Consider the following 144,179-nt stretch of genomic DNA (forward strand, 5'->3'; position numbering starts at 1 on the left):
TTGTCCAGGCAGGTAAGAAGCCCAATAACCTCCCCCCTACCTGGACCGCGAGTCATTGGCTCGGTTTTCGGGGGCCTTGGCTAGCAGAAGAGGATCCGAACAGGAGCCCTTTACCTTTCGGTCTACGGTCTTCCCATTTATCCTGACCCTTCTGGCGCTTATTACGTAGAAACGTTCTTTTCTGAAAAGGACGTTTGTACGTGGGGGCAGATAGGTTAGGAAAGCCCTTTTTTGTGTCACTTGCTCTATCCAGTAGCTCATCCAGAACCGACCCAAAGAGATGTCCCCCTTCACAAGGGATAGCGCAGAGTCTTGTCCTCGCATGAATGTCCCCCGGCCAACATTTTTGCCACAAAGCTCTCCGGGCCGAGTTAGACATGGCGGCCGACCTTGCTGCTAATCTGACGGAATCTGCTGATGCGTCCGCCAGAAAGGCTGCCGCCCCCTGAAGAAGAGACATGTCCGCCAAGATTTCCTTCCTGGGGTTATTGTTTTTAAGATGGGCTTCCAGCTGGTCCAGCCAGATCATTAGGGACCTGGCGGTACAAGTAGCTGCCACCGCGGGTTTTAGGGCTCCCGCCGAAGTCTCCCAGGTCCCTCTAAGGAAAGAATCAGCCTTTCTATCCAGGGGGTCTTTAAGAGCTCCCATATCATCAAACGGAAGGGAGGAACTCTTAGAGGCTTTGGAAATGGCCACATCAATCTTGGGGGCTTTTTCCCAGGAGGAAGAGGCAGGTTCCTCAAAGGGGTACTTCCTTTTGAAGAATGGAGGTAGAGCGCCCTTCCTTTCCGTTTTTTTCCATTCGCTAAGGATTAAGCCCTGGATTTTTTCGTTCAACGGAAAACTCCTTCTCTTCCTTTGACCCAGCCCCCCGAACATAACGTCCTGAACTGACTTCTCCTGCCTGGCCTCTGTGATGCCCATGGTGGACCGAACCATTTTAATCAATCTGTCCACTTCACCAAGGGGGAAGCAATTTTGTCCCACACCACTATCAGAGGAGGAAGCAGAGGAAAAGTCTGCACTATCTGAATCCGACTCATGGGGAGAGGATAGGGGGTCATCCAAGACTAAGGGGATCTCACAGTCCGAGTTCATTTTCTCTTTAACTCTCTTGGAGAGGACCTTGTGAATCTCTGTTTTAACTAAGGTTTTTAAACCAGAAGCTAGAGCAGGACCCTCTTCTGCCAGTGTCTGGTTTATGCACAACTGACATAATTTTTTAGGATATCCGTCAGGAAGAAGAGACTTGCATAGCGCACACTGTATATGCTTTGCCTTGGCGGTACATTTCTTCCCCTGATAAAATATGGAAGGGGAGAAGGGATACCATATTACTAAGTGAACTTACTCGAAGATCACTTACCCAGGCGACTCAGGAAGAAAAAACAGCTGGTACCGGATTGGAGGAAGGACCCTTCTCAGCTGGGGGACCTTCCCTAGAGGCTGCAGATTCGTCCGTTCTACCAGAGGTATGGTGACCAGACCTAGACCCCGAGCTCCGTTTTCCTGAGGACCGGCTACCAGGACCACGTGCGCGATGCGTTTTTTGGGGCTCCCCAGACAGCTGCTGAGATGGTGAAGATGGTGGCTGCTCAACCTGCTGCTGCTGCAACTGGACACCTTCAGACTCCATAATGAAAGAATGAAGGTTTGGGAAGCACTGAGCCATGTTACCTGATAGGTTAAATAGGTACTGGCTCCTCCCCTCTAGCAGCGCCTCAGCACACTCTATTTTTTATTTTTTTATTTTTTTGAATTTCGGGCTCTTTTGCACATGATCGCCGAGTCGCGGTGACGTCATCGGGCCGCGACTTACCGAAACCCGGAAGTACGCGCCGCACGAGCTTTGCGTGAGGACGCATGCTGTCAGCGCTTCCACAGGTAAGCCGCGCTTTCGCGATGTACCGCGCTGCGTTCACCCAGGCAGGGTGAGGGGACACAATCACCTTGGCCCTCGCCCCCCCCCTCCCCATACTTACGGAGGGTGATGGTGGGCTGTCACCCCCACTTGGAATGCAGACCCCACCGCACTTTTGGGGCTCAGCCAGGGCCTACACTCCCACGGGAGGCGCACCTGGCTGAGGCAGAAAAAGGGGATGCCACCCCAGACAGGGGCGCAGCCCCACTGCAACCCAAAAAAAAAAAAAAAAAAGAGAACCGCCAGTGCCTCAGGATGCTGTGCCTCTCCCATATAGGGGCGCACGAGCATCGGCCAACGCTGGAGCTGCCGTCCCCAGACAGGGGCGCAGAATCACAGCCGTCGCCATCCATGTTTTACGCCTGCGACCGGCTTCCTCCATCAAGGACAGGAAACCAAACTGAGGCGAGAGGGAGGGCCGCCCCCTTTTAAGCCTGTAGGTTTCCTGTCCTTGGTGGGCGGATTCCCTCTCTCGTGGTGCTGTCATGGTCGACCGATAAAAATATATATTTTATGCTCTGCAATGTTCTGTAGATTTTTAAGTTGAAAAGTAATGTTTTCAGTGGCTTGCAGGATGTTCTAGTTATGTCCTTGTTCACATCTGTATTTTTTGCCTTTCATACAGTAAGCTACATCACTTTACCCCAGTGATGTACAGTGGTGGCCAAAAGTATTGGCACCCCTGCAATTCTGTCAGATAATACTCAGTTTCTTCCTGAAAATGATTGCAATCACAAATTCTTTGGTATTATTATCTTCATTTAATTTGTCTTCAATGACAAAACACAAAAAGAATTGTCCTAAAGCCAAATTGGATATAATTCCACACCAAACCTAAAAAAGGGGGTGGACAAAAGTATTGGCACTGTTTGAAAAATCATGTGATGCTTCTCTAATTCGTGTAATTAGCAGCACCTGTAACTTACCTGTGGCACCTAACAGGTGTTGGCAATAACTAAATCACACTTGCAGCCAGTTAACATGGATTAAAGTTGACTCAGCCTCTGTCCTGTGTCCTTGTGTGTACCACATTGAGCATGGAGAAAAGAAAGAAGACCAAAGAACTGTCTGAGGACTTAAGAAACCAAATTGTGAGGAAGCATGAGCAATCTCAAGGCTACAAGTCCATCTCCAAAGACCTGAATGTTCCTGTGTCTTCCGTGTGCAGTGTCATCAAGAAGTTTAAAGCCCATGGCACTGTGGCTAACCTCCCTAGATGTGGACGGAAAAGAAAAATTGACGAGAGATTTCAACGCAAGATTGTGCGGATGGTGGATAAAGAACCTCGACTAACATCCAAACAAGTTCAAGTTGTCCTGCAGTCCGAGGGTACAACAGTGTCAACCCGTACTATCCGTCGGCGTCTGAATGAAAAGGGACTGTATGGTAGGATACCCAGGAAGACCCCACTTCTTACCCCGAGACATAAAATAGCTAGGCTGGAGTTTGCCAAAACTTACCTGAGAAAGCCTAAAACGTTTTGGAAGAATGTTCTCTGGTCAGATGAGACAAAAGTAGAGCTTTTTGGGAAAAAGCATCAACATAGAGTGTACAGGAAAAAAAAAGAGGCATTCAAAGAAAAGAACACGGTCCCTACAGTCAAACATAGCGGAGGTTCCCTGATGTTTTGGGGTTGCTTTGCTGCCTCTGGCACTGGACTGCTTGACCGTGTGCATGGCATTATGAAGTCTGAAGACTACCAACAAATTTTGCAGCATAATGTAGGGCACAGTGTGAGAAAGCTGGGTCTCCCTCAGAGGTCATGGGTCTTCCAGCAGGACAATGCCCAAAACACACTTCCAAAAGCACTATAAAATGGTTTGAGAGAAAGCACTGGAGACTTCTAAGGTGGCCAGCAATGAGTCCAGACCTGAATCCCATAGAACACCTGTGGAGAGATCTCAAAATGGCAGTTTGGAGAAGGCACCCTTCAAATATCAGGGACCTGGAGCAGTTTGCCAAAGAAGAATGGTCTACAATTCCAGCAGAGCATTGTAAGAAACTTATTGATGGTTACCAGAAGCGGTTGTTCACAGTTATTTTGGCTAAAGGTTGTGCAACCAAGTATTAGGCTGAGGGTGCCAATACTTTTGTCTGGCCCATTTTTGGAGTTTTGTGTGAAATGATCAATGATTTGATTTTTGCTTCATTCTCTTTTGTGTTTTTTCATTGAAGACAAATTAAATGAAGATAATAATAAAGAATTTGTGATTGCAATCATTTTCAGGAAGAAACTGAGTATTATCTGACAGAATTGCAGGGGTGCCAATACTTTTGGCCACCACTGTATAATGGGGTCCAGCGGTGCCGGAATCTACAACAAAGCCTTCGACATAAATGTGAATATAACCTTGTACCAGTAGGGTAATTTTTAATTCCAGGCATTGAATGTCTTTTTACTTTGACCCAATATTTTCTTTAAAAATATATATATTTTTAATATTATTCAAGTACATTTCACATCATAATAAATGGCATAGACAAATTGTACATTTTTTGTATAGGTAGATAGATACATAGGATGGATACATGGGCTGTTTAGAAAAACAGGTAGAACCTCAAATTGATTCTGATTAAGGCACAGACCGAGAGGATAAACCCGAAAAATAACTGTGCATTACAAACCAAACCAATTACTCAACAAAATTACATATATTTATGTTTTTCATTTTACATTTTTTTGTCTCGTAAAAGTGCACTTTTTTTTTTGCATTCAGGCATCATGGCATACAAAACAAAGAACCGACACAATCCTTACTGTTCCAAGACAGTTTTGTTCTTTTTGTTTTTTTAGGAAATGTATTTAATGATGGACAAAACAAGATAAAATAAAAAAAAGAATAACATTGTAGCACTAATGAATGTGTGAGGAATGTGGCAAGACGAAGCAAACTAGGCATGGTGTTTATAATTAAATATAGGTATAAGTTATCTCATATAGATATATGGCTTGAAAGTACACGTGAAGCAGTAAATTGTCCATTTTCTGTATTTCCTGAGGTGTAATTAGGAGCAGGAAGTTACTGCTTAGCCGCTGTATTACAAGAAAAAAAAAAAAAAGAGAAAACAAAATAAAAAGTTCACATTCTTAGGTCTGACCCGTGGTGAGTATGAGGTTAAAAGAATAAAATCTACTGACTGGAATTGTATAGATTCAGACCAGCTGAATCCAGAATTATGTGTATAAAAAAAAAAATCCAAAAAGACAAAAAAAAAGTTTAAACGAGCATGTGTCTCTTTCTATGGAGGGCAAGGTGATCGGAACGGGAGAAGCTGCGGTCACAGTCTGGACACTGAAATGGTTTGATTCCAGTGTGTTTACGGAAATGCCGAGTCAGTTCGTCAGAGCGGGCAAACTTCCACGTGCATCCTTCCCATGTACACTGATAAGGTTTTTCCCCTGTGGAAGAGAACAGGAAGATCAGTTAAGTGCACAAAGTAGCAGGTTGAGTACAAGCGATATTAGATTTTGTATTTTTTTGCAATATGAACAATGAAAGAGTGGGGGGGGGGGGGGGGGGGGAAGTAATCACTTTCCAAATCAGCAACCATCCTGAAGAAGAAAACAACAGCTGCAAAGAACTGCTGAGGAGGTCAAAATGTTTAGGAACAGATGCGTAAAAAGTAAAAATATACCATTCCTCTGGGAGCTGCGTGTTAACATACAAGTTTCAAGATGGAAGCTGCCCATCTTATTAGGATTATAGGAAAGAGTATCCTACTTCTTCACTTGAGGCTTGAGGTCCATAATCCAAAAATCAGTTACTGGCCCCCATCACATCCCATGTGTAGTTTATAATATTGGTGTCTTTTTACTTTGTCAAAAGGGCTTTTCAGTTCTCTCTACTCTCAAAAAACTGTACATTCCAAACAAATTACTCAACGAAATTTGATATATTTAGGTTTTTCATATTACATTTTTTTTTGTCTCGTAAAAGTGAACTTTTTTGCATTAAGGCATTGTGGCATACAAAGCAAAGGTGTGACTGATACTTCTTCATGCCCTATAGCCACTTATCTGATCCTGAATGTGGATGCACCTACAAAATACCAGACAGAAGTAGAGTTGGTGCAAATAGATTTGTACGATCTGGTCCATAGGCCATGTCAGTAATCTGTGGCCGCTGGATGGGAGCCCTGAAAACTGATGGCATCCTCAACATGCCAGACCGGCTAAACAAAAGAAAAGCCGCAAATACTGTCAGGTAAGAGACGGCTCTCAGGGCTCCTGTTCAGCGGCCACAGATTAGTGATGTGGCTAATGGACTGGGTACTGCAAATCGAATCTAATCAGAAGGCTAGAAAATAACTTGCCCTCCGTCTTTGAGCGCTCTACCAATGAGAGGGATTACATGATTATTCCTATTAGTTACCCCCAAGTCTCTACAAATAGACAATAGCAATATGCGGATCCATATAGTACAGACCACATTGTGGTTACTGTTGATTTATCTTGGATTGGGATATTACCTTGTATGTTACCTGCTCCCTATCAACTAATCAACCATAATCCTTCATGGATTGATTTTCACTAGCAAAATATTCATAAACTGAGTTATTGTATAATTACTGAATTTTAAACCAGGCAAATATTGAGTGGTGCCAACCTGTATGTGTTCTTCTGTGCGCCTTTAAATGGGAACTTTTGGTGTAAACTTTATTGCAGCCGTCATAGTCGCATCTGTGTATTCTTCGTTTCCTCTGGGTTTCTGGAGATTCCACAGGTAATGGCCTCTTCCCTGGGTGTACTATAACTGATGGGTGATGTCTGCGTAAAAATAAAAGGTATGTAAATATTACAATACACATTAAAAGGGATGACTACCTACAAAACCAAATGCAAATTGGAAGCAAAAAGACCCCTGTAAAATTAGAGTAAACTTCATTAATCTTCAAAATGAGACATACATATTAAAATCAGAAAAAAGGAGAGTGAAGACACAGAACTCCAGGACAATCCAAGGAAGAAGCTACACCCCCAGGAAGAAGCATATGTGAAACGTGCGTCAGGGTTCTATTTCAGGCGCCTCCAAGTTACCTCTCTTTGCACTTGCATGATTTCATATATTTTATTGCATTTTGTCTGACTTAACTTGCTTATTAATATGGCACTACTATGGTATTATTGTTCTGGAGTTCTGTTTCTTCACTCTCCTTTTTTCTGATTTTAATGTGTATGTCTCATTTTGAATATTAATAAAGTTTACTCTAATTTTACGTGGGCCTTTTTGTTTCCAATTCGCAAAAAATTATTTGGATATTTTTAAAACAGGAAATAATTGTACTTGCAAATATATTTAAATTTATAAAATTGGCACCAGTGTCCCGATTTCAGACCCCCTCTTATCAATGGAACAGTTCCACTTCCGAATTTTTTCAACATACTCAGAATGCTTCCATAGGTAGCCCCCATACAGACAGATTGGGGGAGTGGAACTCTTTGAGTGGAAGTGGAGCTGTCAGAACAGCAAACGGAGGTCTAAAATCATAATTAATCATAAATTGAATTAAAAAAAAAAAAAAAACAAAACAAAACCCCCCCAGAAATTGTACTATATAAAGTGTCCCCTTCACTTGTGGCTGGTTTAGAAACTTCATTTTTTTGCAATGATTGCAAAAGTGCTTGCCTGCTTACTCCCCATAGGGAATTGCAAGGACATGATGGAGTCACAGTAATCTTACAGCGCCTCACCAGACACCAAGTGAGTGATAGCCAAACCGAAATAGCAGTGCTGTTATCTTTGGAATTGCTTCCATTTGCAGTTGTATAACAAGGATTAGACATTTAGGAGAATTGAAATCTTGTGTGAATATTATTTTTTTTGCAGCCTTGTATCCAATGGTGTACACAAAACAGAAGAGATTCTGTAGATCAAAGCAGGCCACCCATTAGGGTCCTGGCTTTTGCCACCTATGACAAAACGGCCTTTTGTTTTTAACCCACACCGCATTTCTATGACTCTTGGGCCAATTCTCACCCCATTGTTAATTATTCGCTGACAACCTAGTTTGTTTTTCTGGAGAGGGAGGTTCTCCAAATAGGACTTACACCTTTTATCTAAGGAACCAAAAGTAGATGCATGGCCTTTATGCCTTCGGCTGGAGGTTAGCATCACAATGCTCATCCTGCTAATAGCAGGAATCCCAATGAAAGCACCATATAATCTATTTGTGGGCTCTACAATGTATTAAAGTCATGACAAAAACTAACTTGAATTTTATGATTTTATGCATCAGGTCATAAAATAGTCTGGTCCTTAGGATACAACCTCAAATAAACAATAACTCATGACAGTGTAATCTATCAAAAACTGGAACAAAATGCAGAATCCGTGTTTTTAAAAAATGAAATACTATGAGTATTTAGACATTAAGAGGACAGGTAGCAGCCAGATGCTGCTAATCTAATGCTCATAACTAATTGTTCATTAGCAAGTGTGGCCACCAAAAAAGCAGAAATGTTGGCAGTTTGATGGTCTGGAGCATTCAGGTGTGTGTCAAGGAAGAAAGACATCAGTAATAATCAGTAATGAGAAACAATTGTTGCTGCCCTTCAATCTGCAAAAGGTTATAAGGCCATTTCCAAACAATTTGGAATCAGTTATTCTACAGTGAGAAAGATTATTCACAAAGGCAAAACATTCAACACAGTTGACAATCTTCCTAGGAGTGGAAGATCAGACCATGCAATATTCAGAAAAATTGCCAAAAAACTCAAGAGCTAAAGCTCGGACTCTAAAGGCCTAAGTTGGCATGTTAAATGTTCAAGTTCATGGCTACACAAGAATGGCTTCTTTGGAATGGTTGCCAGGAGAAAGCCTCTTCTTTGTAAAAAGAACATGGCAGCAAAACTAAAGTTTTTCATCTGAACAAACCACAAAACCTGTGGAATAATGTCCTTTGGACAGATGAGACCAAAGTGAAGATTGTATGGTCATAATAACTTGCACGACGTTTGACAAAAATCAGACACAGCATATCATCACAAACACCTCAAATGAATTGTCAAATACTGTGGTGTGATGATCTGGGCTTGTTTTTCAGCAACGGGACCTGGGCACATTGCAGAAATTGAATGGACCATGAATTCCTCTATCAAAAAGTATTCTAGAGTCAAATGTGAGGCTATCCATCCAAAAGCTAAAGCTTGGGCGAAACTGGGATTTTCAATAAGACATTGATCCTAAAGTGTATCAGTAAATTTACATCAGAATGGCTGAAAAGAAAAGAATCAAGGTGTTGCAATGGCTGAGTCACAGTCCACACCTCAACCTAACTGAAATTCTGTGGAGGAACCTTAAGAGTGCTGTGCATAAATGAAAACCCACAAACCTCAATGAACTTGAAGAGCACCTATCACCAGTCCGGGGCTACCCCCTTTTTTAAGGAAAGAGTAGGCAGCCTCAGTCTGCTGAATTGTCTAAACACTTACTAACAAAAAAGGTCCTAAGTATATCTAATGTCACCCTAAGGAACTCAACTTTCTAACAAAAGTCAGTTCCAAACTTTTGGGTTGTGAGATCCCACAATCCTTACTGGCCCTTTTAGCGGTGAAAAAGGGAGGTTTTTCTCTTTGCACTAACCCAGTGCTACCGTGTACTGTAGTGAGCTTTTACCGAATACTAACACAATTAGAGCGGTTAGAGTTCGGGATCAGTACGTGGCAGCGCTGGGTTAGTGCAGAGAGCAAGGTCTCGCTCTTTCACAACAAGAGTGGCTGAGGAGCTTTGTGGGATCCCACAACCGAGAAGTTCGGATTCAACTTTTATGGGGACAATAGGGACTCTTGAGACCTCTTTTGTTAATAATTGTTTTCTACAAAAATAGGCACTCTTCAAGCAACACTGTAAAGAAAAGTGGGCCAAAATTGCTCCAGAACAATGTGAGAGACTGATAGTCATATAGAAAACAAGTATGGTAGCTCACGTTATTTTCGGTAAAGGTAGTTCTACAAGTTATTGATGGGGTGTAATTAATTTTTCACACATTGCTATGGTATTTTGCTATACTTTTTGGTAAATAAACAATGACTCGGTGTATTCTGTCATGTGTTGTTGTTCACCTGAGGACTCAGGGGTTGGACTGGCCCACCAGAGAACTGGAGAATCCTCCCGTGGGTCCTGGCTTCTCCTTCAGGAGAGTTCATAGTGCAAACCTTGCAGCTGCTATGGGGCTCTAGAGTAGGGAAGAAAGGTGGACCCTCAGAATCAAATCCTCTGGTGGGCCCAATGTTCTTCAGTCTGACATTGCCTGAGGTTGTATTTACCTAAATTTTAGGACCTTCTAGGGACCAGATGTTTTCTTCATTATTTCCTGATAAGTAAAACCATAGATATCATAGAGGGTGTACTTAGTTTATTTCATTACTCTATACACTTGATGGTAACGTTATAATATCCTTATATCCTAGCAGAAGTGTTCTCGTTATGAGAGCCCTCTTCTGGGTGCCTCAGAGGGGGAGTTTATTATTTTTAATCATTAACAAGGTCATGCTCCCTTTTCCCACGCAAACATCTTCAGTATTGCAAAACCATGTTACGTTTCAGTTTGCTTTCTCTGCGTTTGTTTACATGATCCATTTCCTCCAGAAATAATTCAAAACAGCTTTTTTTTCCTCCTCCCTCCCTGCACAATAAAAAAAACAACATTTTTTTATATATGCCTATATAGTCCTAGTCATCAGAAGAAACATTTGCCATTGTCTCAGTCACTCCTTTTTAGAGCAATTAAGAATTTCCTGTTGTGGTATGCCAAAAGGAGGGTGCGGTCCCTGACGTCAATTCCAAAAGAGGAGATCGGCCCATGTGCCCCACCCACGGGAACTTTTAAAATTGGCTCCTTACATTCAAAACATATTTCCACACCGCAGGTAGAACAATCCAATGACTACATCTGCATTCTTCTTGCCTTGTTTTTCTCCTTACTAACCCAGATTCTTCTACACACGACAAATGTTTTTAATTTTCACTTTAGGTCATGTAAAATATTATTTGACAATCCTTTCTGTGTGTCAGAGAGAACTTTGTTGATATGAAAAGTACAAGTTACTTATTTGCCTGTTCTCTCCGGTGACAGATCCACATATAGAGGCAAGAGAAATCATTGTGGGCCGTGTACGATGGGGCATCCTGCTCAATTTGCAAAAAAAAACTAAGAACTTGTTAAAATTAGAGTCCAAAAAGTTCCACTAAAAAAAAAAAAAAAAAAAAAAGGAGAGACCCAGGTGCATTAACTAATAATCCAGATATATGCAGGCTTGGACTGGCCCATGGAAGAACAGGAGAATCTCCGGTAGGCCCCCACCCTCTTATATGAGCAGCACTTGGCACTATACACTTGAATCACTATGTATAGACAAAAGTGAGTCCCTGGAGCTGGTTACTGGTGGGCCCTTAGCACCCCAGTCCAACACTGGATATATGTAGCACAAGAATGGTGGTAAATTGTAGTCTTTGGCCTGGGGAAGTTTTATTATATGAACAGGTTTAGGCTATGTTCACAACAGTGTATTTTCGAATGTTGTCCGTGAAAAAGACTGAAAGCATTCAGACCAATGTTATTCAATAGTGCTGTCCAGGTGACTTTTTTTTCACAAGGGCCGAAAGTCCGCATGAAAAAAAAAAAAAAAGTCTCAGCATTTACCATTCTCTTCCATATTTTGGATGAAACTTGCCAATTCAAGTCTATGAGTATGAAAAAATAAAAAAACAGAACCCATAAGGATCAACCATATAGCATCTAATCATTACAGATACCTCACATTTCTTTAACATAGAAAACTGACCTAAAGATGAACAATGGTCTGATTTTCATCCAGAAAAAACAGACAATATTTTTATATGCTTCATTAGCAATAGCAATTTAGCTTCCGAGAACTAAGCAGAGATTACATTGAGCTCAATAATTCCATTAGAGCATTTAAATAAAGCCTACTGTCAGAAGGAGATCACTGACGCGTTTGCAGTTTACTCATTCTGCAGTCTGTAAAGTACTGGGATACACAAAGGCAGTAGAAGCCAAACAGTACAACATTTTTAATGAACACTACTTGCCCCCCCCTACCCTATATATCTTTTAAGTGTCTCCAATATGTGACTTACTCATGGAACATTGACTTTGGAGGTGTACTGATACCAGGTGACATTTGTTCTGGGTAAACTTCAGTCATAGATTGATCTGTCACAGGCTCGACTTTTATGTGTTTTAATAGTGGAGATTTTTCGTAACACTCCGGGACTGTCACAGGTACTGTAACACAACAAAGATAGAAAGTTTATTTATTAATGCACATGAACCATTCATAAGTAGTCAGAGAAAAAGGCCCATAGGAAAAATATCTGGAAATTCTAGTAGAAGATGGGCAGAAAAAGGCACAAATGTAAGAGATATTTTCCCCAGGGCTCTTCTTAGGCTTCTTGACAACATATACAGTAAAATACTTGGCTCTCTCGCACAATGGCAGACCAATGGTTATGAATTAATGCGTAGTCTAGTCTATGAACACAAACATCTTTCAACAAAAAGATTACGATTGCATAAGGTAGTTTAGTAAAGCATCCCAAAAGGTGTAAACCCGGCCACACACATTAGATGGCTCTCGGCTCAATAATGCTTCGGCTGGCAGCCATCTCAGCCAACTCTCCCCATACATAAGAGTGCTTGTTTAGCAGAGGATTATCGCCAGGAGAACAATACAATCAGCAATGCAAAATTGGACACGTGCAATTAACCATCAGTTGGCCTGTACCTCCATACGCATTAAACAATGAGTCAAACTCGTTGATATCATCTATACAGTCTAATGTGTATGGGGGTCTTTAAACTGCAGTGGGTCGCCACACTGAATTTTATTAAAAGCTAAACAGCCCTCAGAAATCAATGAGATTTTGGCCTAGATCATTCTTGGTGCTGCAATAAGTGAATAAGCTTGAACCTTAAGCTAACTTCTTTGGTTTTAGCTTACCTTTCTATGGGGTAGTCGGGAGAGATAGGTGTCAGATGAAAAATCGTTTGGCCCACTATCTAATGTGTTTAGAGGCCTTTACTCCAATTAGTAAATACTGGTCAGACTGGTTAAATCATCAGCATATTTATGACCAACTAGTTTTGTCTCAGAGATATCCACCTTCAGAACTCAACTACTGTGGTGATCAGTGGATTTTTGCAAGTCCCATTCCTGGAACATCTGCCAAACAGTGGATTTTGCCAGGATAAGACTTGGCCAACTAGGCAATAATGTACTCAGTTGAATGGCATCCGTGTGATACACATAAGGCTCTACTATATCAGGATGGGATCAGCTTTAATATAGGATGTCCTCTGTGTTGTCCTCAAATTCCAATAGGGAATATGGACAAGGATTGTCCACACAAGAGTCCTCAAGAGAACTGCCCTAAAATGTAAAACTAAGTAAACAAAGTGATAGAGGCTCTTCAGATGGAGGCACAAAAGCTGATCGTTCTACTGGCCATTTATCCAAACTGACAAATTAAAAATATGGTGAGTTCTTAACATTAAAAGTACTTACTGTGTTTACTACTTTGATTGTCCAGTTCATCAGCTATTACCATGATTGGATGCTGAAGATGAGGTGTGTACATGAAAGGAACCGGCTGTACAACCATTGGCTGCAATAAGGGTAAGAGTCCAGGGTTCCTATACCCATGTCTTGGAAATGCAGACAACAATGGGTTAATGGTTAATGGCATTGGGAATGGTGGCACAGTCGGCGGTGATGGAGTTAACTTTTTCAAAGGTGGACTGGATGAGTGCATATATAAAATTGGAGAACTTCTTCTCTTGGGAGGCGATGGGGATCTTCCTGCGGAGGGAGGCGAATTCCTCTTGTTTGTAGTTAGATCCACCGGCTCCATTTGGAATCCAGACAATGTTTCAATGCTGGGGTAAAGTTTACTGTGCGGCATGTTTGGTGTTGGGTAAATGACACTGTATTTATTTGTCTTTAATGGCTCTATGTAACTTGTTTGATATGGCTACAGATGGAAGACAAAAACAAGAAAAAGACACCTTGAAGTACAAAATTCAAACAACTGAAGATTACACAAACTGTCTGAGATAATTATTTAGATTAGGAAATGCCAGCAGACTGGCCAAGCACACTCAGATTTTCCACACGTATTCTGTATAAGTTATAGAAACCAGTTTAAAATCATTATACAACTGTTGTAATAACCAGTTAAAGGGACACCGGTCATTTGAAGACACAAAAGACAACTATCTTTTAGTGCCATTGTAGAGAAGGAAAAGGAAAAAGATATCCTGGTGCATCCACAAACTAGAAATCTCCATTTTCCTCTTTTGGGACAATTCTTAGAACAGTCAAACTACAGGTTCTTGGCTTAAAAAAAAACCCAAAACTAAGCACTATTATATGGGCATCTTGAGAACAATACCTAATGTGAAATAGTGAAACTTTCTGTAATGCAGATGACTGCTCGCTGGGGGGGTCTTAGCATTGGGATGTTTTCTAAGCAGCTTATTGTCAGGGGACCTTGCCAAAGTTGGCCTTACACATTACATAGCTGTCAAGCTGACATCCATCTCTCTAAACTCCCCTATACACAGAAACACTTGGCTCAATCAATCGTTCCTTTGTTCTCTATGAGAAAGCCACTGACAGCCTCCTTGGGCAGCGTCTTATCTTGGTGCCCAGCAAAAGGAAATTTCAATGGCCAGATTCTTTTCTCCCCCCAACATCATCTGTTGGGGGTGGCCAGTAGGTTCCATACACATTAAATTGTTTACCGATCCCATTGAAATTGGCAGGTTTGGACAACCCTTAGCCTAGTGTGTATGAGGGCCTTAACAAACAAGGGGTTGTCTCAAGTAAACATCTCTGTAAAGGCAATGCTCACCCCTGTGTTGTTAAATGGGTTGTCCACTTCAAGGAAAGTGGGCCTCCAACAATGTAAAATTCCTAAAATAAACTCAGCCAAGTACTCACCCTCCCTGGGTCCAGCGTGGCTCCATTCCTGGTGTTTCGGGTGCAGTAGTGACGTCACATCAACATCATCAGCAGCTGTGCCGAGGTTGACAGCATATGTCTAGAGTGGTGACGTCAATGCTGCAGCTAAAACTCCGACACCGGAGCAGTGGCAGGCAACCGATGCTGGACCCAGGAAGGGCGAGTACCTGGTAAGTTTGTTATTTTAGGAATTCTACACAGTTTGGGTCCCACTTTCCTGAAAGAATATTTAACAAGAATAATGGAAATGGTGTCTCCATCCAATGTACGGTGAACCCCACAGACGCTGTCAGATTTCCATCATGGTGTCCATCAACTTACAGCCTAAAATACTTGGTATGTAATGTTAAAACAACTGACTTCATTTCCTAGTAGCTGAATGTTGATTTTCTTCATTGCCAAATGAAGACTTAAAACATTTCCAACTCGTTTTTGTTTTTTTTCACTGACTAAAAAGGGTGGAGACGAGATCTTTTCCAGTAATCGTTCCATTCAGGACAGTGATTCAGAGTAACCTAATCTTCATCATCATCACAGGCTACTTGTCTTTTGAGGACATATATACAACGCAGTCATAAAACTATGGTATGAGCACCCTGACGTATCCACTTTCCTTCAGTCTGTGCTGTCCTAATCCAAGGCGTTGGGGTGATTGGTGTGGTTTAGTTATACAAAGGTACAGACGTAATGTAGAAGTGATAGCAGAAACAGATGGTAGACAAAGCTACAGTAATGTTCTTTCTTTGGCTGGGCAGAGACAGTCTATTCATAATAAATTGAAACACACACAGAAGAATATGTTCTGTACAGCCAAAAGCCTGCCAAAAGCCATGGTGTGGTTCTTGGCACAAACCTTTATATGACTAGATTTCATCCCGTAATAAAACAATTACTGCTACAAACTAACTGTATTGCCATGGAAATATCCATTAGATTATTAAATGTCTCACCTTACTTGGTAAAATTGTAATATGAAGAAAAAAAAAACACCACCCATTTCTAATTTCTGGAATAAAATTTCCTGTATTTGTGTCTAGCGCATGGCTCACGGCGCCATTTGCACATCTTTTTAAAACTTTGGCAGAAGAGGAAGTTGGTGACTTCATGATTGAAAATTTGCAGAGTTTGCTTAAAAAAAAAAAAAAAGAAAAAAAGAAGGACTATAAAATTGAGCTGATCGAAGGGAATTTTCACTTTCAAGCCAAATAAACTTGGAATGAGTCTGTCAGGAGGTATTGGAACATGTCTTTAAACAACAGTACTGACCCCACACCTCTAGGAGCTTTGGCAATACATTCGCTGTGTACACGTCACCTTACCTTGAACCAGCGTGACATACTGAAACGTGTTGACAAAAGCAAAGTGCATAGGTAAGTGTGTGTGTAGGTTATATACGTTTCCAGAAAGAAAGCATATGGGGAGGTGCTAAGATAAATCCAGACCATATCGTCCTAGGATCACCATATCGTAGCCGAACAGGAGGTGTGTTATGACCTCAATGAACTCCCATGCTGATAGATTCAGATACGATTATTTATGGTTTAGCCTTGTTAATCCCATAGTTATAGTACAGAAAATGAATACTTTATAGGTATATAATATTTTCAGACAGCGGTGGTTAGCACTGCAGCCTTGCAGCACTGGGGTCCTGGGTTCAAATCCCACCAAGGACATCATCTGCAAGGAGTTTGTATGTTGTCCCCGTGTTTGTGTGGGTTTCCTCCGGGTTCTCCGGTTTCCTCCCACACTCCAAAGACATACTGATAGGGAATCTAGATTGTGAGCCCCGATGGGGACAGTGATGATGATGTCTGTAAAGCGCTGTGGAATTAATGGCGCTATATAAGTAAGAATAAGCTGAGGAGTCACAGATAGAGACCACTCACATAAAGGGTATACTCATACTGAGTGTTTGACTTGGATTTCGAAGCCGATCCGCTTCAAGATCCACGATGAAAAATTAATTCTGAACATACCCTAAAGAGTGGTTCCCAATTAAGGTTGTTCTTAAAGAAAATGTGTTATCAAAAAATAACCTATTGTTTTAAATCAGTTTTTTTGTATTTTTAAGGCAATGTTTTCTTTTCCAATATCACAATCTTTATATATAAATAAAAAAAAAATAGAAATCTTGCAATTTTCACTTTGGCTTTTCCTGTTCTTTCAGGAAATTTACATAAACATTAGCAGCAATAGGCTGACTGACTGTTCTGTTTTGAAGCATCTAATGAGCATGTGCAGAGGTCATTGTGATGGGAGGGTTAGCGGGGGAGCTGTGACATCACCTATTGTGATTGGTGGATCCTGTGTCATCAGCTGTGTATGGGGGTGTAACCTATTATTGTAATCCCACCTTTGATAAAGAACCTTGCTGAAAACTCTTATTGTAAGGACACGAATTATTATCTCCAGAAATCCCCAGTGGACAGTGTGAGAATTGCAGGGTTAGGGACTTAGGAATTAATGGATTAAAATATGTGGTAAATTTATGGTCTGTCATTTTTCAGATTTTATTCAGTTTAAATAAATGGATAATCATACAAGCCTGGCTCTTACTACTTGTAAAGAAATGTGTCACAGATAGAATACAGCCCGATCTACAGACACCATGGTTTTCAGCAGGAGGAGCAGGGTTTAGGAGTCCAGTAGGCGGTCCTCCTCAGTGATTGACAGTTATCTCTATAAGCACAACTTTTCCAAGGAAGACTGTCACTCTATTCCAGCTCCTCTTGCTCAATAACATGCCGCTTGCATTTTCAATGTCACGGGTTCCCTTTAAACTAAATTGATTGACCATGCATGGCCATTTCTAGCCTCGGGAATTATTGGGTATTCCAGCATCTGTACCTTCTCACAAATTTAGAAAATAAGTACAAAAAAAATGTATAATAGGAAAGCAAAATAATATTTTTGAGTATTGATATAGATCTTTAATCCAGGTCTAGATTAGCCCTATTTTGTAGCCTTTTAATAAATGTAATCTTATGCATTAAGGCATGCTTATGGCAAAGCTCACTCAGTAAATTCTCTTAAACTAGTATGGCTAGACTAAACCACACACACACATTCCCCCCTCCCCCCCCACTGTGGATACCCCTTCCTGTTATGGGTCAGGGTCTTGGTTTGTGAAGTCATAATACCAGCAGTAGTAAAGTGTGTGTGTTTTCACTGTTCCATTTAAGATGTGTGACCTGGAATTTATAGCCTTACATGTAACGTGCCATATAAAAATCCCAGGCTGTGAATACATGCCTTCAGGCTAGAGGGACTTTTAACTCCTATGAGTCAATAATTGAATAGAGGAAGGACTGGCGAGCAACATATAAATAGTGAAAAACCAAGGCATCTAACGTTTACCTTAAAAAAGGACAAATGTTCAAAACCTATTAATTAAAAACTAATAGGTTTATCATAAATCAAAACACTTCACACATGAATCAAAGACGTGAATCAACAGTTCTGAGAATCCACATTTTGTCTTGGACGCGCTAATTAAATGGTCCTCTGTACTCGGAAATTCCTCTCTTTCTCGGAGTCAGACACAATCCCATTTTGAACTATGATTTCCTTTTCGCAAGAATGTTTACAAAAGCAATAAACAGCGGACAGAAGTTATGAATCTGACAGGCGCAGGAAGCGGAGTTAATACAGTTTCTTCTATAGGTGTCTAACAAAAACTAAAATCTGCTTCATGAATACATTTAAACTAATATATATGGTATATATATGTTTTTTAAATTCTAAAATTTAATGGAACACTCAAGGCAAAACTGATACACTTATGCCGGGTGTAAAAGAATTCCTCGAATTCTCTGCACAACCTCAGGTCGTGTACTAGGCATTACACAGAGTATCACAACATGAGTATGTACAGTACTGTTACTTTAAGATCTCATTCACATGTCAGGTTTTTTTGTGTTCGCGTGCTACCCATGTTTTTTTACGGATAGCACTCATAACTATTAGTGAATGAGGCTGTTCAGATTTCCGGCAATTTCTGTGGACCGAGCAGTCTTCGGAAAATCGCAAAGACATGTTCGATATTGATCTGAGTGTCAGATCAAAATCAACAATGTAAGGCTATGGGTCTGTAAAAAAAAGAAATTGGACAACACTCAAATGCCATAAAAGTGCGGTACGATTTTCACAGAGTGTTAGACAGGAGAGGCTGCAGAAACACTTTTTTTCACATACAAAAAAAACTGATGAAATTCGGACCGAACTCCTCAGACTGAACAAAATCACTGATGAAACTTGGTCACTTTTTCACGCAAGTGAAAAAACCTGATATGTGAATGAGCCCTAACAGGGGGTTTGATGCCTTTTTATTAAACGGAGCATAATGTATATGAGGCTCAATTTAGAAAAATACATTAAAAAAAATCCATTGTCATGAGCTCATTGCTAAAACTGTGGCTCCAGGAGGGTAAATGTATTGTGAGAAAGTGATAGGATAAGTGGTCGGGGATTGCTAAATTTTTCTATGGTTCCTCCCATATGCATATTAGGTTTCAAGAAGTATATATCTCACCTATGGAAAGCAGGGCGAGGTATACGGACTCCAGGAAAGCCGGATATTCCTTGCATTTCCTTCCTAGCCTAGCTTTCTCTGTAGACCTTCTCAATCAATGTTGGGCTGATTCATTACTGGGTTTGGAAAGATGTGCAGTGTGTGCACTTTAGGTGGCGCAGAACAGAAGAAGCAGAAAGTTTCTGTCTGTGGAGACTCTCTGACTATTGGACTGTTGGTGTGGGTAACACAAGCTTTTGGTTACTATTTCAGGTGGTTGGCAAGGTTGCAAGCCATCCAAAAAATCCTAGATGGCCATAAAAAAAAAAAGATGCGTTCATGATTTGACGATTTTTTAGACTGTAATTATCATAATTGTATATTTCACAGCAAATGCAGTAAATGTCTTAATATTACAGTTATGAGCAGTAGACATCTATCTCTTAAAATCCTAATGATTTATTAGGATTTTACAATTTGTCTGTAAAAAATGTTGGTGGTCCATTATTTTTTTAAAGCCTACCCAGAAGAAGAGAAAAAAATCAATTTGGCAATTCTGGTGGTTGGTCGTAAGGCACATGTATAGTCATGGTAGCTAAATCTTAGTTAGTGCTTAGGTGGGCAGAGCCACTTATTCTAAGGCCAGTAGTGATCTAACCATACAGCCAACCTGGTTTAGGACCCATTACTCTCCAGGAGCCCAATAAAGCCACATGGTCCACTTCAGTGGTAGGTAGGCCATTAAAACAAATTGTCAGCAACCCCCTCCCGAGAATCTACTGCCCTTGTGTCTGCATTGAGAGACTGGATTATAAAGTACCCTATATTGAAGGTACAGAGGCTAAAATACTAGAGATAGGGTGAGGGGGCTGATATCTTTAGGGCACTTACTTCAAGTAAGTCACTCGAAGCAAGGATCACCAAGCTACGACTTTCCTACTTTGGACACATCATACGAAGAGAGCAATCACTGGAGAAGGACATCATGGTCAGAAGAATAGAAGAAAGAAGGCGAAGAGAAAGACCAACAACCCAATGGCGTAATACTATCAAGATAATGACGGAGAAGACCCTGGTGGACCTATCTAGGCTTGCACAAGCTCGATCTTCCTACAGATCGTTCATCCATCGAGTCGCCATGGCTCGAGCAGAAGGCCGCTACATAATAATAAGGTTATATTAGTGATTTGAAGATACTCATTGCTTATTAATAGTGCCTTTTAGTTTGTAAATCTTTACACTAGGTACATGACCCATTTTAAATATTGGTGAAAAGCTTTCATTCCTTGGAGTACCAGATGAGATGACATAATACAGGCAGATCGCGGTCATTACTTTAACAGAGAAGGCTGGAGAGTGCCCAGAGCTCCTTTAAGCAGCCGTGAGGAAGATGAGGTCATGGTTAGTAACAGGATGGGGTTTGGCGAGGGGGAGAGGTGTGCGGTTTGTGCCAATTTAAAAGCCTGCGTTGCTTTCAGACACAGATAATCTTGTGATCTCGCTCATATATGTTGTAGCTGTTGAGAGCATGTCTGGATAATAATGTCATTAGCAGAAGGGGAAGCATGTGATTTCCTGGTCAATCCCCACCCTAGGTCCGCACACCTCCAGCATCCTGACTCCATGCGGAGTTACAGGCTACATCAAAGCTGTAACCTATCTGCATCACTGCAAAAAAAAGGACTTTCTGGGCAGTACTGGACTTTACTTACAAAAATGTTTCCATGATATTGATGACCTATTTTCATGATAGGTCAATATAAAATCGATGGGGGTCAGACATCCGGCACCCCCACCAATGAACAGTTCTCAGCTTCTGCACCTGCTAGATCTGTATCTAATTTCCCAATCTCAATACATACAAATTAGGGGTAAGAAGTTAAAAAAACCTAACATTATGCTTTTGTGGCGGGGTACCCAGAGAAATCCATGCAAAAAGGAGGAGAATATGGAAACGCCATGCAGGAGCTCGCACTCGCTGGTTGAAGACCCAAGATATTTATTTTACTTCTTTATATATGGCCCCTACATATCCCACAGCGCTTTACAGACATCACCATCACTGCTCCCATTGGGGCTAACAATCAGTATGTGTTTGAAAGCAAACCGGAGAACCCAGAGGAAACCCACACAAACATGGGGAGAACATACAGACTATAAACCATAAATGAATTTGGTGCAGTAAGAGGCCAATACATAGAAACGTATAATGTGTCATCTAATGGTGGCATATATGGGAGATTATATCTGATGTCAAGGATACAATATTAGCAATTTTGGAAGTCGTCTGTGGGTCCAAGTTATCGATGTCATGTCTGCTATTAATAGTGTGCCATGTTTGCCTTGAATATTAGGACCATGTCGGATGCTGTGTATATAATGATGAATAACAGTACTGTGCTGGATACAAGATTATACTAAACGGTATAAATGACCTGATATTCACTCATCAATAAAATGTACAGCACTGTTGATTGTAAAGGGAACCTGTCACGTCTGATATCGCCATTAACCTGCAGATATAGGGACAATCTGCAGGTTAATAGCATTACAAAGGTGCCTGTCCGTAATACTGAAGCTGGGAGTTGCCGGCTTTCAGTCATACAGATGTGCCGGTGGCTGTAACCACGCCCTGGAATTATGGTGGACACTTGATTCTGACTGACTGGCGGCTCAAAAGTGCATCAGTGCCAAGTGTGGTGGCGGGTGTACAGCTGCCAGCCATAGTATAGTGTGCGCTGACTGAACCTGCACTGGCACATCTGTATAACTGAAAGCTGGCGGCTCCCGGTTGAATACAGTTTGTTTTCTCCTGTGTGCCGCACTTTCAGGAAGGCGACTGAGCGCCTTTCTAACGTGATTAATCTGCAGATTGACCCTATATCTGCAGGTTAGAAGCGTTATCCAACACAAGAGGTTCCTTTAATAACCAGTAGAGTGAAATTATACTGCTCATTACACAGTACCGCTCAGACGTTGGTTTTTACAGAATATAACACAATATGGAATTCACTGAGTGAGGAGACGGTAATGTCGGATTCACTAAACCAGTTCAAGCGGGGACTGGATGCTTTTCTAGATACCAGGCAGATTTCAGCATATACTTAACAATAGAATAAAATAGTAGGTTGATACAGGGATTTATTCTGACTGCTGGTTTCAGAGTCGGGAGGGAATTTTTCCTCAGGTGAAGATTGGCTAAATCATTTGGGGTTTTTGCCCTCCTCTGGATCAACTTTAGCAACTACAGAACTAACAGGTCGAACTTGATGGACGCAAGTCTTTATTCGGCTTTACTAACTATGTAACTATGTAACCCTCACAACAATGCAGAAAGCTAAGAGCGTAGTTATATATACAGTACATGTAATATATACCGACTGGAAGAAAGTTACATAACGTCTGGTACTGATGAATTCCAGACAAATGCAACCATAGGGAGCAATGCAAGAAAAATCTAACACAAGGTATTATCACAATTTAATGTAAAGTCCTGAATGAGGCCAAGTGCGTAGCGTCATCTTCAGACCTCGGCCAACGCTCCCTCAGTTTTGGTGTCCTCTTTCAAGTCCGCAGTTGAGTAGTGCAGATTCTGGCGCACAATCCTGGATAGGTATTTCTGGATCACAAACGCTATCATTATACAGAAGCCAGAGACATTTATACAGACATCATGGCTGCTGCTGAGTGAATGGATCAGATCTTGACTAGTCAGCAGTAGAAAACTTCCAACTTTTGACATGTCAGCAGAAACTGCCTCAAATTCATTTTCAAGGATAGTCTCACACGGAACAGCGAATTATTTCCAGGACAACTCAACTTCTTTTCCAAACATTTTGCAAGAGTCGATTTATAGAAATGATCTAATTTTCTAAGCTTGCCTGTCCTCTGATATAAACCAAATGTTCTTTTAAAAGTGTTTTCCTCCTGCACAGAAGCAAAGTGACAAGCAGCTGGCTCCAGTCCCCTTGACTCACAGGTTAACCTCACTCGGAATAATGGAATTATCACATGTGGAAAACTTGCCATCCGTTCCAAGACAAATGCAATTGACAGAGCGGAGTTTACTGGGGTATTGCAGTCTATTTTTCACTTCACTAATGTATACAACACAGCAGCAGCAAACTGTCCCGAAATACAACACGTGTCCGCGCCAGATTTTACTGCTCTCAAAACGGCTGCAGCATTGCAAAACACTCCAATATAAGCTACACAATAAGTCATAGATTTATCACCGCCGACGTTAAGGCCTCACATGGACCGATTATTCTGATCAGACTTTCAGCAGAGTGTGGTACGGGTGTCATCCAATTTTCTCGTACGTGGAGAAATAAAAAAAAAAAAAGATTTCTCCACCTTCTCCATTCTGAGAGTCTGTAAAAGTTGGACTGCACTCGGATGAACCGAGTGTGGTCCGATTTTTTCAAGGACCCATTGACTTGCGTTGTCAACTTTGATCTGACCCTCAGATCAAAATCAGACATATCTCCGATATTTGCTACAGACTACTTGGTCACAGGAAAAAAAATCGGACATGTGAATGGTCCCATAAGAAGATCGAGGGTACGAGTGCTGTACGAGTCCGATAGAATATCATGGGTACTGTGAAAACCATGGATAGCACTCGTACACAAAAATCGGACGTGTGAATGAGGCCTAGGGTTGACTACAGACATTGTTGGCCAACGTTCATCATTGACATTACTGTAAACTATATGGACACCATTTGGTGACATTTTTTTTAAAAGATAAGTATTTTTGGCTAAAAAGCATTCTTGCAATTGAGTTTAAAGGGGTTTTCCCCAAGAACAAAAGTTGAAGACTCAATCTGCAGTCTGCGATAAGCTGTGATACACAAAGACTGTAGAAGCCTAATGTTTACTGAAACCATATTGCAAAAAGGCTTTTTAGTTAAAAACTCATGCATTGAGATATGTGCCGCACAGCTATATCCATTAGGATTGACCACCATGTGGCTGAAGAGTCTTCTATACATGACAGACTGACTAAACCGCCAGATCCAGGATGTGGTATATTCTGGTAAGGCTTTAAACATGGGTGAATAATGGTAAAATAGTAAAGGCAATCATGGTTCTTATTAACACCAATGGTTGACAAGACATTTTTGAATATAAAATAATAATAATTATTTTGCCTGCCCTCAGGTTTCATAGTTTTCGTGAAGTAAGAAAACACAAGTCCGTTAAAGTTCACCCAATAATCTGAACGCGCTGATTCATAGGAAAAACACCATGCGACAGATGCTAATTGCCTCCAATTAGGTGGAAAATACCTTCCCGACTCGAGATACGGCAATCAGACTAGTCTCACCAACCAATCTGTGCCATCTATGGTTTCATTCCCTTATAAGATGGCATGTAGAGTGGACAGAACATCGGAGGCGATTATTTGGAATATTGTATAGATACAAAAGGAAAAACATGATGTCTTCCCAAAACAGCTTCCCAGGGATACGCTGGAATTCCAGCACGGTGGCTCAGTGGTTCGCACTATTGCTTTGCAGCGTTGGGGGTCCTGGGTTCAAATCCCACCAAGGACAACATCTGCAAGGAGTTTGTATGTTCTCTCCGTGCTTGCGTGGATTTCCTCTGGGTTATTCTGTTTCTTCCCACACTCCAAAGACATCCTGATAGGGAATCTAGATTGTGAGCCCCAATGGGGACAACGATGACAATGTATGTAAAGCATTGTGGAATATGTTAGCGCTATATAAAAATAAGCTAAAAATAAAGATTAATTATTATTTATTATTAATTCCAAGGAAATGCTAATTTTTATTCATAGTGCTTTATAAGGACACATTCTTGCTTTATACACTTCCCTGCAGATACTGTATGAAAAGTATCATCATTTGGCCAATGTATGGGCAAACTTAAGAGCCAGATAACTTTTTACAAAGGACAATAGTGTCTCCATGAGATGTTGGTATGATGGAGCAATGGGACAGTCTAAAGCCCCCATCTCACATAGCGAGATCGCTAGCGAGATCGCTGCTGTGTCACCGTTTTGGTGACGCAACAGCGACTTCACCAGCGATGTCGCTATGTGTGACACTTTGCAGCGATCAGGCCCCTGCTGTGAGGTCGCTGATCGCTGCAAAGTGTCCTGGACCATTTTTTGGTCGTTGCCCTCCCGCTGGTCAGCACACATCGCTGTGTGTGACCAGCGGGAGCAGCGATCAGGCTGGTAACTATGGTAAACATCGGGTTACTAGGGGCACACACGCACCTAGTAACCCGTTGTTTATCATGGTTGCGAGCCTGCTAAAGTGAGCGGTAACCTCCCGCTCACCGTAGCAGAGTGGTAACCATGATAAACAACGGGTTACTAGGAGCGCGTGTGCCCCTAGTAACCCGATGTTTACCATAGTTACCAGCCTGCTCCTGCTTCAGCAGGCTGGTAACCAGGAGCAGGACATCGTGGAAAGATTCTTTCCACGATGTCGCTGCTCCCCTGATCGTTGGTGAGCCTGCCTGTTTGACAGCTCACCAGCGACCACATAGCGACGCAGCAACGATCCCTGACAGGTCGTATCGTTGTCAGGATCATTGCAGCGTCGCTAAGTGTGACGGGGCCTTTAGGCCGGGATGTAGTTAGGAAGAGGGGTGGAGGGGGGCTAACATTCTGGCACAGGCAAATGGCAGCAAACTGAATCCATCACCAGGGTGAAGTAAAGCCTAGCAATGACTGTTCTTTTGAGAGCCACACAAAGGGTGAATATACAAAATAATTAAAGATGTATTCTCTTCAAAATTTTAATCATCATATTATACGGCACTGTGTACTTACAATTACTCATTTTGCCTTTCCTACCCAGCTAATTCTTCTCTTTTCCATTAGGTCTATGACATCACGTGATTGAAAACTGACTAGCTGAATCCTTCTAAGCTCTATGTAGAAACAGGAGGTCAATTTTTCCTGTAAAAGTCATAAGTCACTGAAAAAGTCCCTGACATGGAGAGGAGGGAGCAGCTGAGTCAGGAGTTGAAGAGGAGAATGAAATGCAAGGAAAAGAGACTTCCTGTTTATACATGGAGCAGAGAAAAGAGAAGAATTTACTGGGTAGAAAGGCAAAATGATCAATTGTAATTACACAGTGTTAAATAATATGATGAGTGCAATATATTAAGAGGATAAAAACTTTGATGGGAGGAGTGCTTCTTTAAAAATACACGGTGGCTCAGTGGTTAGCACAAGGACAACATCTGCAAGGAGTTTGTATGTTCTTCCCGTGTTTGTGTGGGTTTCCTTCAGGTTCTCCAGTTTCCTACCACACTCCAAAGACATCCTGATAGAGAATAAGATTGTGAACCCCAATGGGGACAGTGATGATGATGTGAGTAAAGCGCTGAAGAATATGATGGCGCTTTATAAGCAAAGTATAATAAATAATAAAAATAATGTAGCATAAAGTGATAAATTCTTCGTTTCATGTAGCAGTTTTTTTTTAACTTGTTCATTCTAGCTTTTTTTTAAATGGTGCAGTCATAAATAGTTCCTTCCACCCACATTTCTTAGAGATCACTAGAAGGATCTTTAAATAAATCAATATATCGAGTTTCAATGTGACAAAACATCCGGGTGAATCAGATAATGGGTAAAACCATTGTGAAATCAAAGGAACAAGACGACACTAAAAACATACATTTAGGCTACTTCTGGGAATAACTTTTTTTCTTATATATACTGTATATATATTCATCTCCTGCAAAAACAATTATCGCTGTCTAAGTATCCACATCCTGCCTTGGGGAGAATTACATCCGCTCTGTGAGGCTCACGTCTGCATACGGGGCAGTGAGAACAGTTGACGAGGTGCTTTCTGTGTTGGGAGCAAAGCCGGCTCTAACTCTTGACTAATTCCTCGTTTTCATCCAAATTGCTAGACAGAAATGTGAGAGAAGGGTCTGCCAGCTCTGGAAGGAGGCACAGGAGGGAGCTAGGAGAATTAACAGCAGATTTATTCACGCGCTGCCACTTAGCTATGTAGAAAAGTAGACTTTGGGTACGCCAGTGTGAGAGCGGATAACTACCCTGGGATACTAAGAAACACATACATCATGGTGCTCTCGCAGCGTTGTGTAATTTAAGAACAGACTCACACACACTGGAGAAAACTGATTTTGTAGCCTGTAGTGGAAAAAAGTCTGTTTCAGCAATACAGAGACCCACAATACAATCCAATATCAACAGTGACATAACTTGAGGCTCCGTAACGCAGCACTTTACAGAGGTCAGTGGGTTTGTATAAAAGCTGAAGAAGTAATATATTACGTATACTCTATACGCGCTGCGTAAATAGTATCCCTCGTATCTAAATATTAGGACGCTGAATATTCACGGGATGCATTCTGGACACAAACACTTGTGTAAATACCATGATCTTCACCATTTCAAACAGTGCAGCCGAAATATTTTCACCATTTTTGGAAAGAAAAAAAAAAAAAAAAAAAAAACCCACGAAGCATTTCTCTAAATTTTCTACACTTACCATTGACAAGGGCTCGGTGGCCTCCGGCTTTATGAGAACTGGGTCAAACATTAGCATTATTGCATCAATGCCCCTTTGCGTGGTCTTGTCTGAAATCAAAAGAAGAAATAAAAGTAAATTAATCACAATGATACCGGAATTTTGAAAAACAAATTTCACTACATGTCCTTAGATCATACATGACAAACTCTGGCCTGTGGGCCAAATCTGATTATATTTGGCCCACGACCCCAGAACCACCACTCCTATGTGGGGCCCATTATACTGCATGGAGGACTATGTGGGGACATTATACTGTACGGAGGACTATGTGGGGCCCATTATTCTGTATGGAGGACTATGTGGGGCCATTATACTATATGGAGGACTATGTGGGGCCCATTATTCTGTATGGAGGACTATGTGGGCCCATTATTCTGCATGGAGGACTATGTGGGGCCCATTATACTGCATGGAGGACTATGTGGGGACATTATACTGTACGGAGGACTATGTGGGGCCCATTATTCTGTATGGAGGGCTATGTGGGGTCCATTATTCTGTATGGAGGACTATGTGGGGCCCATTATTCTGTATGGAGGGCTATGTGGGGTCCATTATTCTGTATGGAGGGCTATGTGGGGTCTATTATTCTGTATGGAGGACTATGTGGGGTCCATTATTCTGTATGGAGGACTGTGAGGGGTCCATTATACTGTATTCTGGTTGGCCCATGACTTTGTCCAAGTTTTTCATTTTGGCCCTCTGTGTTTTGAGTTTGACATCCCTGCCTTAGATAGTTCACTGTACAAAAGCTAGGGAGCAAATAAAGCACAATAGGGTGTTATCGATATAAAAGATCACTTTTTTTTTTTTTACAAAGGTTATGCTATCCTGTAGTACACAACAGTTTGAGGCTTAGATACTTAGCTACTGCAGATCCACAGGTCAGCAGAACAGAGAAACACAGATTTCCGCTCTGCTGAATAAGATGAAGGTCCAGGATACAGAGAACTGTATTGATTGTGGTTTTTATTGTCGAAGCGTTTCAAAGTTGACACACTTCCACAGGACATCAATCATCATGTGATTATGTCCTGAGGAAGAAGTGTGTCAACTGCAAAACGCGTCAACAATAAAAACCGCAATCAATACAGTTCTGTGTGTCCTGGACCTTCATCTTTTATCAGCAGCGCGGAAATCCATGTTTTTCTCCACAATACTTAGATAGTTCACACGCTAAGGTGGCACGATTATTATTCCCTTATTGAACAGGCAGAAACGTGGGGACAAAAAAAGTAGCAACACCAACAATAAATGGAACGCCACATATTATTCACTTCACCCATGCCACTGCTGCAAAGTGTGGCTGCTGCTCCATAGGACTCCGCACTGTAAAGAAATAATACGCTGAAGGAATTGAGGACAGAATCAGCTTCTTCAGACTTCAAGAGCCATACCACTTTATGCCACCATCTCACAGAAAATGTGTAAAGTCCCTTAAAGGCGACATTCCCACTATGAGATTTTTTATGCTGAGTATTTTCAAAAAAATGCAAGTAACCTATTTTACTTAATGGGTGCAAAAAATCTGCAACATCAAAAAACTCACCAAAAGCTCATGGTGGGAACGTAGCGCAAGTCAAGTACAACGCTTAATATTTGAAGGCGTTGATAAAACAGAATGCCCAAGTAAGACAGTTTCACCCTGGTTGATACGTATTAATGTGGGATTTTTTTTTTTTTTTTTTTTGTGTGAACTGTTACTATCGAATTGATGAAGGGAAAACAGTGGAAACTGCGTGTTAAAACCATTTATCGAGCAAACGGCTGTATCTTTTGAAATAGTCTTTGCCCATGTGCCAGGAAGTGTCATAGCTAGAGAAGTTGGCAGTTTAAAATATTTCTTTTGTAGAAGTAAGAACATTGGGTTCCCGTTACATTGACATGAATAGTTCTTCATATCACTGCTCACTTCAATACTGAAAACTATGAGCAATCTACAGCTTTTAAGTTCTGTAGACAAGTTCAACCAGGTGGGCAAAGATGGCATAACCCCAAGATGTACATGTAATCTGAAATGATGTATGACCAACCTCTATTTTTTAACTTTTGAAAATGCAGACATTTCCCTGTATGTGATCAAACATACCAGAACACCGCCAATACAGTAAACACATGGTCGCATAGCTTACTTTCCACATAGCAGTGTTAGTAATCCAATGTGTGGCACTGTGATTAGGTTACTTTATAGATAAAGGGCTGTTGAATAGCTCACGCTACTATTTACTTGTGTGACAGCGCTAGTAATGCACTGTACAGTATATAATTTCTGTAGCGCACAGCACTGATATTTGGACACCTGTGTTTGTGTCAGCACCATACAATGGCTACTTAGAAGGCACCTGTCAGTCCATTCATGCTGCTTAAATGGCAGGCAGCATGAATCAGAGCCTCTCTGCACAACTGCAGCCAGGTACTGTATATTATTTCTTGAAATATTCTGGAATTTGAGAAAATATAATTTGAGATCTGGGGACCATAGCCGGAGAGCAGAGTAGTCCAGCTCTGCCTTGGCCGGCTCTTCCCAGCACCGCTTCTGGTCACTGGTCCCATCCTTGTGTGTACATAGGGTGAGACCTGTAGCAGCACTGGGAAGAGCCGGCTGGGAATGGAGCCGGACTAATCAAATCTTCAAAATTTTTCTCTGAAATGCTGGAGTGTGTCAAGTAATGATATACCTGGCTGCAATCATACAGCCAGGTAGCGATTCATGCAGTCTGTGCTTCGGGCAGCAGGAATCTTCTGACAGGTTTATGCTGTAGTATGCACTATACTATTTGGGTGGAGGGGCACCTGTAGAGAGTTTTGCACAGGACATCAATGTAACGTTGTCCCGGAAGGGCGCCAATGTGCTCCTGTATGTGAGTTTTCATGCACTTAGAGATATACTGTATATATATATATACACACACACAGTACAGACCAAAAGTTTGGACACACCTTCTCATTTAAAGATTTTTCTGTATTTAGGACTATGAAAATTGTACATTCACACTGAAGGCATCAAAACTATGAATTAACACATGTGGAATTATATACTTAACAAAAAAGTGTGAAACAACTGAAAATATGTCTTATATTCTAGGTTCTTCAAAGTAGCCACCTTTTGCTTTGATGACTGCTTTGCACACTCTTAGCATTCTCTTGTTGAGCTTCAAGAGGTAGTCACCGGAAATGGTCTTCCAACAATCTTGAAGGAGTTCCCAGAGATGCTTAGCACTTGTTGGCCCTTTTGCCTTCACTCTGCGGTCCAGCTCACCCCAAACCATCTCGATTGGGTTCAGGTCTGGTGACTGTGGAGGCCAGGTCATCTGGCGTAGCACCCCATCACTCTCCTTCTTGGTCAAATAGCCCTTACACAGCCTGGAGGTGTGTTTGGGGTCATTGTCCTGTTGAATAATAAATGATGGTCCAACTAAACGCAAACCGGATGAAATAGCGTGCCGCTGCAAGATGCTGTGGTAGCCATGCCGGTTCAGTATGCCTTCAATTTTGAATAAATCCCCAACAGTGTCACCAGCAAAGCACCCCCACACCATGAATGTACAATTTTCATAGTCATGAAAAAACAGAAAAATCTTTAAATGAGAAGGTGTGTCCAAACTTTTGGTCTGTACTAATATATATATATCATACACACACACACACACACATTTCCTCATTACGGATTACTTGCTCACTGACTTCATCCAAAGGAGCAGATTTTTTTGTTGTCACAATACACCGATCTTGTTTCCGCTTCTGGAAGGACAATCTATAAATGTTATATGAGAATTTAAAGATACATAGTAACTCTACGTGTCTGAAAATAGATGGGGAAATATTGTTCCTGTGGATTTTCTCTGTTAATATTACAGAAAAATAGGTTTTATTATAATGAAAGGTTTCACTCTTGTTACAATTTGACCAGCCAGTAGGTGACATCTTTTTGATGCATCATAAAAGGCTACTGCATAACTAACTGGTGAGATACAAATACTGTATAGACAGATACAAACTTGTTTATTTTTTATTTCACTTAAAAGGATTTTTACTATTTCAGTAAATGGAGGGTGAACTTGCAGAGGACAAGTTGTGTAATCATTTTGAAGTAAAGACTGAGTTAAGAACTGAAATCCAAACATTGTCACAGTGACAAAGAATATTTTTTTTTAACTTATTACAACTATGATACAAATGGCTTCATGTTGCATAAGAAGTTTTTAGTTGTATTGGCCTGTACCACATAATGGACACAAAATGTTTATTTGCTTCTATATCAGTGCAGCAGGGCTCCAAAAGCTAAGTGATTCAATGTAGCCAGTGGCATAGTGTGATAGGGGTGGGCACAATGACATCACTGCATAGCGCCATGTGTGGCACCCACTGAGCACATAGGGGAGAAAGGACTCGGTTGCTCTCATTATTTCAGCATAAACTTTATGTTTATGTAGAGGAGGAACAAAGGTGGCATTGTTACTTTTGGAGAGGACACTTATTAAATTGGCACTTTTGGAGAGGGCACTCATCATTACTACATTGGTATTTTTGGAGAAGGTACTCTTTACTACTTTTTAAGGGGGCATTTTCTAAAGGCACTGATGGAGCAGTATTTGTTTAAAGGGGGCATTTTTTTACTTGGTAAAGCGGCTCTGGGATTGGCAACCTATGCTCGAGATCACTGTATGCAACTATGGTAGGTAACCATAAAAAGTTACAGTAGTACACAGTGGCACAGTTGCACACCGACAAAGGTAACTTTTCTCCAGATTGTTGGAATGAGAGAAGACAAAAAATCCAAAATTTCCTTAATAGAAACTACCTCTATCAGGACCTACGTGTACATTGCCAAACATTACAAAAGATGCCTGACTTGTGGGCAATACCCTGGAATTCTGATTTTATAAGTTCTTTAAGACAAACAGAACCAAACAGTAGAACTCAAGTTGGGAGATAAAATAAACAGAAAAGCTGTTAAAAGGGCAATGATCATGATTTTCCTGTGTAAACCAGGTGACCTTTAGACAGATTTGCATAGAAGCTGCCGCATTCCTGGCACCCAGCGGCCCATGTCATTGCACTGGGAGGGTCCCATTTGTTGTTCCTTTCCATAAATCATTTTACACTCTCCACTTCCCTCGGTGAAGGAAGGCAGGGCTGGCATTTCTATAACAAACTGTTTTTGCTACTGTTGATAACGGGAGATGGTGGTGAAAGGTCAGATGACATCACAGCGGGTTTTGACTCATGGATCTCTGGTTGCCCTTTCATAGACTGATGAATATGGTTGTTATGTTTAGGATCCAGTTGCACAAAATGTGCCTTGAGATATTTCATAGAAATGGAATCTTGGCCAGTAATAACTACAATGGAAAAAAAGTTGGTTTCTTTATGTATCCTATTCATATATAAAACGTGGCTTCCATTACAGATCACCAAGGCATTGTCACTTAGTTTTCTTTGATGGCTGAAAAGACAAATTTGCAGTTCAGGTCTGTAGAAAAGCTGAAAGCCACTACTGTGTTCATATTGGTCACCTGTTGCCATTTTACATATGTTTAGTATTGGTCACATGCTGATACAGGTCGCGCTCTCCTGTTTCGAGTACTGGGACACTGTAATGCACACGCCCGGACTGACTGGCGTGTGCGGGTGTTGTGGTTCCACTGGACCATGGACCGAAGAGTGCCTGGAGGGGCGTGACTAAGTATCTGGCCGATCCGACCAAGGTGGCACGACGGCATACGACGCCAGTGCACCAGGGAGAAACCGGGCAGAGGGACCAGGTGCTACTCCAGGTCAAACTCCGGACACGGGGGTTGACCCACACAGGGGAATACAGGAACAGACTGGTAGGCTGGCACACAGACTGGTGGGTATAGGCAGGCACGACTGGTATGCAGGCAGGCGGGTATGCAGGCAGGGGGGTACAGGCAAGCACAGCTAGAGTGCAGACAGGGAGGCACTAGCAGGTAGGAACACAGGCGGGATAGGACCCAGTACACACTGGGACTCAGGAACAATACAGGCAGAGGGGTACAGGCAAGCACAGCTAGAGTGCAGACAGGGAGGCACTAGCAGGTAGGGACACTGGCGGGATAGGACCCAGTACACATTGGGACTCAGGAACAGAACCACAGATGTGGCGGACAAATACAGCAGAGTGAGGCCGCCCAGAGAGGTGAGCGAGAACAGGGCAGGACAAGGCCGCCTGGAGCGGTGAGCAAGAGTAGAGCAGGACAAGGCTGCCAGGAGCGGTGAACAAAGGATCAGAGCTGAGCGAGACTGCCGGAGCAGTGAGCAAGAGTAAAGCAGGACGAGGCCGCCTGGAGCGGTGAGCAAGAGTGGAGCAAGACTGCCGGAGCAGCGAGCAAAAGGGTCAGAGCGGAGCAAGGCTGCCGGAGCAGCGAGCAAAGGAGTCAGAGCGGTAAGCAAAGGAGTCAGAGCAGACTAGAACCGCCGGAGCGGTAAGCAAAGGAGTCAGAGCAGACTAGAACCGCCGGAGCGGTAAGCAAAGGAGTCAGAGCAGGCTAGAACCGCCGGAGCAGTGAGCAAAGGAGTCAGAGCAGGCTAGAACCGCCGGAGCAGTGAGCAAAGGAGTCAGAGCAGGCAAGGCTGAGTAGGGGGGACAGGGCTCTGTTCACATGGAACAGACAGGAAGGGAAAGGCAGAGCCAGACACCCACAGGGTACTTGCAGTGAAGTAGCGAGTGGACCACAAACTCACAAACGGGAGTACAGAGACAACAGGCAGGAGTTAGGTACGAGTTCAGACTCTGCAGAAAAAGGAAAGGAACGGACATAGAGAAAAGACAGATGAAAGATAGGAGAGAGTACAGACTGGAACTGAGTGTACGGACGAGACCGACACTGCAGCGGGACACAGGAGCGGGTCTGGGAATACAGCCCCCAGAGAGGCAGGACGAACAGGCAAGGAGCGTGTTCAGACAAGATACAGGAGCAGGTCTGGGTAATCGGCCCCCAGAGAGGCGGGACGAACAGGCAAGGAGCGTGTTCAGACAGGACAGACAAGATACAGGAACGGATCTAGGTAATCGGCCCCTAGAAGGCGGGAGGAACAGGCTAGGAGCGTGTTCAGACAGGCCTGGAAATACAGCCTCCAGGAAAGGCAGCAGGCAAGAGTACACAGACAGGACTCAGTTCAGACACGGGAACTGATACCGCAAGGCAGGAGACAAAGACAGGACTCAGCTCAGACACGGGAACTGATACCGCAAGGCAGGAGACATAGACAGGACACAGTTCAGACACGGGAACTGATACCGCAAGGCAGGAGACATAGACAGGACTCAGTTCAGACACGGGAACTGATACCGCAAGACAGGAGACAAAGAACAGGACCTGGCACCTTCAGAGTGCAAGCACACACTGAATGAAACACTATGCTCAGGCAGGGATAGATGGGAGCAGCTGAGCTATATACCAGGTGACAGACAGCAATAGGCTGAGGACGCACAAGGGGTGTGACCCACAGCAGGTACAAAAAGCAGGAAGTGATCGGGCGCCGCCCTTAAGCAGCAGAAACAGACACAAACAGACAGCATGGAGGGAAGCCAGAGAGACATTCTGGACTGGAGATCAAGTGCGCGCTCTTGCACAGTGGGAGATGGACCACCATGCAAGGACACCGCCAGGTATGTTACAGTACCCCCCCCTTACGCCCCCTCTTCTTCAGGCCTGCCAGAATCTTCCACAGGGAATTCGAGGACCAGTCGTTCACTTCAAGGAGATCACTTCCACTGTCCACAGGAAAAACTGATCTCATCTGGTTAGCTAGGATGCTACCTCCTATCCAGCCATCCTCAGCAACAGACGAAACGGGTGGAGTACCAGGAACAGCACACAAGGAAGTCTCTCTCCACATATTTTCAGGTGGCACCCCAGAGGGTACAGGAGACAACTGGAAGTCCTTCACCGGGTTGGAGGGGGACAGAGACTTGGGGGTAATCTCTGCTTCGAGGTACATCTTGTCAAGCTCACAGGAAGAAATAGACGGGTTATCAGGTACATAATGAGGAAAAGTCACTGTCTCTTTGTTATCTGGTGGTACCCCGGAGGATTCAGGAAACAACTGGAGGTCCTCCGCCGGGTCAGAAGAGTGCAGAGGCTCAGAGAAAACATCTGCTTCAGAGTACACTAGGTCGGACTCACTGGACGAAGCAGGCGAGGTATCGGGTACCGAGTATAGGAAAGTCTCTGTCCATTCACCACCAGGTGGCGCCCCGAAGGGTTCTGGAGACAACTGGCGGTCCTCCGCCTGGTCAGAGGGGTGTAGAGACTCACGGGTAACCTCTGCTTCAGAGTACACTAGGTCGGACTCACTGGACGAAGCAAGCGAGGTATCAGATCTAGGATATAGGAAAGTCTCTGTCCATTCACCACCAGGTGGCACCTAGAAGGGTTCTGGAGACAACTGGAGGTCCTCCGCCTGGTCAGAGGGGTGTAGAGACTCACGGGTAACCTCTGCTTCAGAGTACACTAGGTCGGACTCACTGGACGAAGCAAGCGAGGTATCAGATCTAGGATATAGGAAAGTCTCTGTCCATTCACCACCAGGTGGCACCCAGAAGGGTTCTGGAGACAACTGGCGGTCCTCCGCCTGGTCAGAGGGGTGTAGAGACTCACGGGTAACCTCTGCTTCAGAGTACACTAGGTCGGACTCACTGGACGAAGCAAGCGAGGTATCAGATCTAGGATATAGGAAAGTCTCTGTCCATTCACCACCAGGTGGCACCCAGAAGGGTTCTGGAGACAACTGGAGGTCCTCCGCCTGGTCGGAGGGGTGTAGAGACTCGGGAGTAACCACTGCTTCGGAGTACACTAGGTTGGGCTCAGTGGACGAAGCGAGCGAGGTATCAGGTACAGAGAATAGGAGAGTCTCTGTCCTTTCGCTACCAGGTAGCACCCCGAAGGGTTCAGGAGACAACTGGAGGTCCTCCGCCTGGTCGGAGGGGTGTAGAGACTCGGGGGTAACTACCACTTTGGGGTACCCATTGTCAGGCTCACAGGACGAAGCGGACAAAGTATCGAGTACCGGGTGTAGAGAAGTCTCTCTCCATTTGTCATCGAGTGGTATCCCGGAGGATTCAGGAGGCAACAGGGGGTCCTCCACCAGGTAGTAGAGGTGCACAGACTCTGAGGTAACCACAGCTTTGGAGCATCCTTGGACATGCACACCGGTTAAAGTGGGTGAAGCATCTGATGCCGGGTGCAGGAAGTTCTCCTGTGTGGAGTCTGGATGGGCAGAAGTCTCTTCGGGCAGGAGAACTGGTGCACTACCCACGCACATTACCCGTTGGGGCTTCTCCGGGATACAGGGAGATGAAGCTTCAGTAGGGACTTCAAGGTTGGGGTCAGGAGGTCTCAGGGAGGACAGACCCTGGCGTGACGGCTTGCCTCTACGTCTAGCACGTCTGGACTGCCTCTTGAGGTTGGGAGAAGTATTCCGGAAAGCGTAGTCACCCTGTGAGAATTCTGGGTGGGCAGTAGTCTCATTGGGCTGTAGGACTATTGCGCTACCCACACACATTACCCGTCGGGGCTGATCCGGGATATTGGGAAGTGAAGCTTCAGCAGGGGCTTCAGGGTTAGGGTCCTCGAAGACCATACGAAAGGCCACCAGGAAGGCCTGCAGGTCAAGGACGACAGGATCCCATGCTTCCCATAGGGGGGTGACCCATTTCAAGGCATCACCCGCTAGGTAGTCAATCATAAAGGCCACTTTAGCCCAATCGGAAGGAAAATAGAGAGAGTAGGCCTTAAAGTGTAGCATGCATTGCTCCACAAATGCACGACACTGTCTTGGATCCCCATAGTAACGTGGCGGATCCGCAGGAACGAGAGCTGATAGATCCATCTGGACGGTGCGTAATTCGCCTGGAACTCAGCTAAGGAAAAAAAAAAAATTATTTATTTATTTTAATGCATGTATTCGCTGGAAAACTTCTCAGAGAGCGAAGGCCGTGGGGCTCAACGGGAACCATGGCCTGAGCATGCTGTAATGCACACGCCCGGACTGACTGGCGTGTGCGGGTGTTGTGGTTCCACTGGACCATGGACCGAAGAGTGCCTGGAGGGGCGTGACTAAGTATCTGGCCGATCCGGCCAAGGTGGCACGACGGCATACGACGCCAGTGCACCAGGGAGAAACCGGGCAGAGGGACCAGGTGCTACTCCAGGTCAAACTCCGGACACGGGGGTTGACCCACACAGGGGAATACAGGAACAGACTGGTAGGCTGGCACACAGACTGGTGGGTATAGGCAGGCACGACTGGTATGCAGGCAGGCGGGTATGCAGGCAGGGGGGTACAGGCAAGCACAGCTAGAGTGCAGACAGGGAGGCACTAGCAGGTAGGAACACAGGCGGGATAGGACCCAGTACACACTGGGACTCAGGAACAATACAGGCAGAGGGGTACAGGCAAGCACAGCTAGAGTGCAGACAGGGAGGCACTAGCAGGTAGGGACACTGGCGGGATAGGACCCAGTACACATTGGGACTCAGGAACAGAACCACAGATGTGGCGGACAAACACAGCAGAGTGAGGCCGCCCAGAGAGGTGAGCGAGAACAGGGCAGGACAAGGCCGCCTGGAGCGGTGAGCAAGAGTAGAGCAGGACAAGGCTGCCAGGAGCGGTGAACAAAGGATCAGAGCTGAGCGAGACTGCCGGAGCAGTGAGCAAGAGTAAAGCAGGACGAGGCCGCCTGGAGCGGTGAGCAAGAGTGGAGCAAGACTGCCGGAGCAGCGAGCAAAAGGGTCAGAGCGGAGCAAGGCTGCCGGAGCAGCGAGCAAAGGAGTCAGAGCAGGCTAGAACCGCCGGAGCGGTAAGCAAAGAAGTCAGAGCAGGCTAGAACCGCCGGAGCGGTAAGCAAAGGAGTCAGAGCAGACTAGAACCGCCGGAGCGGTAAGCAAAGGAGTCAGAGCAGGCTAGAACCGCCGGAGCAGTGAGCAAAGGAGTCAGAGCAGGCAAGGCTGAGTAGGGGGGACAGGGCTCTGTTCACATGGAACAGACAGGAAGGGAAAGGCAGAGCCAGACACCCACAGGGTACTTGCAGTGAAGTAGCGAGTGGACCACAAACTCACAAACGGGAGTACAGAGACAACAGGCAGGAGTTAGGTACGAGTTCAGACTCTGCAGAAAAAGGAAAGGAACGGACATAGAGAAAAGACAGATGAAAGATAGGAGAGAGTACAGACTGGAACTGAGTGTATGGACGAGACCGACACTGCAGCGGGACACAGGAGCGGGTCTGGGAATACAGCCCCCAGAGAGGCAGGACGAACAGGCAAGGAGCGTGTTCAGACAAGATACAGGAGCAGGTCTGGGTAATCGGCCCCCAGAGAGGCGGGACGAACAGGCAAGGAGCGTGTTCAGACAGGACAGACAAGATACAGGAACGGATCTAGGTAATCGGCCCCTAGAAGGCGGGAGGAACAGGCTAGGAGCGTGTTCAGACAGGCCTGGAAATACAGCCTCCAGGAAAGGCAGCAGGCAAGAGTACACAGACAGGACTCAGTTCAGACACGGGAACTGATACCGCAAGGCAGGAGACAAAGACAGGACTCAGCTCAGACACGGGAACTGATACCGCAAGGCAGGAGACATAGACAGGACACAGTTCAGACACGGGAACTGATACCGCAAGGCAGGAGACATAGACAGGACTCAGTTCAGACACGGGAACTGATACCGCAAGACAGGAGACAAAGAACAGGACCTGGCACCTTCAGAGTGCAAGCACACACTGAATGAAACACTATGCTCAGGCAGGGATAGATGGGAGCAGCTGAGCTATATACCAGGTGACAGACAGCAATAGGCTGAGGACGCACAAGGGGTGTGACCCACAGCAGGTACAAAAAGCAGGAAGTGATCGGGCGCCGCCCTTAAGCAGCAGAAACAGACACAAACAGACAGCATGGAGGGAAGCCAGAGAGACATTCTGGACTGGAGATCAAGTGCGCGCTCTTGCACAGTGGGAGATGGACCACCATGCAAGGACACCGCCAGGTATGTTACAGACACAAGTGCTTTAGTGGTGGCTCTTTCACGATCAGTCCAAGCTGAACCACTTGTGGTCCTGACACAGGACTTATTGTGTCACATGTGACCAGTACTCGGTGTGTAGGGGGCTGGATGACTGGCTTATTTCAATAACTAAGCCAGTCCCCTTTTTTTGGTCACAGCTAATATATTGGCAGAGAAGGGTTATTTATTAACATGGGATAGTCAGCCAGACCCCTTCATATACGGCACCGACGACGTGCCAACACAATGAACTCTCACCCGTTTTGAAAAAACAGAAGTGAAGGACCAGGGGCCGAGTACGAAGTCAATTTTATTTAATGTCTTGGTATCTTTTTTTTTGCTATGACAGTGGACAGAACTAGGGTTCAGGGCTCAAATTTTACGTAACAAAACATACGGTTGTTTCCAATAAAATTCGTTCTTATTATCATTATATTCTTTACATGGAGGTCAATAGGCATCTAAAAGCTGAAGGACGCCACCTTTGAATGATAAAAGTATACTTTACACTGTTTTTAAAACATAGCAGCCTGTGGGCAATGTATACCCAACAGATGCCATCTGTTGGAGGCATCTTTTACTGATAAACTTTATCATGGGAATTGTTATCTCATGTCACTCAACTCGGGATAGGTATAGCCAGGAGAAACACTAAAGTTATTTCTTGAGCAGCACGCAACTTCCCAGTCTCTTTCCCTTCCTGGTTTCTGGCAGGGCGGGCTCTTCTCCCTGAGTGACAGTTCTAGTGAGCAGCAGAGCTGTAGTTTAGTAGAACTATAAAGCTAAGTAAAAGTTCAACTGTAACACATTCAGTCATCAGTGGTTTGTTCTGGAGTCTACACTGTTATCATTATATTTACATATAGAGATAACAGGCCACTTGAACAAATACACAGCTCCAGACAGTGAGAGTTGTGATGCTGGGTGCCAGGGACTGTGATTCTTCAGGATTGATGATAGCAGCTTGTCAGGAGCTGAGAGGGAGTGGAGCAGATAACTGCTTTATATAAATCAATTGTCTGTAGAGAGAGGACTGGATGTTAGGAGTTAACCCCTCTTCTGGAATGTAACTACTGCGCACCATTGGCCAGGATCTAGGCAAGCACTAATGGTCGAGCTTAATGGAAACCAGCTGTACACTATGTAAGATAAAAGCTGTCATTGTAAGAGAATGCTAGAAAAAATAAGTCTGTTGCAAACTTGCTTATTTTTATGCTGTGTAACTAATTAAAGCAATTTAAAAATTTGAGAATATCCCTTTATGGCAGAACATATGGGAATGTATTAGATTATGAGTTCCACGTGACACAGGTACTGATAAGAGTAATTTCATTGTCTGTACAGCTTTGCAGAATGTTGGCACTATATAAAATACATATATACGGTGGTATTTTCTAAATAAGTTGTGCATTATGTCAAGACAGTGAAAGGATATGCCATGAATTGTGTGGATGCCTTGAATGGTGTCCTGACATTTTATAGTATAGCAATTTGCCCATTGGTCTTGTTTTTCAGTTCCCGAGTAGCTCATGTCAGTACCAGGAATTATAATTACACTCCATGTGTATTTATTTTACAGAAACATTAAGAGAAATTTAAGTGAAATGACTTCCTGAATGTTCGTATGTTCTCCTGAACTTATGAAGAAGAATACAGTGCAAACATTATTCAGAAATGGGATATATTGTGGTCTAATCCTATGTACTGTCGTCGCCCACTCACATAAAGGGATATACAGTCCCTGTGAACACGAACAGCTACAGACATGTTCATAAAATCCAATAACACATCTGTGTTTGCCATCAGACATCTCTGCATAGGATATCCGAAATCTCCTTCATTTCATGTAATTTGCTCTCTTCCTCCACCTTACAAGGCGAGCACTTCTGCTGGGGATTGCCAGATGTTGGTGTGTGGGGGGGCTGTGGTGGGATTGTCTGGTTTAGCACACAGACCTTGGAGATCAACAATGAAAAAGGAAAGGGGGGGGGGGTATAAACCAACACAATCCCAGCGCTGACCTTTCCACAGCACTTCCTATGATGTGTTGTAGACATATTGGGCTTTAACCACCTCAGAGTAAAAGAGGCCTGTAAATCATTAGAAAAGCACTGCAGGCACCACGGGTGCTGGAGGGTTTAAGGCTGACTTGGAACTTAGAGTAGCCCCTATGTAAGAAAAGTAAATTAAAATGCATATAAATAGAACATAAAAATAAATACAAAAACGTTCACTATATTATGGACTTCTTTTTTTTATATATAAAGATATTTAAAGGGACTAATTCCTTTGTAAAAATTGTGGGAAATGGAGATTTATTGACACTGCGAGCAGAATAATTTCCATTTGCAGCAGCCTATATTAGCCACTGTGCCATGGCCCCTTCCATCTGTCCATTGTCAGGAATTCTGGAGGTGGATCACCCACTGATCAAGCATGGATGGACCATCCTAAGGTTTGGATTCCCTTTTAAGAAATTATACTTTATATTGTGCAACTTTTTTTTCATGGTAAATTTACGTGATAACGTTAGGACTCTGCTTCGGACCCCTCTACTAACACAGCTTTAATTGCTTGAGAGCAGTGACTACAACACTTGCACACAATAGACCACATAGACTTTACTTCAGCTTCACCAGTTCTCTCGAATGTGCTACCCTAGATAATCATGTTAATTCCCATTGTCCAGGTATAAAAGGGGTTGTCCACTACTGAACAAACCCTTATTAATGGACCCAGGGAGTAAGAAAAATATAGTTTGGTACCTCATACATTGTCCCACGCATCTCCATAGTCAACACTGCGTTCCTTAATGATCTGCGGTATCTGGCAGGGGCATCACATGAATGCTGCAGCCAATCAGCAGCAGCAGGTCAGCCGCAGTGTGCATGGTTTGTCTGAGGAAACACTGATTGGCTGCAGTGCTTACACAACGCCCCTGCCGGATGTTAACACAATCAGACCAGCGATTGACTTAGAGCTGACTAAGGAGGAGTGGAGAAGGTCCAGGTGAAAAGTATAATTTTTTTCATTTATTTTTACATTTTTCTCACTTTCTTGAGCCAATTAATATAGGGGTTTTGCAATAATGGACAACCCCTTTAAGCATACCCAAAAATTACATCTTTTTAGGCAGACCTATCATATTCACTTATGTAACTTCATTATTTCACTACTTTTGATGCCATTCTAATAATTGTAGATGTTAGACCGCCTGGTATTGTTCATAAAATACCCAATATACTTTGCTAGTTGCTCACATTTCGAATCCTTTTGTAAAAGTTGCGCCTCCAGTTTTACCGATGTCTTCAATTAACAGCTATGGTCTTGTGAATATTCAAGCATCTGACATAATGCCGGTCTCATAAGTCATAGTGAGGAAACAAAAAAAAAAGGATTGAGGCCCCTGGTGAAATATATGGAGAGCAGCTGAACATCAGCAGAAAAGCATGTCTGACTCAGGGACAGCCCTGCCATAAAGAATAATTAGTTACTCTGTAGTAATTATGGGCAGGGAAGTTTGAGGATAATTGTGCAGTATTTTCAGATGATGAACCTCGCCTTCTATGTGCTGTGAGCCCGTGTCTTTTCTTTATGGGCTTCATCATTCGACCATTATTTTCTTATCAGGACCAGAGAAGCTCATCTGCTGTGAAATTCCCTATCCTGATAAAAGTCCGAGGTTCCACATGTGATCGCTGGGATCAGACGTCAATCAATAGTGGTGGGACAGTGTCACACACCCTCAGGGATCTAGGAAAGTTGATTTGTCAGTTTGGATTTTCCAGGTGGCTTTCATTTTTTTCCTCTTGATATGGAGGAGATTACCAGCCACTCACCCTGTACCCACCATCAATGTTGGACTGGGTTGGCCAAGGCCCACCAGTAACATTGATTCTTGGGGCCCACTGTTTAGTTACATGCAATAATAACCTGACCCTAGTACTCAAATTTACTTTAATAGATGATGCACTTGATTCACAAATTTGCAGAAAAAGGTAATGGCACTACTCATCAGCACTTCTGCACAGGGGTGGCCTACTGGAGGATTCTTCTGTTATGCGGTGGGCCAGTCCAAGCCTGTCCTCCATTGACATTTACCAGGAGTGAGAGTGGTTAGGATCTGTCGAGTTAGGACAAACACTCTCACTTTGAAGGGTCCCTGATGATAATCTGAGTGGGACCTGGAGGAAGTGGCTGACAAATCGTCATTTCCCCTAACATGTCTGGCTCTCAATCTGCTTAGTTCTTGTCTACCGGGCTAAAAGATCAGTGATCTGAAATGGGAGCACGGACCCCTTTATTAAAGAGGTTGTCCATTACTTTTACATTGATGGCCTATCCTTAGGATAGGACATCAATGTCTGATCGGCCAGGGTCCGACACCCGGCACCCTGATCAGCTGTTATCTGTGGCGACGGCCACCAGTCAGAAGTACTTACTTGCGGAGCTTGGCCGTCTACTTGTAGTGGTCACTGTGGGATACTACACATCTATTAAATAGAAGGCGGATGTGCCACTACAAGTAGACCGCCAAGCTCCGCAAGTAAGTACTTCCGGCTGGTGGCAACCGCCACCGATAACAGCTGATTGGCAGGAGTGCCAGGTGTCGGACCCTGACCGATCAGACACTGATGCCCTATCCTAAGGATAGGCCATCAATGTAAAAGTAATGGACAACCTCTTTAATAAAGGGGTCCATGCTCCCATTTCAGATCACTGATCTTTTAGCCCGGTAGACAAGAACTAAGTAGATTGAGAGACAGACACGTTAGGGGAAATGACGACTTGTCAGCCACTTCCTCAAGGTGTAAAAGTAGTGGACAACTTCTTTAATCAACTTTTATACTGCCTACGTAATATTTCTGTCTTGGATAGGTTTACATGAGACTCAGCAGGCGGCACAGTCATTTGTAATATAATGCTAATTAACAGAACATTTTTATAATAACATAAAATGCTGTAATTATACAGTAATTCTTACAATATTCAGGATGTTTACATGAATAATGTACAGAGCTGAAGAGGAGTGGGACAGTTGGAGAAAGTTCTGCCACTTCGACCTCATTCACGTGGCTGTTTTTCATGTACACTCTCCATTTATATGATCCTCCTGGTGAATTGTTCTGCAATTTTCAGAGCTCCAATAGAAATACAAATTAATTCATTAGCAGGTTTTCTATTTAAACTGAGAGGAAGCGTAATGTAGGGGCAGAGACCCTGAATCAGGGATGTGTCACTTATTAGGCTGTGTGCTGTAGTTTCAGTATAATCAGTGTTTTATCAGCAGGAGATTATCACTGTTTGTATCACACAATTATGGCATAAGAAACAATAATTGCAGGGTGACAATACAAAGATGATGCTGCTGCCGGATCTTGATCTTGACTCTGCTTTGGATTGTCTCATCTCCAAACTTCATACAGTTTTGTGATCAGGGTCATGCAATGTTTTTTTCTACAGTATATGGACCACAACGATATGAGGTGCCATGATCCAATACAATCAACATCTCATTCTTAAAAAAATAAATGCCTTGGAGCCCACTCCTTAGAAGGATTCCTATGCAAGATCCTGCTGTGCGTAGGAAGCGTCTTCCCCCACAATCAAAACTTCATCACAGATCTCTATTGTTCTAAGTTCCTGAAAGTTTTACGGAAATATTTGTGAATCAGTAACTCTTTTATATAAACTAATGCTTCCAGAGTCGGGGGTTCTTCATATTAATGCAGACCCTGCTCTATATTATGAATGCATGTTCCCATGCTAGTGATGAAAAGAGCAATGGTGAGGAGAGCCCTCAGCCTGACAGACGGCAGCGTTCTGGATAGGAAAGATTGACAGACATTAGATTGGCCAGATAGACTGAACGATCCCCCTGGATACATGACTGCACATTAACAGCTTTCACCACTTGTGCATTAGGTACAGCGCTGTGTTCTCAGCAGCTGGTGACCTCAAGGTACATTCCCAGTTCAGACAATTGCTGAGTAAACTCCGTCAGGTTGATGATATAAGAGGCTGTTGAAAGTTACTTCTTGCATTTGCCACTGTGACAGATAGGAGTTTCATTTACAATCAGCAACTAAAATCTGTGAAGCAATCTGCAATGAAATTTCTTTGCGACCAAAGTTTATCCGACCAATCAGGAAAATAAATAATAATAATACACTTTATTTTAGAAGGCTTTTTTTTTCCCACAATGTTAGACTATTTGGAATTACATAGAAGCATATAGGGCAGCATGGTGGCTCAGTGGTTAGCACTGCTGATTTGCAGCACTGGGATCCTGGGTTCAGATCCCACCAAGGACGACATCTGCAAGGAGTCTGTATGTCCTCTGTGCTTGGGTGGGTTATCTCCAGTTTCCTCCCACACTAAAAAAAGCATACTGATAGGGGATTTACATTGTGAGCCCTAATAGAGAGCTGATAATATCTGTAAAGTGGTGTTGAATTAATGGCGCTATATAAATGAGAGCTATTAATTCAACAGACTGGAGGCAGACGGAGGGGCCCGGAATCATTATTGATCGAGGAAGTGTGGCGCCCCCTGAGGGTTCGGTCGCCACAGAGGTACTGCATCTCACCCAGAGGTGTGGTATCTCACTCTCAGGTAAGGAAGGAGTATGGCCCTAACACCAGCATTCACTACACCACATTTCCGGGGGACAGAGCGAGATTGCTCCTACGGGAGAGCACAGTCCCTGGTCCCTGGCTGGAGTGAGGGGAACCATGTAGTGGATGTAGTGGATGGGGTGGAGGAAGTAGAAAAGGGGAGCACTTGCCAGGAGCAGCAGAAAAGGGGATGGAACCATCTAGAAGCAGACAGTCAGTGGAGGAGAAGTGACAGAGCAGGGGCTCTGCAGGAGCTCTGCTCCGGAGGCAGGCCTAGCCTGTGAGGCCCAGGACTCAAGGAGAAGGAGAGAGGATTAAGGAAGGCTCCAGAAGGATAGAGGGGATCCTAGGGGTACGGGCAGTGCTGGAGGCCACCCGTATGCCCGAATCTGCAGGAACGTGGAAGGATCAAGCCGCAGAGGGGACCGGCCCCTTAACTAGTCAAGATACTGCAAGTCTAACTAGCAACCGGAGGTGGCTGTACTTTCAGGGTGCAGTTGCCCACCACCACAGTTAATACTCGCCGAAAAGGCGGCCACAGAGGGTCCAGGGGACTGCAGGTCGCCCGCCAAGACCCGAGGCCACCGGATTGGGACAGTGACTGTGAGGCGCAGGGCAGGAGGGAGAGAGCCAGCGCAGGAAGACAACTGAGAAAGGCACACAGAATGGGGTCCTGATAAATACTCTGGAAGTACCTGAGGGTGGACTGAACCCCTCCCTGAGTAAGCACGGAACGACGAGGGCCGTTACACGGGTCCCTGTAACTGCAACAACTGTGAGTAAAGACCCTGGGACTGCACTGCACTGACTCTGTGGTTATTACTGACACCCTGCACAACCACCATCATCCACTCACTGCCCTGAAGCCAACTCTTCCTGTGGGGAGTTATACCACCTTTGCTGCCAAACCACCAGCTTCAGAGGACTGTTCCGCAGCGGCGGCCTCCATTAGCCGCATTCCACAGGTGAAGTAGTCAGACATTATAAAACCTATACATATAAATTCCCCTTGGATTGACCGCCCTGGGTCACGGTCCGGATCACCGCCACAGTGACTACAACCCCCAGCATCTACCGGCCCGGCACCGGGTACCCCACGGCCCAGGGGGCGTGTCAGAAGTCCATGCAAAAAAACTAGAAATATCTCTTAAAGGTTATATAATTATTTATATATATTATATAATTTCTAAAATTGATCAAAACCACACAAATAAACATTTTTTGTTTGTTTATTTGTGTGGTTGATAAAATTTTAAAAAAATTATATAAATAAAAGGATATTTTAGGGAGGGATTTTTCTGGTGTTGGTTATTTGAATAGGCCCCTTTATTGATCTACTCTGGATGTGTTCCTAAATCCAATACAACAGTAATACAAAATTAGTCAACTATGTGGCCAAACTGAATATTACAGCCGTAGAAAGGACTGTGCAGAATATGATCACTTCCCTGACTGTGCTCACCATCACCTGGCTGGCGCCTCACAGTAAGGCCACATTCACACAGTCAGTATTTCACATCAGTATTTGTAAGCCAAAAAATACAGAAGTGGTGACGTGTTTCTATTATACTTTTCCTCTGATTGCTCCACTCCTGGTTTTGCCTTACAAATACTGATGAAAAATACTGACCAAATACTGAACGTGTGAATGTGGCTTAACCTCCAGTCTGATTTTTCAGCTGCTGCACTTGTGATACAGTAGAAGAGAACAGATAAATAAGGAGTTTTTTTTCTTCCTGGTTAAAGCTCTTGGAGAAATTCCCCACTGAAAAGGCCATTTACACCTCCCACCATCCGCCTCTGCTGTGTGTTGTAATCCTGATCCTTATCCTGTGCAGCTATGCATACAGCACAATGTCTTGCAGACACTATACCACAACAACCATTATATAATCTTGGTATCCTGGAGAAGGGCCGATGTTACAGAAGTTACATAACATTTCTGTAAGCATTTATTACAACAGCATTTGCAAAGCATGAAGCACTGTACAAAGCAAGAAAATGGGACTTTTGCAAAATCCATATCTAAAAATTACTTCTAAAAAGGACATATGTTTTTTGGTGCAGTTTTGATGTGGTTTTTGCATTTTAAGCATTTTTTCTTATGTGGATGTGAAATAACTGTGTACATACCCCTATGTTGCATTGTTTTTGGGAACCATACCAACACAACTTGATTTTAATAACTAGATGACACGGGCTGAATAATACTGGGGTCCGGTTGCCACCGACAAAGAGAAGGAAATGTATATTGCATTGTATGGGTTATATTTAAAGGATCCAGCAGCAGAAACGATTTGGAGAATTTTCCTTGCGTACTTGATAAGACTATCTGAGCAAAGTGTCTTGTGTATGCCTATACAGTTAGATACATCGCAGACCCTCCTGATATATACTTCCTGCTGCAGCGGTGATGTCCAACTCAGGAATATGTGACCGCTGCAGCCAATCACTGGCCACTGCAGTCAAAGATTAGGAGCAGTAGTTCCATGTCAGGACAATGTTGCCACAGCAGGAAGTAAAGAGGCAGCGTCGAAATGGAAATAATGCTTATTTAATCGTTTTTAAACCTATTTGGAGCCTCAGTTACCAGTTCTGTCATATTTACACTGGGGCTAAATGGCGACTCGGGTCGCGCAGCCAAAGACCATTCATTCACGAAAAAAGAAAATTAAAGAGATACGCTTTGATCAAAAATTACACATACTAGTCTAAAAAAAAAAATCACTTAGTGCACACATTGCTACCCATGTGCTGTCCGTTTTTAATATTCCAATGTACAGGAGAAGCTTTACAAATTTTATCATTTTCCATAAGAGAAAATGACTGATGGGAAAAACTGACACTGATGAAAATTGAAACGTCTTTTTGCTTACGAGAAAAATCACTGAAGTCTCAATGAGACCTTACACTGCGGAATATGGAATGAAAATCAGCAATATGAATACATAGAACTAGGGTTCCACTAAACCCCATACACATGCTGCAGAAAAATCTGCACGGAAAAGGCATCAGGCAGATTCTCAAAGTACATTAAGCTCAAGCAATAGGATTTTGTTATATTCACATCCTGCTGTATACTTGGTGACTCACATATAACCCTTATTAAATAAAAGAAAATGTAAAAAATAATCTATAGAAATGTAACAATTCTGCTAGAACCATATAACGAACTCACAGTAATGACAACAGACGGACCACGAGCATTGCCCCTATACCTGATACATTCATCCTTACCCAGCTGGTGTGCTAACAACTGTACATACTGTATAAAACGATGTGATCTGCCCGATAACCTGCTTCACATAACACATAGGATGGCGCTGTCATTTCATTACTACCTTGCGGTGCAGAATGAAAAAATCCCTATTTGTGTGCTGAGTTTCTGTCCTTTTTATTGCATATTGCATCAGATTGTGCTGCTGTTAATAAGACCTGTGCACTGTACGTAACGTTATCTATCGGGTCGGGTGGTCCAGCTCACTGACATCATAATAGATCAGGAGCCTGAATTTAGAACGACTCATTTAAGTGATTGTGAAATAAACCAATATCCAGCATATTATTTTAGTAAAAGGGACAGCTTTAAAGAAATGATAATCACATATCTGACTTTATATTTCCTCCAACAATTCCATGCACTGCAGCTTTAGTTTGAAACCCTAACCTATCTGACTGGTGCAATTACTTACCATGTCTTCCTAGTTTATGAATGTAATACCAGAACTGCGGTGAAGACTGACACGTTACCAGGCAGATGCAATTTAAACTCCATGTATGTATGTATGTATGTATATATGCATTTATCTGCAAAAACAAAGCCATTAAAAGGGAATCTGTCAGCAGGTTTTTGTTATGTAATCAGAGGACAGCATGAGATAGCAGCTGACACACTGAGTTCAAAGATGTGTCCCATTTTTTGGCTGCATGCTGTTGTTACTTACAATGAAGGTTTTATCACTAGGTGATAAGCACTGCTGGACTACAACAGCATGTACATGCTAGTCCACCCAGACCCCCTCTGATAAGCAGCTCACTGTCAATAGACTGTACATACAGAGCCTGGCGTGGGTGGGCTTAGCTTTCTCAGCTCTGCTGCATTTAAAAACTAGTTTACAGGGTGCAACAGCTGTGACAAAGTGATTGATACATCGCTGGATTCAGGCTCATGTGCCCTATATTATCCTACTCTCAGATTAAGAAATCGTTTTCAGGAGCGTATATATTGTACAAGTGCTATTCAATGTTTTATCGGATAGCACTCGGAGCAACGTTATTCTTTCGGGCAGTGTGGATCAGCATTTTTTTTTTCCTCATACCGATTCGGCATGAGAAGGGAAAAAAAAAAAATCGGACTGAACTCAGATGACTTTTGAGTGCAGTCCGATTTCCGCAGACTTACACAATGCAGAAGATGGAGAGATTTTGTTCTTCATCTTCTCCTTACCCGTGCTACGATTCTCTCATCCTAGCTAAATCTCTCCTCCAAGGGAATTGGATCACACTAAGCGGACTCTCGGATCAAAGTGATCAGAGTCTGATAAGAGTGTCATTACCGTAATCGATCCGATTCTGTCGCACCATCAAGTCAACATCTGCCAGTCTCCATACCTCCGGGAAGAGGAAAGGATTATTTTCAATAAAAGGAGATTTTCTACCAAGTTGCATAACTTCTTGTGTAACACTGAGCTCATTGTTACTTCACCTGACATGACCCAATTTTGCAATATAATCCATATTTCAGATTGGAGATGGGAGATTTAGTATCTTTGTCAGTCACTCCTTTCATTCATATTTAGGATGATGAGAAAACCCCAGTAACATTCTGCTACTTTCTTATTATAGACGTTGTGATATTGAAGACTCCGAGCAATTGAAACGCACGGGGCCATCAGTGCATGACTTTATATTCATCCAATCACTGAAATATTCTTCTGACCTAGTACTGCTCATACAATGGAGGTTGTTAACAAGTGAACTAAGACCATCCGGAAAAAAAAACTTTCATCTTCCGGTTAATCACCAGCCTCTTAAATCGTAACCAGGATTTTAGCTCTCTAGTAATGGCTGAATTACATATAGGTCTTGCTTAGTGTAATGTCAGAACAATGTAACACATCAATAATCTGGAGTTTCAGCTACATTTGCAAGACTTGTATCATATTTTGTGCACATTTCCTTTAACAGAAATCAGATTTGGAGCGGATTTACATAGAGCAAATAGAGGTCAGGCTTGAAGAGTTGGAAATGTTAAGGGGAAGGCAATGGGGCTCTTTTGCACCCAAGTTGTCTTGTGGTATGTTGTGCACAGACAGGGGTGTCATCTCAACCACAAATAGGGGCACTTCTAGTTTCCAATGCAGAACTGGTTAGTCAATGTGGCTCCTGCCTGCTGTCAGAGGAAAGGGAGGGCTGGTTACAAAGAAAATAGCCCTGGTCCCCTCCCTTAGACAATACCATCCCTTATCAGAGCAGACTGCTGTCTGGTTTCCTGTCTCAAGCTTCTGCATTACCGATTTGGACAAGTGAAACAGAGTTTGCTAGTTAGGGGAACAAAGTTGATATCAGATCCCAGTGCAGAAAGTATGCAGACGAGTTCCCTCCTCCAAGGCAAACTATACTGACTTAACGAACAAGGGGCTCTCTTGTCTACAAGGGATAGTGCTGGAAAATGTTCCCAAGCACATCTGAGTACGTGTCCTGAAAAAAAAAGCAAGGTTCATAGTAAGACCGTATAGGAAAATTAAAAAAGTGGCTACTATAGTTCACTGAATGCTCTATGCAATGTGGTAGAATAATTAGGAAGTGCAGAAACTGTATATGCAATATGACGAGAAGACCACAATGACTTTATAGTATGCCAGAAGAACTATATTGGGATAATTAGTATATTTATTTTGGGCCCCAATGCAAAATCTTAAACAGGGTCCCCAATTATCACAGGTTTTTAATAGTTTTGGTCTTCTCATATTAGTCAAAGGGACCTTTTCTGCATCCTTTAGGGCTCATTCACACCACCGTATTTTCCGTCCGAGTGCGATCCGACAAAATATCGGATTTCACTTGGACCAACGTTGTTCTATGAGGCAGTGCACGTCTGATTTTGATCCGATTATCGGATCGCATTCGGCCATGCAAGTCAATGAGTGCATGGAAACCTTCAAACTGCGCTTAGATGACATCTGAGTGCATTCCGATTTCCATGCACTGATACAATGGAGAAGATGGAGAAATTTTGCTCTCCATCTTCTCCTCACAGTGTGCTCTGATACTTTTCATCAGATCAAACCGTGATCCAAGTTTGGTCCAAGTGTCGACCTGATTCTCTCAGATGGGAGAATATATGGCCGTGTGCCGCTGCCCTTAAACGCCAAAGTCCAAATTAAACTGCAATCCCTGCAACGTCAGAGACCATAGCAAGGAGTTATCTTCTTGTGTCCCTGTATTGGATAAAGTTATATAACTCCCAATGTTTCCTATGTGTAGTTTGTACAGGATAATACTTATTCGGTCTCATTCACACACACTACAACTTTTGTTATTGCACAGCAAACAATCAGCATAGCTTTCATTTTACCATTGTAAGAAATGAATAAGATCTGTAATGCGCTTCCCTGCCAGTCACCTGGCTTTATGCAGGGCCAGAGTGTGTCCAAAATATTATATTCTTATTATCTAGGCCTATGTACACACACACAAGCTCATTCATCCAAAAAAACACAACCGATCTGCAGGTTAATTTTTGGACCTTCCCTTTCCAGTAAAAAGCAGAATACATAGTTTGGTTTGGAACTGCCAGAACATAAGATCTATGACTGATGCAAAATAAATAAATATTAAGCCGCTCGTGTTCATTGATGTTTTAGACATCCTGAAATAGATATGAGAAGTCTGAGGAAATCAATGCTAAAAATTATCCCAGCAGGTGCATGTTGGTAGAATATGCTGTGTACTGAAACCGCTTCACATACCCAGTGTAAGGATATAGGTATACACAAGTGTACAAGGGAAACGGGGTCCTATTTTTCATGGCCCACCCTTTAGATTAATGTCCTATTTTGAAGCCCCCCTATAATGGTGAATCTGTTGTTGCTCACAAATGTACTTGTATTTATCATCTTATTAATCAGCGTACTTATCTTTAGCTTAATATTCAGAAGAATTTCGGCTTATTACGGCTACCTTCCTTTATTAGGGGAAGTTGTCTTGATAGATAATAATATCAAAGTGCAGCATAAAGATAACACCATTAACACCAATAACAACTCCGTGTGAGTAATTAAGGAATAAAAGCCGCATTGGCTCAAAGCCATACAGTAGGGTCATTAGCACCTGATCTGACATGTAATTGGTTATTGTGGATTACACCAAATCATGGCACTAAGTGATGTTTGAAGTGTTGTTTTTGTTGCTATAATTATGAGATTAGTATTAAACTAGATTGCAGTGCACTCAATAATCTCAGTGGGCGTGCAAGAGAAATGGGGAGTGTCACCCCTAATCTCATAAAGCCCTGCACACTTTCATATATGATGAAGTTGAATTATTATTATTTTTTTTTAATACAATCCAGTCCAGCGACGATATTAATAAAGACCTGGGAGGATTGAAATGGTTTGATTGTCATTAATGGCATAAATCCTACTGAACTGTGGCACCATCTGTGTATCAAAATAAATGACTATTCAACTTATTGCGTCATGTATGAGAACGTGCAATGATTAGGAGATTAGGCATGGCCATTTTATTCCAGCAACATGAAAAATTTCACTTTAAGACTTTTATGCACATCTTAAAGGGAATCTGTCCGCCGGTTTTTGCTATGCAATACAAGGACAGCATGGTCTAGCAGTCGAGACACTGAATTCAGTGATGTGTCATTTTTTAGGCTGTGTGCTGCTGTTTACATACAATCAAGGTTTTATCACTAGGAGATTATTATTGCTTTGACCACAGTGCATGGGAGCACTGGTCTGACCACAATCCCCCTCTGATAATCAGCATATAGTCAATAGACTATGTACATAGACAACCTGGTATGGAAAGGTTTAACTTTCTAAGCTCTGCTACATCTAAGAACTCTGATTGTGACACAACTGCTGCACCCAGTAAACTAAGGGATACATCGCTGGAATCAGGGTCTCTTTCCCTACATTATGCTTCTCTCAGATGAGGTAGCAAAAACCTGGTGGCAGATTCCGTGTAATTAGGTGTTTGTGTCAGACCCATAATTTGGTGCTAATGGACAGCTCAGGGGGCCTATGGCTTTATATAAAAACACACAGACATTGAACGAAAACTTTGGCCCCGATTCTTCAAGGCCGGAGTTGTTCACTCTGGTTTTGATTACAGGGCGCGTGCTGGAGTCATAAGTGCCTGATTCATTAAGAGGCACACACCTATAAAGCATCTAAACAGTGGTGTGCAGCTCAACACAAATCTTACTCCAGTCGAAGACTGGAGTACGTTTATTGGCATAAGGTATGCCACAACTTGTCATGAATTAAGATGTGGCGTCAGGCCATTGTTCCGCCAAAATATAAAAAATGGCATGAAAACGTCAAAAGTCGCAGCATTTTTGTTCAATGTAGAGTTGAACAAAAATTTGGTAAAATTATCAAAATATTTTACTCCAGAATTCTGGCAAAAAAAACACTTTGATGAACTGGGGCCAAATGGTGCCATGTTGCATCACATGGTATATTATGGAGGTATACAGTGCCTTATGTGCAGCACACAGTGGGTACATTGGTCTGTATAACTATGCCACTATAATGGCCCCACCATAAATACATTACAATCAGAACTAAATATGGATCTGACATGCATATATTATTCCTTAATACCTGACAGGTAAAAACATTTCTCCATTTTTGCTATTGGCTCCTTCTTGCTCTGTTTCTGTTTTTCCAGTCCGCAGCGACGATCTCAGAGCAATCATTACTCAGTAGAGTTCAAAGGTTGAAAAACTCACTTCTGTCTCCATTATACCCAAACCACTTGATTTTGAAGGTCTCAGATTTAGGGTGAGTGAACAGGTGACGGTACAGCAGGTGATCATATTCAGTCAACACGGACATAAAGACTTCCTACTGATGGAAAAACTAGAATACTTGATAATTTGCTCTGAAAATATTCATTTAATTGTTATAATCGCTCCAATTAGGACATTTAGGGCTCACATGGTATAAGCCCTGGGTGCTGAAGGAGGTGCCAACGAGCCCTTCTGCCCTGGAGGGGTATTTAGATACAAGATGGTGCAATCAGTTTGCATCAGAAATCTGGAAAGTTTTTTGCAACTTGTACTTGCGCAAAAATGTTGTGACATTGTTATTTTTACACCCGTTCTGCCATTTTTTTGAAGTGCGGACAAACCCTTAGAAATAGTGGTGGTCAAATTCATCCTAAAGAGCATGAATTGCAACAGAAATGTACTGCAGACCATGACCGGAATAATATTTTTGACACTGGCGCATGGCAGCTGAAAGATGCGCCAAATTCTTTAAGAGGTGCGTGTCTATTAATGCATTTGGCGCATCTTACGTGGTGCACCCTGATCAAGACTGGTATACCAAATACCGGTCTTGTTGAATCGACTCGCAAATCTATTCTATAGTAAAAAAAGAATAGGACAACTTTGATTAAAAAGGTGAATAAGAATAATCTGAGGATCGAATAATTGATTAGTTCCTCTATGTTTTTGGCCACCATATTGTAGAATAATAAATCTTACTTTGTGTAGAGAAAACCCACATGACATACTAATAGATCATATAATATGGCAAATAGAATGGAGACATAACATTTAGACACAATGGGGCAGATTTACCAAACAGGAAAACTGTGTTGCCCACAGCAACCAATCACCGAGAAGCTTTTATTCTGCAAGAGCTGTTTAAATAATGAAAGCTGAGCTCTGATTGGTTGCTATGGACAACAATGACAGTTTTACTTTTAGACAGTTATGATAAATTAGGCCCATAGGGTGCGTTTGTTGGTTCCATCGGGGCATACGTCCGAACCCCCCCGCAAAACGGGGTTCCGACAGGGCCATAGACTGTAATGGTGCCGGCAGAGCGAATGTGCGCCATTTTCGGGAGTGTACGCCTAAAGCAGGCGGACACTCATACACAGTAGACTGCCCCTGAGTGTCCACCTCCTATAGGCGTACACTCCCGAAAATGGTGCACGTCATAACGCGCGTTTGCTCCGCCGTCACCATTACAGTCTATGGCCCTATCATGTATACATCTGAACCACATTAGGCGTGGGGTTGGGACGTAAACTCCGACGGGGCCACTGAATGGGTGCAGAAACACAAAGGGAAAGCCCCCTTAGCTCTTTTAGTAACGAGTAGGATTTTGCCAAATGGCCCATCTTATAAATGTAGTCCACAGGGTCACATCCTATCCATTGTTCCTTCTTCTGCTCTCTGTTTCCCCATTTACAACATGTGTCAAATATGAGACTGTTCCTTTACAAATTCCTACTCGTGCTGCAATGCCTGCAGGATCATTGGGATTACTGCCATGAGAAAACAGCTATGTACTGAAAGAACAACACCCTCCATGTTCCTCTTCCCAGATGTTTAGAGACGGGGCGGCTGTAGTGACACTCACAGAAGCATCAAGTCATGTTGACTAGTGCTGTATCACTGGTTAATATTTCACAGATTTTTTTCACAACTATTGCACAATTCTTAAGTAGTTTAAAAGGTAAAAAAAAAAAACTGTCCGGCAAAAGATTAGCTAATCCTGATCAAAAGGTACAAAGCACATTTAAAAGGAAACATGGCATGTGAAGCAAGGTGTGCCGGTGGATCCGACATAAGCACAGTCATATTTGCTCTCTGAGTAGTTGTACAATATGGCGCATTACAGGAAAACTGTTAAAAGCAACCTCCCATAGCCACGTGTCTGAACAGTCAGGCCTTGGGTCCTGATTTGCCCTTACCTATATTGAGGTCTGCTGACACAGGTTAAGGTTTTAATACCAGAGATAGGACCACCCTTGTCGTGGTGGAATGGCTTTTACACCTTTTTGATTAAAATTACAGTAACTAAGTTCCGTATGTTATTTACATGTACTATTACTATTTACTTATTACAGGTTATATGCTCATTTTGCTTTTTTTTTTTTTGAGTTTTGTCTGTGAAATGGCCACAGCGTGAACATGTTCCTACACATCGCACTTATACCAATGTATGTTCCGGCTCATTTCTTTGGTTATACTGTATGTGCAGCCAACTCAGCTGCAAAGGAGCCCGTGAGCACAGTCAGTTGATGCCTTTATACATGGAATTAATTGTTTGTTTTTTTTGTATCAACTCTATGACAGGACTCAAACTTGAGACCTATGGTGTGGAAGGCAGAAACTCCTAACAGTAAGCCACACACTGCACTGTTGTTCATGAGAGATTTTTCTCTGCCTATAGATTGAAATTTTCTTCTTCTTCTTTATAGGCATATTGTACTGGTAAATAAACAGTGGCAGATATAGCTGTACATAACAGTAATTTATAAGTAAAGGGGAAAAAAAGCTACTTTTTTTTGTAACTAGAGGTGGAAAAAAATCTAAGTAAATAGTGTAAATAAAAATGGCATCATATTTTTTTTCTTCTTACATTTAACCCATAATACATAATACATGTGACCTGGATCCAACGCGCGTTTCACCGGAGCTTTAACGTTAAAGCTCCGGCGAAACGCGCGTTGGATCCAGGTCACACGGGTCAGTACCAGCTCAGTCATTTAGCACATGCTCTACTTTGCACACCATGCTCACCCAGTTTTGTTACCTTAATATATAGTCAGTACTGTGAGAACTGTATTAGCACATTGCATTTTACCACTGTCTCACTTTATTATCTGCAATATACCTATGTAACTCTTTCTGTGGAGAATGGTTTTTATGTACTAATTTCTTGCATGTATTATCTTAATATTGCTGCTACATACCTATGTGACCTTTTTTGTGCTTCCTTTCCCTAATTTTTATTCTAATTACGTATCTTTTAATATATCATCAATAAATCTTACACTTTATATTTCATCTAGTTTATGTGTCATATATATAGGTCTTCTGGTTTAATAGACACATCAACATTTAGTCTTATACGGATTATCTAATTTTATTTAACCCATAATATAGCTTAATATAAATATAACACTTATAGTGTGTCTGTGTAGCAAAATGGCGCCTAAAAGACATACAGCCCATCATGCAAAAAAATTTGACTCATCATTAGAGCCATTTTCAATCAGCTGTATACTAGTAGTACAATATGGTGGGTTACACAAATGAGTGGCGATAAACAAGCACTATAACGGTGCGTAATCAGGAATCCAGCTTCAGAAACCTCGGTTCAAATGGCCTATGCAGTACATGGAAATCTATCCATTTTATCAGCAGCGGACATATCATTGGTGCAACCTGTGTGGCCGCACAGGGGCCCAAGAGGCAAGGTGCAATTTTGCATTTATTTTTTTTAAGAGCTCTTGGCTGCAAAGGGCCCATATATTGTTCTTGCACAGGGGTCCTTTTCTTTCTGTCTCTGCCAGGGCATTATATATCTATATATTTTGTGCTCCAGAACCTACACATGGTAGTTGTGGGGCATGCAATTTTACACAAGTTGATTTGGTTTCACAGTAGGACCAGGTGAAGCCTATAAGAACATGTGCATGACCGGTGTTTGCCAGATGGTTCCAGACTCTTGGGTGGTTAAGTGCTGCACAGCCGAAAATGGCAATATGTCAATCCAGCATGAGTTACTGGAAGGTGAAGCTTCACGTCCTGCCATAAATAAATATGTTGATACTGGTATAATAAAAAGTCACCATTTAAAGAATCGCTTTGGTATGCCATATTCCAAAGAGTGTAAGTGAATCTGTAGGTGTAGGGCTGGAGATAATGTGGGCTGTGTATCTGCACGCCATGCTCTTGTGCCCCTGGCACTGCAGCCTACTTGTGGTTTCAGTGGCTCCACATTGGGCATGCATCTCACCTGCTGTTGTGGGTGAGACATCCGCCCATTTACGATCGGCTTACGTATAGTACATTCCATATTAACCACTCTGCAGTCAATTTATGTAACATCCATCAGGCAGCCATGGCTGAAGCACAAAGCTGCGTCAGCTGTTACAAGGGTTAAAAAGTCAAAAAATATAGTTAGTTGCAAAAAAAAAAAAATAGAACGGTGAACTGCAAAAGTCAGCGCTCCTAAATCTATATTCTTCCTCTTTTTCTAAAGTACTTCCTCATGAACACTGTCTGCACCAGGGGAGGTGAAGGGGCAGCGCTCGAGGAGCCTCGCCCAGGTTAGGAAAACAAATGTGGAGCCTAAACAGCAGGGAGTATGAGACATTTCCTGAGGAATCCAGGCAGGATTTTTCCTTTCCTGCTCAGTTACATGGTTATCTTTTCCTCTCCCACAATGTTGCAGGGTCACATTTTGGAAGAGTTGCTCTGTTTAACCCATTCACCTCTGAGGTGAGAGTAAAACTAATTAAAGACCTTTTAGTTGCTGAATACATTTTACAGTCTATGCATGTGACTGTGTTATGGCTCCCTCAGAAGCCTATGTTGTAGCGTCCTTGTTTACCCCATTGTATATGCTCCGCAGAAACGGCTCTCCAGTGAGGACTTAGTTTTAGCTTGACTAAGTGCACCATGTGTCTGAGCACTTGGCCTACAGAATACGTTGGGTCCGGACATATACTGCAATGTTCCCATAGGCCCCCATTTATCAGACAGAGGTGAAAAGTATGTTCTTTCAGCCTGTGTGAGGGTATCGACACCCTCTCCTGAATGCAACTTTCAAGAGAAAGAAAGATTGGGCATGTTGAATTACAACATGCCTGATCCTTTTTTTTGAAGGGTGAGAAGCAGCCTTTAGTGGTGTGTGACAACGGCTAGCCTCCCCATGGAGAATGCAGCCAAGTGAAGCGTGCATGTGTATCGGGGTTGTTAGGAATACCTGTCAGGCTGCCGAGCATTTGGCTGAAAGTTATCTAAGGTGTTTAAAGAGTAACTGTCATTTTAATTTTATAAATCAATATTATACATGAAAATAAGAAACTTTGTATTATATCTTATCAGAGAAATCTGCTTCTTTCTCCCCCTGGACTGATTTTTTCAAAATTCTCAATTCACAGGTAAAATCTATCGTCATTGAATACAGATTTTGCATTACTGAGATAGGAGATGGCAGTTGGTGCTTATAAAGTTCTATGGAGAACTGTAACAGTTGCTTCAGGTCTCTTGGTGCAGAATGTCTGTGTCTGCCTCTAGCCCCTCCCCTCTTCATAGAACTCTATAATCACCAACTGTCAACTCCTATCTCAGTATTGGAAAGATTTTTTTGAATGCAGATTTTAATCAAATTTAAAAACGATCTACTTAGATTTATTTATTTTTTTCAATTTCCTTATGTTAGATTTTTCTTTAAAGGTGTATTCCCATCTCCAAAATACTATTCCAGTATGTAGTAGGTATTTTAATAATATTAGCAAATACCTCAAATTAGAAATGTAGTATAGTGACAGTTAGTTATTGGTTAGTGATCATAACCGTGGATACCTAAGCTGCTGCAATGCCCTGCACATGAGGTAAGAGACATAGTGAATCAGGAGAACTATACTACATTTCTAATTGGAGTTATTTACTAATATTACACCTGCTATATATTGGGATAGGATCTTGGAGATCGGAAACCCCCTTTAATGCAATCCACTTGAGATCTGCATAATGAATATAGCAGGGAGGTCATCTGGAGTTTTTATAACTTACGAAACTTTCATATCAAGCAAATACAACCTTCTAGCAATTAGGCTTCTATTTTTAGTAAACGTACGATTGATACAAGTGGATTTTTGTGGTGGTTAAAGGCAGGGTTTAAATAGCGTGCGCTGTTGACCCACAAGCAATGTCTTCTTGTATATTTTATGATAAAAGAAAGAGCCGAGAGTTTATTTAGTGCGGCAGGTGATAATGCAGCCACTGATTGAAGAATTACATGACTTGGCACATTGCAGTCTATGGGGAGTGTTGCCATTGAACCTGGCTGCTGGCTGAAAGGTTTGGTCTAAGGGAAAGTAGGAGTCTGGGGATCGGTAATGTGACTGATAAGTTAAGAAATTGTTTTATTCCTAGTTTCATGTATTAAACAAGTTATTCGAGTGTTACATGGCAGCCACTCGGATGCAACTTGCAGTGCTTTTTTAGTGGAAGGTCACAAGCATCTCCCCTCCTCTGGTGCCCTTATACCCTATGGACAACACAGGTTGAAAAATCGTATTTTTGCAAATTGTCTTCATTTATTTCAAAGTGAAGTAATCCACTATTTTCTCCTAGTCTATCTATATAATTGTCTTATCCCGTCTGTCTGTCTTTCTGTCTGTCCTGGAAATCCCGGGTCGCTGATTGGTCCGGTCGCGGCCAATCAGCGACGCGGCATTTCAGAAAAACATGGCGGCCATTAGCGGCTCATGTGTGGCACGGAGGTCAGCGGCGATGAAGCCGGCTGCTCGCAGCATAAGTCCCCCGACCGCAGGCGCCTCTGACCTACATGCGGCTATCGTCGGAAGATCAGCGGCTACGGCCGTTTATCTCCCGAGGACAAGTGTGATGCCCCTCCTCTCCCCTCCCGTCCCTCCCCCCGCTCAGGACCCCGGCACCCGGCGTCATACTTACCCCTCCCCTCCCTCCTCCCGCTCAGGACCCCGGCACCCGGCGTCATACTTACCCCTCCCCGTGCCTGCGCAGCAGCTCTGTGACGTCTCAGGTCAGAGGGCGCGGTGACGTCTTTACACCGCGCTCTCTCCTGACCGGTCACAGCGCACATCGTGAAGATGCCGGCTACGCTGGAGTCCAGAGAAGCAGTGATGTGAGTATTGGATTTTTTTTTTTTGTATGGGGCCATAGGGGACCTGCATGGGGCACTATGAGGGGATGGGACATCCTGCATGGGCCATTATATGGGGGGAGAGGTGACATCCTACATGGGGCATTATATGGGGGAGAGGTGACATCCTGCATGGGGCACTATAGTGGGATGTGACTTCCTGAATGGGGCATTATATAGGGGGGGATGTGACATCCTGCATGGGGTATTATATACGGGGGATGTGACTTCCTGCATGGGGCATTATAAAGGAGGGTCGGGAGACATATGCTACAATACCTGATGCGTTAGAATCGGGCCACCATCTAGTTCAAAATAAACGAGGATAGGGAACAGTAAACTGTACTCCATGCAAAAAAAATGGTTAATTTAGTACCTCTTTATCAAACTTCTTACTATGGAGATTATTAAATCAGTGTCTGAGGCCATTTTCCATGTAAGAAAAGCATTGCATTTTAATAATGCAGAAAGTCTGCTGTTAATGCAAAGTGGATGTGATTTCAGAAAAAGTCATATTCCCTGGGTGTTCAATGACACTGTTGAACGGTGCTTTTTTTCCCCTATAGACTATTGGGGAGCCTGAAAAAAAAAAAAAAAAAAAAAAAAAAAAGCATGCGCTGAATCCCAGCGTTTCTGCACAAAATTTATAACAAAACAAAACCCTGCAGCAAATCTACTCCAAAAATGCATAAAAAGTAGTAAAATGCAAGAAAAAGGGAAAAAATGTATAAAACAACAGCAATAAATGCAATTATCAGAGCAGATTGCTATTGGATATTTTGGTGCAGACACCTGCAGAAAAGGGTCTCCACTAAGGCTATGTTCACACATCATGGTTTTTTTCAGCTTTTTTTTATGCCTTTTTTCATGCAAATTTTCAGCTGCGTTTTACAGTACCAGCAAAGTCTATGAGATTCTAGAAATCTCATGCACACATCATAGTTTTTTTTTGTTCAGGATTTTGTGCTTTGTATGTTTTTTTGCAAAATAGAGCATGTCACTTCTTTCAGCATTTTTTTACTCATTGGAAGTAAGGCTATGTTCACACATCATGTTTTTTTTCAGTGTTTTTTACTGCAGCAAAACCTGATCTCTTGCCAGGAGGTTGTTCCGGACTTTTCTTGCTTTTTTGCTTGTTTTTTGGTGTGCTTTTGTTGCTTTTTTCACTGTCCTTTTGTCTCTTTTATGCATGTACATAAAGTTCAGTGAAAAAAAAAAATAAAAATCTCATTCTGGTTTTGGCACAAAAAATGCTGAAAAACCTGACATCTGCGTTTTTGGTGCGTTTTTTTCAGCGTTTTTTTTTTTTTTTTTCACCACCCATTACTTCCAATGGGTGAAAAAACGCTGAAAGAAGTGACATGCTCTATACTGCAAAAAAAACATGCAAAACACAAAATCCTGAACAAAAAAAACCCAAAGATGTGTGCATGAGAATTCTGGAATCTCATTGACTTTACTGGTACTGTAAAAAGTAGCTGAACTTTGCATAAAAAAAAGCACGCTGAAAAAAAACATGATGTGTGAACATAGCTTTATGGGTGGTGAAAAAAACGCAAGTGTCAGGTTTTTCAGCATTTTTTGTGCCAAAACCAGAATGAGATTTTTTTTTCTCACTGAACTTTATGTACATGCATAAAAGGGACAAAAGGACAGTGAAAAAAAACGCAGCAAAAAAGCAAGAAAAATCCTGAACAACCTTCTGGCGAGAGATCCGGTTTTGCTGCAGAAAAAAAAAAACGCTGAAAAAAACCCATGATGTGTGAACATAGCCTAAATCTCCAATTTCCTTATTGTAATACTTTTCAGTCGGTTTTATCTGATCTGCAGTAAGAACATGGCAGGTCTGCAGAGCACAATAACTAAGGATGTCCTAACTGTGAGCCTGGTGGAAAGGGCTATAGTCAATGGGAAGGGCAGCCAAATACCAATGACCTGGAAATGTGATCAGACGGCGAGAAAGTGAAGATTTCCGGGCTGGTGGAACTTTCTGAATGAGCAATCGTACAGAAGCTGATGGTAGAGCTGGAGACGGAGAAACCTCACATCTACTCTACACCCGGTCGACCGTCCATAGTTTCCAGGGAAAGTCCTGTGTTGTGATGTTGTTTCCACTAAATGTGCAGTTTCTGACAATCTCCTTGATTATTACATGTGTCAATTTCCTTGTTTCATTGCACGTCTCTCAGATGTTTGTTTTTCATGATATTTGTGAGTAATAGGTCATAGTTTCATGCCAAATTCTTATGTCACACTGGAAGCATCTCCCACAATCTATGACATTTATACATGTACCATGGGGGACTTCTGTATAAAGCTAATCAAATACAATCAATATGAACATGCAGTAACGCTAGACTCAAACTGGACACTTTTTAGCCAAAGATACAAGTAGATACTAAAAAAGAGAAGTATGGAACGACTTGGGACCAAGATGGAGTTCATATCCTAAAGAGAGGGGAAGTACTGTGCAAAGCTTTCACAAACTAATCTCTTAAGAACAAGTCTTGGCACACAACGTGTGTGGCAACTGCATAACAAAAACATGTCTTAACCCAGTCTAAGGCTGCGTTCACACACCGTTGTAGCCATTTTGCTTTTTTTCCCCTGCGATTTTGGAAAGTTGCGGAAAAACAATTCATTTTTTGCCATGGTTGCAAAAAATAAAAGAAAAAAAATGCAGCATGCTCTCTACATGTGAATGCATGTCTAAGGGGTCATTTAGATGAGCGAATTATTGAAGCTCATTCACCAATTAAATGTATAAATATGCTGACAATCACTCAACAGCCAAACAAAATGCGCATTAACGGGGTGATTGGATTGTAAGTGCTTGCATTAAAATCATCGTTTTCTGCAGTATATGGTCCCGTGTACACAGGAGATGTGCTGCCGATGACGAGGATATCCTGTTTGCACTGAACGTTCCTATTAGCAATCGTTCTGTGCGCATAGAATTCCAGTCGTTCTGTCCATACGGGCCATAAGGCTAAGAGAAAAAGTTTCCATAACTTTCTAGAGAATGTCTGGCACCGCTGATCTCGAAAGTAATAAAAAATAATCCAATATGTCCAATCCCTGATAGGAGCTGTCAAAGGATCCTTTAATGAAAAGATTGTTGGCAGATCCGTATGCAGTTGAGGTATAGTGTAACACTATATTCTCCTTTATGAACAATGCTCCGAGGTAGGAGAATACCTCTTATAATACACATCCAATGGAACACGCCACCATTCTTTTCTAGACAAGTCAATGAGAACAAAGGTTCTGTATGGGCCAATAGCAGACTATGCCGTATACAGAAAGCATTGTACAAGAGGCCTTAATATCCCCCACTAGACAATTCTTGGTCATCCAATGACATCTATTGTCATCATCATATCCTGCCTACAGATCTGTAAAGGAATATACAGACTGGCTGAGCCGCCTGGTTGCGTCTCACCCCAGTGGTCTTATAATACACTAATTATTGACAGGTACAGTCCATAAAATTTATTTCACCCCTTATTTATTTGGGCATGAAACTAAAACTAATCTAAATTGTTGTCACATCCTAAAAGCTGTTTCGAAGTGGGAATACATTGTGGTAACACAACCAAACCATATCCTTATGACGGCTCAATTACTGTGCTCTACTTGTTAAATGAGGCAATTGTGTAATAAATCACAACATATCACCATATTACTACCAGATTTGTACATACAGCAGCTTTTACAATAACAGGACAGATATCTTCTTTGTTATTATAGTAACTGCTATGGGTAAAGGGGTTATAGGAAGTTTCGCCCCCAGGTACATTTTGCCCCCGCACATTTCGTCCCCGGACCAGGGCGAACTGGGGACGATATGTGTGGGGGCAAAATATCCTGGGGGCAAAACATCCAATTCCCAGGTAAAGGAAGCCGCCCTATAATACCATCATGTATAAGAGAAATGTTTATACGTCAGTTCCCTAATATCTAACGTATCCATCACAGGATCATCAAGAACTGCTTCACCAGTTTCATGTTATTTCGTGGTCCCAGTAAAGACGATGGTCAGCAGATGTGTCTAGGCTTTTCATCTTGGTCCATAATGGGACTGTGAAACACAGATTTGTTAGATTGGCCTAGTAGCCAATTCCTTATATTCCTGTTGGATCCCATCTCAGTTTTAACAAACAATCATAATGAGATAAAACCATGATTTATCATCAGCAAAATTGACTTACAGTCTCCAAAGATACATTTAGACAAGTCGATAATCATCCGAGTGTCCCAGATTGTCGTCTCTTTTAACCATTTTGCTGATCACGATAGGATCAATCAAAACACTCATTCGTTAGGGGGATGAGATCGTTTACATCGGCATTATATTCTTCATTAATTGGCAACATATTATATACAGGGGACGTGCTGCTTATAATACGATGCTGAATGGGGGCGGAAGGACTTGTATATAGTTGATTATCACTGGTTAATGGTCCAAAATCGCCCTGTCTAATTGTATCTTAAAAGGTTAAAATAGTTACATGGCCTGGTAAATGAAACTATGGTGTGGTAATACTGGTCAATGGAAGTGGATCACAACCGTACTCCTGATCAGTGAGCATCACAGGACATAAATAGGCCCTGATTAACATTAGCTCAAAATCGTACGAACTTGTTGATTTCAGCTAGACTAATCTAATGTGAATAGTAGCCTCCAAACTCGCCCGACAGATTATGTATGGGAGAAAAGAAGGATTGAACATGTTGGGCTTTATAGTCCAATCCTTTTGTTGAGCATGCATGTGTATGGGGGTGTCCGCGTGCTGATTGAGAGTTCATCCATCTCTTGAAGGTGTAGAAGGCTCTGTTCACACTACAGTAATGGTATCGACCCTTAGTGGTGTCATAACTGGAATGACAGCAGTGTTCATGATGGATCCTTTTTTCCTGCAGCTCATGTGGCACCAATATAATCCACAATATTGTAAAAATAGCCCAAATATCCGTTACCATCTGACCTTGACCTCCATTAGGACTTACAATCTAATATCGACATCTCAAACTTAAAGGGGTTTTCCTACGAACGAAAGTTCATTTTAATAAATAGATCTTTAAATAATAATAAGTTTCACAATTGGATGTGATTAAATAAAATGTTCCTGTGCTGAGATAATCTTATAAATGTGCCCCTGCTGTGTACTGTGTAATGGCTGTGTCTGACCGTACAGGAACATGGTCTGATCATACCACAGCTCCTGGGCAGAAGGGGGGGGGGGGGGGGGAGAGAGTATACAGACAGGACAGCAGGGGATCACAGCTGATTCTTTTTGTGAGGTAAAACATTTCACTGCCTGTTCTTAAACAATGTTTTACTTCAAAGAAAGAATCAGCTGTGACCCCCTGCTGTAATGTCTGTATACTCTTTTGCTTCCTCCCCTGTCCAGGAGATGTGGTATGATCAGACCATGTTCCTGTATGGTCAGACACAGCCATTACACAGTACACAGCAGGGGCACAGATATAAGATTATCTCAGCACAGGAACATTTTATTTAATCACATCCAATTGTGGAAGTTATTATTATTCCTAGAGCTATTGATTAAAATGAACTTTTGTTCGTGGGAAAACACCTTTAAGCGGCAATTTATTTGTATGTTTCGGAATGTGGGAAAAAAACAATGTAGACACGAGGAGAACATACACACCACATTCAGAAGTTGCATTTGGTCATATTTCCAAAACTTGTGGTTTTGAAGGCCCAAATCTCACTGGGTATAGACAAAGGGTTAAGCAGTGGTGAGCCGAGGTGTTGGATCCCAGGGTGGGGACTGGGAGTTGCTGGGGCAGTGACAGAGGTTTGGTCAGGACCCGTGATCTGAAACAGGAAAGAGCACACATATGCCATTTGGAATGTATGACGCAAACTCCAGCCTTGAAACAAAGAAAAGGAAACAGCTCTTCTGGCTTAGCAGGGGAGAAAGCACAGAGAGACTGCAGTCAGCCCTGGCTGAGCAATATTCATGAGTAGCTGCACTCATCTCATACAGCAGCACCGGGTGGAGGTGTTTGTTCAATGGGTGTGAAGAAAAACAAGGGCTTTATAGGCAGGTCCTGCCCTGTTTACAAATACACGAAAGGTGATCGGCCGCAATCTACATTAAATAGTCCAAATGAGGGAATGACTAATGACCAGATCATACCAGAAGGAGCATCGCCCTGACCTATATTCTATCATCATACTCGGTTTCAGCCGATTCACACTCGAAATGGCTATAAACAGTCTAAAAATCCCATTTATATCATTTTATGATTGTTGTACAAAGCTATATTCACACAGAGTTTTTGGGAGTGGATCATCTCCTCAAAAATGTTTGGAAAACTCTTCCTATTTAGTTCTGTGGGAAATCCACTTTGGGTTTTTTGGCTTTTCTCTGAAAAAGTTTTGGTAAAAAAAAAAAAAAAAAATTAAAAAAATTGAAAATAAAAGTAGATGCCCCTTCTTTGAAGCGGAGTTGGAATCTACTCTGAACTAGGTATTGTAAAATCAAAAGTCTGAAAAAATTGCTCTAGGAAAAATAAAGCTTCTCCAATATCACTTTAGGTCCCCTTCAGATGTCAGTGATGTTTCTCTTATGGTCCAAGTTTAATCAGTATTTTTGATCAGGATAGCACGGTGGCTCAGTGGTTAGCACTGTTACTTTGCAGCGCTGGGGTCCTGGGTTCAACTCCCACCAAGGACAACATCTGTAAGGAGTTTGTATGTTCTCCCTGTGTTTGCGTGGGTTTCCTCTGGGTTCTCCGGTTTCCTCCCACACTCAAAAAGCATACTGATAGGGAATGTAGATTGTGAGCCCCAATGGGGACAGTGATGATAATGTCTGTAAAGCATAATATTATACTGTCATCAGAGTTTGGTCAGTTTAAGTTTTTACCATCAAGAGTTGTATCAGTTTTTCTCATATGAAAAAAAAATTAAAATGGAGGTTTCTCACTCGTTTCCTATCAAATATTGAAATTAAGGAAAGCACATGGATGGCATCAGAGTGCTGTCCTATTTTTTCAGGACCCATAGACTTCCATTGACGAGTTTGATCTGACACGACACCCTGCTTTGTGCCGACCACTCAGTCTGAGTAAAAAAAAAAAGGGGCATGTGAACTACCCCATATAGACTACCATAGGTAAAAGTGGTATGTGTGAAAAACACAGAAAGCATTTGTATGGGAAAAACTAAATGTCTGAATAAGCAATAAGGAAGAGAGAAATTCCTCCAAAAATTCAAAGGTATGTGCATACGACATCTTTTCAAGGCGGATCCTTTTCAAAACCCGCCTGAAAAAGTGCTAACTAAATGCACAAAAGAATGAACATATGCACTTCTAGGTAAAAACGATTTGCTGTTCACACTTTTTAGTGTCTTATCTACTCAGACATTTTCCTCTCAAAAGACGCTCCATACTTTATAATAGAAATCAATTTCAAAACTCAAAAGATGCCCAGGTGTCTTTTTGAACATTTTGCCAGTAGAGGTTGTCCACTCCTTTTACATTGATGGCCTATCCTTAGGACAGGTCATCAATGTCTGATCGGCCGGGGTCCGGCATCTGGCATCCCCGCCAATCAGCTGTTATCATTGGCGGTGGTCGCCGGCCGGAAGTACTCACTTGCGTAGTTGGCAGTCTTCTGGTAGTGGCCGAGGCTTAGTACTACACATCCGCTTCCTATTCTAATCTATAGGAGGTGGATGTGCAGTACCCTGCCGCAGCCACTACAAGTAGACTGCCAGTTCTGCAAGCAAGTACTTCCGGCCGGCGGGGGGTGCCGGGTGCGGGACCCCAGCCAATCAGACACTGATGACCTATCCTAAGGATAGGCCAACAATGTAAAAGTAGTGGACAACCTCTTTAAGGCTACAGTCACACTGTCAGTATTTGGTGAGTTTTTTTTACCTCAGTATTTGTAAGCCAAAACCAGGTGAGGAACAATCAGAGGAAAAGTATAATAGAAACAAGTGCACCAAATATGCATTTTTGGCTGTGAACTAACCGCACTCCATATCAGGATCCATTTGGGGGTCAAAAGTGAAAACGGATTTCCATTTTTGATCATTATCTACAAGCGCATATAGCTCCATCCATCCATCCACTTTGTTGACCGCCATATAATGCTCTAGAATAGTGCCGTGATATGGGGTTAGTCTACCCAAGAAGAACTACTACAGTATGAGAATGCCTCTATATTACTGGATCTGATGGAACAAGCCATACTTTAGTTTTTCTGAAGTTTTTGATCCTCTTTGTGAAATCCGGAGCATCTGGCGGTACAGGAATGACTCATGGAAATGTATGGGTGCTGTATTACTGCTCGTAAAACTCAATTGGAGTATTCTACAACTTTACAATGTAACTATAATAGGGTCATGTCCCGACTTTTTTATTAAAAAAAATACCATTTTATCTGTATATTGTATCATACATCAAAGCAGATGAGAAGCCAATTAGAGACTATTACCTACAGAAGCATTTAGATATTTCAGGTGAACAAAATACACGCACAGGTTGTGTCAGCACAATATATCATTGTGTCAGAAGTCACAGAGCGTCAGATAACACATACCAGCTATATACACATACTGTAATCCATACATTAATGTGTGCAGCGCCAGCAGTCAATATAGCTTGGAAGTTGTCACAGCTACAGCAGTGAAGTAAAGCAGTGTGGCCTTAGCAACTAACGAAACATGAAGAAGACCGGTTGGAAGTAACAAATAAAAAAGGAGATCTATCAAATTAGAAAAGACAATGCTAATCTGTCTCCTTGACATTAATATATTCCTGGTATGCAAGTAGAATTAAGCGCATGGAGAGGACAGTGCCGCAGATCATCCCGGGTAAGGCCGCATTCACACAAGTTAGTTTTCATGCAGTTTTTCTTGTAGTGGACACAGAGCTGCAGAGCTGAGAAGTATCCAATCCATCCATGTTAAAGCAAACAAAAACGCGTCGCCTGTTGGGACAGATTTTCCATTTTGTGCACGTAACATCCATAGCATTTCACAGTTCCAGCAAAGTGGATGATTTCTGAATTAATCACATCCACTGTTGCATTTTTTTTTTTGAAGGGGGGGGGGGTGCTGAAATTGGCTTTTGTTGCGTTCTTTAAAATCAGCAGCACGCCAATTTCTGTTGCAGAAACTCATCTTCTTGGTGCAGATTTAACCTATCCATGGCGGTACAGTAATGTCTGCTCTGGAGATCGTTATGTTCATGTCATTTACCACATTGAATCCTATTTGACGCAATGAAGACCACCTTAACATAAAAAACCCTCAGTTCTAAATTGCAAGACAGGAGTTCAAACTTTCCACAAGTTCTGCCAAAATAATGATCTTGTCTCCAGCTTCTTCTCCTTCCTGTGCTACTGTTTTCTAAGCCATAAAAACTAATTTGGCCCCAATAAAGTAGTTACCCTTCAGCCAATGCCTGGGTATAATAAAGCGGCTTAGAAGTTGGCTACTAACTGTTGGGCTATGGCTTCAACTGTTGGTACCAGCCAGGCACATACACATTGTGCAAAAAGTGGAGGACATGGCAACATCTGTTCCCACCACTGTCCTGCTCATGCAAGAGTGAAGGGCAGGCTGAGGGCAAAGTCTTCTTTTTTTAGTCATTACAACATCTCACAAAGTGGTGCCATGGTAAAGTCATTACCAGCTGGCACACACAGATCCGTGACATTGTGGGGCACCCAGGTGGGCATAACAAAGCAGTTACGACTACTCTATATAATATACATTGAACGGACAGGTCTCATGTATGAACGTACGGAGCTGGGGAAAAAAAAAATGTTCTTCAAAGCTGTGCACACATAATAATCTCCAGTTATCCGGAGCTACATGTTAATAAATGTATACATGATCAGTGCACGCTGATAACATTCCAAGAAAACTTTCTCTATGGCGACATATTTTTTCCCCGGCTATGTACAGATGTAGCAGAGCTGGGATTATCATTTGGCACAGCACCTTTTTTAGATCACAGAGTGCCATCTGTGGCTTATAAAGCAATACTAGGAACGTTCAGCTCCTAAGAGTTACAGTAATTGAAGAATTCAGCTCTCTATATAAAGAACATAGAAGATCCCTGAAGAAAATGAAAAATGGCGCATAAAACCCAAATGGAGAAAAAAAAAAAAAACACAACTTGTTGGAATTGATAAGCCCACCACAGACAATCAGTGTTAAACCTTTCCAGATGACCACCTCTTTGAGAAGACCCTTTACCCAGACCAGATATCCTGTAGCAAAATTTTAGTTCCACCACTTATTATCAACTTTTTTGGAGAAGACCAACCCCTAGAAGTCCATTTCTATTTGGTTGACACAAAGTGGTAATAAATCCGAGAAGTGACTGACTATTTTCCATTGGTTCACAAGTATTTTAGAGACCCCTCCACCAATGGCAAAGAGACAACCGATTTTATACATAGTGGATCGTCTGTGACGACTCACAGCAGAATTATTCAGTCAGATGAATCACGTCTAACGACTCATCCGATTACAAAACACTGTACTAAATAAAAAAAAAAAAAGTTGTAAAAAATAAAAAATACAATTCCTGGAAGTTCGAAGGATTTCAATTGAGCTTAACTTTGTTGGTAGCCTGAACGCAAGTATATCTGGTTCAGTGCTGTCATAGCTTATGCAAAAAAAAAAAAAATAATCACATCCACGACTTTGATGTATATAACAGTAAAAGGCATATATATCGCAGGAAAAGAAACCACAGATCCATAAAGTGTCAAAGATGATTAAAGAGATGTCCGAATTTGGTTAAAATTTTATAAAAACGATTGATCAACCCCACTGTACCCCCCCAAAAAAACAAAGACCCCCAAAATATTGATCTTCTTTCCCCATAATCCCCCAGATTGTCCATATCTTCCACTGTAATATTATTACAGAATAAAGTGCCCTGCGTTAGAAAGTTGGCTTTTTAAGACAACTAATTATCGGCGAATGCCAATCATCTCACAGCCCTCAGTGACAAGGGCTTTCTGTACCTCCTCGCAGAGGGTCCCGGGCCACTGACTGGCACTGTGTGCTCATTTAAAGTCCCCATCAATCAGCCTTTTTGTTAAGACAGCCCGGTGGAAAATGTAGAGACCAATGTGTGGCCAGCGCTCAATCAGCTGACAGTAAGTTTAGCTTGTCCTGGGAATGGTGCCCACCACAGCCAACCAGGTGATGAGTGCCAACACAAACTCAGCTCTTCTTCTGATTATCCCAGAAGGGTCTTCTTCATCCAGAGGCAAAAAAAAAAAAAAAAAGAAGTGCCCGTCATCCAGTTGACAACCCATTCCCCAAAACAAAAAGCAATCACTTGTACCCAAGTCACCCCAAGATTAACCAGGGCACCTGGAAAGTTTCAATAAATAAGACTAAACTAGTGTAGTAGAGCATAAAGAATTGGAGACTTACTGTAATCCAAGGCTGGAGGGGGCACAGGGGATCTGGTATATCACACCTTTGGGTAGTAGTCCCTTTACTCCAGTAATAAGCTTGGTCTACAGCGCTCTCTCAGCTGTGTCTCACATGAGTGTGTGGCTGCTGCAGCCTCAAGGTTAGGGACAAGCCTCTAAGGGATGGGAATTCAGGGAGGGAGGAGGTCTGATCAGCAGCACTCTACACACCAGGGTGGGGCAGGGCAGCTCCTGCCCATAGGGTGGAGGGTGGATTTGGGTGGAGGCTTGGACCAGTCAACATTGACACTTTCATAAATATATATTTACAGAGCACTCAGCCTCTCCCCTGCAGCTGCCTCCTCCTCCTCCTCCTCCTCCTCCTCCCCACACACACACAGGACCTGATCACTCTGTGACCCCACACACTCCTAGTAATGCAAATCAGCCTGCTTAGTCTAGATCCACACCAGGAAAAGAAGCAGAGAACTAAAGGTCGCAAAATAGTCCAGTATTGTGGAAATTCCTACTCTACGAGATATTGAAGCCTGAGAAGAGGAACGCTGACTTCTTGTACCATACACTTCCTCGTAACGATAAGCGTCAAGTCTGGATATAACATTGGGGTAGCAGGGCTGAGTTTTTTCTAAATGAACCATAGTTTGTCATTTGGCACAACTCACCCAGATATCACAATGTTGTGGTTTACTGTAGAACTGCATACTATGGCATTCCCTCAGTGACCTATTAGGACTTTAATATTACTTTTTATGTTGAACTCCTCCTAATTCTAGGGCGACGTACGTATGAAAAAGGTTCAAACAGGCTATAAATACACAACATAATAAGTATGACTACATAAGTAACAAGATCAGAGCAATAAATATGACTAAGGTCTCTTACAAACATCTGCTTCCATCTCGCACATTCTGGCTTTCACCAATGTGCCGAATCCGTTTTTCACCAATTTTCGGTCTGTGATATGTGTTTATCACCAGTGTGGCATCCATTTTTCTCATATGCACAAAAAAAAGCTTCCAAGGTTCTCCTACCCGTTAAACTGTAACAGGACACAAATTAAAAGCAGATGGCATCAGTCAGTGTGTTGTCTATTTTTTTCACCGACCCATAGGCTTGAATTGGTGAGTCTGATCCATGACTCAAATCAAAGATGGATATGTAGAGAGTTCCACAGACTATAATGAGTATGTGATCTAGCCATGAAAAATTCAGATAGAATATGAATTTTGAAAAATGGACGTCTGAATGAAGCCTAAGTAAAGTAAGTGGTCCTCCCTGTGTAGTGTGGGGTCTGTCATTCTCTACCTGTCCTCCCTGTGTAGTGCGGGGTCTGTCACTCTCTACCTGTCCTCCCTGTGTAGTGTGGGGTCTGTCACTCTCTACCTGTCCTCCATGTGTAGTGTGAGGTCTGTCACTCTCTACCTGTCCTCCATGTGTAGTACGGGGTCTGTCACTCTCTACCTGTCCTCCATGTGTAGTGTGGGGTTTGTCACTCTCTACATATCCTCCATGTGCAGTGTGGTGTCTGTCACTCTCTACCTGTCCTCCATGTGTAGTGCGGGGTCTGTCACTCTCTACATATCCTCCATGTGCAGTGTGGAGTCTGTAACTCTCTACCTGTCCTCCATGTGTAGTGCGGGGTCTGTCACTCTCTACCTGTCCTCCATGTGCAGTGTGGAGTCTGTCACTCTCTACCTGTCCTCCATGTGTAGTGCGGGGTCTGTCACTCTCTACCTGTCCTCCCTGTGTAGTGCGGGGTCTGTCACTCTACCTGTCCTCCATGTGTAGTGCGGGGTCTGTCACTCTCTACCTGTCCTCCATGTGTAGTGTGGAGTCTGTAACTCTCTATCTGTCCTCCATGTGTAGTGCGGGGTCTGTCACTCTCTACCTGTCCTCCCTGTGTAGTACGGGGTCTGTCACTCTACCTGTTCTCCATGTGTAGTGCGGGGTCTGTCACTCTCTACCTGTCCTCCATGTGTAGTGTGGTGTCTGTCACTCTCTACCTGTCCTCCATGTGTATTGCGGGGTCTGTCGTTCTCTACATGTCCTCCATGTGTACTATGGGGTCTGACACTCTCTACCTGTCCTCCATGTTTAGTGCGGGGTCTGTCACTCTCTACCTGTCCTCCATGTGCAGTGTGGAGTCTGTCACTCTCTACCTGTCCTCCATGTGTAGTGTGGAGTCTGTCACTCTCTACCTGTCCTCCCTGCTTAGTGTGGAGTCTGTCACTCTCTACCTGTCCTCCATGTGTAGTGTGGGGTCTGTCACTCTCTACCTGTCCTCCATGTGTAGTGCGGGGTCTGTCACTCTCTACCTGTCCTCCCTGTGTAGTGTGGAGTCTGTCACTCTCTACCTATCCTCCCTGTGTAGTGTGGGGTCTGTAACTCTACCTGTCCTTCATGTGTAGTGCGAGGTCTATCACTCTCAGCCTGTCCTCCATGTGTAGTGTGGAGTCTGTCACTCTCTACCTGTCCTCCATGTGTAGTGCGGGGTCTGTCACTCTCTACCTGTCCTCCCTGTGTAGTGCGGGGTCTGTCACTCTACCTGTCCTCCATGTGTAGTGCGGGGTCTGTCACTCTCTACCTGTCCTCCATGTGTAGTGTGGAGTCTGTAACTCTCTATCTGTCCTCCATGTGTAGTGCGGGGTCTGTCACTCTCTACCTGTCCTCCCTGTGTAGTACGGGGTCTGTCACTCTACCTGTTCTCCATGTGTAGTGCGGGGTCTGTCACTCTCTACCTGTCCTCCATGTGTAGTGTGGTGTCTGTCACTCTCTACCTGTCCTCCATGTGTATTGCGGGGTCTGTCGTTCTCTACATGTCCTCCATGTGTACTATGGGGTCTGACACTCTCTACCTGTCCTCCATGTTTAGTACGGGGTCTGTCACTCTCTACCTGTCCTCCATGTGCAGTGTGGAGTCTGTCACTCTCTACCTGTCCTCCATGTGTAGTGTGGAGTCTGTCACTCTCTACCTGTCCTCCCTGCTTAGTGTGGAGTCTGTCACTCTCTACCTGTCCTCCATGTGTAGTGTGGGGTCTGTCACTCTCTACCTGTCCTCCATGTGTAGTGCGGGGTCTGTCACTCTCTACCTGTCCTCCCTGTGTAGTGTGGAGTCTGTCACTCTCTACCTATCCTCCCTGTGTAGTGTGGGGTCTGTAACTCTACCTGTCCTTCATGTGTAGTGCGAGGTCTATCACTCTCAGCCTGTCCTCCATGTGTAGTGTGGAGTCCGTCACTCTCTATCTGTCCTCCATGTGTAGTGCGGGGTCTGTCACTCTCTACCTGTCCTCCCTGTGTAGTGTGGGGTCTGTTACTCTCTGCCTGTCCTCCCTGTGTAGTACGGGGTCTGTCACGCTCTACCTGTCCTCCCTGTGTAGTGTGGGGTCTGTCACTCTCTACCTGTCCTCCATGTGTAGTGCGGGGTCTGTCACTCTCTACCTGTCCTCCATGTGTAGTACGGGGTCTGTCACTCTCTACATATCCTCCATGTGCAGTGTGGTGTCTGTCACTCTCTACCTGTCCTCCATGTGCAGTGTGGAGTCTGTAACTCTCTATCTGTCCTCCATGTGTAGTGCGGGGTCTGTCACTCTCTACCTGTCCTCCCTGTGTAGTGCGGGGTCTGTCACTCTACCTGTCCTCCATGTGTAGTGCGGGGTCTGTCACTCTCTACCTGTCCTCCATGTGTAGTGTGGAGTCTGTAACTCTCTATCTGTCCTCCATGTGTAGTGCGGGGTCTGTCACTCTCTACCTGTCCTCCCTGTGTAGTACGGGGTCTGTCACTCTACCTGTTCTCCATGTGTAGTGCGGGGTCTGTCACTCTCTACCTGTCCTCCATGTGTAGTGTGGTGTCTGTCACTCTCTACCTGTCCTCCATGTGTATTGCGGGGTCTGTCGCTCTCTACATGTCCTCCATGTGTACTATGGGGTCTGACACTCTCTACCTGTCCTCCATGTTTAGTGCGGGGTCTGTCACTCTCTACCTGTCCTCCATGTGCAGTGTGGAGTCTGTCACTCTCTACCTGTCCTCCATGTGTAGTGTGGAGTCTGTCACTCTCTACCTGTCCTCCCTGCTTAGTGTGGAGTCTGTCACTCTCTACCTGTTCTCCATGTGTAGTGTGGGGTCTGTCACTCTCTACCTGTCCTCCATGTGTAGTGCGGGGTCTGTCACTCTCTACCTGTCCTCCCTGTGTAGTGTGGAGTCTGTCACTCTCTACCTATCCTCCCTGTGTAGTGTGGGGTCTGTAACTCTACCTGTCCTCCATGTGTAGTGCGGGGTCTATCACTCTCTACCTGTCCTCCATGTGTAGTGCGGGGTCTATCACTCTCTACCTGTCCTCCATGTGTAGTGTGGAGTCCGTCACTCTCTATCTGTCCTCCATGTGTAGTGCGGGGTCTGTCACTCTCTACCTGTCCTCCCTGTGTAGTGTGGGGTCTGTTACTCTCTGCCTGTCCTCCCTGTGTAGTACGGGGTCTGTCACTCTCTACCTGTCCTCCCTGTGTAGTGTGGGGTCTGTCACTCTCTACCTATCCTCCCTGTGTAGTGTGGGGTCTGTAACTCTACCTGTCCTCCATGTGTAGTGCGGGGTCTATCACTCTCTACCTGTCCTCCGTGTGTAGTGCTTGGTCTATCACTCTCTACCTGTCCTCCATGTGTAGTGCGGGGTCTGTCACTCTCTACCTGTCCTCCATGTGTAGTGTGGGGTCTGTCATTCTCTACCTGTCCTCCATGTGTAGTGCGGGGTCTGTCACTCTCTACCTGTCCTCCATGTGTAGTGCAGGGTCTGTCATTCTCTACCTGTCCTCCATGTGTAGTGCGGGGTCTATCACTCTCTACCTGTCCTCCATGTGTAGTGCAGGGTCTGTCATTCTCTACCTGTCCTCCACATGTGTAGTGCGGGGTCTATCATTCTCTACCTGTCCTCCATGTGTAGTGTGGAGTCTGTCATTCTCTACATGTCCTCCATATGTAGTGTGGAGTCTGTCACTCTACCTGTACTCCATGTGTAGTGTGGAGTCTGTCACTCCCTACCTGTCCTCCATGTGTAGTGTGGAGTCTGTCATTCTCTACCTGTCCTCCATATGTAGTGTGGGGTCCGTCACTACCCGTCTTCCATGTGCATGGATTTATATAGTGTGACCAAGTTGTCAAGTGACGCGCCCCCAGGACTGTGGGGTACTCGGTGCCGGGCTGGTGGACGCTGAGAAAAGGGATATGTCACGGTGGCTGGCCCAGTCCGTGGCCCAGGGTGGTCAACAAAAAGGGGAATGTTATTTATATGGGGTTTGTGGTTTTAGGAAGTGTTCGTGACGCTACCTGTGGTACCTGGTAAGGATAACCAGCGCTGCTGCAGTTCTCCGGGGGTGATGGGATGGCAGCTGGGATGTTTCTGCTCCCCACAGGTGGAGCGGGCCCCCGGGGCAGTGTAGGAGTTTGATGGTGTTGATGCTGGGCGTTGTAGTGCAGAGGGAGAGATGGCGCAGCTGAAATAACTGACAGAGGCAGTGCAGTGCAGTCATCCGAGGTTTTACTCACAGTTCTCATGTAAGTTCCACAGGTACACTGCGCGGGTGCCAGCCTCCCACGTCGCGCTGCGTTCACCAGAACAGGGGTTCAGCTCTTCCTCAGATAGGTCCGGAGCATTTGACGGAACCCCGCTTTCTTATGTTCCTCACTAGACTGACTTCTCACGCTGGGTCTTCTCCCTCCTGCCCTGGGCTTCCCCATACACAGTCCCGATCGGGTGCTCTGAAGTCCCTCTGGGCAACTTGGAGTTCCCGGACCTACTTGACCCTCACGGTGACTAAGATGAGGCTGTGGCAACTGCACCATAAAAGTCAGAAGCCTCCGGTTTTTCCAGCCGAGACCTGGAGTAACACGGCTGGTCCAGGGGCCGGTCCCCTTCTTGCGGCCTGATCCCTCTGACTCCTGGCAGATTCGGGGGGTACGGGTGCCGTCCTGCACTCGCCGTACCCCCTGGGATCCCTTCTATAGAACGGAGCCTTCCTCCTCTGCTCCCCTCCTGGGCCTCTATCACTAGGCCCTACTTGTGGAGCAGAGCTCCTAAAGAGACTCAGCTCCCTGACTGTTCTCACTCACTTCTTCACTGACTACTCTGCCACCCTAAGATGGCTTCCCATTATATACCTCCTACTATGGTGCTCCCCTATTCTACTTCCTCCGCCCACACCCACTACTGGTTCCCCCTACCTTTGGTTCCCCCCACTCCAGCCAGGGACAGGGCTCAGCAGGAAACACAGTGCATCTTGCCCTTCCAGCCGGCCTGGAGCAGTGTAGTGTTGAATGTGGGTGTTGGGGTTCCGGGCAGCACTCCCTCCTTACCTGAGAGGAGATACCACACCTCTGGGTGAGGTGCAGTACCTCTGTGGCGACAGAACCCTCAGGGGCGCCACACTCCCCCCTGGTAAAACACAGCACGTCCGTGGGCTGGAACTGAGCAAAAGCGCGGTATATTAGACATACAAAATTTTTAAGAATGCATTCGCATATAAGATTATAAAACTATCTTCCCTTTATGGGAGGCACATCACTTAAACGTTACAGGTTACCATAACATTATAAAACACTTTTAATAACATTCTGTAACAGGTTACAGCACATTCTGTAACCGGGTGTCCATTTTCTTTAGTAGGGTGCAAAGTTAGCAGCATGAGGGACCCGTCCGCAAACCCTCAACGTAGTCCCTGGGCATGGCTGCAGGGCATTAGGTGATCCTGGTGCTGGACCACGTCTTCCGCCACGCCAAACGGGTTTTTGTTCTGAGGCCTCTTGGTTACAAATATAAAACCAATAGAGAGCACTTTAAGAAGTGCAAAACTATATACACAATCAGTTCTCGGCTGCTCACAGTCCTCAGCCTGAAGTCTGTATACCCTGACGGGTAATTATACACACAAAAAGAAACACATTTTTAAACTCCTATACCCTTACGGGTGACTATTTACAATATTCAGTCCCACTTACTGATGACTAGTAATGGGGTCCCCGCCTGGGGTGCTTTTGATTTTTGCTGGACCCAGCCGGGTCATCAGCCATGTTCTGCGGGGGCGTGTCCTCAATCACGAGGTACACCTGGAGGGCATACCACCCGCGTTCCCCGTGGTGTCGTGTGTAGGTGACACGGTCACCAGGGTACAAATTCCGATCGGGATGGCCCTGCTCCAGATAGGGCTCAACATCCCGCCGGTTTACAAAGATATCCCTGTTGAATTTGGGATCGCGGATGAAGCCCCACCCAGCCTTCAAGTCGAATTTCACGAACAGTCCCTCTTCATGGGGGCTGGGGTGGGCCGATTCCGCCTGCCGGACTTTGGCCTTTGCGGCTTTGTTCGGGCCTCCATCCGCTCGCAGCACGCCCGCTGGGTGCACCGCTCCTTCTCCAGCTGTAGGAGCTCCCGCCTGCAGAACTCCTTTCTCTGCAGGGCTTCGGCTTGGGTCCCCCCCCCCCGGTTGTCCCAACTAAATTCTTCCCCGCTGGGGCAGGCAACCGGGGGCGCTGGTGTTGGGAGTAGCGGGTACGGCTGCTGGTCCTCAAATCTGGCGGACCAATCAAAGGAAGGCGCGCCGTACACCCACTCGGGTGCCGGAGGTGGCGGTGTCGGGAGGGAGTCGAGCAATGGGCCCGTGAAGATAGCGCCCAGGGGTGGAAGTTCCGGGAGGGAGCCGAGCAGGAGGTCTTCGGAGTCAGCGCCCGGGGGTGGAAGTTCCGGTATTAGCAGCTGGTCTAGGGTGCACGCGCCCGGGTACAGGGGCTGCTGCTGCAGGAGGCCCAGGAGCAGGTCAGAGCTTGCAGCGCCCGGGACGGGGGAAGTCTTCCTACATGCTCCTGTGCTGCATATGGCCTCCTGGGGTTCATCTGGCTCCGCCGGGGCTGGGGTGCCGCTGATGGTACCCGGTGCTTGCTGCCGCCGAGCTGCCAACTTCTCCAGCAGCTCGCTCTTCCACCTGGTGACCGCTGCTTGCTGGACCCGTTCCACCTGCTGGCTCAGCTCCAGGATCTCACTTTGAAGGAATTCCGCATCCTCCGGGGAAAGTTGATCTGTAGCTCCCTCCAGGGTGAGGGAAGGCACTTTCTCCTGCAGGCCAGAGGCGGAGGCAGGATCCTTGCTTTCCTTGCAGTCCATTCTGGCTGCCGGGTGCGGTCTGTCTAGACTGTGTAGTGCCGGCGTCCCTGCCCTCTGCTAGGCAGGGACGCTGTTCCCCTCACCGCTCTGCTGCGTGCCCGGCGTCCCTCTCCCGCTCTGCTGGCAGCGCGCGCTCCTTCCCGGCCACTGTGCTCCCTCCCTCCCTCTTAAAGGGGCCGCGCGCGCCGTCCTAAGGAGTCCCCGGCCAATGGCCGGAGGACTTTACCGTATATAAGGCACCTCCTCCAAAATGGAGGTGCCCGAGCAATGTTGTTGCACTGTTCTACTCTGCTTCAGCCCTCAGGTCCTGTTGCCAGTTACCTGCCAGTTACCTGCCTGATTCCTGCCAGAGTCCTGCCAGTTTGCTGTCTGTTTCCTGCCTGTTATTCCTGCTACCTGCTTGCTAGCCTGAGGTCCGACGGTCTGCCTTACAACTCCTGTCAGTCTGTCTAAGGACCAGCTTGCCCGCTCACCTGGGAGCGCACATCAGCTACCTGCCTGCTTGCCTGAGGTCCGACAGTCTGCCTTTCTACTCCTGTCAGTCTGTCTATGGACCAGCTTGCCCGCTCACCTGGGAGCGCTCCTCCGCTACCTGCCTGCTTGCCTGCCCGGAGGCTCCGCCGTCACGTGCTGTGACCACCAGCTATTCCAGAGACTCTTGCCCGCTCACCTGGGAGCGCTTCTCCGCTGCCTGCCTGCTTGCCTGCCCGGAGGCTCCGCCGTCACGTGCCGTGACCACCAGCTATTCCAGAGACTCTTGCCCGCTCACCTGGGAGCGCTTCTCCGCTACCTGCCTGCTTGCCTACCTGGAGGCTTCGCCGTCACGTGCTGTAACCACCTGCTATTCCAGAGACTCTCGCTTGCTCACCTGGGAGCACACATCCTCCATCTGCCTTGCTAGCCTACCTGGAGGTTCAGCCATCACAGGTCGTACCTACCCTTTACCTAGAGACTGCCCCGGTCACTTGCCGTAACCTCCAGCCCGTTCACCCAGAGACTGCTCCGGTCACTTGCCGTGATCTCCAGCCCGTTCTTCCAGAGACTGTCCCGGTCACTTGCCGTGACCTCCTGCCCGTACACCCAGAGACTGTCCCGGTCACCTGCTGTGACTGCCTGCCTGGTCGCCACCCGCTCCCTTACAAGGACCGCCCCCTTGTATAGTAGCTCTGAGGTTCCGCCTCCCAGACCCGTTACAGTTTGCTCGGGCCGAGCCAAAATTGCATTCATCATGTCCCATCTCACCGGGGAGGCCCTGGCCTGGCTAAATCCTCTATGGGAGAGAGGAGACCCCCTGGTGTCCAACTTGCCTGCTTTTCTCACGGCTTTCCCGAAAGTCTTCGACGAACCCGGACGGAAGACCTCATCCGCATCTTCGTTGCTACGCCTTCGTCAGGAAAGTCTCACCGTGGGCCAATATGCCATACGGTTCCGTACCCTTGCCTCGGAGCTGGCCTGGGATAACGACGCTCTGGTTTCCGTCTTCTGGGAGGGTCTGTCCGGCCGTATTAAAGATGAACTTGCCGGTCGGGACATTCCTACCACTCTCGATGACTTAATAACTCTTGCCACCCGGATTGACCTACGGTTCCAGGAGCGTGCCAGAGAGGTCACCCGTGAGAGGAGGTTACCACGTCTAGCTCCTACTTTTCAGAAACCCGTCACTCCTTCTGTCTCTAACCAGGTACACCCTCCTGAGCCTATGCAGGTCGACCAGACCAAGATGGTCAAGACCCGTCAGGACTTACGCCGTGCCGAGGGGACCTGCTTCTACTGTGGCAGTAAGGAGCACCGGATCCGTGCCTGCCCGGAGAGGTCGGGAAACGCCTGTGTCTAGGTTCGCTCAGAGAGGTCCACCTAGACAAGAATAAATCCTCTCCATCCCTGCTGTTGTCAGTTTCAATCGTCTACGGGGAGAACCGTTATTTCGAACTAGCCCAACTGGACTCTGGAGCAGCCGGGAATCTTATTTCACAGTCCCTGGTAGAGAAATAACGCATCCCCACCAAACCTCTGGCTGTACCCTTGTCTGTTGCTGCCGTGGATGGGGGGCTCTTACCACGCCCCATCCAACTCATCACCGAATCCATTACTCTGCAGGTGGGAATGCTGCATTCTGAAAGTATCTCCTTCCATGTTCTGCCTGGACTCTCTCACGCCCTCTTGCTAGGCCTACCTTGGCTCCAGAAACATGCACCCGTTCTTGACTGGCAGACCGGAGAAGTCCTTCGCTGGGGACAGGGCTGCCATAAGACCTGTCTGGTTCCCGTTCATCCCGTCCGTCCTTCTCCTACCCCAGTTAATCTACCTGGACTTCCGATTCCTTATTGGTCTTATGCTGATGTCTTTAATAAAAAGGAGGCAGAGACACTACCCCCTCATAGACCATACGACTGTCCTATCGACCTGTTACCTGGTACTTCTCCTCCCCGTGGGCGTATTTATCCATTATCCGCTGCTGAGACCCGGTCGATGTCCGAATATATTGAGGAAAATCTGGCCAGGGGATTCATTCGGAAATCTACCTCCCCGGCGGGAGCAGGCTTCTTTTTCGTCAAAAAGAAGGACGGCTCTCTCCGTCCCTGTATAGACTATAGAGGCCTTAACCAGATCACGGTGAAGAATAAGTACCCCCTTCCGCTCATTCCGGAGTTATTTGATCGTCTGAGGGGGGCTAGAATCTTCACCAAACTGGACCTCCGTGGGGCGTACAACCTGGTTCGTATCCGTCAGGGGGATGAATGGAAGACGGCATTCAACACCCGGGACGGCCACTATGAATATCTGGTAATGCCTTTTGGCCTCTGTAATGCTCCTGCCGTCTTTCAAGAGTTGGTCAATGACATCTTCCGGGACCTTCTCTACTCCTGCGTAGTGGTGTACCTGGACGACATCTTGGTCTTCTCTCCGGATCTCCAGACTCACCGGAGGGATGTTCGTCAGGTCCTGCTCAGGCTCAGGCAGAACCATCTCTACGCTAAATATGAGAAGTGCCTCTTTGAGCAGACCTCGCTTCCGTTTCTGGGCTACATTATCTCTCAGACCGGCCTACAAATGGATCCTGAGAAACTGTCTGCCATCGAGAAATGGCCCCGACCAGAGGGGTTGAAGGCTATTCAACGGTTCCTGGGCTTCGCCAACTATTACCGCCTCTTCATCCCGCACTTCTCTTCCCGGACTGCCCCAATTTCCGCGCTCACCCGTAAGGGTACTAATCCCAAAGAGTGGCCGCCCGAAGCAGAGGAGGCCTTTCTTTCCCTAAAACAGGCCTTCTCTTCCGCCCCGGTGCTGCATCGCCCGGACGGCAACAAGCAGTTCTTCCTGGAAGTTGACGCCTCCTCCTCTGGAGCCGGAGCGGTACTTACTCAAAAATCATCTTCCGGGAGAATGGTAACTTGTGGCTTCTTCTCCAAACTCTTCTCCTCTTCTGAGCGCAACTATTCCATAGGAGACCGAGAGTTATTGGCCATCAAGCTGGCGTTGGAGGAGTGGCGTTACCTACTTGAGGGGGCTCTTCATCCGGTTATAATTTACACTGACCACAAGAACTTGGCTTACCTCCAGCATGCCCAGAGACTTAACCCGCGCCAAGCCCGGTGGTCCTTGTTTTTTGCTCGCTTTGATTTTGTTCTTCATTTTCGCCCGGCTGACAAAAACGTCAAAGCAGACGCCTTGTCCCGATCCTTTCTGGTGTCCGATCTCGAGGAAGAACCTAAACATATCATCGATCCCGCCAGAGTAATGCAGGTGGCTCCCGTGAGTCTAAATCGTCTCCCTCCCGGTAAGACGTTTGTTTCAGTACCTGATCGGGAGAAGATCCTACACTGGGGCCATTCGTCTAAACTAGCTGGCCACGCCGGTCAGAAAAAGACCCTCCAGCTTATTGCCCGGCACTATTGGTGGCCTACCCTGCACAAGGACATAATAGACTTTGTTTCTGCCTGTGTGTCCTGCGCCCGCAACAAAGTCCCGAGACATCTGCCAGCCGGACGCCTCCTTCCGCTTCCTGTACCTGCTGCCCCCTGGCAGCATATAGCAATGGACTTTATAACTGATCTCCCCGTCTCTGCCGGTTGTACGGTCATTTGGGTGGTCGCTGACCGCTTTTCCAAGATGGCTCACTTTATTCCCCTGCCAGGCCTTCCGTCTGCACCCGAGCTGGCTAAAGACTTTATCCGCCACATCTTCCGTCTTCATGGCCTGCCCCTCCACATCGTGTCGGATCGTGGGGTACAGTTCACCTCACGTTTCTGGAGAGCCACTTGTAAACTGCTAGATGTCACCCTGGACTTCTCTTCCGCTTACCACCCACAGTCCAATGGTCAAGTGGAGCGGATCAATCAGAACCTGACCAGTTACCTCCGGCACTTCGTTAATGCCCACCATTCTGACTGGGTGGATCTCCTACCATGGGCCGAGTTCTCTTATAATAATCACGAGAGCGAATCCTCCTCCAAATCCCCGTTTTTTGTAGTCTTTGGTCAGCATCCTCGGATTCCTTTTCCTGTCTCCACCTCTGTGGACAACCCGGCTGCGGAATCTCTCGTTAGCAAATTTTCCTCCATATGGGAGAGTACCCGGTCCGCACTCCTTCTGTCATCCGAGCGTATGAAAAGACACGCTGACAAAAAACGCCTGGATCCTCCACAATTTCGTCCAGGAGATAAAGTCTGGCTCTCATCTAAATATGTTCGACTCAAGATACCTTCTTACAAGTTAGGGCCTCGGTTCATCGGCCTTCTGGAGGTCATCAGTCAGATCAACCCGGTGGCCTATAAATTGAAACTCCCGGCCAACTTACGGATCCCTAACTCCTTCCATGTATCTCTCCTCAAACCCGTGGTGCTTAACTCTTTTTCCAAGTCTACAGGTACGCCTCCTGCTCCGGTTTCTGCTGAGGACGAGTTTGAGGTAAAGAACATTCTTGCCACCAAAAGGGTAAGAGGAAAGACCTTTTTTCTGGTAGATTGGAAGGGGTTTGGTCCTGAGGAGAGAACGTGGGAGCCCCGGGAGAACATCCATGCCCCTCTCATCCTAGCTAAATTTCTATCTGGCCTAAAAAAGGGGGGGCCTAAAGGGGGGGGTACTGTAGTGCCGGCGTCCCTGCCCTCTGCTAGGCAGGGACGCTGTTCCCCTCACCGCTCTGCTGCGTGCCCGGCGTCCCTCTCCCGCTCTGCTGGCAGCGCGCGCTCCTTCCCGGCCACTGTGCTTAGGGCGCGCGCGCGCGCCCTCCCTCCCTCTTAAAGGGGCCGCGCGCGCCGTCCTAAGGAGTCCCCGGCCAATGGCCGGAGGACTTTACCGTATATAAGGCACCTCCTCCAAAATGGAGGTGCCCGAGCAATGTTGTTGCACTGTTCTACTCTGCTTCAGCCCTCAGGTCCCGTTGCCAGTTACCTGCCAGTTACCTGCCTGATTCCTGCCAGAGTCCTGCCAGTTTGCTGTCTGTTTCCTGCCTGTTATTCCTGCTACCTGCTTGCTAGCCTGAGGTCCGACGGTCTGCCTTACAACTCCTGTCAGTCTGTCTAAGGACCAGCTTGCCCGCTCACCTGGGAGCGCTCCTCCGCTACCTGCCTGCTTGCCTGCCCGGAGGCTCCGCCGTCACGTGCTGTGACCACCAGCTATTCCAGAGACTCTTGCCCGCTCACCTGGGAGCGCTTCTCCGCTGCCTGCCTGCTTGCCTGCCCGGAGGCTCCGCCGTCACGTGCCGTGACCACCAGCTATTCCAGAGACTCTTGCCCGCTCACCTGGGAGAGCTTCTCCGCTACCTGCCTGCTTGCCTACCTGGAGGCTTCGCCGTCATGTGCTGTGACCACCTGCTATTCCAGAGACTCTCGCTTGCTCACCTGGGAGCACACATCCTCCATCTGCCTTGCTAGCCTACCTGGAGGTTCAGCCATCACAGGTCGTACCTACCCTTTACCTAGAGACTGCCCCGGTCACTTGCCGTAACCTCCAGCCCGTTCACCCAGAGACTGCTCCGGTCACTTGCCGTGATCTCCAGCCCGTTCTTCCAGAGACTGTCCCGGTCACTTGCCGTGACCTCCTGCCCGTACACCCAGAGACTGTCCCGGTCACCTGCTGTGACTGCCTGCCTGGTCGCCACCCGCTCCCTTACAAGGACCGCCCCCTTGTATAGTAGCTCTGAGGTTCCGCCTCCCAGACCCGTTACAGACTGGTTAAGACCACACCCTGTCTCCATTCCTTCTCTCCTCCTCCCCTCCCCTTTCGGGTGCGGTCCCATGGCAGCCTGCTGTCGGTCACTCCCTGAGACGTCCTCCCTGCCTTGACGGACACATCTATGCAGACAGTCACAGTTGCAAGGGGCAGGTTGTGCTTTTGGTGCCATTCTGGGACCCGGCCCACGATGGGAGGTTCCATATTGTTGTTTTTGATCACGCACATAATGGCGCCCGTTCTTCTGGGGCGGGCGCCACATTCAAGGTGGAAAAACGGTTCTTTAGGCACACAATACCCGCTGATAACGGGCTGGTCACGTATCCTGTTCGTGATGCCAAAGATGACGCGCCCCGAGGGCCGTGGAGTACTCGGTGCCGGGCCGGTGGACGCTGAGAAAAGCGGTGGCTGGCCCGGTCCGTGGCCCAGGGCGGTCAACAAAAAGGGGAATGTTATTTATATGCGGTTTGTGGTTTTAGGAAGTGTTCGTGACGCCACCTATGGTACCTGGTAAGGATTACCAGCGCTGCTGCAGTCCTCCGGGGGGTGATGGGATGGCAGCTGGGATGTTTCTGCTCCCCACAGGTGGAGCGGGCCCCCGGGGCAGTGTAGGAGTTTGATGGTGGTGATGCTGGGCGTTGTAGTGCAGAGGGAAAGATGGCACAGCTGAAATAACTGACGGAGGCAGTGCAGTGCAGTCATCCGAGTTTTTACTCACAGTTCTCATGTAAGTTCCACAGGTACACTGCGCAGGTGCCAGCCTCCCACGTCGCACTGCGTTCACCAGAACAGGGGTTCAGCTCTTCCTCAGATAGGTCAGGAGCACTTGACGGAACCCCGCTTTCTTATGTTTCTCACTAGACCGACTTCTTACGCTGGGTCTTCTCCCTCCTGCCCTGTGCTTCCCCATACACAGTCCCAATCGGGTGCTCTGAAGTCCCTCTGGGCAACTTGGAGTTCCCGGACCTACTTGACCCTCATGGTGACTAAGATGAGGCTGTGGCAACTGCACCATAAAAGTCACAAGCCTCCGGTTTTTCCAGCCGAGACCTGGAGTAACACGGCTGGTCCAGGGGCCTGATCCCTCTGACTCCTGGCATATTCGGGGCGCACGGGTGCTGTCCTGCACTCGCCGTACCCCCTGGGATCCTTTCTATAGCATGGAGCCTTCCTCCTCTGCTCCCCTCCTGGGCTTCTATCACTAGGCCCTACTTGTGGAGCAGAGCTCCTAAAGAGACTCTGCTCCCTGACTGTTCTCACTCACTTCTTCACTGACTGCTCTGCCACCCTAAGATGGCTTCCCATTATATACCTCCTACTATCGTGCTCCCCTACTCTTCTTCCTCCACCCACACCCACTACTGGTTCCCCCTACCTTTGGTTCCCCCCCACTCCAGCCAGGGACAGGGCTCAGCAGGAAATACAGTGCATCTTGCCCTTCCAGCTGGCCTGGAGCAGTGTAGTGTTGAATGTGGGTGTTGGGGTTCTGGGCAGCATTCCCTCCTTACCTGAGAGAAGGAGATACCACACCTCTGGGTGAGGTGCAGTACCTCTGTGGCGTCACACAAGCACTTTCCAAGTGATGCTAAAATCGCTTGGAAGGCGTTTGTCAACCCGCATGCGGAAATGCATGTGAAGAACGCTTCACTTCCGCGTTTTTTGTGCCAGGGAGATGCACAAACTTTCAAAAAAAATCCGGAGCATTTCTGCATCGGTGGCGCATAGCCTTACATTAATTGTATGGCTTAATATTGAGCACACGTAGCCATCTATACACAGCAGGAGGCCGCATGTAGCCATCTATACACAGCAGGAGGCTGCACGGCGCCATCTATACACAGCAGGAGGCCACACGACGCAATCTATACACAGCAGGAGGCTGCACGGTGCCATCTATACACAGCGGGAGGCCGCACGGTGCCATCTATACACAGCAGGAGGCCACACGACGCAATCTATACACAGTGGGAGGCCGCACGGTGCCATCTATACACAGCGAGAGGCGTCACGCACACACACAAACATATACAGACATATACATACTCGCATAAACACATTTGAAACACAAAAATACATATAAACAGACATCACACAATGATATCTGCACACACACACTCACATACACACACACACACACACACTCACACAGACACACTCACCATCCCCCGGCTCCCGTCGTCCAGCTCCTCTCCGGTGCAGCAGTGCAGACCTTGCGCGCACTGCTTGAAGTCACACTAGCAGACTCCGCCGCGCACAGAGCCTTGTCTCCTAGCTGTGATGCGGCCGGGCCAGCACACAGGGAAGTTAACAGCTGCAGTGCTGACCCGGCCGAAGAAGAAGCATCGGCCGTGCGCCTCTGACAACTGGTATGTGCCGCGGCGCCGCACATATTATAATGAGGGCAATCTGGCCATGGACTCCCCGGAGCCCCGGGCCCCCTGGAGCCCCGGACTTTAGCCCAGATTGCCCTCATTATAATCCGCCTATGAGCCCATCCACAGAAATGGATGTCACTGATGACACTTACTTTCAGGGTTTGGACAGAAGTGTCGGCATTGATCACAGCCTCTGTCCCCGATGACGACTATGCCAGCATGCGATGGGGGTTCTCAAACAAAGGGTCATCAAACAGGAAGTTGGTAAAAAAAAAAATAGAGCACAGAGGAACGAAGGGAACTTTTTAATTAAGTATATTAGAAAAAAGATTAGATTATTATATCAAATAAATCAAGATTTAGGATTAAAGACATGCCCAAAAATCTTCCTCAAAAACTACTTTAAAAATATTTAGAAAATTGTTCCAATTCATTTCCTATGGGAAATCCAAATTGTTGTTCATTTATAGAGTTTTGTGAGCATTTTTTTTTCAACTGAGGTTTTGAAAAGAAAAAAAAAGTAATTCCTGATGGAATCCACTCCAAATTAGCCACTGGCAAATCCAAAGTTTGCAAAACACACTTCAGGAACAAAAAGACTTCAAAACCTATTCAGGAAATGCTTCAGGAAAAGAAAAACTCTTCCAAAAAAGAGAAGTGATTTCAAGTTGAAAAATAAGTGGCTTTTGAACGCTTCAAAAAAACTCTCTGTGAACATAGATTTTAAAATGGGAAGCATGCCGTACTTTTTGCAGAAATGTTGCACATTTCCATTTCAGATTTTTTATTTGCTATGCAGAGTGAAATCTGCACCTATTTCTGCACCAAAACCTTATGTATCATGCAGAATACAGTGTGGATTTTGACACAGATTTTCAGTGTATATTGACATATTGCAGAACTTTCTGCAACTGGTTTTCATCTGGATATGGCTTGCAGAAATCCATGTGCTTCTCACTGAAATAAACCCATCCAGGTAAATGGAACTGATTTTCAGTTACAGAAATTTGTGCAACATATCTTCCGTGTATGAATATACCCTTGATTTACAAGTGGCAAATGGATTAAAAATAGTGCAGATTTGTGCTGTAAATGTACACTGGTCATATTTCGGTAAAAAAACGTGCAGTCAGTTCATAGAAAAATAAAGAAGAAACATAGTACAGTATATGACATGAGCATTATTATTCGGTCAGTATTTTTTCTCAGGAGTTGGAGCCGAAACCAGGAGTGGGTGATAAATGCCGAATTGGTGACTTGTTTCTATTATACCTTTTCTCTGATTGTTCCTCACTTGGTTTTGGCTCCCACTCCGGAGAAAAAATACTGACCGAATACTGATAGTGGGGCTGTGGCCTTAAAGGCACCCTTTGTCTTCCTCTCATCTTCCCCTTCTTTTTTTTGTCTATCGTCTTTCTTCTTTCTCTGATACTGTATCCAAATCTATTTACTCTCTTTCCGCTCTCCTCTTTCTTTCTTTATTTTGTTCTCTCTTTTATTTATTTTTGTATCTATCCATTAGGTTAAGTTCCCATGATGAGTTTTTGACGCTGCATATTTTTCATGTGTGAAAAAAAAGTCCTACAGTTTCAGCAAAGTGGATGGGATTTATAGAAATCTCCTGCCCACTGTGTTTTTTTTTATTTATACGCAGCGTATACGAACCTGCGGGGCGCGTTTGAAATCCGCAACATCTCAATTTTTCTTGGGCGTACGCTGAGTTTTCTGAGCAGATTTTCCGCATAGACTTGCACTAGATGTGGAAAATCCGCAGGTAAAAAAGGAACGTGCGCTTTTAGTGCATTTATGCTTCGGAACAGCACTTAGAAATGCATATAATCTGCGCATGACTGTATCAGTAAAGTTTTTAAAATATAATAAAATTATTTAAAATATTACATATTAAAAAGAGGTGAAAAACTGCAGGGTCAAAAATGTGATCAATACGCATGTAAAAAATGCCTCAAAAATGCAATGAAAAAAACAAAAACAAAAATGCATGTAACCTAATTTACATAATAGGTGTAAAAAATCTGCGCAGCAAAAACTCATTGTGAGAACGTAGTCGTGTTATATAGAGCAGTGCCATGCAAAGGGGAACAAATCCCTGGGGCCTCGATTAAAAAATGAAAAAAAAATTAATATGTACCTGTCTTAAATCTATATTTTTTCAATTAATATTCATCTATTACATGAATGTGAACCCCGCCCTAGGACTGGAGCATCTCACTGGTGACGTAGGAATAGCAGCGAGGATATAGCACAGCATCCGGGTGATGGCTCCCATACATACAGTATCTCACATGCCTGTTCCCCTTTCTCCTGGCTCAGTACACAGCGGGGCAGAGACAGGGCTAACCACAGGAGCGAGGAGGGCCGGGAGGGACCACATACTTGTTTTGGGGTTTCTGGGAGGGAGAGGTGTGCATCTGGCACAGCTGCCTAAACGCACTCCACCTTAAAAATGCAACAAAAACAACAGGCAGTAACACCCAGGGCTGAAGGGGAAGGAAGGGAGGTGCTCAACCCAGCACTGCAAGGCTTCAAATCCATCTCTACACACTGCTATTACTCGCCTCTTAACCCCTTCACTGCACGTGTCCATTATCCTGATCTTTCCGGTTACATGTCCTCGTCCTCTCCCACCACCCTGGTATTACCTTGTCCTAGTACATTGCTATCAGGTCCGGCCATAATTCCGTATAACTCGTCATTCAGGAATGAATGATAAAAGTCTATTAGAGAACCGCTGCGGTAGCTTGTTAACAAAGTACCATATATAGGGGAAATGCTTAAATGACAATTACATGATAACTGTAACAGTCCGACTTTTCCAACAATCAAAATTTCCTGCTGCTCCCCCGATGGTGCATTACTCCCATTCCCAGATTACAGGCTGCTTTTAATAGAAGTCTATGATTTAAGGAAGAATTCTCATTAAACTCAGAAATGCTCATGATTTATCTTTTAAGCATTAGATAGTAAAAGCTTTAGTGGCATTATATTAGGTAATTGCTTAATATGTGAGGTAACTGCGGTGATCTATTCTGACGTCCGTATGTCCGTCAGGACAATCTGCCATCTGCTTCACTTGGTTTTTGAACTTTCTTCTTGTGGACTTTTTGGGTTTTGTATTTTTAGGCTATGGCCCCACCGTCAGTATTTGGTCAGTATTTTACCTCAGTATTAATGTGCCAAAACCAGAAGTGGGTGATAAATACAGAAGTGGTGACGTGTTTCTATTATACTTTTCCTTTGATTGTTCCACTCCTGATTTTGGATTACGAATACTGAGGAAAAATACTGACCGAATACTGACCAAATACTGATAGTGGTCTCATAGTCTTACTATGTAAACTGGAGGCACTCTTTTTTTTAGATGGCATATTGATGACATATCCATGGGATTAATATGTGATCAGTTGTCGTATGACACCCAGCTACTCAACTTATCACCAGAGATGAGCGAACCAGGGTTTGTACCGGACATGTCCGGAGCTAAACACCAAACACGGACTTCTCCCAGAAGTCGTTGCAATGTTCGAAAATTCCGGAACAAGTCTGTTGCAGAGAGAGAGATTATTTCCAGCTCCAAAGTTCAGGTCCCCATTGTTTTCAATGGGGTTCGGGTTCTGGTTCAAGTTTGGATACAGTTCTGATACCCGAAACGAACTTTGGACTAAAGTTCCGGTCATGTACCAGAACCTGAGCTTCCACGGGTCCGCTCATTCCTACTTATCAGCTCATATTTGCTCTGACCTAGTGAGCGGTAGAGACCACTAAACAATGTGCAGGCTTCTGTATATCTCCTCATACATTGCATCTATCTGGATGCTGCTGCAGTGAAGTTTACCTCATTGATGTAGCTGTACGGAGGACTATGTGGGGCCCATTATACTGTACGGAGGACTATGTGGGGACCATTATACTGTACGGAGGACTATGTGGGGCCCATTATACTGTATGGAGGAGGACTATGTGGGGCCCATTATACTGTATGGAGGAGGACTATGTGGGGCCCATTATACTGTACGGAGGACTATGTGGGGCCCATTATACTGTATGGAGGAGGACTATGTGGAGCCATTATTCTGTACGGAGGACTATGTGGGGCCCATTATAAAGTATGGAGGACTATGTGGGGCCCATTATACTGTATGGAGGACTATGTGGAGCCATTATTCTGTACAGAGGACTATGTGGAGTCATTATTCTGTACGGAGGACTATGTGGGGCCCATTATACTGTACGGAGGACTATGTGGGGCCTATTATACTGTACGGAGGACTATGTGGGGCCATTATACTGCACGGAGGACTATGTGGGGCCCATTATACTGTACGGAGGACTATGTGGGGACATTATACTGTACGGAGGACTATGTGGGGACATTATTCTGTATGGAGGACTATGTGGGGCCATTATTCTGTATGGAGGACTATGTGGGGCCATTATTCTGTATGGAGGACTATGTGGGGCCCATTATTCTGTATGGAGGACTATGTGGGGCCCATTATACTGTATGGAGCACTATGTGGGACCCATAATGCTGTATGGAGGACTATGTGGGGTACATTATTCTGTATGGAGGACTATGTGGGGTACATTATTCTGTATGGAGGTCTTTATGGGGCCCATTATACTGTATACTTTGTCCAAGTTTTTCATTATCCCAGGTGTAGAAGAACACCACCGCCAATCATTGGCTACAACAGTTACAGTCACTGCTGTAGCTAGAGATTGGATGCTACAGTCACATGACCTTGCAGGAAGTACAGGTTATCCAATAGAAAAACACTCCCATGACAAAGCTGTTTTTCTATTGGAGGATTTATGGATCGGCCTGATCACATGATCCTTCATCAGCGGCCATGTTCTGAATAGGAGCGCTTTGAGGAATGCTGTACTATCAAGAATAGAAGAACCTATAATACTATAACATATTTATATTAAAGGACAACCCCTTTAAAGGTTTGTATGGGGCAGAAATATACAAGCATTATAATTACCACTCTGAACATTATCCATCCTGTATTGAGTTCACAGATAGTCCAAGTTCTATTCTTGATATGTTGGGAAATACTAATTCTAATTTGCTTTTCATATTCAAGGAGAATTTTTTTTAGATTGGAAACCATTGTCAGCACAGAAGGAAAACAGCACGAGTACAGTCAACTTTAAAATAGTAACAGAGATTCATCGAAACAAGGCGAGTGGGTGTAGGGTGGGGTTGAAAAACATAGGAGAGGACATGGTGAAAAATAGAAAGTTGGGAGGATGCGTCTGGTCACAGAGTAGATTGCCAGGTTATGTCATCACTGGAGATGAAGAGCTGGTTTGGATCAAACAGGGACAGAAGAGTTTTAAGGAAAACATTTCGATATGAACTACATTCATATAACAAACTGGAAATATGAGTAATATTCTCTCAAAAATATAACCCCCAGATAATTCCTCCTATGTGACTCTGAACGGCAGACAGACGGTGACTGACGGCTCGGCACACCTGAGCTGAATCAGAACCCACAGTGTAAAGCGTTGCCATATTCTGACACTTCATGTAATAACCAGGAAATCTAATGTGCAAGATAATACATTTGGTTATTTTAAAGTAAATCTGTCACCATGTTTTTGCTACTTAATCTGAGTGCAGCATGATGTAGGGACAGAGACCTTGATTCCAGTGATATGCCACTTACTGGGCTGCTTAGTTTAGTTTTCATAAAATTACTATTTTATTAGCAGGAGATTATCACTAGAGGGCTTTGAAACCTGCTGCCATATAGTCCTCCATATTCTTCAGCTCTGTATAACCCTGTCCCCACCAATTAGTGGCAGCATTCAGAGAACTGCTAGATCTGTAGCAGAGAAAACAGTGGTTTTATCAAAATGACAGCAGGCAGCTTAGTAAGTGACATATTGCTGGAAACAGGGTCTTCACTTTTACATTATGCTGCTCTCAGATGGGGTAGCAAAAAACTGTTCATAAATTCCCTTTCAAGCTGAAATTTAGGTCAACGGACAGCATTGATGATCATCATGAAAATCTGTCATCGAGTATCAAAAAAAAGGGACATGTGTCTTTAAAGAGTAACCATCCACCCCGTCAGTTTCCAGAGTCCGGAAGTGAGGGAGAATCTGAGGTGACATCACAGGAAGCAGGAGATTCTCAGCCAGAGACCATGTGGCCAGAAGAGCAGCTCAGGGTACAGCAGGCTTTGGCAAAGGAAGGTATTTAGTGAAGAGCTTGTCTATGGCAGTTCACATGAATGGGACATGTAAAGTAGTGGACAACCCCTTTAATTGTCTCCCACTGGTAAAAACCTCTTTTCATTTACAATAAGCTCTGGAGGCAGATTCTCATGCAGATCAGTGTCCGGCCCATAGTCCAGTACAGCTTATTTACATATAAGAAAAATGTGGATTACTCTGGAATAAGACATTGGATCATAGATATCAAGGTATCATTGTATTCAGCTTCCTATGACCTACATGCCCATATAGGAGGCCTGATACTTCTGACAGATCCCCATTGACCCTAGAATGCTGGAATAAATAGACAGTAACATTATGAAAATGCTATTTCGTATTGGCACTGCTTGGCTTTCTGAGAGTGGCCACTTGGTTGATATTATGGTTGACCATTCCATGTCTGACATATATGCTCTGCTTTAGTGACTACATTAAGCATAAAATTAAAAAAAATAATAATAATGAGAAGAAGAACAAAAAAATTGAGGGCCCATGAGAGTTGCAATATAAATTACGTTTACTAGTACTGCAGTAAGTAGAGTGGCCAAACTGGAGTATTGCAGCTCTGGGTTTCTTACCCAAAAAGTTCATGTTACAACAGTTTGTGGTTGTCAAGCAACTTTTACGTAAGTATCAGTGTCTGTCCATAGAAGGGCACAGCATATACAGTACAGACCAAAAGTTTGGACACACCTTCTCATTTAAAGATTTTTCTGTATTTTCATGACTATGAAAATTGTACATTCACACTGAAGGCATAAAAACTATGAATTAACACATGTGGAATTATATACTTAACAAAAAAGTGTGAAACAACTGAAAATATCTTATATTCTAGGTTCTTCAAAGTAGCCACCTTTTGCTTTGATGACTGCTTTGCACACTCTTGGCATTCTCTTGATGAGCTTCAAGAGGTAGTCACCGGAAATGGTCTTCCAACAATCTTGAAGGAGTTCCCAGAGATGCTTAGCACTTGTTGGACCTTTTGCCTTCACGCTGCGGTCCAGCTCACCCCAAACCATCTCGATTGAGTTCAGGTCTGGTGACTGTGGAGGCCAGGTCATCTTAACTTAATCTTGACTTAATGTACGACGAACAGTACTCTTCATCAATCTTGCTCCAACTTTCTCTGATTGCTGTTGCCAGATCAGCTTTGCAGGTTGGAGTCTTGTCATGGACCATTTTCTTCAACTTCCACCAAAGATTTTCAATTGGATTGAGATCCGGACTATTTGCAGGCCATGACATTGACCATATGTGTCTTCTTTCAAGGAATGTTTTCACAGTTTTTGCTCTATGGCAGGATGCATTATCATCTTGAAAAATGATGTCATCATCCCCAAACATCCTTTCAATTGATGGGATAACAAAACTGTTCAAAATATCAATGTAAACTTGGGCATTTATTGAAGATGTAATGACAGCCATCTCCCCAGTGCCTTTACCATGCAGCCCCATATCATCAATGACTGTGGAAATCTGTATGTTCTCTTCATGCAGTCATCTTTATAAATCTCATTGGAACGGCACCAAAGAAAAGTTCCAGCATCATCACCTTGCCCAATGCAGATTCGCGATTCATCACTGAATATGACTTTCATCCAGTCATCCACAGTCCACGATTGCTTTCCCTTAGCCCATTGTAACCTTGTTTTTTTCTGTTTAGGTGTTAATGATGGCTTATGTTTAGCTTTTCTGTCTAAATCCCATTTCCTTTAGGCGGTTTCTTACAGTTCGGTCACAGACATTGACTCCAGTTTCCTCCCATTCGTTCCTCATTTGTTTTGTTGTGCATTTCCTGTTTTGGAGACATATTGCTATAAGTTTCCGGTCTTGACGCTTTGATGTCTTCCTTGGTCTGCCAGTATGTTTGCCTTTAACAACCTTCCCATGTTGTTTGTATTTGGTCCAGATTTTAGACACAGCTGACTGTGAACAACCAACATCTTTTGCAGCATTGCGTGATGATTTCCCTTCTTTTAAGAGTTTGATAATCCTCTCCTTTGTTTCAATTGACATCTCTCCTGTTAGAACCATGATTCATGTCAGTCCACTTGGTGCAACAGCTCTCCAAGGTGTGATCACTCCTTTTTAGATGCAGCCTAACGAGCAGATCTAATTTGATGCAGGTGTTAGTTTTGGAAATGAAAATTTACAGGGTGATTCCATAATTTTTTCCTCAGAATTGAGTGATTCCATATTTTTTTCCCTCTGCTTGGTCTGAAAAAAATTACCCTTACTGAGTACCACATTTTTTATCTTGATTTCTTTTAGTGTTTCTTAAAGCCATAAAGTTGCCATTTGAAATGACTTTAGTTTTGTGCCATGTCTGTGATCTGCTTTTTTTCAACAACATTAAACAACTGAATGAACATCCTCCGAGCCCGGTGATTCCATAATTTTTGCCAGGGGTTGTATTATACCTTTTTCTCTGATTGTTCCTCACCTGGTTTTGGCTCCCACTCCTGAGAAAAAATACTGACCGAATACTGATAGTGGGACCGTGGCCTCAGTGCCAGTCTCCAGTAGTATTCCAGCTTCTTAAATTTGCAAAAGGTTTATTCCATTAAAATAGATTCCATAAAATAGATTATGGAATCTATCTTTAATGGAATAAACCTTTTGCAAATTTAAGAAGCTGGAATCCTTCTTCCCTTTGAATTGTGCTATGAGTGGTCCCTCGAGCCCCCCAAGCTTCAGGACACCTGCGCGTGGGTGAGCTGGTGTTTCTCTTTTTTCAAACATTTACAGTCCCAATATACCTTGGAGAGTCTATACACTCTTTATGTTGCTGCCACGTCATTCTAGTTTTGCTAGTATCTACTATGTTATACAGTAGCTTGGCATTTTTCGTGTTTTGCTACCTCACAACCTGGAATTTCACTGTTTTTTTTCGAGGGTTTGCATCAGTTCATGTAAAGAAAATGCCTACATCTCTGAACATTTTGTTTTCTTTTTATTGTGAAACAAGCAACAAATAGGACAAAATTTGACATCTCGCCCCCTATCTGTCGGTGTCCCCCAAGGTTCAGTTCTAGGACCTCTGCTCTTCTCCATCTACACCTTTTGCCTGGGACAGCTCATAGAGTCTCACGGTTTTCAGTATCACCTCTATGCTGACGACACACAGATCTACCTCTCTGGACCCGATATCTCCCCCCTACTAACCAAAATCCCACAATGTCTGACCGCCATCTAATCCTTCTTCTCTGACAGATTTCTAAAACGCAACATGGATAAAACAGAGTTCATCATCTTTCCACCCTCTCATTCACATCCCTCATCTGACCTAGCCATCAACGTCAATGGCTGTTCACTCTCCCCAGTCCCACAAGCTCGCTGCCTTGGAGTAACCCTGGACTCTGATCTCTCCTTCAAACCACATATCCAAGCCCTTTCCACTTCCTGCCGACTCCAACTCAAAAACATCTCCCGGATCCGTGCATTCCTCAGCAAAGACTCTGCAAAAACACTAGTGCATGCCCTCATCATATCCCGCCTTGACTACTGCAACCTCCTGCTCCGTGGCCTCCCTTCCAACACTCTTGCGCCTCTCCAATCTATCCTAAACTCTGCTGCTCGACTAATCCACCTGTCCCCCCGCTATTCCCCGGCCTCTCCTCTCTGTCAATCTCTTCACTGGCTCCCCATTGCCCAGAGAATTCAGTTCAAAACTCTAACCATGGCATACAAAGCCATCCACAACCTGTCTCCCCCATAAATCTGTGAACTAGTCTCCCGGTACATACCTGCACGCAACCTCCGATCCTCACAAGATCTCCTTCTCTACTCCCCTCTTATCTCCTCCTCCCACAATCGTATACAAGATTTCTCCCGTGCATCACCCCTACTCTGGAACTCTCTACCCCAACACATCAGACTCTCGCCGACCGTGGAAACCTTCAAAAGAAACCTGAAGACCTACCTCTTCCGACAAGCCTACAACCTGCAGTAACCACCGCTGCACGACCAGCTCTACCCTCACCTAATGTATCCTCACCCATCCCTTCTAGAATGTGAGCCCTCGCGGGCAGGGTCCTCGCTCCTCCTGTACCAGTCGCTGACTCGTTTTGTTAAGATTATGTAAATGCTTTTGTTATGTATATCCCTATCACATGTAAAGCGCCATGGAATTAATGGCACTATAATAATAAATAATAATAATAATAATACTAATAATAATATGCAGATCATATAAAAGAACTGTTTAGGACACTGATCTGCATGAGAATCTGACACCAGAGATTATTTGAATTAAAAAGTGGTATTATCAATGTGAGACATGTAACTAACACAGAACAGTAGAACTGAACTTTGTCTCCTTACAAACACGTTAGCAGCTGCAGCTCTCACAGCTCTGCTGTATTGGAACACTGTCTGCCTGTGAGCGGGAAGCTGAGAGGAACGTGCAGATGTGTCCGGTATAATCACACACAGCTCTGCAGTGAGATCAGGAGAGCAGAGAGAGCGGCCATTATACATCACACTAGTAACTCTTTCATTTACAATAATCTCTGGAGGCAGATTGTCATGCAGATCAGTGTCCGGCCCATAGTCCTAAGCAGCTCATTTACATTTCAGAAAAACATGGATTTCTCTAGAATGAGACTTCAGATATAAAGGTATCACTTTATTCAGCTTCCTATGACCTATGTGCCAACATAGATGACTTAGGAGTAGTGTTGAGCGAACATGCTCGACACTGCTCGGTACTCGCCCGAGCATCACGCTACTCGGAATGTTCGGCGAGCACCGAGCATTTCCGGGTTACTCGGGCGGGAGCTCGGGTCTCCGCCCTGCATGTTTGCCGCTCTTTACAGAGCCAATGAACATGCAGGGATTGCCAGCCAGTCACTGTAATGCTGCAGCCATGTTGGTTGTGGGCATTACAGTGATTGGCTGGCCGCACAACGTCACCTCGAGTATTTAAAACGGGGCGCCGCCATTTTGGACACAGTCGCTCCGGATTAGACAGTGTAGGGACAGCACTGCTGATTTAGGGAGAGATATAAACTGCGAAATAGTTAGTGTAGGGTCTGTAAAGGCTGCCAGAACAATCAAACAGTCCTTTTCAGGACTAATATCCATCCCAGATACCAGGCAGGCAGGCTGTATAGGAGACACAGTGGTTATACCAGCAAATGCTGCATTACAGTCCTGTGTGCTCCTGTTGCTGAAATTGCTGGACTTAGCACCAGGTGTCGGGGGCCAGGAAAAATCCTTTTTTTTTCATCTAAATCCTCCTTTTTTTTTCCTCCTTCACACTGTACAAATACCCGTCTTATTAACCTTTTGGTGTGTCCCCCCCCCCCCAAAAAAAAAAGCGTGTCTCTGATTTTTCAGACACAAATATAACTGTTGAAAATAGTCTGGTGTAGGCTAGAGAAACAGAAGTGTTGTTTTGCACTTCCACGGTTCAAACCTCTGTATTATCCATTTTGGGCCATTTGTATCTAAAAAAAAGAACAGTTTGAGTGTGTCGCTCACTGTTCAGCCGCAAATATCTCTATTTTAAAAAGTGTGGTATACCCCAGTAAACAATAACTGTGGTTTTGCCATCCCTCGGTAAAAAATCTCTATTATTCAGGTTTTGGTATTTTTTTCCGTAAAGAAAAACAGTAGTGTCTCCTGACTGTTGTGACACAAAAATATATCTGTTGAAAATAGTCTTGTGTAGGCCCGACATCCCAGTGTGGTTTTGCAGTTCCACGGGTCAAATCGCTGTACTATCCAGTTTTGGGCCTTTGGTATCTAAAAAAAAAGCAGTTTGAGTGTGTCACTCACTGTTCAGCCGCAAATATCTCTATTTAAAAAAGTGTGGTATACCCCAGTAAACAATAACTGTGGTTTTGCCATCCCACGGTAAAAAATCTCTATTATTCAGCTTTTGGTAGTTTTTTCCGTAAAGAAAAACAGTAGTGTCTCCTGACTGTTGTGAGACAAAAATATATCTGTTGAAAATAGTCTTGTGTAGGCCCGACATCCCAGTGTGGTTTCGCAGTTCCACGGGTCAAATCGCTGTACTATCCAGTTTTGGGCCTTTGGTATCTAAAAAAAAAAGCAGTTTGAGTGTGTCGCTCACTGTTCAGCCGCAAATATCTCTATTTAAAAAAGTGTGGTATACCCCAGTAAACAATAACTGTGGTTTTGCCATCCCACGGTAAAAAATCTCTATTATTCAGCTTTTGGTAGTTTTTTCCGTAAAGAAAAACAGAAGTGTCTCCTGACTGTTGTGACACAAAAATATATCTGTTGAAAATAGTCTTGTGTAGGCCCGACATCCCAGTGTGGTTTCGCAGTTCCACGGGTCAAATCGCTGTACTATCCAGTTTTGGGCCTTTGGTATCTAAAAAAAAAGCAGTTTGAGTGTGTCGCTCACTGTTCAGCCGCAAATATCTCTATTTAAAAAAGTGTGGTATACCCCAGTAAACAATAACTGTGGTTTTGCCATCCCACGGTAAAAAATCTCTATTATTCAGCTTTTGGTAGTTTTTTCCGTAAAGAAAAACAGTAGTGTCTCCTGACTGTTGTGAGACAAAAATATATCTGTTGAAAATAGTCTTGTGTAGGCCCGACATCCCAGTGTGGTTTCGCAGTTCCACGGGTCAAATCGCTGTACTATCCAGTTTTGGGCCTTTGGTATCTAAAAAAAAAGCAGTTTGAGTGTGTCGCTCACTGTTCAGCCGCAAATATCTCTATTTAAAAAAGTGTGGTATACCCCAGTAAACAATAACTGTGGTTTTCCTCTTCCACGGTTCTAATCTACTCTTTATTACCCTTTTTCCATTGTTAGTGTAAGTGTAAGCTATTTTACTTCATTTACAATGGGCAAGGCGCGTGGCAAGGGACGTGGAAGTGGACGTTCTGGTGATGGTTCGTGCAGAGGACGGGGCCGTGGCCAAGGTGAAAATGTGCCACAACCAACAGCCACATCTTCTCGCTCCCACTTCTTGACCGAATTACTAGGGAAGCACAGAGCAACACCAGTATTGAGAACTGATCAGTGTGAACAGGTTATTAATTGGATAGCAGATAATACTTCCAGTTACCTGGGCACCACCACCTCCGGTCTGTCTTCCACACGGTCAACTCTTAGTAGCCGTGAGTCTCGACCGCATACTCCTCCTCACCCTGATGCTCCTTCCTCCCACCATGCCGAGTGTCGTCAGACAGCAAGTGATCCCACACTTGGACACTCTGAAGAGCTGTTCACTGGTCCATTTCCATATTTGGGCCCCTCGCCTGATACGCTTGAAGTGGTGGAAGATGAGATCCCATGTTGCGATGCCCAAATATTTGAACAGCCACGGCCACAGGAAGTCGACGTTGGCAATCTGTCACAAGAGGTGGACGATGACGAGACACAATTGCCAGGAAGTGAGGAGGAGGATAGTGGTGCGCAAGTGGAAGAGGAGGAGGTGGTGGATGATCTAGTAACTGACCCAACGTGGAAGGAGGACATGCAGAGTGAGGCCAGCAGCACACAGGGGGAGGGAGGCAGAGTACCCCAACAGGCAGGAAGAAGCAGTGTGGTGGCCGCAGACAGAAGGCAGGCAACCGTTCCCCGTAACACCAACACGAGGGACGTTGCCAGTACAAGCGGTAGGTCTTCCAGAGTCTGGAATTTTTTTAAAGACTCTGCTGATAACCCCAAGAAGGCCATATGTTCCACCTGCCATGCCAGCATCAGCAGGGGTGACAAAACTACCAGCTTGACCACCACCAGCATGATCAGGCACATGGCAGGAAAGCACCCGACTTTGTGGGGCGAAACCCAGGGTCCACGACCAGTGTCAGCGGGTGTCACCACTGCTTCTTCCACTGTTGTGCGTGCAATAGAACCCCCTGTTGTGTGTACAAGGCAATCCCCTGTCCATACTGCATGTAAAGATGCCCCCTCCTCTCAGTCTTCACTTGTTATGGCAGTTTCTCAAGAAACAGCATCAACGTCCACGTCCACGTCCCACCGCAGCGTTCAATTGTCCATATCCCAGACCTTTGAACGAAAGCGGAAATTCGCAGCTAACGCCCACAGGCCACAGGCCTAAATTCGCACATTTCACGACTGCTTGCATTGGAAATGCTGCCTTTTAGGCTGGTGGAGACGGAATCCTTCCGCAATCTTATGGCGGTGGCCGTCCCTCGGTACTCGGTCCCCAGCCGACACTATTTTGCCCGGTGTGCCATCCCCGCACTACACAAGCACGTGTCCCAAAGCATCTGCCGTGCCCTCAACAACGCAGTTACTGGGAGAGTCCACCTGACAACGGACACGTGGACAAGTGCTTGTGGCCAGGGACGGTACATCTCTCTGACGGTACACTGGGTAAACATAGTGGAAGCCGGGACCCAGTCGGACCTTGGGACGGAACACATCCTCCCCACACCGAGGATTGCGGGCCCTATGTCAGTCAGAGTTGCCCCCACAGTGTACAGCTCCTGCGCATTCTCCTCCTCCTCCTCATGTTCAGCCTCCATCTCAGATATCACCACATCAGTTACAAGCTGGAAGCATTGCTGTACTGCCTCCGCCAAGCGGCAACAGGCTGTGCTGAAACTCATAAGCTTAGGTGATAAACCTCACACTGCTTGTGAGTTGTGGACAGCTGTGAAAGAGCAGGCAGATCTGTGGCTGAGACCGCTGAACCTACATCCCGGCATGGTCGTGTGTGACAATGGCCGTAACCTGCTGGCGGCTCTGAGGCGAGGTGAGATCACACACGTACCATGCCTGGCTCATGTGCTTAACCTCGTGGTTCAGCGGTTTCTTAAATTGTACCCCGAGTTGCCTGATCTGCTCGTGAAAGTACGCCGCCTGTCAGCTCATTTTCGCAAGTTGGCTACAGCTTCTGCCGCCCTTGCTGTGTTGCAGCAGCGTTTGCAGCTTCCGGCACACCGACTGGTGTGTGATGTCCCCACACGTTGGAACTCTACCCTCCACATGTTGCAAAGGATTTGTGAGCAAAAGAGAGCAGTTGTGGAGTACCAGCTGCAACAAGGCCGTCGATATTCAGGTCAGACTCCACACATAAGACCTCAGGAGTGGACCTGGATGTCTGACATATGTACCATCCTGACAAACTTTGAGGAGGCCACCAAGATGGTGAGTGGCGATGACGCCATCATTAGTGTCAGCATCCCACTTGTCTGTCTTTTGCAACGCTCTATGCAGAGAATTAAAGAGGAGGCATTGCAGCCAGAGTATGATGAGATGGATCAAGAAGCCGTAGCGGGCGATTACACACAGCCCAGCCTAATCTCATCCCAACGTGCATTGGGGGACAATGAGGGAGAGGAGGAGGAGGAGGAGGAGGAAGAACAGGAGCTGCTATCATGCGTTGTAGACGGTAGTATCTGTACAAGTGTCATACCGTCGGTTCAGCGTGGGTGGCCTGAGGACAGGGGGGAGGAGGAAGAGGAGGAGGAGGAGGAGGAGGAGGAGAGCATGGTCAGTCGTCATCTTGGTGAGGACACGGAAATCTTGCCCGTTACCAGTCTGGCACGCATGGCTGACTTTATGTTACGCTGCCTTAACCGTGACCCTCGCGTTGCCAAAATGTTGGGTGACAGTCATTACTGGTTGGTGACACTTGTAGACTCCTGCTACAAGGAGAACTTTCACTCTCTTATTCCTGAGGTGGAGAGGTCTACAAAAATGGGGCAATGCTAGAAGGCCCTTGCTGCAGAACTCTTAAAAAAATTCCCATCTGAACACGCTAGCGGCAGAGGTCACAGTTCGTTGCCCAACCAAGGCGTACAGGCGAGAGAGATGCAACTCCAATCCAGCAGAGGCAGGGGAACACTGTCAACGTTCTGGGACAGTTTTCTGACACCCGCCCAGCTTACAGGCCCTGAGGCGCGGGGTACTCTCACAAGGAGTGGAAAGTTTCAAAAGATGGTGAGGGAGTACCTTGCCGATCGTACCAACGTCCTCCGTGATTCTTCTGTGCCTTTTAATTATTGGGTATCCAAGCTGGACACTTGGGATGAACTCGCTCTGTACGCCTTGGAGGTCCTGGCCTGCCCTGCCGCTAGCGTGTTATCGGAGCGTGTTTTTAGTGCCGCTGGGGGAATTATAACTGATAAGCGCACTTTCCTGTCAACTGACAATGCTGACAAGCTGACCCTTATCAAAATGAACAAGGGCTGGATTGGGCCAGACTTCTCATCACCACCAAATGACAGCAGAGTAACATAAAGTCAAATCCACTGTGTTATTTCGGGAGGTGTATTCACATGCACCGCTTCACACCCACACATGAGTATACGCTTCCTCGTTTCGGCTGTTTAATCTTCTTCTCCTTATCCTCAGCCTCCACCACCACTATACCACCAGGGTGCCAGCATTGCAAGTTCCTCCGTCCTTATTTTTGGCAGCTTTTGCTTGCAAGGCATAAGCAAATACTATGGGACACCCACTCCCCAATAATGGGACTTATGTTTGTAATATGCTGTACTGCATGGCTCTTGTAAGGGGCATTGCAAGTTGCTCCGTCCTAATTTTTGGCAGCTTTTGCTTGGAAGGCATAAGCAAATACTATGGGACACCCACTCCCCAATAATGGGACTTATGTTTGTAATATGATGTACTGCATGGCTCTTGTAAGGGGCATTGCAAGTAGCTCCGTCCTAATTTTTGGCAGCTTTTGCTGGGAAAGCATAAGCAAATACTATGGGACACCCACTCCCCAATAATGGGACTTATGTTTGCAATATGCTGTACTGCATGGCTCTTGTAAGGGGCATTGCAAGTTGATCCATCCTAATTTTTGGAAGCTTTTGCTGGGAAAGCATAAGCAAATACTATGGGACACCCACTCCCCAATAATGGGACTTATGTTTGTAATATGCTGTACTGCATGGCTCTTGTAAGGGGCATTGCAAGTTGCTCCGTCCTAATTTTTGGCAGCTTTTGCTTGGAAAGCATAAGCAAATACTATGGGACACCCACGCCCCAATAATGAGACTTATGTTTGTAATATGCTGTACTGCATGGCTCTTGTAAGGGGCATTGCAAGTTGCTCCGTCCTAATTTTTGGCAGTTTTTGCTGGGAAAGCATAAGCAAATACTATGGGACACCCACTCCCCAATAATGAGACTTATGTTTGTAATATGCTGTACTGCATGGCTCTTGTAAGGGGCATTGCAAGTTGCTCCGTCCTAATTTTTGGCAGCTTTTGCTGGGAAAGCATAAGCAAATACTATGGGACACCCACTCCCCAATAATGGTACTTATGTTTGTAATATGCTGTACTGCATGGCTCTTGTAAGGGGCATTGCAAGTTGTTCCGTCCTAATTTTTGGCAGCTTTTGCTTGGAAAGCATAAGCAAATACTATGGGACACCCACTCCCCAATAATGGGACTTATGTTTGTAATATGCTGTACTGCATGGCTCTTGTAAGGGGCATTGCAAGTTGCTCCGTCCTAATTTTTGGCAGCTTTTGCTGGGAAAGCATAAGCAAATACTATGGGACACCCACTCCCCAATAATGGGACTTATGTTTGTAATATGCTGTACTGCATGTGACGCGCCCCCTGGGCGGTGTGTACACGTGTGTGGGATACCCGGTGCCAGGTCTCTGGGGTCTGTAGTCTCCGTGGCGGTGACCCGGTCCCGTGGCTCAGGCTGGTCAAACTAGTGGCAGTCTTTCTTAGGTTTTGAGGTTAATTGTCCGACTGCGCCACTCGTGGATTGCGGTCAGGGAGTACCACCGCTGCGAGGCAGACCGCTGAGGCTGGTGTTGTGTGCGCAGCATAGAATGGGATAACTCCCCTCGGGAGGAGTATAGCCTCAGGGCAGTGAGTGTGGATGATGGGGGTAATGGTGCACGAGCGCAGCAGGAATGACTCAGAGTCTTTGCAGTGCATTTCAGGGTCTTTACTGATGATTATAAGGTAGACCCTCCCGGGAGTACTGGCTAGCATAAGAGGCCTGGTCAGTCTGTGAGCAAGCAGGAGTTCCCCTGGCCAGGTGGAGTTGTAGGCCTCCCCGTCTGTCTGCACTCTTCCTGGCTACCTTGCTGTAAGCGGGTAGAAGTAGCCCACGTCCCTGAGTGTACCGTGTAGTGCTCACCCATATGGCTGGTGACTTGGGGCCTTCTGTTAGCCTCCGCTCCACGACGGCGGTGCTGGTCCCTTGCTTGTGACTGAGCCTCCGGGCTTCTATGGCCAGAGGACCTGAAATCCCCTGCCGGCTGGTTTCTGCTGCTGGATATATAAGTCCTCACAGCTTCGGACTCCTGTGTCCGGTTCCTATTGTCTTCTGCCAGGGCGAGCTCTGCTCAGCTTCCAGCCCCTGGTCTTTAGCTCCTAGCTCCTACAGAGCTCCTTGCTGTTACTTTCCCTTGCTCTCACTCTGACTCTGACTGTTCTCTGACTCACTCAACCCCGCCCCAGATCCAGTTTATAAGGGCAGAATTCTCCCCTCCCAGGAATGGGGCAGGAGGATGTTGCATGTTTAAGGGATCCTGACCAGGAAACCTCCCACTTGCTCTCCGACATAATATCTCTATTACTGTGGTGACCAGACCCCTGGGGTGCCACACATGGCTCTTGTAAGGGGCATTGCAGTTCCTCATAATTTTTGGAAAGCCTTCCATTCACTGCTTAGGCCAACAGTGCACGGGAGACCCAGTTGCTATAAATGGAAAAAAAGTTTTAGTTAACGCCCTCTGACCTCCATGTCATTTCCAAGGGGCATTGGAGTGGCTCGAAATTTTTGGTAGGCATTGCACTCACTGTATGCCCTATAACTGTGTAGCCGAACCGCTCCTTTTGTTACAGAAACATATCCTACAAGACATATCTGGTTGACTGGCCTGATATTGATGTGAATGGTCCCTGTTCCTCCTGCTCTTTCTCCTTTGCCACTACCTCATCCATCATTTATCACCTGAAGCTTTGTTTTAACGGGAGTCATAGAACTTGGATAGTAGCAGGAAAACATCCAGCAATCCTCGGAGGAGGTAGGATATGCGCCAAAACGCTGACCACCTCAGGCCTACCTGCTACTACATACATGCGCTTGCATTACAACAAAACAAAGCAGATGCTAACTTCTATCATCCTCATCATGCTCCTCACCTTGGCACTCTCAACTCCCCTGATGGAGAAGCCAGGGCCCACCGGAGGAGTCTGATAGTCCGGTGGGCTCGGCCAATGCTGCCCTAAAGCAGGCCAGGCTAAGAAAAGTGTGGGAAAGGTTACCGGGACAAATAGGGGTGGCTGGGGACCGAGTATGGCCACCCGGCCACCCCCTGGAGGCTGGGGAGCAAGCGGGGACACCCGGCCACCAGGCGGCTGGGGACTGAGTATGGATACCAGGCCGCCGACACAGCCATGGCGTGGTGGCCAGATTCCGCCTCCACATGCCTAAAAGGCCCAATTTAAAGTGCAAGCAAGCAAGCAGTATGGTATTGCAGCCTGGGGGTGGGTGGGTGGCTGGCTGCATACTTGCGCTTGCATTGCAAGGAATGGGAGAGGTACAATTGAACACAGCCCTGGGACAAGGACTTTAATGGGGATAGTTGCAAGTCTGCAGCGACAGGTGCAAGGTGGGAGGCATCTTCGCATGTACCATGAACAGGGGTTTGGCATGCACACACTACAGTGGAATAGGCTCTCCTTCCCACTAAATGCACTGGGGAGGGCACAGGTAATGTTTTGGTATACGCGCTTAATCTTATGTATAAGGCACACCAGTACAAATATGGGCGGCTGGGGACTGAGTATGGATACCTTGCTGCCGAAGCAGCCATGAGGTAGTGGCCTGCTTCGGCCTCCTCCAAATTAAAAGGCCCCATTTCAAGCGCAAGCTAGCAGTATGGAATTGCAGTCTGGGGGTGGGTGGGTGGCAGGCTGCACACTTACACTTGCATTAAAAGAAAACATAGCAGATGCTAACTTCTGTCATCATCATCATGCTCCTCACCTTGGCACTCTCAACTCCACCGATGGAGAAGTCAGGGCCCATCGGAGGAGTCTGGTTCTCTGGTGGGCTCGTCCAATGCTGCCTAAAGCAGGCCGGGCTAAGAAAAGTGTGTGGGGGGATGTTCCAAGGAGAAATAGGGGCGGCTGGGGACCGTTTATGGACACCCGGCTGCCCCCAGGCGGGGGGGACTGAGTATGGATTCCAGGCCGCCAACACAGCCATGACGTGGTGGCCAGATTCCGCCTCCACATGCCTAAAAGGCCCAATTTCAAGTTCAAGCAAGCAAGCAGTATGGTATTGCAGCCTGGGGGTGGGTGGGTGGCAGGCTGCATACTTGAGCTTGTATTGCAAGGAATGGGGGAGGTACAATTGAACACTGCCCTGGGACTAGAACTTGCATGGGGATAGTTGCAAGTCTGCATCTTCTGATGCATGAAAAAAGCCTTGGCACTCGGAATGTTTCCAAATGTGAAAATTTTATTATTGCAGTCCAAAATATTATAAAACGTTTCGGTCTTAGTGACCTTCATCAGTTAACTGCAAAATGTAACATAATGTGAGTACAGAAAATACAATACATATATTAAATACAATAGACATTCAAATTTTATACATGTAAGGGACAGGACCACTGACAAGGAAAGACAACGTGACGATGGTAATTAGGAGGGATAGGGGACAGGGATGCGGATCTATAAGCAGTGCTCAGTAGATTAAGGCAGACTACACATACCGCATGTTAGAATGTGGCTAAGGATACTGATATTCACTCAGTATGGACGATAATGGTAAGGACCACCTAGAAACAATAATATAAGTGAGCATGTATACAGAAGCTAGTATGTTACACAGGGAGTGCTGTGTTAGTGACAGAGGGCATTACCTTATTGCTTCATATGACCTGGATGGCGCCAGAACGCGGTGTCCACCGCTTGTTGTGGTAGCCAGTGTGTGTGAGAAGGTTCTCATTTATGCAGGAGCTAATAGAGCCCTGCGCAGGTGCTGCTGGGGTTAATTAGCGTGCACTTGGGAGGCTGAGCGCGCGGGACCGGAAGTAGCTCGATGACGTCACCTGAAGTGACGTTCCCTAGTGATGATTGCGTTCCACAGTCACTGTGTTTGCGTTCCAGCTAGCAGGAAGCGCTAGTACGTGCTAGTAGAGAAGAGGGGCGCTTTCCTGGACTAGGGTATAACTGAGTAGGGCTTTCAGAGAGGAGGAGGAGGAGAGGACCAAGGGTAGGGAACATCTGAAACAAAAATAATCGCAATTAATATCATGATATACTGAACAAAATCGCACAGCTTGAAAAGGATAATAGTTGAACTATAGTAGATGAATAATATATATACAGTCTATTCACATAAGTGTCTAAAACCAGAAAGCTGTAAATTTATACATAAGGCATTTTGCAATGAGCGGTATGTATACAATACTGCGTTAGTAAATAAGTCTATGTACCTGTGTCTGCATTACATTGTGTGTCTGCATTTCATTGTGTGACACCTGTATGTATACAAATGGTGATCTAGTTTTCCTCGTGTGGATGTTGGATATTCATGTACACAGATACACCTACATATTCCCATTAATGTATATACGTACATGAAAAACGTACAGAGAAAAGTGTATAGAGAAAATATAGACATAAATCCCAGCATATTGTTACATAGGTGCTAGATGACTGTCTGGGCTGTCTAGACAATGGGTGAGTATCCATTAGCTGAAGGATAGTAAGTCGTATTCGCGGTTGAGGCCTTTGGGTGATAGAGACTCTAGAGTGTGTATCCAGAAGGCCTCTCTCTGTTTAAGGAGGCGGATACGATCGCCACCACGTCTTGGTTGTGGAACCTGTTCTAGGACTTGATACTTCAGTTGAGATATATTATGTCCTTTACTGATAAAGTGGTGTGGAATGGGTAGTAATAGGTTTTTGCAGCGGATTGTGGACTTGTGTTTAGAGATCCTGTCCCTAACGGATTGGGTGGTCTCACCTATATATATCTTGCCACAAGGGCATTTGATAAGGTATACCACAAAGGAACTTTCACAGGTGAAGTAGCCTTTGATGTGAAATTTCTTACCCGTATATGGGTGGTGAATGGTATTCCCTCGTAGGACGTTATTGCATTGTCTCCATTGGAGGCATGGGAATGTGCCGGTTTTGGGGTTCTGCAGGAATCGTTGTGTGGGTCCCTGTTTGGTGACGCCTATATCTGCCCGGACTAAAGAATCTCTGAGATTGCGGGCCCGTTTGAAGCAGGGCAAAAAGGGCTTCTGGAAGCTAGGGATAGTAGGATAGCCTGAGCGCAGTATATTCCAGTTTTTTCGGATTGTTTTATGTAAAACATATGCATAGGGGTGAAAAGTGTGGACAAAAGGAATCCGGTCGGAATTATCGCTGCGAGGCCGAGGCTCTGTTTGTTGAATTGTTAGTAAAGATGGAGGGTATCCTCTGGAGATGAACTTAGAGCCCATTTCTTGTAGCCTTTGATGGCGTGTACTGGGATCTGATACTATCTGTTAGAACCTTGCTGTTAGTTTTTTTTTCCTTTGCTGGTCACATGACCTTGTTGGCCTATTTAGTCCTGCTCCGCCCTTCTGGCTTTGCTGGACTTCATTGTATATCTACTTTCTAGCTAGCCTGTGCTCTGTATCTAACTCTGTTAGTTTGCTTGGTCTACGGACCTCTATGTTCTATCTATTTTGTTTGTTCGTCTGTCTGCTACTATTTCTGTTAGGAGGTGTCCCATATTCCTCCCAGTCCTTAGTACTTGTAGGGATTCCCTCCCCACATCTATAGGTCTTCGTACAGACTAGATTAGGACTTTAGCAGGTCTGATCGCAGGATCAGGTTCCCTGTTACATCGTAGGGATTCAGCTGAGTCTCATAGTAGGGACAGATCTCCTCTCTTTCCTTAGCTTTGGTAGCAGAACATAACAGTAAGTCCAGCCAGCAAATTCTCTAAGGAAAGATTTTTCTGTTCCATCATGGTGTCGGTTCAGGATTTGGCTCATCGCCTGCAGGGACTCTCTCTGGAGGTGGCCGAGCTCCGTCAGCACGTGAGTAACTGTCCTGGAGCACATTTCTTGGAGCCTAAGGTATGTTTGCCGGATTTGTTTTTTGGTGAACACCGAGAATTTTTTTTCATTTAAAAATGCTTGCTTATTGTATTTTCGTTTGAGACCTAAGTCCTCTGGGGATGAATCCCAGCGCGTAGGGTTCATAATGTCACTTTTGCGCAAAGAGCCTCAGGAGTGGGCCTTTTCTTTGCAACCTAGTGATTCATGCTTCAGATCAGTGGATAGTTTTTTTTCTGCTTTGGGACTATTATATGATGATACTGACCGTGTCGCATCAGCTGAGACTGAGTTGAGACGTCTAAAACAAGGATCGGGTAATGTGGAAAAATATTGTACACATTTTCGTCGTTGGTCCACTCAAACAGGGTGGAACGATTCTGCTCTGAAAAGTCTATTTCTTGCTGGGCTCAGTGAAAGGGTTAAAGACCTGCTAATTGCTTATCCTACACCTGAAGATTTGCAACAGGCTATGCAATTAGCTATACGGGTGGATAGAAGACTGCGTGCTAGGGTTAATGAGAGCAAATCCTCTGCTATGTCAGTTTCTGGTTATGATAATGTGTGTACTAACAGTGGTGAACCGATGGAGATTGGATCGGTGGCACCTCGCTCTCAAGAAAAAGACCGTCGTTTTTCGCAAGGCTTGTGTTTCTACTGCGGAAAATCTGGTCATTTGATTAAAGGCTGTGAGCTTCGTATGAAGAAAGAAAAAAAAATGGTCAGTCACGCCCGTATTGCCTGTTTAAATTCCAAGGGTATATTTTTAGCTGCTTCCACGATTGCTCAGGAAAAATTAATGGAATTTCGGGTGTTTGTTGATTGCGGGTCTACACTGAATGTAATTGATGGGGGATTCGTGGAAAAACTCAATTTAAAACCTGAACCTTTGTCATCCCCCATTGCTGTGGTTTCTGTGGATGGCTCCCCTTTGAAGAATATTACTCTCAAGGTCAGTGAATTTCCTCTCACTATTAATGGTGTTCACCATGAGAAATTGGATTTGGTAGTGTTGAATAACTTGCCTTCTCCAGTAATATTGGGTTTGCCCTGGTTAAAATTTCACAATCCTGTACTGGATTGGTCTACCAGTGAAATTAAATCCTGGAGCCATAAATGTTATGACAAGTGTTGTAACGGGCGTATTGCAGCTTTGGATAGGGGAGAATTGCCTGTTCCTATTCAGGATTTTTGGAGAGTTTTTTCTGAGAAGGAATCGCAGGTTTTGCATCCCCATAGAGACTATGATTGTTCTATTGAATTTGTCCCTGGAGCGACTCTTCCTAAGAGTCGTTTATTTAACCTTACTATTCCTGAGAGGAAGGCTTTGGAGGAATACATACAGACAAGCTTGGCCGCCGGTCACATTAGGCCTTCCAAGTCTCCTGTGGCGGTTGGATTTTTTTTTGTAAAAAAAAAGGACGGCGGTTTACGTCCTTGTCTGGATTTTCGTGAGATTAACAAAATTACGGTACGCAATCCTTACCCACTGCCATTGATTCCTGATCTGTTTAACCAGTTATTGGGGGCCAAGTGGTTCTCTAAAATTGACCTTAAGGGGGCATACAATCTGTTGCGCATGAAGGAGGGTGATGAATGGAAGACTGCTTTCAACACTCCTGTGGGTCATTTTGAGAATCTGGTTATACCTTTTGGTCTCACTAATGCTCCTGCATTTTTTCAGAATCTGATTAATGACATCCTTAGACCTTTGATCGGTAAAAATGTGGTTGTGTATTTGGATGACATTTTGATTTATTCGCCAGATCTGGAGTCTCATTGGCGGAGCGTGCGTGAGGTATTACAGTTATTAATGGACAATTCGCTTTTTGCTAAGCTGGAGAAATGTGAGTTCGCTGTACAGAGAATTAGTTTTTTGGGCTACATTATCTCCAGCAAAGGTTTTGAGATGGATCCGGTTAAGGTTCAGGCTGTGCAGGAATGGCCTAGGCCTATTGGTTTGAAATCGATACAGAGGTTTTTGGGTTTCGCCAATTACTATAGAAAGTTCATAAAAATTTTTTCTAGTATTGTCAAACCTCTGACTGATCTCACCAGGAAAGGTGCTGATGCGGTTCAGTGGTCTTCTGAGGCCATTGAAGCTTTTGTGTATCTCAAGGAGAGGTTCACCTCTGCTCCCATCCTTATGCAGCCTGATGTTACTAGGCCGTTTTTGGTTGAGGTTGATGCTTCCTCTGTGGGGGTTGGCGCAGTATTGTCTCAGGATAACGGGGATGGATTACATCCCTGTGCCTTTTTTTCAAAAAAATTTTCGGAGACTGAATTGAATTACGATATTGGTAATCGGGAATTATTGGCTATTAAACTCGCATTTGAACACTGGCGCCACTTCTTGGAAGGTGCGGAATTTCCCGTTCAGGTTCTTACAGATCATAAAAATCTGATATATCTTGATGCTGCCAAGCGCCTGAATGCCCGTCAGGCTAAGTGGGCACTGTTTTTCTCGCGGTTTAATTTCTCCGTTACTTACATCCCTGGTACTAAGAATGTTAAGGCGGATGCCTTGTCTCGCAGTTTTTCTCCCATAGTCGGTGCTGAGAAAGAGGAAAACATTTTACAAGAAGGTGTTGTGATAGCTGCTTTAGACTCCGTTTTGGAAGATGAGATTCTTAAAGCTCAGGAGAATGCCCCATCTAACACTCCTCATGGGAGGTTGTTTGTGCCTGAGACCTTTAGGAGAGATTTGTTTGTTGAGTGTCACGAATCTCGGTTGGCAGGTCATCCCGGAATCTCTGAGACCAAGAGACTGGTGGGTCGCAGTTTTTGGTGGCCTGGATGGCAGAAGGAAGTCATTAAGTGGGTGCGCCAATGTACTATATGTGCTAGATCTAAGTCCTCACATCCTCCTGCTGCGGGGTTGCTTTGTCCTTTGGAGGTCCCCAGTGCTCCTTGGACACATTTGGCTATGGACTTTATAACTGACCTTCCCCCCTCTGAGGGTTTTACTGTCATCTGGGTGGTCGTGGACCGCTTTAGCAAGATGTGTCACTTGGTTCCCTTCGTCAAACTGCCCTGCGCTAAAACTCTCGCTAAGGCCTTTGTCAAGGAAATTGTCAGACTTCATGGCGTTCCTACTGACATTGTTTCTGATAGGGGTCCTCAGTTCGTGGCTCGTTTTTGGCGTGCCTTTTGTGACAGGTTGGGAATTCATTTGTCGTTTTCGTCCGGATATCATCCTGAATCTAATGGCCAGACAGAAAGGAAAAACCAGGATGTTGAGCAGTTCTTGCGTTGTTTTGTGGCAGACAATCAAGAGGGGTGGTCTGAGTTTTTGCCACTTGCCGAATTTGCTCTGAACAATCATACATCTTCTTCTGCTGGTTGTTCGCCTTTTTTTTGTTGTTCTGGGAGACATCCGTCGTTTGGGTCGTTCTCCAAGTTGGGATCTGCCGTGCCTGAGGAGGAGAATTTTTCCGGTGATTTGGAAAGAGTTTGGACGGATGTGCGTGGTAATCTTCAGGAGGCCAACAGAAAATCTAAAGACTACTTTGATAGGAAACGACAGGAGGTTTTGTTCGCTGTTGGTGACATGGTTTGGTTGTCCTCTAGGAATCTGCGGTTGAGGATTCCTTCTAAGAAATTGGGTCCCAAGTTTGTAGGGCCCTTTAAGGTGCTTCAGGTTGTCAACCAATCTGCTGTTAGGTTGGAGGTTCCTACCTCCTGGAGAATTAATCCGGTCTTTCATGTCTCTCTGTTAAAAAAAGCTGTTGTGTCGGATGGTGACGCCTCTGCCTCTGTTCCTCCGGTGGTGGAGGACGGGGAATATGAAATTTCTCGCATCCTTGACTCTAGACGGTATAGAGGTAGTTTGCAGTATCTTGTGGCCTGGAAAGGTTTCGGACCCGAGGATAACTCTTGGGTGAGGTCAGATGATGTTTCCGCGTCCAGACTTATCAGAGCGTTTCACAGGAGATTTCCTGATAAGCCTGGTCCTAGGGGATCCGGAGGATCCTCTTAGAAGGGGGGGTACTGTTAGAACCTTGCTGTTAGGTTTTTTTTCCTTTGCTGGTCACATGACCTTGTTGGCCTATTTAGTCCTGCTCCGCCCTTCTGGCTTTGCTGGACTTCATTGTATATCTACTTTCTAGCTAGCCTGTGCTCTGTATCTAACTCTGTTAGTTTGCTTGGTCTACGGACCTCTATGTTCTATCTATTTTGTTTGTTCGTCTGTCTGCTACTATTTCTGTTAGGAGGTGTCCCATATTCCTCCCAGTCCTTAGTACTTGTAGGGATTCCCTCCCCACATCTATAGGTCTTCGTACAGACTAGATTAGGACTTTAGCAGGTCTGATCGCAGGATCAGGTTCCCTGTTACATCGTAGGGATTCAGCTGAGTCTCATAGTAGGGACAGATCTCCTCTCTTTCCTTAGCTTTGGTAGCAGAACATAACACTATCCTCTCTACTCTCTTGAGCTGGGACCTAGGGATAGATCTTTTGATATGTGCCGGATGATTGCTGGAATAGTGGAGTAGTCCGTTGCAGTCCGTCGGTTTAGAATACAGGTCTGTGGAGAGGAAGCCATCGTCATCTTTGATGACGACAGTGTCCAAGAAGCTTACTTTATGCTGGTCATAGGTGACAGTAAAACCTAGATCAGGCCAGGCTGTGTTGAGGAGGTTGAAGAACGTGTTCAGGGTTTCCGGGGTGCCATTCCAGATGCAAAAGATGTCATCAATGTATCTCTTCCAGAGTACGGAATGTGTCTGGAAGAGAGGGTTAGTATAGACTACCTGGGTCTCGAAGGCTGCCATGTAGCAGTTAGCATACGGTGGCGCTACGTTCGAGCCCATAGCCGTCCCTTTGACCTGGAGATAGTACTTATCTTGGAACATGAAGTAGTTTTTGTGAAGTACTATGGTGAGTAGGTCAATTACCAGGTCAGTAAGTCTAGGGTCAGTGTCGGACTCCTTAAGCAGGGACTCCACCGTGTAGATGCCCTGATTATGAGGTATAGAGGTATATAGATTCTTGACGTCAAATGACACTAGAAGAGAAGCGGCGGGAACTTGTTGTAGATCAGATAATGTTTTCAGGAACATACCGGTGTCTAGCAAAAAGGCCGGGGTTTTCTGAATCAGGGGTGTGATGATTTTCTCGAGAAATCTGGACATCGGAGAAAAGATGGAGTCGGTGGAGGCAACTATGGGTCGTCCGGGTGGGTTAGTCAAGTCTTTATGTATCTTGGGTAGTATATAGAAAACTGGAGTGATAGGGTAAGTTTTGTTGAGAAATTCACCTGTCTTACTGTCGATAATACCTGTATGGCCTCACAGGGGCCCAAGAGGTAAGGGGCCCGCTACCATCTCCAAAGCAGGTGGAATCGGGCATTATAATGAGTTATTGGGCTGTAAAGGGCCCATATATTGTCCTTCAGCTTACCACATTTTTTTCTCCCCTTCCTCTCTCGACAGTATATGTGCATCCAGACCTGCCTTTCTGTAAAGGTCTACTCACAGACGTCACCAACTAAAAACAGTCCCTGTATAGCAGTTACAGTAGAGTTATATACAGTATAGCGCCTTTCAGGGGACACTCTTTCTGAATGAGTTGTTCACGTTACTGTTTCCTCCATCTGGCCCAGACCGACATGACAACTTCTTCCAGCCAGGACTCATCTGTGGAGTTTTTAAGAAAGATTTCCAGGACTATTCCCACCTGTTTCCAGCCTAAACAAACACCCCATCATGCTACTCGGTATGTAAACATGCTGGTGATCAGCCGATGAATGATAATGCACTTGTTGATCTGGTGATTGCATTGTTTATGCTAATGTAAAAATAATTGTTATCACCAGCAGGTGTAAACAGGAAGGTGTGCTGCCCATAACAAGAAACTGTATTAAGTACACTGTGTAACAGATCACTTAACCTGCGCATATCAGCCCATCTAAATGGGCCTTAATGTGCATAGGGACTTCACTATTCCTCCCTTACAAGTAGATTTTGGGGGAGATAAAGATCAAACAGTTGGATTTCAACTGCCCAATACTTTTTTTTTGGAAAGATAAGTTGCCAAAAGAAGAATTGGATAACAACTTAATCTCCTGTTTGTTTTGACAACACATGTACGCTCAACTAAATCAATCATACATGTATATGGAATGTCAGCAGAGATAATAATAATATTTTTATTTATATAGCACCAAATATTCTGCAGCGCTTTACAATTCAGACATTATCTTCACTGTCCCCATTGGGGTTCACAATCTAGATTCCCTATCAGGATGTCTTTGGAGTGTGGGATGAAACTGGAGAACCCAGAGGAAACCCATGCAAACACAGGGAAAACATACAAACTCCTTGCAGATGTTGTCCTTGGATTTGGATTTGAACCCAGGACTCCAGCGTTGCAAAGCAACAATGCTAAACACTGAACCACCGTGCTGCCATGATAACTGTCTAATGTGTATGGCCAGATTAAAATAATCTTCCTGAATTAGGCAAACAATGTTTAATGATGTGCCATCTTTATTACTATTGGTCCCCATGGACAGTAGACTAAAGTTGATGGGTTCGGCCCATGGTCTAATATGTATGGTAGGCTTCAGCCGACTGATGGTCGGGACAGATGTTGATCGCACATGTCCGATTTTGGACTGCTCATTGCATTGTTTTCCCTGAGATAAGCTCTCTCGTAGAGAGCACAGAAACTCTCGGCCGAGCGAGTGCTGCTGTATGGGAGTATCGGCTTAGTGGCTGTCTGCTGAACGATCAGCCAAAGTTTCGTTTGGCCGATAGCCATCTAATGTGTATGGTCAGCCTAAGCAGCCTAGCCTAACCTGGCGAGTTATCTTCCTCTGAAGTCAAGAATGAAATGAAGAATGAACTGACAATAGTTTTTTCAGTGTACTGTTCTTTTTAAGCCAATATTCTCAATTTTTTTTCTCTATTTTTTTTTCTTTTCTGATTCATATTTGATGAATACTTTTGGCAGAGACTGTCCCTCCACCCGAAACAAAAACATAGAATTTAGCATAAGATATATGTCTGGCTCCACATAGATCTAAACGGATTTGTATTTGTTCACCTTAACCAGGTCTTTGAGAAGTGGCATATGGTTTCAATTAATTAAGACATATCTAAAGAAATTATACAATGTACCGTTGCACTTTCTGTGTACATTCCTCACAGTTTTCAAGCTCTCTGTGAACTTTGCAGACAGAAGCTAATGTGAACGATTACAATCTCTGTCTGGTGTTGTGGGGTACGTTGGCACAGAGACATGTGCAGTAGCTTGGGATAAAAGGCCAAATCATCTGTCAGCACAATTTTGTAATGTAAAGACCATGTGAAGTTTTCTGCTTATTAGATTTCGGTGCACAGGGGCCGGACTGTGCATGGGGTCTTCTCCTCCCGGTCTGTGATTACCCGGCCCATCCGCCTGCCTACTGTCTTTGCATGACAGGTCACTGCTAAGCTGTCAAACAGAGGAGGAGGGTTATTCACAGACTGGAGGCAGCGGAGGGGTCGGGGAATCACAGACAGGGAGGAGAAGACCCAGTGCACCAATACTGATTAGTAGTGTTGAGTGAGTATGTTCTATTAACCCTTTCGCCGAGTATGCTCGGGCCGAGCTCCGAGTATTTACAGCTGCTCGGTGATATAGTTGAATCGCTCCCATGTGCATGATTTGCAACTGTTTGACAGTTTTAATACATGTGAGGAATGTCTATTTCTTACACATTCCTCACATGTAATAAAACTGTCAAACAGTTGCAAATCATGCGATTCAACCATATCACCGAGCAGCTGTAAATACTCGGAGCTCGGCCCGAGCATACTCGGACAGAACATACTCGCTCAACCCTACTAATTAGCAGAAAACATCAAATGGTGATTAAAGAAAAACATCAAAGTGGATTTCTTCACCCAAGGTATCAATGTAATCAGTATTACAGCGCCATTACAGCCATGTCTTTACTTTACATTACTCAATTGTGCTGACAGGTTCTCTTTAAAAAGTCTCTCCCACTTACCATGTACTATTTATAATACTAATGTCTTCTTTTGTGGTAGAAAAGACTTTGCTCCCGCTGCAAACAAAATTTCTCCAAAGTGTCCCAAGAGCTGCTTTTCAACACGACACCGCAAGATTGCATATTATTTTTAGCTACTGTGTGCAGCCTGCGTGGCTTAACCGTGTTACTATGGCCCGCCACGTTTCCGGAATTGTTTATAGATTATAGATATAGAATAGATTATATCTGGGACATTAATGGATGGTGATTGCAAAGGGAGGTGCCAGCAGCGGATCTTGATAATTTGCTCAAGTGCATTCATAGTGGCAGAGCATTCCTCCGACAACCCTTAATAATAACAAGGAATGTGAGAACACCGGCACTATTTAATACAAGCATACCTTTTACAGTCCAAGGAATCAATGCAGCTGATCTGCTTCACAGATCACAGGTGTGGCTCCTCAAACGAACAGCGTCGTGAAGAATCCAAGTCTAGAGATGAAGAGGTGGCACTCCGAGGTCTTGTAAAAACTCTTCTTTATTAAGGAAGATTAAAACATGGATGTCGGGGAGTGGGTCAAGCGGTGGTCCACTGAATGACCCACTCCCCAGCATCCATGTTTTCATCTTCCTTAATAAAGAAGAGGTTCTACCAGACCTCGGAGTGCCACCTCTTCATCTCTATACTTGGATTCTTCACTACTAGTGTTGAGCGAGTATGTTCTGTCCGAGTATGCTCGGGCCGAGCACAGAGTATTTACAGCTGCTCGGTGATGTGTTTGAATCACTCCCGTGTGCATGATTTGCATCTGTTTGACAGCTTTATTACATGTGAGGAATGTGTAAGAAATAGACATTCCTCCCAAGTAATAAAGCTGTCAAACAGTCGCAAATCATGCACACGGGAGCGATTCAAACACATCACCGAGCATCTGTAACTACTCGGCGCTCGGCCCGAGCATACTCGGCGAAAGGGTTAATAGAACATACTCGCTCAACACTATTCACTACCATTAAGAACATTAATAATAGCAACCAAGGAGTGGAAGTATGTGTATTTTTGTATACATGTTTATACATGATACAGAATAAATTCAGATGTTTGAAAATTGTATTTCTATTTTTACATCATTTGCATATAATTAACATGATCCTGTGATTTCCAGAATTCCACATTTAACTTCTTTGTGTTACAATTTCAATGTTGAGGAGTGCAGATTTATAGAAGTTCTCATAGTACACTGCGTGCATTAGCTGAAATTTGGAAGTTTCTTCCATTCCTAAAGTTTGCAGCCGTCCCTGCCCTGATTTATAACTCGGTCAGATGGTCTCCAGCGTATGGAATATATCTCTGCTGACACATTTAGTAAGAAAACTCTCTGTTTTTGTGTCATGAAGATCAGAAAGTGTGGTTGAGGAATGACATACTTTTTCATCTCAAAGCCTTGTTGGAGCCTCATTTAACCCTTATGAATTGCAAATAAACCTTGGGGCAAATATTGGTAAGAGTTCAAAGCAAAAATAGGCCATGTTTTACTTCAATGCAGTAATAAGGCTTCCCCGAGGATTGGGAGGAGAGTATGACCCAACAATATCTTTATTGCTTGTTTTCCCAGACCAGTATTTCTATTATGGGAAATAAATGTGAGGAACTTTATGGGGGAACATGTTCTCTGTGTCTAAATAATTGTCTGATATCCATAGTTATGTGGTAAGGTTCATTAAAGGGTCAAACATTGACTAACAGGGCAGCTGCCTCCAATAGATGGAACAAGAGAGATCACTTTGTTTCCTTCCAGGAGAGTTAATTTGCATGTTTTTCCCATGGAGCATTGCCAATAATGCTCATTACTCAGCTGGCCTCCATAAGGAGAGAAAGCTTCCCCTAAAGCTGTATGGAAGTGCAAAAATACATTCAACATCGATATAATAACCATCAGTAATAGTGAATTAAGCCAAGTATTTAAAAATGGTGGTGAAGTTACAGCATAAAGTATTTTACATGTAATTAACTCTATCGATACCAATGATGCCCAGCTAGCAGAAGGGCCTACATGTGACCCTATGTGCTAGGTTTGTGGTCTCCGAGGAAAGATAAAGTAATTTGGTGCAACTGTCTCCATAAACAATGGGGGTATGAAATGCCGATCCTAATAAATCTCCCCCACAGTATGTACCCTTTTTATGAAAGATACTTCTAACCAATAAAAACAAGAGGTTTAAAGGGGTTTTCCCACAAAGTACATTACAATAATAGATCTTGGAATAATAATAAGTTCCACAATTGGATGTGATTAAATAAAATGTTCCTGTGCTGAGATAATCTTATAAATGTGCCCCTGCTGTGTGCTGTGTAATGGCTGTGTCTGACTGTGCAGGAACATGGTCTGGTCATACCACAGCTCCTGGGCAGGGTAGGAAGGAAAAGAGTATACAGACATTACATCAGCTGATTCTTTCTGTGAGGTAAAATATGTTTTTAAACAGGTAGGGAAATGTTTTACCTCACAGAAAATATCAGCTGTGATCCCCTGCTGTAATGTCTGTATTCTCTCTTTTGCTTCCTCCCCTGCCCAGGAGCTGTGGTATGATCAGACTATGTTCCTGTATGGTCAGACACAGCCATTACACAGTACACAGCAGGGGCACATTTATAAGATTTTCTCAGCGCAGGAACATTTTTTTAACACATTCAATTGTGGAAGTTATTATTATTCCAAGATCTATTATTGTATTGTTCTTTGTTTGTGGGACAACCTCTTTAAGACCCCCATACATATTCAACTATAGGCGGCTAAGCCTGCTGCTATTGATGGGATCAGCTCACAGCCTAATGTGTATTGGAGCCTCTCTTCACAGGGGAGAGATGTTTCTGGCCTGTTGAGTTTCAATGGCTGATTCTTTTGTTTTTCTTGCAGATTTTCTCATAGTGAACACAGGAGAGCTCAACCAAAACCTCGGCCTATGTATGGAGAAGTCGGAGAGATATCAGCTGAGTGAGCGACTCATTATATAATCAAGCAAAACTATCTTACACATATTATTTATTATTATAGTGCCATTGATTCCATGGCACTTTACATGTGAAGATGCCGACTTCTCTAAACCAAAACCAGTCAAATTTAATATCTTGAGTAGTGATGAGCGAGTATGTTCTATTAACCCTTTCGCTGAGTATGCTCGGGCCGAGCTCCGAGTATTTACAGCTGCTTGGTGATATGGTTGAATCGCTCCCATGTGCATGATTTGCGACTGTTTGACAGCTTTATTACATGTGAGGAATGTTGTCTATTTCTTACACATTCCTCACATGTAATAAAACTGTCAAACAGTTGCAAATCATGCACACGGGAGCGATTTAACCATATCTCCGAGCAGCTGTAAAGACTCGGAGCTCGGCCCAAGCATACTCGGACAGAACACACTCGCTCAACACTAATCTTGAGCTAAAACATAGTAGTTTCACGTTCTACGATAGTTGCTACCTTATTGCCCCATTGACCCAGTAGGAGATTACAATATCTTCATACCCTTTGAGACTGATTCTTTAAGATTGGTATTTTGTATGACATTCTTAATGAGGGTCATGCAGGAATCAGATGCACCAAATTTGGTGCGTCTTCTCAGTGGCCTGCACCTCCGTGTACCTCAACATAAATGTTACTCCAGTCTGTGACTGGAGTAACATTTCTGGCATAAGAAATGTTGCCACTTTGAAGAATTTCATGGGTGAGCGTAGTCGCACTCCATCCTTGCGCCTCCCCAACTTTGCCTATTTTGTTGAAGTTGCTTGAAACTAGCTTGAAAATGCCAAAAGTCACAACATTTTTGCACTACCTTTACATTGTACAAAAATGTTGCGGCTTTTCAAAGTGTTTTACACCCATTCTCTGACGTAAACACTTTGATGTATTGGCTCCTAAGAAATTTATGCCATTGGTAATGTACATATTTTTAAGGTTATATAAAAAATCATCAGAACGTGAGTGATATTGGCCGTTTTATTTATTGATGCGCTTGATTTAAGCTTCTATTTGTGTAAGTGACTATGCGACTAATCTTCTAATGCACAGATACGGATCACATCATATATTAATCATTGGGCTTTCAGGTGACTAAGGGATACTTAGAGCACATAGAAGTACATGGACCAACCCTCTCTCAATGAATGACATAACACAAAAGAGCGATATGTATATATACGTAAGTATCAACAACAAACAGATGATATAATGCAATATAATCTTCAAGGTTTGAGATTTATCCAACGTGGACTTTATCATACCCAAACACTGAAATCGCAAAAATAAAGTTATTATTTCCCTCATTTTTTCCTACTAATTTTCTTTTCCTGAGGTGAAGTAAAGACTAAGGCCCAGATTTATAATTTGCATTTTGTTTTCTTGCTTTGAAGTCACTATTCTTCTTTTGCCGTGTGGTATTCTATGCCTTTTTTAAGCCAATTTTTTTTAAAATGGCACAAACGGTTCATGAATTTTGCGGAAGTCAAAAATAGTTTTTATTTTTGTCTTTAACCTTTTTTTCAACGCTTTAGTTCAAAAAGTTGTACATGACGCAAAAAATGTCACAGAAATTTTCTGATAGACTAGGGATTGACAAAAAGCGCACATTGACCAAATAGCATGTGGTTTTATTGCATTTTTTTGCTCTCATCTTGTGATGCTGTGAAACCACATCACTTGAATAGCCTCAGGTAACAAAACCCCAGTTGCTGCTGCTCCGCTGGTTGGATAAAACCAACGTCAATATATATACCAAAAAGGAGAAATGAGGGTATGCTGTGCAGCACACCTGCATTTCTCCTCTTTGGTACACAGAAATTTTCTAGCATTCATAAACTTACTCCGAGGGGTGGGGGTGGAGGAGTGGGACTGGAATATATTTACCACAATTTTTTAAACTTTACGAAAAATCACAAATTATGAATCAGGCACAAATATTTGTAAACCCTAAACTCTGCCTGCAAAGGTAGACATAAAAAAATAAACAAAAAAAATAGAGGCAAAAATAGACTTTTAAAAAGGCGCAAGAAGAATAAGGTGCAACTAAAAAAAAGCTACAAAAAAAGGTGCAAATGCAATAATGAATGAGGCCCTAGATGTCCAAATAATATTATATATATACTGTTATATATGCGCATCTTCTTAGTAGTGTTCTAGTCTCTATATTTAAAGCACACCTGTCAACTGGATTGTGTTCAGTAAACTACATACACTGTCAGGTGGGCGACATTACACTGTCAGTGAAGGCACAGTGAGCTGTCATAAGAGCATACAGATGAATATGTAAGCAGAGCACCAGATAGAGCGCCCCCCACAGGCCGCCACTGAGCACAAGCATATCATTATCTCCAAACTGAAAGTAAAGATTACATAAGAACCACAGGACGGATTTCATCAACCAAGGTATCATATTAATCAGTGCAATGTCGCCCACCTGACAGTGTATGTAGTTTACTGAGCACAATCCTGCTGACAGGTGCACTTTAAATGACTGAAAAGTCTGACACATTTTTCAGCCACCAAAAGATCTTACTGGGATTGTCCACTTTATTTTTATTTAAGAGATGTATAGGGGGCATGATTTTGTGGCCATTACTAATATATAAATATTACAGGCCACCACTTGTGCACTTGACCCCCATCCCACCTCCTTCCCAACCTCATCACCATGCGTATCCAGGCCCTAACCCATCTCTTAAACCTATCATTAACTTCTGGTACCTTCCCTTCTACTTTCCAACATGCCACAATCACACATATCCTGAAGAAACCATCCCTCGACCTAACCTCTACATCCAACTATCGTCTCATATAGCTGTTCCTCGAACAGGATGTCCATGCTGAACTTTTCTCCCATTTCTTATCTAACTCACTCTTTTGCCATTTATAATCTAGCTTCCATCCCCACCATTACACCAAAACTGCCCTGACCAAAATTACTAACAACTTACTGCCAAAGCTAACAGACAATTCTCTTTATTTCTTCTTCTAGATCTGTCCTCTGCCATCAAAACTGTCGACCACTGCCTCCTACTGCAAATCCTCTCTTCCCTTGGAGTCAAAGACCTTCCCCATTCCTGTATCTCCTCATACCTTTTCTGAACCCATATTTAATGTCTCCCACTCCCACACTACCTCCTCATCCCTCCCTCTCTCTGTCGGTGTCCCTCAAGGCTCTGTCCTGGGACCCCTACCCTGCTCAATCTATACCTTTGGCCTGGGACAACTCATAAAGTCCTATGACTTGTATTACTGTTATGGATCCGGGTGGTGGAACCTCTGTGCTGCGGTGCAAGGAGGGACCAGAGGGGCATAACTAGGTATCAACTCGGACTGACCAAGGTCGCACGGTGGCTCAATCGACTCCGTGAACCAGGGAAGGACTGAGCAGAGGGACCAGGTGCTACTCTGGGCCAGTCCTTGTATGAGAGCAGGTGACTCCCACGGGTCAGAAGGCAGGGACTGACCGGTACAGCAGATGAGCACGGCAGGCAGGCTGACGGGTGATCCGTGTAGACGGACTGGCAGACACCACGGGTAACTGGCAGGAGCCTCCAGGTAGGCTGGCTGGTAGGCACGGCAGGTAACTGGTACGTTCTCCGGGTAGGCAGGCAAGCCTGGCCCATAGACAGACTGGCGGGTTTGGACCATAGGCAGACCGTCGGGCTGAAGAGTGTACTTGGCTGGCAGAGACAGGTAGTCAGGCCGATGGACTGGACTGGTAGTCAGGCTGGCGGACTGGGCTGGTAGTCAGACAAGCAGCGGGACCTGAGGGCTGAAGCAGAGTTTAGAACACAAAGCTACAACCTTGCACGGGCACCTCCATTTTGGAGGAAGTGCCTTTTATATGAGAAGTCCTCCGGCCATTGGCCGGGGACTCCTTAGGAAGGCGCGCGCGGCTCATTTAAGAGGGGGGGGCGTGCGCGCGCCCTAAGCACAGTGCCCGGGAAGCTGCGCGCGCCGGCAGCAGCAGCAGGAGAGCCGGAAGACGCTGGGCCAGGAGCGCGTCGGTAAGTGGGACGGCGTCTCTGCCTGTTAGGGGGCAGAGACGCCGATGCTACAATTACCACCTATATGCTGATGATACTCAGATCTACCTCTCTGTCCCAGACATCACCTCTCTACTAAATCAACAAAATTGGTCCAGAAGTAAACATAGAGTCACTATCAAGACTATAAGCCACCCAAAATATCTTACATTGAGAAGGTAAGGTGAGCAAAGTGAACACCCAAAGGAATATATTCAAAAAGAAGGATTTTTATTAAATAATCAAAACAAAACATGATAACAGTATATATACAGTAAAACAGGTGCCTCCAGTGTGACCTAGTGTGGTGCACTCTGTGCGTCCACACCCCCTGAGGAAGTGTCACGAAACGCGCGTTGGGGCGCAGGGACATGTGACTGCCTTGGCTACAGTGTGCACCTGAGACACTCTTTACCCAAGATAATGTTTTTACCACCTCCTGGTATGATGATACGGCTTTCTCTTTATATATACAGGCATAGATACTCTAAGTATTTTCAACAGTGACATTGAAGGGATTCAGTTTACATGAACTCGCACTTTTATGGGAACTATTGAATCTGTTGCTATATGAGCCTCTGGCATGCTTCTAATAATATCACTGTATGCATTGGTTTATATTTCATTGTCCCTAACACTGGAGGCACATGTTTTACTGCATATTATGTGTTATCATGTGCTGTTTTGATTATGTAATAAAAATCCTTCTTTTCAAATATATTCCTTTGGGTGTTCACTTTGCTCACCTGGCCTGCTTAATGTAGGATATTTTGGGTGGCAATTCTGATTTATAGTCACCTCTCTACTGTCTAGAATCTCAGAGTGTCTGTTATCCATATCTTCCTTCTTCTCCTCTCACTTCCTAAAACTCAATGTGGACAAAACTGAACTCATCATCTTTCCTCCATCTGACCTAACTTCCCTACCCAATATATGTATCACAATTAATGACACCACGCTTTCTGTAGTACCGGAAGTCTTCTGCCTCAGAGTGAGCCCGTCCTTCAAACCGCATATCCAAGCTTTTACCACCTCCTGCCACCTACAACTCAAAAATATTTCCAGAATACGTCCTTTCCTCGACTCTGAATCTACCGCATTGACTACTGCAACATCCTCCTCTGTGGCCTCACTGCTAAGACTCTCGCACATCTCAAGTCCATCCTTAACTCTGCTGCCCAACTAATCCACCTCTCTTTACGCTACTCCCCTGCAAATCCATTCATTGGCTTCCAATTCCCCTCTGTATTCAATTCAAACTACTAACACTGACCTACAAAGCCGTCCATAATCTGTCTCCTCCATTTATCTGTGAAATAATCTTTGGATATCCTCCAACACACAACTTCCGGTCCTCCCAAGACCTCCTTCTCTGCTACATTCCTCACCCAATCAAATTCAAAACTTCTTCAGAGTATCACCCATCCTTGGGAACACATCCGATTATTTGCCACACTCGGAGCTTCAGACCGAAACTGAAAACCCATCTCTTCAAGAAAGCTTACAGCTTGCAATGACCCACATCACCACCACCGAAGCTGCTGCATCCCCAAAACCTATTTTCTTCTTCCCCATTATCCTGTAGAATGTAAGCCCACAAGGGCAGGGCCCTCTCCTTTCTGTATCAGTCTATCCTTGTTAGCTGGTTCACTGTCATTTATATTTGTATTTGTATCTTGTATTTAACCCCTTCATTATGGAGTCAATGGTGCTCGAAAAATAAATAATAATAACAATGGCAGTTAATGGAGGAGCATTTGACCAGTCCTGTCCTACTGCCTCCTCCAATTAAAAAACAGATTTTTCGTGCCCATTTTTTTCTATTGAGGGACAGGTCTGGTCTTCATCAACTGGTATTATAGTTTTGGGTGTCTGACTATTTTCATCCCTACTGTCTGATCAACTGTTTGAAGGGGTCTTTATGCTCCAGCTAGTACTGCAACTTCTTTAAAGAGATGAATGGTTGGGGTGTTACAGTGGAAAAATAAAGGGATGTGGACGGGCACCACCCACCAATATTCAATAGAGTTGAAGCAAAGATACATCACAACATGCATGGATACCAAAAAACTAAAGATATATAAGGATTTGGACTGTCTAATCCTGTTCCTACCCCTGAAGACAACGAACGAGCTATGTTAATACTGTCATGCGGTTTTATATGTAAAAGTGATGTGCGTCTTATGAAATGTATTTTGGTAAGGCACAGCATAGAATAGAGTTCCCTGATGGATATTTCTGCAATGTTTGGAGCCTAGGGCTCGAGCCAGATACTAGGGAGCCTGGTCTTCTGACATCACGAGGTCAGTGGAGGTGGAATTACGTGGGGGGCAGGTGGCCGGTCCCGGATGCACTGCCAAATTGGGCAACGAATCCCTGAGGCTGATGGAGTCAGTGGGCTTGGGGGTAGTCCAGGATGAATGGGTGGCAGGGCAGAAGAGGAGTTGTACTAAGGAGCAAAGAAACATGAATTGATGTGCCCTATATCACCTGTCACCACCTGATGAACTTGAACTGTTCAGCAAACGTTTGTGTCACTGCTTCAACATTGACTGTGGCCAAGGAACGCTGTGAGTGACAGCTCAGCCACCCTATGGGATCTGGAGTGTGCTGGACTGTCAGTTTTGTGGGTGACAGTCCAGTTATCCAATCTGATCCTGGAGTGTGCTGGGTTGTCAACATTTTGATTGACAACCCTGCTGTTCAGTCTGGTTTATTCTGCGGTCGTTTCCTTAATCATTTGCACGGTATTTAGCTGGGCTAGCTGTTAGTAGTCAGTGTCAGTTGTAGCTTTGCTTAACTTAGGTGTGTTTGCTTAGCCCTGTGTCTCTTTCCTCTGACCTTATTGCCGGACCTAGGACTTGTTGTGACTATTCTTGCAGATTATCAGTCCTGCTCTTGACTTTAGGTATCTGACCACAGACATGGCTTCTGACTATTCGTTTGTTTTACTCACATGTCTTGACGTACCCTTCTGGCATTTGACCCTGTACGGTTTCCTGACCAGGCCTTTGACTTACCCATCTGTACTACAAACCCTCCTGGTATCCGACCTCGGACCTCCTGACTACCCTTTCTCACGGCTTGCCCGTGAGTAGTGACTCAACATCACAGTTTCCCTATTGTAAAGAACTTGGTGTCCCCTGAAATGCGTGCGGCGGCTCCTGAGGAAGGAAGTCTGGTAACAGCGGAGGCCTGCGGCCTTCAGCACACTGGGACTGGGGCACTGTTTGTCTGTAAAGGACCAGAGCCAAACCGGACAGCAGCTCGGTCATGACTACCGCTCTGCAGCACTTTACAGATACATCAAACAACAGCCATGCACACAAGCAAATACATAAAGTAACACATCGACTTCAGTTGACAAAAAAATTCAGATACAAGGACAAACATAAAGATGAGAAAAACACTTCAGAACTGATGAATAACATCATTAGTGCAAATAAGTAATGGTGTCCTGTATCCACACTTCCCAAAGATAGGGGGAATGAGTGAAAAATATATATGGGTCCTCCCTTATGCAAACTATGAGATGAAGTAGCAATATTAGGATATACTTTTTTTTACTCAAACACTACTAAAGAACTAGTGTGGGAATAACCACCACAAATACACAAAAACAATTCAACGTGCAAGTGTGAATAAATATACATGCAAAATAGAAATAAACCCTCTGGTAAAGGGCAATATGCCCCAGTAAGATAATTAAAACACTAGACGCAATGAACATAAGGGCACTATGTAAAAGAAGTCATGTAAAAAATATACTAATGTAAAAACGGGGAAGACCAAAAGACCCAGGTGGGGCAGGAGAGACCCCACACGTTACACTGCTGCAATGCAGCTTCCTCATGGGTAAATAGTGTACTGTAAACTTTGTCCCCTATATATACACATATAAAGTAGAACAAAGGAGCAAAAGTCATTAAGGCAGCTATAAACATTGTTCTGTTAGTGGCTATGCGTGCACAGCACCCGGAAGTGCATTAGTATGGCAATCATTGGGATTATTACTCCGGAAACACAAATTGGCCTATTCAAGGATGGCTACTATGTTAGTGCTGGAGGTAAGTGCGCCCTAACCAAAGATAGCAACCACTGTGCAACTAATAATGAATGCCCTCACCAATAATAGCCACCATTGACTAATGATGAAAAATGTTCCCATACGAAGGATGCCTGCCGCTGTGAAACAAATACTGACTACGCATGCCCTTTCCATAGATAGCCAAGCATACACGACTACTGGTACTACATCGAAATTAGAAATCCATGCTAAAAATGAATGCTATACACCTCCCACACAACAGGGTGCATGGCACATGATCATAATGAAAGACACCAGCGTAAAAAAAAAAGTTAATAAAAATAACAAAATATGTGAAATAAGATACAAATAAACACAGGGATCTAAAGATAAGCATTTCAGAGTAAAAAAGAAAATATTTAATTGTGTAATTCAAATAATATACAGTAATTAAATACCTGTTATAAAGAAAATAGATTACACTGCATATCAGGTAAAAGAATAATGGAATAAATGCCTTTAGAATTGCAGCCATAAATGCAGCAAAATATATCTTTATAGAGAATCTGTCAGCAGGTTTTTGTTATGTAGTCTGAGAGCAGCATGAGGTAGGGACAGAGAGCCTGATTCCAGCAACGTATCCCTTACTGGTCTGTGTGTTGTTTCAATAAAATCAGTGTTTTATCAGCAGGAGATTATCACTACAGTACTAGGTGTCTAGTGCAACGTAGTTCTCTTGCTCTATATAACCCCGCCCCCATGGTGATTGACAGCTTTCTGCTTATGCACAGTGTACATAGGAAGATACCAATCAGTGGTGTGGGTGGGGTTATACAGAGCACGCGAAGGGCAAATGGTCAGTGGTTGTTTTTCAGAGCTGGGTTCAAATCCCACAAAGCACAACATCTGCAAGAAGTTTGTATGTTCTCCCCGTGTTTGTGTGGGTTTCCTCCGGGTTCTCCAGTTTCCTCCCACACTCCAAAGAAATCCTGATAGGGAATATGATGGCACTAGATAAGCAAAGCATAATAAATAAATAATAAAAAGAGCTCAGCATTCATAGAACTGGTAGATCTATGGCAGATAAAACAGTGATTTTATCAAAGCTGCACCAAGAAGACCAGTAAGTGACACATCGCTGGAATCAGAGTCTCTGCCCTTACGTGATGGTGCTCTCCGATAACCAAGCTGCTGCTGACAGATTCACTTTAAGAAATGAAGGTGAGCTAGAAAACACCTGAGTTGGGCAAGCACTAATACATAATAAATACAATTTTACATGTTCAAATTATATTAAAAGAAAGTCAAGCTACAGCCAGCATTAGGCACCCACAAAAAAAGTATGGGAATACATTAAGAAAAATCCAACAATGGACAAAACAAACAAATAAACGTGTATAAAGGTATACAAAAAAGAGGGTCAGAATGAAGACTCATCTCTAGGATAGGCTACTCTACCGGTGGAGTCTCAAAACCGAGCACCACAATCGATTAGCCGACCGAATCGCTAAGTGGCCAGATGCAAGCGCATGTACTGGCTCATGTTAACCCAGCCAGCGATTTATTGCTAAAGGAGCATAGAATTAAATGTGTTCTGTGTGCACATGGCAAGTACCTTTATTAAACAAAAATATATTCCAAAAAATACATAGTAAAGTAAATGTAACATCCATATTTTTAAAGTCCCATTTTTAAGTCACAAACCTGATAGTTTCTCTAAAGAATGGTGAGAATAATATCATGCGGAATCGACTGGCCGATCTATTAATCAGGTTAAGTATAGAGGCAAAAAAGACATTTTTTTTGCATTCAGAAGCCCAGATGAATAAGGGAAGGAGTGGGGGTTGTCCTCCTATTCCATTCATTCTGTCTGTTGGCATAGGAGTTGAGAAGGATTATCACTGGAATCTACGAGTGTATAGCAAAAGATAGAAGCTTAAGAGGTAAGTATATTTCCCTCTCAAAGTTTTGAACAGAGGAGGCAGTAAGCCAAAAAAGGCTAAAAAAAACAAGACAGTATTTTTTCTTGGCATCGTTGAGCTTGGGACAGATAACTAAGATAGTGTGGTAAAGCGACAAGCTCGGCTGTATGCAGAGGTAGATAAGGAACACTGTCTCTTTAAATTTCGGGTTAGTTTATTAATCGTCATAAACTAACCTGAAGTCCATAAAGAAAATAACATAGCCCATTCGACATAAAGGCAAAACAAAATACAAATTTGCAGCACAGTCCATATATCAGTTGAGGTCTGGCCACTCCGGGTTAAGCACACATAGTCCAGCACAATACGTGCAAGCTCCTCTCTGGAGCAAGCCTTTCCAGATAATGACCACACCTGAGTGTAAAGGCTGGCTATTTAAACCCCAGACCACTCCCTGGATTGGAGATATGGTGGATGATGTCCCGCCCCGTACTTCGCCATCCACTAAAAAACATGCCTTTGTAAACCTTGGCTGTTAACACTCTCTGCACCTAATGTGCAGGAGAAACTTCCATGTTTCACATGTCTCCCTTCCAACACACTGCCAGTGACTTTGTCACAATAGATATGTATGAACAGCACTCTCATGGCGCTCCAGAGGCTTTGCAGATGGATCCTGGGTAGGCAAGTATATGAAAGTATAACTCCTTGTGACTGGACCATATCCCTGTGTTCAGTGTATCCAAAATGTGGTCAAGAGAATGAACAAACTTGTGTTAGTGACCTGTAGCTAAAAGGGAAAATAAAAAGGAAAAAGTGTAAATCAATTATGCTCAAACACATGAAAGAACATAGCACAAAAATTAAAACTGAGCTACCAACAAATAATGTATGTGTGGTGAGAAACACATGTACAGTGGCTTGCGAAAGTATTTAGCCCCTTGACTTTTTACCTATTTTTTTATATTACAACCTGTGTTTAAATATTTTTGTAATCCGATTTGTGTGTGATGCATCTGCACGAAATAATCTAATTTGGCGAAGTGAGAAAAATATAAGCATAAATTAAATGTATGGGATCAAATAACTAAAAATTGTCATGTACATATGTATTCACATCTTTTGCTATGAAGCCCATAAAAAATTCTGGTGCAAGTAATTACCTTCATAAGTCACATGCTTAGTGAAAGGAAGTCCACCTGTGTGCAATCTAAGTGTCACATGGTCTGTCAGTATATACACATGTTTTCTGAAAGGCCACAGAGGCTGCAACACCATTAAGCAAGAGGCACCACTAACTAAAGAACACCATGAAGACCAAGATGATCTCCAAACAAGTCAGGACTAAGACTGCCTGGACTTTACTCAAATGACTCCCTCAATCCCGGCTGAAGGTAACAATGTCATCCAAGTAGTCTGCTGCATACTTTTTGTGAGGGGTTAGGATCCGGTCCATGGCTCTCTGAAAAGTGGCAAGGGCTCTTTGTAACCCAAAACACATATTAATAATACCCATCTGGCGTTGAGAAGGCTCTCTTTACCTTACCCTCCTTGGGTAGGGGAATCTGCCAGTACCCTGAGATCTAGGGTGGTGATACACCGAGTTGGTCCTAGTCTTTCAATAAGCTCATGAGGTGAACATCAAACTTAGAGATCTCATTAAATTTTCAGTAGTCATTATAGAATCGCCATTCTCCATCTGGCTTTCGCACTAACACTATGGAGCTTGACCATCCACTCTTTGACTCCTCAATTACCCCCAGGTTTAGCATCTGTATAACCTCCTTTGAGATTAGCTCCTGGCAGGCTTCAGGAATCCTATACGACTTTAAATTGGTCTGAACATGAGTCTCATTGAGTATCTCATGCTCGATGACATGAATGAGACCTGGTAACTCTGACAACATGTTCCTATTTTGGTGTAACAATTCCCGACACTGCTTTTTTTGTGATGGCGACCAAGTTTCTGCAACTTTAACATCCTCAAAGTTGGCTTCTGACTGGGCCAACAAGCAATGGGTTTTGAGAGTGTCCCTATCATTCCAGGATTTTATTAGGTTAACATGTAATATGATATATTTGGAAGGGCTTCCTCTTCCCTAGTTGGTGTATTTTATAGTTGACCTCTCCTACCTATACCACCACTTCAAAGGGTCTCTGCTACTTGGCAAGGAACTTGCTCTCCACTCTGGGCATTAGCACAATTACTCGATCCCCATGCTTAAACTGTCTCACTGAAGCCAACCTATTATTTACCCTGGATTGTGCCTCTTGTGCCTTGAGGAGGTGCTCTTTTACAATAGGCATAATGTTGGCAATCCTCTTATACATCTGAGCCACATGCTCTATTATGCTTTTGTAGGGTGTGGTCTCAGTTTTCCACATCTCTTTTGCTACATCAAGGAGTCCCCGGGGTGTCGACCATACATTAGCTCAAACGGGGAAAACCCTGTTGAGGCTTGTGGAACTTCCCTGATAGAGAAAAATAGATAGGATATAAGACCATCCCAATCCCGATCATCCTTCACTACCACATTTTTTAATATGGCTTTCAAGATTTTGTTAAACCTCTGTATCATGCCATCCGTCTGTGGATGGTACACAGAGGTACGTAGCTGTGAAATTTGTAGGATCTTGTACAACTCTAGCATCACTTTTGACATGGTGTCCCCTGATCTGTTAATATCTATTTGGAAAAGGCCAATTGGGGAGACTATATAGATTAACTCTCTAGGAATACACTTAGAAGAGATGTTTCTCAAAGGCACCACCTCTGGGTAGCATAATCTAACACCACTAATGTGTACTGATGTCATCTTGGAGACTTGACCAGGGGTTCTACAAGATACATGGCTATCCATTCAAATTGGACTTCAATAATTGGCAATGGCACCAATGGACTGTGGAAGTGGGCCACCTTGGAGTTCAACTGGCATATGGGGAAAGACCGTCAGTAATACAGTATTTCCCTATACCAACCGGGCCATTAAAACCTTTGCAGGATCTGTTCCTGGATCTTGTCTACTCCCAGATGACCACCCAACACATGGGAATGGACCATGTCTAACACCATATGTCTGTAGGGCCCAGGCACAAGTAGTTTCTCTATTAACTCGCTCCTCCATTTGGTCACTCTGAACAACAGATCATTATTCATGACAAAATACGGGAAGCGATTACTGACCCCGGCTCCTGGGGAACACCATTCAACACCGTTACATTTTCCAGAGCACCTTTCAGCGTTAAGTCCTTGAGCTGGGCAGCCCCAACGTTTTCCTGGGACACCTCAAGGTCACTAATATTGGCTTCAAGGAATGTTTCCTGATGCTCAATTTCAGCCAGTATAGTGAAAGGAAATTCACCAGTTGCATCATGTGACATAGTTACCCTAGTGAATACTGGTGGTATACTGGTCAACTGGGCACTACAGCTTTAGCCCATAAGTCCCAGAACAAAGGAAAATCATGTCCGATAATAACTGTGCAATAAGTGCTTGACAATTCCCACTTTGTGGGACATGGAACCAGTCTGTGGGTATGTTGACCTGGGCTATGAGATAGTTCTTGTTGTCTCCATGTACACACCTCACCCCCAACCTCTTCCTAGGGACTAGCACATATAGAAGTGTGGCAGTTGATAGGGTAACCAAACTGAGTCCAGCACTTCAGTCACAGCAACACCGTTCAGAGTCACCTGGCACAGCTGAGATCCCTCACCAGGGTGAAGTACGACACTACACACGGGATGTGCGCCAGCCTACGGTGCAGTCCATAAACACTGAGGCCATAGGACAATGGGCTGCTATGTGATCCGGGGCATGACATCTCAAGCAGACACTGGTACGAGATCGACCGCTTGAAACTGGCTTTGACTGCTTCTGGGTCTTTGGGCACCCCTCAGGCATGGATTTGGGCTTCCTCTTTTGGGTATCACCTTAGGTTCCCCTGCCTGCTCAGGGAGTTCTCCACAGCCAGGTATCTTTCCACAAGGCTCACAAGGTCATCTGTATTCTGTGGATCTCCTTGGGCAACCCAGCAGTGCACAGATCTGGGAAGTGAGTGGATAAATTTACCATCACCACCCTTTTCATCAACTGTGCTGGACAGCAAGTTTCTGGCTGCAACCATTTTTTCAGCAGGTCAAACATCTAGGACCTGAGAGGCTTGTCCCTGCAGTAATCCCAGAGGTGCACCTGTTGAGTCCTGACTTCCAGGGTTATGTCCAAGCATGCCATGGTAGCGACCTTTCCCACCCAGGCTCTTTGGTCGCTCCTAAATCCCAGACTCCAAATCAAGTCAAAATAAAACCATGTCAGTAACCTATTCTTCATGGCACACCTCTCCCAGGACTTACATCACCGAGGCCAACCACCTCCGTAACACATACAGTGCTGCTCACCATTATTGGCACCCCTTCATTTTTTTGTAGACTGTACAATATCTTCGGAAATAAATAGAAATGTACCAAAGTTATATCCTCAGGATTTTTCAATTAGTGGTCCAAAGTAATACAACAATAAAACATTGTTTTTCAACTTCCCTGTTGCAATTTCAGCTAAGAAACAGAATAGAAAGCATGTGTAGCAATAAAGGTTCCCCTAATTAATACTTGGTTGCACACCCTTTGGCATTGCAAACAGCCTCCAAATGTTTCTTGTAGCCATCTATAAGCTTCTTGCACTTCTCAGCTGGAATTTTCTCCCACTCTTCCTTTGCAGTTTGTTCAAGCTCTTGAATGTTTGCAGGGTTCTTTTTCCCAATGGCAGATTTCAGCTCACCCCAAAGATTTTCAAGGGAATTGAGGTCAGGACTCATTGCTAGCCATTTTAAAACAGTCCATTTTTTCTTTTTAAACCATTCCTATGTACTTTTTGGATGTGTGCTTTGGGTTATTGTCTTGCTGGAGGACCCATGATCTTGGACTCAAACCAAGTTTTTTTACATTGGGTGAGACTTTTTGCTCTAAAATCTCTTGATAATTCTCTGACTTCATGATTCCTGTGATACGGTCAAGGCCTCCAGTATCAGACGCAGCAAAGCAACCCCACAGCATTATGGATCCTTTACCATGCTTAACTGTTGGTAAGGTGTTCTTTTCCTTAAAAGCTTCATTGCGCTGTCTGTAAACAAACTGTTGCTTTGCATTGCCATAAAGCTCTATTTTTGTTTCATCTGTCCACAGAACATTTTCCCAGAAGAATTGTGGTTTGTCAAGGTACTCTTTGGCAAAGATCAGTCATTCCTTTGTATGTCTCTTCAGCAATGGTTTCTTCCTTGGTCTTCGTCCATGAAGCTCTGCTTGGTTTAGTGTGCGGCGTATGGTACTTGTTGAAACCATGACCCCAGACTGTTCCAGGTTGGCCTTCAGGTCTTTGCATGTTTGACGTGGTGTTTTTTCCACTATTCGCACCAACCTTCAAATACATCTTTTGGCAATTTTCCTCTTTTCCCCCATGTGTAGGGAGGTTATTGACGGTTCCATGCTTGGCAAACTTCTTAATAACATTGCGCACTGTTGAAACTGGGATACAAAGGTCTTTGGAAATGGCCTTGTACCCTTTGGAAGTCTTGTGTTTGCTAATAATAGCAGTTCTGATGTCCTTAGACAGCTCCTTTGTCTTCACCATTGTGGCAAAGGAACAGAACCTGCCATGTGGCTTTTTAAAACGCTGAAGTCATAATTCATTGGCTAATTCATGTCACATGGGCACCGACAATTAATCACAGGTGAATCTCTTTTTTACATTTTTCATTTTTTTATAGCAGATACTTGTACAATAGTTTGTAACACCGTAATATTGCCGTGTATTGTAAAACAATGTTCCATTTGAACAACTTTAATTCCCCATTCTCACCCTCTTAAAATGACAGGATCTGAACTGTCGCAATCAGAGCCAGTTCCAATTGCAGCAGTTAGATTAAGGTGCCAGCCAGTGGCATCTAAGTGGTGAAACTCCTGTGATCACAACAGTTAGACTCAGGTGCCGGCTGTACAACACAGCTGGTAGCTTCTGATTCTGCTCCATACATGCAGTGCAAAAAGGGACAAATGGACCCCCTGGGTACAGTTGACCTCAGCACTTGCCCAGGCTCACTGGGTGCTGGTGGAAGCCCTGAAAACTATTGTAAATAATATAATTACAAGGTTGGTTCTTCTTTAAAGAACCACTCTCATCCACTTAATATATTGCAGTCATCATATTATACGGCACTGGGTACTTACAATTGCTCATTTTGCCTTTGTACCCAGTTAATTCTTCTCTTTTCCATTAGGTCTATGACATCATGTGATTAAAAACTGACTAGCTGAATCCTTCTAAGTTCTATGTAGAAAAACAGGAAGTCAGTTTTCCCTGCACAAGTCATGAGTCACTGCAAAAGTCCCTGGCAGAGAGGAGGAGGCAGCAGCTGGGTCAGGAGTTGAAGAAGGGAATGATAAATGCAGGGACAAGAGACTTCCTGTTTATACATAGCGCAAAGAAAAGAAGAGTTTACTGGGTAGAAAGGCAAAATGAGCAATTGTAAGTACACAGTGCTATATAATATGATTATTGCAATATATTAAGAGGATAAAACTGAGTGCTTTATTAAATATTTGCCAGTCATTATTTTAATTTGCTACATTTGGTTGATCTTTGTAGGCTGAAGCTGAAAACCAAGTTATGGAGCTATCTGATCTGGAAAAAAAAAAGAGCAAGTATCACACAATTGTTGGTTAGCACCTTGCGTGTAGAGCTGATGTTTATGGAGATATGCCATTATCCCTCACATTCTCCATGTGCCGTATCATCCTTTTAAGCTGACATCACCGACAGCTAGAAGGAAGTGACAGATCTTCGGGGAATGGCTTGGACATAACCCAGAGCACATAGTATAACTGGCTTGTTGTTTTCCTACATGAATGCTTTATAATTCACATGACGGCACGTTATGTTTTTATTTGCTCCTCAGGACTATGTGATTATATAATATGTTCACGTGAACGCTGACTACACTTCTCTCGAGGTTCACTCACTCAGTGATTTCATAGTGTAGCTATCCCCGTGACAGTAGCCTTCTGCTCCTTAGTGTTGTATGTACACAAAATCGTGACTAGGCACAAGAGAATAATGAAAAATGTTCTCTTAAGACGTGAATCTGTAATTTTCATCAATGCTATACAGTAGAGAAATGAAATTAATACCCTAAAACAGCCGTGCCTACGTAATCTCCCGCCATTGCGATCTCATGACCAGGGCAATCTTAAGGTGCACTTCCACAGCACAATAGTCATAATCTTAGGAATGCTCATTTTATGATAATTGCCTGATTGACAATCACCCGATGAACTAGCAAAATGCTTGTTCGTCAGGTAAAATGATTTTTTGACTTGCATAAAGCTTCATACAGACAGGTTTACGCAGAACTCACACTGCCGAGAGCATTGAACAATATATGGGCAGGTGCAGACGACTATAATATTTAGATGGGTGCTATCTGTCGCACTTCTCCCCATGTTATTCTAAGAGGCCTTGCTCATGCCCGAGTTTGATCCGATATTCGAACTGAACTTGGCCATGCAAGTCAATGAGTCCATGGAAACCATCGGACTGCACTCGGATGACATCTGAGTACCAATTTCCATGGACTGACAGAATGGAGAAGATGGAGAAATTTTTTTCCTCATCCGAGAGAATCAGATCACACTGGCATCACCCTCTGATTATATGATTTTATGACTGTGATTTGCATAATCCACCCAATTCTCTCGGATGAGAGAATAAATGGTCGTCTGCACCTAGCCTTCGACTGATCATTCCACGTGCATCTGAAGGGGAATCTGTCGGGGTACACAGACTTTTAAATCACCAACGACCGATAACGCAGTTCAATTCGAAGTTTAAAAAGGACCCTTAGACTAGACAGTCTTTAAGGCTGTTATGCCACACCACTTTTAGTGAAGTCACATCCTGTTGTTGGTTAAATCACAGGTATCTAAAACACATAATAAATATAGTGCAAGCCATGAAAGACGTTTTTTTCGCCGCTGTCTGCCCCGGGAACGGCAGTCAAGTATGCAATATGCATACTCCCGGCCAGAACCCTTCTAATGGGCATGGCCTAGCGCAATACACTTGTATTGATCAAGGCCACACCCAGTCGAGTGGGTGTGGCTGTCTAGTGGGCATGTGCTTGCGCAATACAAGTGTATGGAGTGAGGCCACGCCCACTAGATGGGTGTTTCCTGGAAGTATGCATATCTCGTACCTGACCACCGTTCCCTGTAGGTCTTTATCTTCTTCTAAATCCTTCTCAGTACTTCTAGGAATTAGGGGGAACTAGAGTCTAGTGCCAATCTGAATCTCAAAGGGAATCTGACAAGTGTGAGACATGTAATGACTGACAGTCTGCTCTGGGGGCAGATTCTTGAGGAATTCTATGTCCAACCCATAGATCTTAAGAGCTCATTTACATATTAAGAAAAATGTGGATTTCTTTGGAATAAGACTGTCACGTTAGGTGTGGGGAAGACTTAGTGCAACACAGAGGGAAAAGGGAAAGAGAGCCCAGACACTAGGGAAAGGGGGAAAGTGGAGACCTCCTAGTCTGGTCTAGCATCACCTTGTCTCAACTATCGTCCCTATATTGCCTCCTCAGCAATCGCCGCACGCGTGTCTCGCCCTACTCTCCCTGGCATATGGCTACGGCTAGGGATGGAATGAGATGAGCAGTAGTCAACCTCCACTAAACTCTATAGACAACAAGGGTGGACAAAACAGGGGAAATGGCTTAGCTTTAGATGAACTCCAAATAAGCACACAGCCTCAAGCTCCAGAGAGGACGAAATACTGCTCCTGCTAAGCTTTACAAGTAGAAATGGATATAGCCGGCAACTCCCTCTCAGACACACCAGGTATATATACAGCCAGGCCAGAGAGCTAATTAGCAAGAGAGAGGTAGCCGCTCGGTACTAAAGACAGCCTCTTATCTAAGAAACTGTCTGCAATGCCAAACGTAGCGATCTCCTGCAACCCACTGCAGTCCGACTGTCTGTCACCTCTGACACACCTGTGACAAAGACATCGGATCGCAGATATCAAGGTATCATTTTATTCAGCTTCCTATGACCTACATGCCCATGTAGACGGCTTAGGAGGGATGATCCTACTGCCAAATTCCCTTTAATGTTAATTACAACTTCAATATTCTTTGCAGGAATTTAATAGTACAGTAATGGCTCCTCATATAACAAGAACTTATCCAGAATAACAAAGCCACCGCCATCATATTTACC

General features: G+C 44.4%; 1 protein-coding gene across 2 annotated transcripts; it reads right to left on the reverse strand.

Moving 5' to 3' along the window:
* Nucleotides 1-4,334: 4,334 nt before the first annotated feature.
* On the reverse strand, nt 4,335-74,160 carry KLF3 (KLF transcription factor 3). Of its 2 annotated transcripts, none has more exons than XM_073646142.1 (6): nt 73,973-74,160; nt 27,930-28,018; nt 13,450-13,915; nt 12,023-12,170; nt 6,530-6,690; nt 4,335-5,322 (listed from the first exon to the last, which is right to left on the reverse strand). In XM_073646142.1, the coding sequence occupies exons 2-6, from the start codon at nt 27,984-27,986 to the stop codon at nt 5,141-5,143; spliced, it is 1,014 nt and encodes a 337-aa protein (XP_073502243.1). In that variant the 5' UTR covers nt 27,987-28,018; nt 73,973-74,160; the 3' UTR covers nt 4,335-5,140. The 2 variants fall into 2 exon arrangements, with proteins under 2 accessions (XP_073502243.1, XP_073502236.1); XM_073646135.1 differs by lacking the exon at nt 73,973-74,160 and adding an exon at nt 73,555-73,615.
* Between the last annotated feature and the right edge of the window lie 70,019 nt (nt 74,161-144,179).

This window comes from Phyllobates terribilis, unplaced genomic scaffold (genome assembly GCF_046119375.1).
Source record: "Phyllobates terribilis strain yellow unplaced genomic scaffold, ASM4611937v1 Scaffold_1__5_contigs__length_1240528914, whole genome shotgun sequence".
In the NCBI taxonomy this organism is placed as follows: Eukaryota; Metazoa; Chordata; class Amphibia; order Anura; family Dendrobatidae; genus Phyllobates; species Phyllobates terribilis.

Bases quoted from the DNA above. Each gene is read 5' to 3' on its own strand.
- KLF3 (XM_073646135.1), bottom strand. From the start codon at position 73,600: ATGAGCACACAGTGCCAGTCAGTGGCCCGGGACCCTCTGCGAGGAG. The intron at 28,019-73,554 runs GTACAGAAAGCC...TTTTGATTTCAG, and splicing joins CCGGGACCCTCTGCGAGGAG to ACAAGACCACGCAAAGGGGC. The intron at 12,171-13,449 runs GTAAGTACTTTT...GTTGTGTTACAG, and splicing joins CAATCAAAGTAGTAAACACA to TACCTGTGACAGTCCCGGAG.